Source organism: Chiloscyllium plagiosum, unplaced genomic scaffold (assembly GCF_037043375.1).
Source record: "Chiloscyllium plagiosum isolate Xiang-an unplaced genomic scaffold, Cpla_swu_hap1 HiC_scaffold_3, whole genome shotgun sequence".
NCBI classification, from domain to species: domain Eukaryota; kingdom Metazoa; phylum Chordata; class Chondrichthyes; order Orectolobiformes; family Hemiscylliidae; genus Chiloscyllium; species Chiloscyllium plagiosum.
The window spans coordinates 25,967,602-26,111,780 of NW_028270141.1; the positions used below are offsets into that span (position 1 = coordinate 25,967,602).

General features: G+C 41.0%; 1 protein-coding gene across 1 annotated transcript; it reads right to left on the bottom strand.

Moving 5' to 3' along the window:
* Positions 1-24,087: 24,087 nt before the first annotated feature.
* On the bottom strand, positions 24,088-113,707 carry tpo (thyroid peroxidase). Its single transcript, XM_087975816.1, has 14 exons — positions 113,695-113,707; positions 111,698-111,817; positions 104,148-104,241; positions 102,662-102,831; positions 89,686-89,818; positions 86,364-86,493; positions 67,142-67,351; positions 64,831-65,337; positions 59,453-59,711; positions 59,194-59,364; positions 50,976-51,213; positions 30,263-30,471; positions 29,560-29,730; positions 24,088-24,239 (listed from the first exon to the last, which is right to left on the bottom strand). Exons 1-14 carry the CDS (start codon positions 113,705-113,707, stop codon positions 24,088-24,090), a joined length of 2,577 nt encoding a protein of 858 aa, XP_087831942.1.
* Between the last annotated feature and the right edge of the window lie 30,472 nt (positions 113,708-144,179).

Consider the following 144,179-nt stretch of genomic DNA (forward strand, 5'->3'; position numbering starts at 1 on the left):
TTTAAAACCAGTCAGGTTCGCTCATGTCCTACATGTCCTAAATCTGTTGTCCTTACTTGGTCTGGCCTACATCTGACGCACTGCAAAGTGGGTACCTTTAAACTGCCCTCTGTGCAGTTGTGGGTGGGCAAGAAATGCCAGGTCAGTGACACCCAGATTCTATGAATGAATGAAAAGCTTGCCCTTGTTCGTACAGGTATTCACTGCTCTTCATACATTTGCTCAACTTAGTTCTTACCTATCTCAAACTATCCACAGTTTTGTTTCCTCCAGACATGACTGACATCCACTTTAATGACGTGAGGCTCTTTCTAGTAATTGTGTTTAAGTTGTTTCATTTTCCCATCTTAAAAGGATTTGAGTTATGAGAAATGAATCGATAACTTTGTTTTTTTTTCCTGGGATGGTTGAAAGTCTTTGGAATTCTCTTCTTCAAAAAGCAGTGGTGACAGAACCTTTAAATATTTTTGCGGCAGTTGTGGATGATTCTTGACTACCAAAGGGATGAAAGATTATCTGCAGGAATATGGATCCGCCATGATCCTATTAAATGGTGGAGCAGGCTCGATGGCTCTAGTGGCCTATTCATATCCTTATATTAATATAAGACAAAACACTGCTGATGCTGGAAATCTGAAATAATCAGAAATTGCTGGAGAGACTCCGCAGTCTGGCAGCATTTGTGGTGAGGGAGAAAAGCTAACATCTTCAGAAATTCTAGTAGTCAGAAATAGTTGACACTTATGCTAATGATTGGGGGGGGGGGAGGGGGGGGAGAAGTAGATGGATAGGTGGAGATGGAGCCCAGAGAAAAAGTGACAAAAACACAGTTAAGTAGACAAAGGATGATTGATAATAAGACAGGGAAGGAGAAGAGCTGATAAGGGGGGACAATGAGTAGGTGAAAATGGGTTTGCTGTGCTGAAAGCAGCCCATGTCATGACAGGGCCTAGGGTGCGGGGTTGGGTAAAGGACATGAAAGAAGGTGATCAGGCCCTAAAATGATTGAACTCAATACTGAGTCCTGAAGGCATCAGGGTCCCCAACTGGAAGATGATATGCTACTCTTCCAGTTTGCACTGAGCCTCGCTGGAGCACTGCGGCAGGACCTAGACAGTAATGTTGTGGAGAGAATATAGTGGTGTGTTGAAATGGCAGCAAACTTGAAGTTCAAGGTCACTTTTGAAGATAGAAGTTTCCCTGGGGAAATCAAGGAATTAAGCAAGAAGGGCTGGAGTGTTGATTTGAACTCATTATGGAAGCAAGCGTCTTAGTCTTAGTGGGGAAGGTAGAGGAATGCATAAACAGAGAAATAGATTTGAGGAGAGATGTAGAATAAAAGTGTAACTATTCAGCATGTAAATTAGAAGCTATGTAATGCCAACGCCGTGATTACATGATGATGTTGTTATGGACCAGATGGAACCCCCTCAAAACATAGTAAGGAAATAGACTGGACCCTATGATGTGGTGTTCCAGATACAATTTGATTGGTAAAACTACTTGACATTAAACAGAACATACTTCATTTTTTTATTACAGTTAAAATCAAGGCAAAATAAAAGAATTGGCTTAATTGTAACTATTGAAATACCTAACAAATAGACATATTAGCTACAACTTATTAACTGTTCCAATATAGCAATATCCCATAAACATACTCTTGGCAAAAGCAAATTCAGTAAAATAGATTGTATAACATGTACTTCTGGCAGCAGGAAGAGAACCCCAGCTTTTAGCTCTAATAGAGAGCAAAATAAGAGTTTCCACATCCAGCTTCAATAACTGCAAAAGGTTAAAACTAAAACTCTTTGTTCTGTGTCAGCTTGATCTCAACCATTCACGCTGCTTCTATTGTACCAACTTTAAAAAGAAACCCAAAGCCTCACAAGCTGTTTACTCGATTGGCTTTGAGCAGTCCTCTAGGAGAAAGTGAGGACTGCAGATGCTGGAGATCAGAGCTGAAAATGTGTTGCTGGAAAAGCACAGCAGGTCAGGCAGCATCCATGGAGCAGGAGAATCGACGTTTCGGGCATAAGCCCTTCTTCAGGAATGAGGAAAGTGTGTCCAGCAGGCTAAGATAAAAAGTAGGGAGGAGGGACTTGGGGGAGGGGCATTGGAAATGTGATAGGTGGAAGGAGATCAAGGTGAGGGTGATAGGCCGGAGTGGGGGTGGGGGCGGAAGATGCCGGGAGTGGAGGTTGGGTTGGTGGGGTGTGTGGACCTGACGAGGGAGTCACGGAGGGAGTGGTCTTTTTGGAACGCTGATAGGGGAGGGGAGGGAAATATATCCCTGGTGGTGGGGTCCGTTTGGAGGTGGTGGAAATGACGGCGGATGAAATGTGCCGTTGGTGGTTGGTGGGGTGGTAGGTGAGGACCAGTGGGGTTCTGTCCTGGTGGCGGTTGGAGGGGCGGAGCTCAAGGGCGGAGGAGCGGGAAGTGGTGGAGATGTGGTGGAGGGCATCGTCGACCACGTTTGGGGAGAAATTGCGGTCTTTGAAGAAGGAGGCCATCTGTGTTGTATGGTTTTGGAACTGGTCCTCCTGGGAGAGATGCGGCGGAGATGAAGGAATTGGGAATATGGGATGGCGTTTTTACAGGTGGCAGGATGGGAGGAGGTGTAGTCTAGATAGCTGTGGGAGTCGGTCGGTTTATAGTAAATGTCCCTGTTGATTCGGTCACCCGAGATAGAAATGGAAAGGTCTAGGAAGGGGAGGGAGGAGTCTGGGACAGTCCAGGTGAATTTGAGGTCGGGGTGGAAGGTGTTGGTAAAGAGGATGAACTGTTCAACCTCCTCGCGGGAGCACGAGGCAGCGCCGCTACTGTCATCGATGTAACGGAGGAAAAGGTGGGGGCTGGTGCCAGTGTAGCTGCGGAAGATGGACCGTTCCACATATCCTACGAAGAGGCAGGCATAGCTGTGGCCCATGCGGGTGCCCATGGCTACTCCTTTGGTTTGGAGGAAGTTGGAGGATTGGAAACAGAAGTTGTTCAGGGTGAGGACCAGTTCAGTCAGTCGACGGAGGGTGTCAGTGGAAGGGTACTGGTTGGTACGGCGGGAAAGGAAGAAGCAGAGGGCTTTGAGTCCTTCATGATGGGGGATGGAGGTGTACAGGGACTGGATGTCCATGGTGAAGATAAGGCATTGGGGAGCGGGGAAGCGAAAATCATGGAGGAGGTGGAGGGCGTGGGTGGTGTCCCGAACGTAGGTGGGGAGTTCTTGGACTAATGGGAACAGGACCGTGTCGAGGTATGCAGAGATGAGTTCGGTGGGGCAGGAACAGGCTAAGACAATGGGTCGGCCGGGGCAGTCAGGTTTGTGGATTTTCGGCAGGAGGTAGAAATGGGTGGTGCGGGGTTGTGGGACTATGAGGTTGGAGGTGATGGATGGGACATCCCCTGAGTTGATGAGGTTATGGAAGGTCTGGGAGATGATGGTTTGGTGGTGGGAGGTGGGGTCATGGTCAAGGGGGCAGTAGGAGGAGTTGTCCGTGAGCTGGCGTTTAGCCTCAGCAATGTAAAGGTCGGTGCGCCAAACAAATACCGCACCTCCCTTGTCTGCCGGTTTGATAGTGAGGTTGGGGTTAGAACGGAGGGAGTGGAGGGCTGCACGTTCCGAGGGTGAGAGGTTGGAGTGGGTGAGAGGGGTGGAGAAGTTGAGGCACTTAATGTCACGGCACCTTCCCCTGCAACCGCAAGAAATGCAAAACCTGCGCCCACACCTCCCCCCTTACTTCCCTCCAAGGCCCCAAGGGATACTTCCATATCCGCCACAAATTCACCTGCACCTCCACACACATCATTTATTGCATCCGCTGCACCCGATGTGGCCTCCTCTATATTGGGGAGACAGGCCGCCTACTTGCGGAATGTTTCAGAGAACACCTCTGGGACACCCGGACCAACCAACCCAACCACCCCATGGCTCAACACTTCAACTCCCCCTCCCACTCCACCAAGGACATGCAGGTCATTGGAATCCTCCATCGCCAGACCATAGCAACAGGACGGCTGGAGGAAGAGCGCCTCATCTTCCGCCTAGGAACCCTCCAACCACAAGGGATGAACTCAGATTTCTCCAGTTTCCTCATTTCCCCTCCCCCCAACTTGTCTCAGTCAAATCCCTCGAACTCAGCACCGCCTTCCTAACCTGCAATCTTCTTCCTGACCTCTCCGCTCCCACCCCCACTCTGGCCTATCACCCTCACCTTGACCTCCTTCCACCTATCGCATTTCCAATGCCCCTCCCCCAAGTCCCTCCTCCCTACCTTTTATCTTAGCCTGCTGGACACACTTTCCTCATTCCTGAAGAAGGGCTTATGCCTGAAACGTCGATTCTCCTGTTCTTTGGATGCTGCCTGACCTGCTGCGCTTTTCCAGCAACACATTTTCAGCTTTGAGCAGTCCTCTCACCACCTCCGTCTCAAACTTCCTTCATAAAATACATCAGGACAAAATGCATCTCTTAAAGCGATAGTGTCATCACAAAGTAAATAATTTGAGAGAAATAATGGCATGAGTTAAAGCTTAGCTGGAAATTATATATTTGATGATATATCAGTAAAGAATTATTTGAAACGTGTACAGTCTCTAAGCAGACTGCTTTCATGTAGAAGTGCACTCCTTCATTCTCTAGGAGATTGCATGACTACAACAAAGGAACTCCACAGCAATGTCATTGCTCAGACCTGATTTAGACTCCAATCGAGATCCCGGTGACATAATGGGATTTTTGATATGAGTTAAATTTAGGATGTCACTCACCACCAACATTCTGGCTGATAATGAAAATGTTGGACAATAGGTTACCAATGGGTGAAGACAGAACACTGTTTAAAGACCACATTGTGTTTTCCCCACTAGGCAGGACGGTGAAAGTACTCCACCTCCTCTCAACTCCACTATTATGATGTGAAATACTTTGATATCCTTTGTAAACCAATTGAATTTATGATGAGTGTTTTAATGGTTCATTGCCCACTTGTCCCTGATTTACTTCTGCTACTTCTATTGGATACAAGGAAATGAGATGCCAGAAGCTACAGCTGTAGTTCAAAATGACATTAGAGGCTTCACTGTTATCGATGGGCACATTATACATTTTCAATCTGCTTCTGCTTGTTCCTCTGGAATTGGTTCAGTACTTGGTTGAAGTGTCACTGCAATCACTGACAATTGTCTATTTTATGGGCTGCTTTGTTTGTCCCCATGCATGCTTTCATTTAACCTCACTGTATCTTTGTTTGATTCTTAGTTGAGTTATAAGAGGTGTTTTAATAAAAAAGAAAGTTCCAATTCAACATCCCATCAGCTCATTTTCACCGTCTTCTGACAAAATATTCCTCTTCAGTGTTATGAAGAAAGCTTGACCAACATTGAAAATAGAGGAGTCCTTCTGTCCCATGAGTTTTGAAATGTTGCATGTGTGTATTTGTAAGGTTAACAGGCAGGGAAGAAATTGAAGTTGTTAGTGTCCTTTTTGGGGGGACATGCATGCTCTTAATTCTTCAAACTACGATTTGTGGGGTGAATTACATTGGATGCCATATTGGTATACGCATTCATGCATGTCCATTTATCACCCATTGGAAGTATGCAGACCAGACAGATCATGACCTCTACATCAGTAATGTATTTCTGGTAAAATGCCAGTGCTGCCATTTTCATCTGAGGACTTGCACTGGTCTGTGCCCTGTTGACAGGACATGTTTTCCGTGTCTCATTACTTCCAAGTCCTGGCTTTAGTTTAACACTGAGATAAAGTGTTGGCATTGCAACTAGTGGCTGTGAGTATGAAATCAAGTAATAATGCTTTGTCTTCACCATCACTACATTGTTGCCATTATTCTGTGGCCTGGCCAGTTTGCACCTCAGGGATAACTGAACAGAGAGAGAGCCAAGGGCATGTTTGCAATGCAGAAAAGAGGGAGGTGGGTAGGGCAAGGTTAGAGCTGCAAGTCTACATCATCTGCAGCTTGTAAATCAGAAGTGAGTGTGGGGTAATGTTAAGTTTGGTTTCAAAAAGAAAATTAGGAATGAGGATCCTCTCATCATTGATCTGTTCAACCCCATGACATGGCTACATGGTCAGCATTGGGTTCCACATTTATGGCTAGTACCATTTCTTCCATGGAAGGTTAAAGCCCTGTTATCTCTAAGTGTTCAATAACTTGTCCTTTTCTCATAATTATTAGACAAAATATTTCATTAATTTGAGGGTGTGGTGCTGGAAAAGCACAGCAGGTTAGGCAGCATCCAAGGAGCAGGAGAATCGATGTTTCATTCTCCAGACCAAAGGGCCTTCATCAGGTCTTTCCTGATGAAGAACTTATGCCTGAAACGTTGATTCTCCTCAAATACCTCAAAGTCCAGCTTTTCTTCCAACTCATACCAAAAGGAAAAAGTACAAATCTTTCTTCTTGTTTGCTTGTTACTTTCCAGATTTTTTTAAACCATATTTGTGCAGAAAATGATTGATGCAAGAACCACTTGTAATGTTTTACTTTCATTTGAGGTAAATAAAAAAGCATTGCAAGATTACATAATCAGAAAGATATTGAGAGAAGATTTCTTATTCTTTCCCTGTAGAATATAAATAATGAATAAACACCAAATGTTTCACACTCGATGTGCTGAAAGGTCTCAGAATGTGGTGTTTAAGTTGAAAAGACTTCCTTTCTGCCTGGTTGCACTGTAAGTAAGAACAGAGGTAATGATACAGGTGATCAGCCTGGTCCAACAGATGTAGCAAAATTAGGTTTGCTTTCTAAAACAAAAAGATACAAAGCCAAACTGTGCAATCTCATTGGGTGGTCAGAAATTATTTTGTTTAAGGTACCAGCCAACTCATTGACATGAGAACACTCAATAGTGTAATAGTTTTGCTTCACTTCGAGAAGATGACTAAACTAATGAACTTAGATAAGCTCAAGTCTAAGTGCTGCTTCGAAAGTGCTTTTGCAGTGGAAGATACATCAAATTTCATGGCAAACCATGTCCTACTAAATGTTTACATGATCTGTCTTAAAATCAGACTGAGGAAGGATTTTGGGATCCGTGTAAGAAATGCAAATCTTACATTCCGGTGTAAGTAGTGTTTGTCAATTGTTCAATGATAATAATGCAATGGAGCAGAACATCCCCGACTGAAGAAATTCAGACAGCTTATAGGAATAACCAGTGTTACTGCACCTGAGAGGAATTCTAAGGCAAGAACCTGAATTTATAAATGTGATTAATTATAATGTTTGACTTCAACTCCACAGGGCTTTGGGAATGGTATTGTTGAGAGCCACAGTCTACCAACGTCCATGTGCATCTTTCTTCATGTGCGAGTGGGGGAGAGAGAGAGACAGAGAGTGAGAGAATTGTCTCTGCACTCCAGAAGTGAAGTAAGGTGAGCAGACAGGCCTCCATGAGCTATCACAGCCAGTACAGGGATTGAACCTGCTCTCTCAGCTTTGTACTCATCTAGCCAGCTGCGCTAACTGACCCCCAAATAAATGGTATTGGAAGTAATTAAATAAAATTGGGGGCAGGGATCTCTACTCTGTTCCTATCCCAATCCACTCAACTGCTGGCCAGGTCAGTCCTTAAGATGTTCGGATCAGGATGCAATCCCATCATTGGAGTCTGATTGCCAGTTTTATTTGAGATTTGAACAGAGGATAAAGAATAGCTTTCTCACCAAGTCTATTTGCTGGCATCTGGGATCCAGGTTTCGAAGATGTCCAAAAATGATGATTTAAGAAAAAGGAAAACTTACATTTGTTTCCAGATTTCCTTCTAGATGGAGAGGAGCAGATGTAATGTGGGACTCTCAATCACCCTTTCAGCAGCTCAAGCCTGGGCTTTGCTTTATCCATAATTTCTCTCTGATCTAATTAACTTGTTCTGCTTTCATGAACACCTCCATTAAGTCTAGTTGCCTTTCAATTTAAATCCCTGCTCCACGCTCACTCTGATTTCTTTGTCACTGGCCTCCCACACTATTTCATTGGAACACAACAAAAGCTTAAGGAACAAAACATTTTCTTTTGACTGGAAACTTTTCAGCTTTTTGTATTCACCACTGAGTTAATCTGTTTCAGCCCTGAACCTGTGCCATTTTGTTCTGAATGGCATTCTGCTTTTCACATTTCCAACTCCTCCTCTTCAGACACATATTTTTGCTTGTCCCATAATCATCTTAATTTTTCTCTCAGATTAGCATACATTTAGCCATTCTATTTCTCCTGCCTTCCAATCTATCACCATTTTTTTTGTGTGTTTTTTTAACCTAATAGCCAATTGCAGAAGGAGGAGACCATGAGTCAAATCTTTACCAAGTTGGGCTGACTCAGTCAGGAGTACAAACTGAGGCTTTGTTGAAATCCCAGGCAACTATTACAGAGATATGATTTGGAGATGCCGGTGTTGGACTGGGGTGTACAAAGTTAAAAGTCACACAACAGCAGGTTATAGTCCAACAGGTTTAATTGGAAGCACTAGCTTTCGGAGCGCTGCTCCTTCATCAGGTGGTTGTGGAGTACACAATTGTAAGACACAGAATTTATAGCAAAAGTTTACAGTGTAATGTAACTGAAATTATACATTGAAAAAATCCTGATTGTTTGTTAAGTCTCTCATCTGTTAGAATGACCATGATAGTTTCACTTCTTTCATATGTAAATCACAAACCTTTTTTAAAAAAAGTTTCATTCTCAAGTTAACTTTAACAATTAGTGTCAGCCCAGATAATGTGTTGAAGGTGTTAGCCCCTGTTGCTGCTGTCTGTGCCATAATGTTAACATAATAATAATAACTACAGAGATAAAACAACTGCTTGATTAACAGCTCTGCTGTCTGATGTCATTTTGCAATATTTGTTGACTGAAACTTAAATGGTTTTGGCACTTAACAGTTTCAGATATTGAAACTACAGAAACTCTTGAAAGGTGGGTACTTTTACTGCCCTGTGGTTTGTGGAGTTTTTTATTTTATCACAAAAAAAACCTGAAAGAACTGAGGATGCTGGAAATCAGAATCAAAACCAGAAATTGCTGGACAAACTCAAGGTCTGGCAGCATCTATGTGGAGAGAAAGTAGAGTTAATGTTTCAGGTCTAGTAAACCACCTTCAGCACTGTTTGGAGCTCGGAAAAGGGTGGTATACAGTATATTCTGAAGATAGGGTGATGGGAATGGGATAGGAGTTAACAATAGGTGGGGATCGAGCCCGAGGAAAGAGAACAACAGTTTGGCAGACAAAGGAGTAGGTAAAGTTAGCCTTGGGAGAACCAATAGGTGCAAAGAGAGACCATTAGTAGGTGACAATGGAGATGCCCACAATGTGGTCTGTCTGACACAGGGGGAGACAAAACTACACTGAATAACAGCTTCGCAGAACACCTCAGTTCTGTCTGTGAAAAAGATCCTGAACTTCCACTTACCTGTCAGTTCAATGTACCACCCTGTTCCCTGGCCAGCATCTCTGTCTCAGGCTTGCTACAGTGCTCCAGGGAAGCTCAGCACACGCTAGAAGAACAACATCTCATGTTCTACTTGGGAATCCTGCAGTCTTCAGGATTTAATATTGATGTCATTAATTTTAGAGCTTGAGCATCCTCTCCAATATCTTTACCCAACCCCACACACCAGGCCTTGTCATCACATGGGTTGCTACCACAACCAACCCATGGCCAATTACTAATGATTCCCCCAGACTGACCTGCTCCTGCAAAGTGGCGAAAGTGAGTACTGCAGTTGCTGGAGATCAGAGTCAAGATTAGAGTGGTGCTGGAAAAGCACAGCAGGTCAGACATCATCCGACGAGCAGGAGAATTGATGTTTTGGGCAAAAGCCCTTCATCAGTTCTTTCCTGCTGAAAGGCTTATGCCTGAAACGTCGATTCTCCTGCTCCTCGGATGCCACTTGACCTGCTGTGCTCTTCCAGCATCACACTCTCAACTGTGATCTCCAGCATTTGCAGTCCTCACTTTCTTCCTGAGACTCATTGTGCCTAGCTCAATCTGCATTACTTTCCATGCTGATGTGAATCATTGATGTAAATGGCTATAATCAACATAAGCAGAGTCAGTCATTTTTTTCTCTCTGTCTAAGCTCGACTTGTGAGTGATGTGAGGGCAATTGTTTTAATCAGGCGCTTACACAGTGCAGTTAGCAATCATAGCATTGTGCTTGTGAAATGCCTGCATAGTGTGAGGTGCACATTACTGGTCACAAGCAACCTTGACCATGTACCATGTAGATTGAAGATATTGAAATACTGCAGATGCTGGAAACCTGGAATAGAAACAGAAAGTGTTGGAGAAACTCTGCAGGTCCAGCAGCATGTGTGGTAGCAGAAACAGACAATGTTTTGAGTCCAAAATTACAGTTCTGATGAAGATGGCTTCCCCCAGCTATGGTTTAGGGTGTTATAGACTGTGCACACATTATATGACAGAACCACATCGTAACACAGCTGAATTCAACAGTAGAAAAAGTTCCATTCCATCAAAGTCCAAGTCATCTCTGATCTCGTTAACACATCGTTGAAGTCTGACCAACCTGTTTTCACCTGTAGTTTTTCATTAGCATTCTAGGCTGAGAAATCCTTTCTAATCTTACCAGTTATATTCTGTCTTTCAACCAATGATATAACCACACAGCCTTAAATTGAACATTGTATCTTAAATGTCATAAAGTGCCAAGTTATTTTTTTTTTAAATCCATATCAAATGTACATTTTTTTCTTTACAAATGGCAGTTAAACATAAATATCCATTTGAAAATAAATGCTGATCTTCCAGCATTAACCTTCTTTTAACATTGACACTGAAGGGCTGGGAAAGGTGGCTTCCAAGGGCTTCCCCAAGTCTTGATCTGCAGGTTCCAAATTAAACCTGTCACACAGTCTCAAAAGGGCAGATATAGCCTGAACAGTTGAATTTGAAGCAAGACAATGTTTCTCTCAAATCTTCTGAGTGGATGTCTGCAAACACAAAGTCCCAAGTTGTGGCTAATTAACACACCCAATACCTTGTTGGGATATTGCTATGAAAGGACAGTATGGTAAGGCAGCCATGTTGGTCACTGGTTTAAAAAGGGTTTTAAGAGTTGTTTGCTGAACTATTCAAAGTAACAACAACAAAAGGGGACTGTACTACTGGCTAATGGCGCGGAGTGTTGCCAATATTATGGGTCCAATTTCTGCACTAACTGAGGTTATTATGAAGAACTCTCCCTCTCAACTGCCTCCCCTTGCTTGAGATTTAGTGACTCTCAGGTAAATCCTGATTTCCAGGATTTGTAGCTTTTCTCTTTTATAAATGTAGTCATATTTCCTGTGTACATCTATAAGTGTTATTTCTGTTGAAGCATGCATTATGATTTTACCTTCACAGAGCAAAATAGGAAAAATGTTTATAATTTTCATGAGTATGCACTTGACACTACAGAACATTCACAACCAAGAATTGACAGAGGAGGAAGAGTCCTCTCATGTGCCAACATCCCCCAATTTATTGTTCTTTAATTCAAATCTTTCTTCTTTGATTTACATTGTTCTGGTTCTGCCTGGGCAGTGATTTGTCCCTGAATACAATAGGATTGAGTAAAAATCTCCATTGTCTAAAATACCGGGTAAGACTCTGGACTTGTCCAATATCTAAAATGCTGGGCAAAAATTCTGGGCTCAGGCTGCGGCAAACACACAACAGTGCCAGAATGATTTCTGTCTGGGACTGAACCAGACATAACACACTAGACCAAAACTAATTCACTATCCTTTACACTTTGGGCTAGACAGTATGGAGCTTACAGATATATCGAACAGTTAACTTCAATGGAAGTCCATTCATAGAGATATTAGGCATTCAATTTCAATCAAAATCCATTCACACATCCATTTAACTATCAGGAAACCTATCGACTTCAGAAGGAAACACCAGAAACACAATGGATGACACAGACTTAGACCATAACACATAAGACCATAAGATATAGGAGTGGAAGTAAGGCCATTCAGCCCATCAAGTCCAGTCCACCATTTTATCATGGCTGATGGGCATTTCAACTCCACTTACCCTCACTCTCCCCATAGCCCTTAATTCCTTGCAAGGTCAAGAATTGATCAATTCTTGAAGATATTTAACGTCCTGGCCTCCACTGCACTCTGTGGCAATGAATTCCACAGGCCCACCACTCTCTGGCTGAAGAAATGTCTCCCTCTAATTCTACGGCTGTGCCCTTGGGTCTTAGTCTCCCCAACTAAAAGAAATAACATCCCAGTGTCCACCCTTTCATAAGCCATAGAAACTTAAAAGTTTCTATTAGATCTCCTCTCAACTTTCTATACTCTAATGCATACAACCCCAGGATCCTCAGCCATTCATCATATGTTAGGCCTACCATTCCAGGCATCATCCATGTGTTTCCGTGTGAATTTGACGGGAGATAACTGGGCACCCTGTCAGTATAACTGCCAGCTGTTATCTCATCTGTGGGTGGCCTTTATCAACAACAAGCTTTTGCTGAAACAGCTTCCCCACAGGCTTCCAGCCCTTAATAAGCAGCTTCAGAACCGAGAACTTCAGAGACCAAATGGAGAACCAAAAACTGGGAGACCAAACCAAGGGCATCATGGGAAGAAAAGACATCTGAGATGGGGAAGCCAACAAGAGCTTCCCGAACATGAGCAATCAGACACGGGCCTGTTCCGAACTAAGAGAACTGACAGCAAGAACCTCAGCAACTGGGTGCACTTTAAAACCACATTTTCCTCAGTGGTGAGCTGAAACTTCCAAGATATCAAAATTTCAACCTAGCTAGCAGGGAGGGGAAGGCAAGGGTGACAGTATACAAGAATAGGAAGCCTGATTAAAGATTCAATAATGAAAATTGTTGTCAGAATTAGAGTCAGAGAGATGTACAGCATGGAAACAGATCCTTAGGTCCAACCCGTCCATGCCGACCAGATATCCCAACCCAATCTAGTCCCACCTGCCAGCACCTGGCCCATGTCCCTCCAAACCCTTCCTATTCATATACCCATTCAAATGGTTCTAATACTGTTTAATTAAACTAATAGTCTATTTAATAGTATTACTGTCCTCTGTATAGCTGATTGCGTAAATGTACGTGTTTAGTGCTTTTACAACATAGAATATAGAAGAATACAGCATAGAACAGGCCCTTCGGCCCACAATGTTGTGCCGAGGATTATTCCTAATCTAAAATTAAATAACCTAACCTATACACTCCTCAATTCACTGCTGTCCATATGCATGTCCAGCAGTCACTTAAATGTCCTTAATGACTCTGCTTCCATCATCACAGCTGGCTATGCATTCCACACATTCACAACTCACTGTGTAAAGATCCTACTTCTGACGCCTCCTCCATACCTTCCTCCTAATATCTTAAAAGTATGACCCCTCGTGCCAGTCAATCCTGCCCTGGGGAAAAGTCTCTGGCTATTGATTCTATCTATGCCTCTCATTACTTTGTATACCTCGAGCAGATCACCTCTCTTGCTTCTTTTCTCCAAAGAGAAAAGTCTGAACTTAGTCAATATCTCTTCGTAAGGCAAGTCCTCCAGTCCAGGCAGCATCCTGGTAAACCATCTTTGCACCCTCTCCAAAGTCTCTGTTTCTTTTCTATAATAGGGCGACCAGAACTGGATGCAATACTCCAAATGTGAGCTGCAGCAAAACCTCATGGCTGTTAAACTCGATCCTCCCATTAATGAAAGCCAAAACACCATATGATTTCTTAACAACCCTATCAACTTAGATGGCAACTTTGAGGGATCTATGAACTTGAATACCAAAATCATCTCCACACTGCCAAGAATCCTGTCCTTAATCCTATATTCAGCATTCGAGTTCGACCTTCCAAAATGCAAAATCTCACATTTATCCAGGTTGAACTGCATCTGCCATTTCTCAGCCCAGCTCTGCAAGCTGTCTATCTTGTGCCGTAGCCTGCAACAGCCCCCTATACTATCAACAGAACCTCCAATCTTTGTGTCATTGGCTAATTTACTAACCCACCCCTCAACCTCCTTATCCAACTCATTTATAAAAACTACAAAGAGCAGAGGCCCAAGAACAGAGCCCTGCTGGACACTACTCAACACTGACTTCCAGGCTGAACACTTTCCATCTACAACCACTCTCTGACTTCTGTCAGCCAACCAATTCTGAATCCAGATAGCCAAATCTCCCTGTATCCCATACCTTCTGACTTTATGAACGAGTCTACTTTGGGGAACCTTATCAAAAGCCTTGCTGAAGTCCACATACACCACATCCACTGCTCGACTTTTGTCGACCGGTCTCGTCATCTCCTCAAAGAACTCAATAAGATTTGTGAGACAAGACCTGCCTATCACAAAGCCATGCTGACTGCCTTTAATCACACTATGCTTTTCCAAATAGTCATAAATCCTATCCCTCAGAATTCTTTCCAAAACCTTGCTGACCACAGATGTAAGACTGACTGGTCTATAATTTCCAGGGATTTCCCTATTCCCCTTTGTGAAAAGAGGAACAACATTCCAATCCTTTGGTACGACTCCCGTGGAGAGCGAGGAAGCAAAGATCTTCGCCAACGGCTTAGCAACCTCCTTTTTCACTTCCTGGAGCAACCTAGGATAAATCTGGTCTGGCCCTGGGGACTTATCAATCTTTATGTTTGCCAAGATTTCCAGCGCATCAACTTCATCAATCTTGATCTGTTCAAGCCTGTATCCCAGCTCCTCAAAGTTCTCATTCACAATAAGGTCCATTTCCTTAGTGGAAACCAAAGCAAAAAACTCATTTAGGGCTTCCCCTATCTGCTCAGACTCCACATAAGTTCCCTATGCAATCCTTGACCGGACCTACCTTCTCCCTGCTCATTCTCTAATGCCTCGCATATGAGTAAAACGCCTTTGGGTTTTCTGTAATCCTTCCTGCAAAGCCTTTCTTCGTGCCCCCTCCTGGCTCTCCTCAGTCCATTTTTGAGCTCCTTTCTAGTAAGCCTGTTATCCTCTAAAGCTGTGCTAGACCCTTGCTTCCTCCACCTTACGTAAGCTGCCTTCTTCCTTTTGACGAGAAGCTCCTCTGTTCTCATCATTCAAGGTTCCTTTATCTTACCCCTTCTTGCCTGTCTCAGAGGAACAAATTTGTGCATCACTCACAACAACTGTTCCTTAAACAGTCTGTTGTGCCCTTTCTGTGGAACAATTGCTCTCAATCTGTACTTCCCAAATCCTGTCCGCTAGCATCATAAGTTCCTTTTCCCTAATTAAAAATCTTCCCTTGGTAACTGCTTCTTTCCCTCTTCAAGGTTATGGTAAATGTGAGGCAGTTGTGGTCACTGTCACCAAAGTGTTCTCCCACTGCGAGATCTGGCACCTATCCTGGTTCATTGCCGAGCACCAAATCCAAAATGGCCTCTCCCCTCATCGGTCTGTCTACATACTGAGTAAGGAAGCCCTCTTGAACATACCTGACAAAAATGGCTCCATCCAAACAATCTGCACAAGGAGGTTCCAGTCAACATTGGAAAAGTTGAAGTCACCCATAACAACAACCCTGTTATATCTGCATTTTTCCAAAATCTCCCGGCCTATGAGTTCTTCATGAGATATTAGGGGGCCTGTCGAAAATCTCCAGTGAGGTGGCTACTCCCTTGCTGTTCCTAACTTCCACCCATACTGACTCAGTAGACAAACCTTCCTCAACAACCTTGTTTCTGTAGCTGTGATGCACTCACTGATTAGCAATGCCAATCCTCTTCTCTTTTTCCACCCTCTCTGTTCTTTTTAAACATTCTAAACCCTGGAACATCTAGCAACCATTCCTGATCCTGTGAAACCCATGTCTCCGTTATAGCCACAACATCATAGTCCCATGTACTGATCCATGCTCTAAGTTCATCACTCTTATTTCTGACACGCCTTGCATTAAAGCAGACACACTTTAACTGATCTCTTTGTTTCATCACGTGAAAGACCTTCCCGATAGATTCACTACATCCTATCACTGTCCCATCTACAATGACCGCCCCCCCCTCTCAGATATATAGCTCTGGTTCCCAGCCCCTTGCCAAATTAGTTTAAACCCTCTTGAACCACACGAACAAATCTCCCACCCAAGACATTTGTGCCCTTCCAGTTCAGGTGCAACCCTTCCTTCATATACAGGTCCCACCTTCCCCAGAAGGCATCCCAATGGTCTAGGTATCTGAAGCCCTCCCTCCTGCACCAGCCTCGCAGCCATGTTTTAAGCTGCACTTGCTGACTGTTCCTCACCTCATTATCTCGTGGCACCAGTAGCAAGCCCGAGATCACTACTTTACTCATCCTGCTCTTCAGCTTCCAACCTAGCTCTCTGTAGTCACTTTTCAGATCCTCAGTCCCTTTCCTGGCTATATCATTGGTGCCAATATGTACCACAATTTCTGGCTGCTCACCCTCCCCCTTCAGAATCCTGATCAGCAACATCCTGGACCCTGGCACCGGGGAGGCAACATACCTTCCAGGAGTCCCGTTCCTGACCACAAAATCTCCTGCCAATCTGTTTAACTATTCAGTCCCCTACCACTAGCGCTTTTCTATTCTCCCGCTTCCCTTCTAAGCCACAATGCCAGGCTCAGTGCCAGCGACCTGACAACTACGACTTTCCCCTGGTAGGCCATCCCCACCAGCAGTATCCAAAATGGTATGCTCATTGCTGAGTGGAATGGCCTGTTGTATCTGTTGTTTCCCTTTCCTCCTCCTGACTGTAACCCAGCTGTCCTTATCCTGTTTCTGAGGAGTGACCACCTCCCTGTACATCCTCTCAATTTCTCTCTCAGCCTCCTGGGTGATCCACAGTTCATCCAGCGCCAGCTCCAGTTCCCATCTCAGTTTTCAAGGAGCTGGAGTTGGATGCACTTCTCACAGATGTGGTCGGCAGAGACATGTGTCGTGTCTCTCACCCGCCACATTCTGCAGGAGCAACAAGCAACTGCCCTAACATCCATACCCCACTAATCTGAAAGCCCGCACAGGACTAAACAAGGAAGAGAAGAAGAAAAAATGAGAAAACCTGAAAACTTAGCGAGTTTACAGACTCTTAGTAAGGTTAGAGGAGGTAGATGGGAGGGAGGCCCTATGGTGTGTAGAGTCTCAGGTTTAGATCTTTTACTTGTAGTTGTCTTATGCCTACCTTTTTTCTTTATGTAAATAAATGCAGAGATTTTTTTGCCCTGAAACACCTGCCTACTGCTTTCTTCATTTCTCCTTTCTAAATAAGTCGAGTGTCTTGAACCAGGGATCTGGGGGGAAATTTGAACCACCTAAAATCAACAAATTAATGCTTGCAAACCAGAACTTTATAATACTGAAGAAAAGAAAAACTGCCCCTTACAAACAACAAAGTAGACTTACCAAACATTTGGAGTCTGAAGTTAATGGTCTAGATCTTCCAATCAGCATTATTTTAATGATGCCATTAATCCATTTGAAATAAGTGGGCTACAGCTAGCATTAAAATAACACAGATCTGAAACAAAAAAGCAACTATTCCATTAAACTCATGGTTAGTAACTTAATAAGTGGATCAGTGGCACTGATGTAGGTGCCTTCTGATAGGCTGCTTGATATTCTTTTTACCTACAGTTGAATTGATCTCAAAGAATGCACACTGAATAAAGTGACACTGAATCACTAGTTCACTGAAAGTAGAGTACAATTTAATTTCCTTTTCGTGCACATTCAAGAGTCATTTCACCTTCTCTACCCCTTATGTATCATGCATTCATAATTAAATCAAAATAAACCTTAAATATCAATTACTCCCCATGTACCTAGATCAGCACAGTAATCTAAAAATATAAATTGGTTCAATGCTTGTGTATAGAAATTAAAGGAAACATTAATTTGTATCGAAATGCACATCAATCAAAAATTTCCTTGGTATTGTTTCAACTTACATGGCTTATGAAATATTAATTATAATCAAATCAATACTATTATTTGAAATTAAACAGAATTTTATAAACTGGAAGCAAACATGACAAATTGATACAGATTTAGTTTGGCATTTTCTATATATCACTGTCAGTTAATATGAAACAAATTGCAATATATTTGCAAAATGGATGTAGACTGAGATTCTGACTCTGTTTTGAACAATGACGTGGTGAATAGATTTAGGTTGCAAAAAATGCTTTCGTAGAAACATAGAATCTTTCAATCCCATCTATTCATCGCCGCATCACATACATCAATTCTTTTTCTATCTAGAACACATTCAATTGTCCATTGAACCAACTTATATTTTCGACTTAATTATTTTTATGATAACAGTGGGCTTGACTTTCTGATGTAGAGTCATAGAGTCATAGAGATGTACAGCACAGAAACAGACCCTTCAGTCCAACCCATCCATGCCAACCAGATATCCCAACCCAATCTAGTCCCACCTGTCAGCACCCAGCCCATATCCCTCTAAACCCTTCCTATTCATATACCCATCCAAATGCCTCTTAAATGTTGCAATTGTACCACTTCCTCTGGCAGCTCATTCCATACCCGTACCACCCTCTGTGTGAAAAAGTTGCTCCGGAGGTCTCTTTTATATCTTTCCCCTCTCACCCTAAACCTATGCCATCTCGTTCTGGACTCCCTACCCCAGGGAAAAGAATTTGCCTATTTACCCTATCCATGCCCCTCATAATTTTGTAATATTGGGAGAAAGTAAGGACTGCAGATGCTGGAGATCAGAGTCGAGAAGTGTGGTGCTGGAAAAGCGCAGCAAGTCAGGCAGCATCTGAGGAGCAGGAGAGTCGACATTTTGAGCATAAGTTCTTCATAAAGATTGCGGGGTGAGGGGCCATGGGGAAGGGGGTTGAGAGATAAATAGGAGGGGTGGGGATGGGGGGGAGGTAGTTGGGAATGCAGTAGGTAGCTGCAGGTGGGGGGAGTGATTGTGATAGGTCAGAGCAGAGGGTGGAGCGGGTCGGTGGGAAGGAACTTGGACAGGGAGGACAGTTCAAGAGGGCAGTGTTGGGTTGGAGGGTTGGATCTAGGATGAGGGGGGGGAAGGGAGATGAAGAAACTGGTGAAATTGACGTTGATGCTATGCAGATGGAAGGTCCCGATGTGGAAAATGAGGTGTTCTTCCTCCAGGCATCGGGTTGTCATTTATCTCAAGAGGGTTGGAATATAAAAGCACCATTGTGCTACTGAGACTTTATAAAGCTCTGGTTAGGCCCCATTTGGAGTACTGTGTCCCATTTTGGTCCCCACATCTCAGGAAGGACATACTGGCACTGGAGCGTGTCCAGCGGAGGTTCACACGGATGATCCCTGGAATGGTAGGTCTAACATACGAAGAACGGCTGAGGATCCTGGGATTGTATTCATTGGAGTTTAGAAGATTAAGGGGAGATCTAATAGAAACTTACAAGATAATACATGGCTTGGAAAGGGTGGACGCTAGGAAATTGTTTCTGTTAGGCGAGGAGACTAGGACCCGTGGACACAGCCTTAGAATTAGAGGGGGTAAATTCAGAATAGAAATGCGGAGACATTTCTTCAGCCAGAGAGTGGTGGGCCTGTGGAATTCATTGCCACGGAGTGCAGTGGAGGCCGGGACGCTAAATGTCTTCAAGGCAGAGATTGATAAATTCTTGATGTCACAAGGAATTAAGGGCTACAGGGAGAATGCGGGTAAGTGGAGTTAAAATGCCCATCAGCCGTGATTGAATGGCGGAGTGGACTCGATGGGCCGAATGGCCTTACTTTCACTCCTATGTCTTATGGTCTTATGGTTAGGATTTAGCGGTGGAGGAGGCTCAGGACTTAAATGTATTTGGCGGAGTGGGAGGGAAGTTGAAGTGTTTGGCCACAGGGCAGAGGGATTGATTGGTGTGTATGTCCCCGAGATGTTTTCTGAAATGTTCTGCAAGTTGGCATCCTGTCTCCCTATTGTAGAGGAGACTACATCAAGACCAACGGACACAGCAGGTGAGGTGTTTGGATGTACAGGAAAATCTCTGCCAGATGTGGAAGGATCCTTTGGGGCCCTGGATGGAGGTGAGGGGGGGGTGGTGTCAGTGCAGGTTTTACACCTTTTGTGATGGCAGGGGAAGGTGCCAGGTGTGGAGGGTGGGTCGGTGGGGTTGTGGACCTAATGAGGAAGTTGTGGAGAGAATAGTCTCTGCAGAATGCTGAAAGGGGTCGGGAGGGAATATATCTCTGGTGGTGTGGTCTTATTGTAGGTGGTGGAAATGGCAGAAGGTGATTCCTTGTATCTGGAGATTGGTGGGGTGGAAGGTGAGGACTGGGGGTTCTATCCTTGTCGAGGTTGGAGGGGTGGGGTTCAAGGACGGAGGTGAGGGAAGTGGGAGGGGAAATTGCGGTCCTTGAACATCCCAGATGACATCCTATTTCAAGGACCGTAATATCTCCTACCATTTGGTCAACAATGCCCTCCAATGCATTTCCTCCACTTCCCGCACCTCTGCCCTTGAACCCCAACCCTCCATCCACAACAAGGATAGAACACCCTTGGTCCTCACCCTCCACCCCACCAATCTCAGGATACAACACATCATCCTCCACCATTTCCGCCACCTACAAACAGACCCCACCACCAGAGATATATTTCCCTCCCCACCCCTATCAGCTTTCCTCAGAGACCGTTCCCTCTGTGACTCCTCCCATTAGCTCCATGCGCCCCCACCCCGCACTCCTGGCACCTTCCCTTGCTGCTGCAAGAGGTGTAAAACCTGCACCCATACCTCCCCCCTCATCTCCATCCAAGGCCCCAAAGGATCCTTCCACATCAGGCAAGTATTTTCCTGCATGTTCAAACACCTCATCTGCTGTATCTGTTGCTCTCGATGTAGACTCCTCTACATTGGGAAGACAGGACGCTAACTCACGGAATGTTTCAGAGAACATCTCTGGGACACATGCACAAAACAACCTCACTGCCCTCTGGCCGACAACTTCAATCTCCCCTCCCACTCTGCCAAGGACATGCAACACAGTGGCTCAGTGGTTAGCACTGCTGCCTCACAGCACCAGGGACCCAGGTTCAATTCCAGCCTCGGGCCACTGTCTGTGTGGAGTTTGCACGTTCTCCCCGTGTCTGTGTGGGTTTCCTCTGGGTGCTCCAGTTTCCTCCCACAGTCCAAAGATGTGCAGGTCGGGTGAATTGGCCATGCTAAATTGCCCATAGTATTAGGTGCATTAGTCAGAGGGAAATGGGTTTGGGTGGGTTACTCTTCGGAGTAACCTTTGGAAGGTCAGTGTGGACTTGTTGGGCCGAAGGCTCTGTTTACACACAGTAGGGAATCTAATCTAACCTAAAAAAAAAGTCCTGGGCCGCCTCCACTTTCAAATCTTAGACCCCCGACACCTGGAGGAAGAATGCCTCGTCTTCCACTTTGGGACCCTCCAACCACACGGCATCAACATTGATTTCACCAGTTTCCTCACCTTCGCTCCCCCCACCTCATCCAAGATCCAACCCTTCAATTCGGCCCCCCCCCTTGAATTGTCCCACCTGCTCATCTACTTACCAACCTATCCGCTCCACCCATCATTACCCCCCCCCACCTGCATCTACCTATCACCTTCCAACAACCTCCCCCCCAAGCTCCACCCCTCTCCTATTTTTCTCTCAACACCCATCCCTGCACCCCCGCCCCCCAACATTCCTGATGAAGGGCTTATGTCCGAAACATCGACTCTCCTGCTCCTCAGATGCTACTTGACCCACTGTGCTTTTCCAGCACCACACTTTGCGACTTAGTTTCTAATATGCTGCCACAGGAGTCCTTATTAACTGTTGCTAGATATTGGAAAACAGCAGAGGAGGTGTCTATGTTCCCCAGTTCACAATGCCAGCAAGCAAGCTTCCAACTCTATTTCATATAGACAAACAAATTAGCAGCAGGAGGAGATAATTTGGATCCCCTGGCATTCAATAATGTTATGGCTGATCTGATTGTTGCTTCAACTACACCTTCCTGCTTACCTTCAAGCATTTGGATAATTATCATAGTAAATCTGTTAGTCCTTGGTTGAAACCATTGTCCCTCATGTTCTGTTTTGATTTGCATCCACTGGTACTTGAACGCTCATCAACATAATTCTTTTGGAGCTTTGTTGGATTTTTCCAAATATTGGAGCTGAACTAGACTGACATCCCAGACCCAAGCATTCTTCAACTACTTTATCAATGACCTTCCTTCCTTACATCATAAGATTAGAATTGAGCATGTATACTGATGATTGCACCATTTATGACTCCTCAGATACTAAAGGAATCTGTGTCCATAATCAACAAGATCTGGACAACATTCAAGCTTGAGTTGATTAGAGGTAAGTAGCATTTGCGCTACATAAGTGCCAGACAATGATCATCTCCATCAAGAGGCATTCAATGTCATTACCATCACTGAACCCTCCACTTTCAATGTGATGGAAGTTACTATTGATCAGAAACTGAACTAAACTCGCCATATAAAAACTGTGGTTATAAGAGGATGTCAGAAATTAGGAATTCTGTAGAAGCAACTCAAGAAATCTTGTAGATCATCTGCAAAGCACAAGTCAGGAATGCAATGGAAAAGTCTTCACCTGTCTAGATACATGTAACTCTAACAGCACTCAAAAAACTTCTATGATAAGTTAATCCACTTCAATGGTACCCATCCACCAACTTCAATGTTCAGTCCCTTCACCACTGATGAACAGTGGCATCAGTATATGGCACCTACAGGATGCACCACAATAACTCACCAATACTCCTTTGAAAGCACCTTCCAAACCTGCAAACTCTACTACCTAGAAGGACAATGACAGCAGATGCATAGGTACATTACCACCTGAAAGAACTCCTCCAAACTACATACCGCACTGATTTGGAAGTATACCACTGTTCCGTTACTGTCACTGTGTCAAAAAAGAGGAACTCCCTTCCTAACAGCCCTGCTCCTAACTGCCATTAACTTCAGAGATTCAAGAAAGCAGCTCAAAGTTCCCTCCTTAAGGCATTTGGGGATAGGTAATAAATGTGGGCCTAGCCAGCAATGTCCGTGAATAAAAGAACCTGTGGGCTTTCATCCTAACTTCTCAGTGTAAAAGAAATCCTGAATCCAGTGGATGGGTTAAAGAAAGGAGCTCTGGTCAATGTGTTGCTTAAATGTTCAGATGGCTGACACATTGCAGATTTCACAGAGCAGGTCAGAAATCTAAAATTGAGTCCAACGTTTCAATTTGGTGACTGCAAGATACTAATTCTCTTATCTTTACACAGGTGCTGTCAGATCTGCTGAATATTTGTACCATTGTTTTTATGATAGATTTGCAATTCTGTATATTTAAAGTATGGTCCTTGATTTATTTAAAAATTAAGTTCAATGAGGTATTTTGTTCACATATGTTCTTCTGAAGTATGCAAATATCAAAACAATCTCAGTTACCATTTTATCAGTTTAGTCTCGCACCATCATAAAGATTCTTTAGTGTGCATTCTGAATCCAGTACTATTCAAAACGCACCTCACTTGATGAGGTAAACATTGTTATTCACACATTATCTAGTTTGCTCCTGCCACTGTGGAAATTTAACTTTGATAAACTGCTGTTCCCTTCTTAGACAATGTGAACTGCATAATAATTGGTTACTAACTCAGATTATTAGATTCCAGGTTCTCACTACTACTTTGGGCCCAATATATTTTTTTTAACCCTTTAATTTTCTATATATTTATTGGGAGAGAAAAATAATTGAAATCATGACTTAATAATCTGATACCACATAGTGTTTTTGATTTCTTCACAGTTTGCACTTGTTACTTACCTGTTACGGCAGAATACCTTGTAAATTTTGAATGACCCCTCCTTACCCTGATACCACTCGATATATCTTTGCTAAGCCATTTAGTTGTCAGTTGTTTTGCTTCAGTGAAATAGTGAATTTATTTCATAACTTCATTCTCAATAACATTCCCAATTCCACTTGAGTCAACCCTCACTCATGTCATAGTTGCAGTCGTTTTATTGATAAGAAAATCTGAACGGTGTGTTTTTCTTTCAATGACATTCGTACAGAGAGTTATTTCTGTAGTTTATTATCAATGCAGCCGTGTCCATCTTCTGAAATAACGTAAGGGTCAGAGCAGATACACATGTAACTTCCTTTGGTGTTCACACAGGTTACAGAGCTGTGACAAGCAGGCCTTGTAGCATCTTCACATTCATTAATATCTACAATAAGAAAGCATACCTTAAATATTGCAATAAATCACAATGTTCAGATCTGCTTTATCTGAGCCCTCACTGCTATTTTCTGTTACCCTGCTTCCATCATTAGTGAAAAGAATAGGGACTAGCTAGGCTGCAGATTCTTCAATGATGTCATTAAAACTTTCTACATTTTTTTACATGGGATGTCAGCATCACTGATAAGGTAAGTATTTGTTGCCTGTTCATAATTTCCCTTGGACTGAATGGTTTTGCAGGCCATTTCAGACAGTGGTTCAGTCATTTGTCATTGATCTGGAGTCACATGTAGACCAGGGTAGCTAAAGATGGCAGATTATCCTTCCCGAGAGGGTATTACTGAACCAGATGGGCTTCTATCACATCAATGGTTGGCCGCCCTGACTGAACTTACTTTTCAAGTGAAGATTTTGTTAATTGAGTTTAAATTCCATTAACTGCCTTGATGCGAATTAAACCAATGTCCCCAGATCTCCACCTTGCTCCCTCATTTTGGTCCTTGTTCATTTCAGAGGAAATGACAGTATGCAGGGGATGTGGAAGTACTGGTGTCGGACTGGGGTGGACAAAGTCAGAAGTCACATGACTCCAGGTAATATTAAGATTTCAAACAAATGTGTTGGACTGTAACCTGGTATTGTGTGACTTCGGATTATATGCAGAGCCATCCTGCCTTCGTCACCACCTCAAATACCTAACATTCTCTTGTAATCATCATCTATTCAACAATTCATGCTGAAGACTTGTAAAACTCAGCCATAGTTTTTTTTAGGTTAGATTTCCTACAGGATGAAAACAGGCCCTTTAGCCCAACAAGTCCACACCAACCCTCTGAAAAGTAACCCACCCAGGCCCCTTCCCTTCCCCTAAATTTACCCCTAACTAACGCACCTAACACCACGGGCAATTTAGCATGGCCAATTCACCTGACCTGCACATCTTTGGATTGTGGGAAGAAACTGGAATACCCATAGAAAACCCACATAGACACGGGGAAAATGTGCAAACTCCACACAGATAGTCGCCCGAAGCAGGGGCCGAACATGGGTCCCTGGTGCTGTGAGGCAGCAGTGCTAACCACTGAGCCATCATGCCATCCAATGACAGTCACATTTACATGTCACTTATCATCTAGAAGATCAAGGCCAGCAGATTCATGGGAATACTATAACCTGTATGTTCTCCTTCAAGCCACTCACCATCCTGACTTGGAAATACATCACCTTTTCCTCAGTGTTGTGGGGTCAAAATCTTGGAATTCCCTCCATCATAGCATTACATGACTACCTACAGTAAATGGACTGCAGAGATTCATGAAGACACCATTTTCTCAAGGGCAACTAACTGCTGGCCCAGATAGCAACACCTACTTCACATGTATGAATAAAAATAATATCCGTTTAGGACATTATGTGAGCTTTATGCTCAAAATTGGTAGTGAGAATGAAACTTCTATTTTCTGTGATTTGAAAGGAACTTAAGCCTGAACCTGAATTCTCCTACTTTATATACCTCACTTCATTCTGCTTTTACCCACTCGGCCATGACAGAGGGATTACATCTCTTCCATCTACTCTCAGTAAAGTTTATGCACCTCCCTTCATCTGCATTACTTCAAAATTCATGGCGAGAGTGATATGTTACTGGAGAAGATGTGATGCCTCATTACTATGTACTCTCCCCTCCTCCCACCTGCTGGATAGACACCTTGGCATGACAGACAGGGCAGGTACTTGGCGACTCCAGATTGCTGCTTGCTCCTACCAACCTCCACCTTTGACAACTGGCACAAACATCTCAAGGTATGCTCAATGGGCAGCGACTGCAAGCACCTCACAATCATGGATGTGGGCATCCGACACATGTCAGCATCTATGCATAATCAATCTGACCTGCTGACGTATATTCTGCACTTCAATTCTGCACTGGAAAGTACGTTGGCACCTTTCATTAGAATGCTTCTGCAAGGACACTTTACATGCACAGACAGTCAGGCAGCTCGCTGATGAGACCAGGGTGTGTCTCAGGGCTGCTTGCTTGCTGCCTAAGTACTGATTCAGTACCTTGCCCTGACCTGGATGCTGACAGCATTCCTGCCCTGTCTTGCTTTGCCATTTAGCATTTTGCCATCTGAGCCTCACTTTGAATGTTCACAGTGCTCCTGTCTTGTTTTGCCATTTAGTGCAGACACAAAGCACTAAAGGTATCTTGTCATGCCTGTCAGTAGTCATTAGTCAAGAGGGTGGAAATGTCAAGCACACACCTGCACTATGTGCCAACAGTTTACACTTACATGGTGCATCAACTAAGTAGCCATGTCTCAAAGGGGAATAGTCCTCAGTCAAAACAAGACAGTCCAATCAATCAGGAAAGCATCCACAATCAGTCTAGGGGCTTGGAACAGTCAGACATTGTGGTAGTAAGGTTCAGGGGGGTCTGTCCCATTGCAGTCCAAGGCAGTGGGACTGCCATTAGTCATGTGCAAACAATCTGGGAAAACGCAGATAGCCAATCAACATGATGCACAGATATCAGTCAACGGTCTGATCGGTCTTCAGTTTGGTCTGTCCATCCAAATTGGTAAAGGGCCTGGGCCATGGTAATCTTGGGGATCAGTTGTGGGAGATATGAGGAACGTTGTTGTGGTAGGGAGGTGTGGGGACTCAATACTGGGAACTGGAGACCGCGACTTGGAATGCAGAGGGGACAAGCATAGAAAAGGGAAGAAATTCAACATATAGATTTTGAAGATGATAGTCTGGTAGTGGAGGCTGAGGGATATTGTGAGAGGGTGGGTTACAGGAGATCACTACCATTCAGGCATTGTTCGAGATGGGTTTGGGTGGGGTGGGATACAGGGAGGAGGAGGAGAATGTGCATCATATTGGTGGACCAGGCCCAAACAAAGTAAAATTGTTTGGTGCTTATTTCTGTTACAAGAAGCAAATACAGTTTCTGTTTGTGTGATTTCTGTTTGCTTTTGATGTTTGCTATTATAGGTGAGTGTTTTGAAATGATTGAAACCTTTTTGCATATGATGGTCCCATATCGAACGATGTTTGAATACGACCATGAGCACTGGGGAAAGAATAAGTGATTAGTAAAGGTTGTAAGAAGGGATGTAGCTATGGACATTAAGACAGTGTGACCTGGTACTTAAATAGCGATTGAGATAGAAATATGTGTAAGCAAGTGTCAGCTGTGTTGTCTCTGCACCATGAGCAGCACTGGTTTGTTGCTGCTGAGTGATGGCAAATCCAGACTGTCAACACTTGACTGGCTGCATGGCAAGATGACACTTGGAGGGGATCGCAGGGTACCCCAGCAGGAGCGCATGCATCCAGCTTGATGAGTAAGAGAATTGATTGGGCAGCAGACAAGAAGGGGACCCTGAGGTGTGGTGGATAGTTAATGAGGCCAGTTTGGAATGAACGCACAAGGAAAGTCACTAGACTTCACAGAGAGAACACATTGAAGAATCTCAATGAAAATGACACTCTACCCATTTCTGATAAGATTCAGCTCATTGGTGCAGAAATAGCACCACAGCACAGACATAACTCATGTTGTTGAACGTAGATGCACCTCATGCCACAGTTTTTATTGATGAACTCAAAAGCAGATAAAACATTTCCACAGAAGGGTTATACTGGGGGCTTGGAACATTACATCTGTTTCCCTTTGCACAGAAGCTGCCAGACACATTGAGCTCTCACTGTTTTTATTGAAATCTATTTCACGTAGCTGTTGAACTCTTCCAACATCAATCATGGTTGGTGCCTCCATGCTGCTAATGTCCACTTGCCCTCCGTAAATCGTGGCAGATTCTCAATGAAGCCACAATACAGTCTGCTGAATCTTTCCCTGGGGCAGGTGGGTTCTAGGTTCCACACTCACTCCTGCACTTACAAAAGGGTGAAACTTCTGGCCACCCTCATTCTGGCCTCCCTGATTAAATAAACTCACTCATTTAATTCTAGTGAGTTGGTTGTGATCTGGACTTTGAAATCCAGTCCTCTGCATTTACAATGGTAGAAACCTGAAAGGCAGACTATGAGTGAGTTTCTACTCTTCATCTTTCCCGGAGGTTACTTGTTTGGTCTCTCTTGCCTCAGCTGTATGGACTCCATCACAGTTAAGGATGCAGGAGACCATGAAGCCCAGCTCAGAAGGTTTCATGCCATTAAGTATCTTCATGCACTATCAGTAAAGTATTGCTTGTTTCTGTCTTTTGTCAGAAAATTGCATATTTTAAGAAGATAAATATGAACTGTGGAAAATGGATCAAATACTCAGACAGGCCAATTGTTGTGATAGTCCATGACTCAATCATTTCCACAGCAATTTTTCATTTTCTTGAATGGCATTAATGAGGTCTTTTGTCTGCTCTAACAGGGCATAGATCCTTATATCAATAAAATAAGACCATAAGACATTGGAGCAGAAATTAGGCCATTTGGCCCATCAAGTCTGCTCCAATGTACAATCACAGCTGATAGGTTTTCAACCTTGTTTTCTTGTTTTCTCCCTTGATCCCCTTAGCAATCAAGACATTATCTATCTCTGTTTTAAATACACTCAATGACCTGGACTCCATATTCTTAAGTGGCAATAATTCCACAGTTTTAGCACTTACTGGCTAAAAAAGTTTCTCCTTATCTCTGTTCTAAAAGGTCTTCCCTTTACTCTAAGGTTGCATCCTCGGGTCCTCGTCTTTCCTATCAATAGAAACATCTTCCCAATGTCCACTCTGTATAGGCCGTTCAGTATTCTGTAAGTTTCAGTCAGATCCCCCCCTCATCCTTCTAAACTCCATTGAGTATAGTCCCAGAGTCCTCTAACTCATATGTTAAGTCTTTCAATCCTGGGATCATTCTTGTGAACTTATTCTGCACCTACTCCAGGGCCAATACATCTTTCCTGAGGTATGGGGCCCAAAATTGTTCACAATACTCTAAATGTGGTCTGACCAGAGCCTTATAAAGCCTCAGATGTACATCCCTGCTTTTATATTCTAGTCCTTTCGAGATGAATGACAATATTATATTTGCCCTCCTAACTACTGACTTAACCTGCAAGTTTACCTTAAGAGCAACCTGGACTAGACCTCCCAAGTCCCTTTGCACTTCTGATTTCTGAAATTTGAGTAATAAAAGCAGGCTTGGAAATAGCAATAAGCAAGAACCTGTAACTTTCCAAATAAAATGTACCTAATACAGAATGTCGATTATAATAAACATATAACATTAGCATGAATTATGCTCCGATTGACTGTTCCACATGATTGAATAATTTCAATATTTACCTTTGCAGACTGGTGAATCACTGCTCCATCCATTGACAGTGCAGGCCAACTCCTCTGGTCCAAACAAGTGAAAACCATGATGACAAATATATGAAACAACTGATACTCCAGAATTAGTGCACAGTACAAATGCTCCGTCTTCTATTGGTGGTGGAGGTCCACAGGATATGACTAAAAACATAGAAATTGGAGATATCGTGACTAGCAAGCAAATTTATTGAGCAATTTGTACAAAATCTTCTCACATGATGTTCACTCGTTATTTTTGATGTGTCTCTCCTTGATTTAATAGGTAAAGTTTGACCTTTGTAGTGCAATAATTCCTTCACTTTTGCATAACATTTCTTTCAGCAGACATTTCAAATTAGTATTTTTGATAACAGAAATACATGAATACCTCAGAAAAAAACGTTAAAAGTCCAAGATTGATGGAAGAGTGGTGACAAATGTAGAATTATATGTAAAGTCTGGTAATGGGAGTTTTTGATAAATTTATGCCTCAAAAGCAAGATTTGAAGATGCTGCACACTTCTGTAGTTCTTTGACCATAAAATTATAGATATGTTAATGCATTGCCTCAATGCACTCGCAATTTATTTTCTAACAAATAGTCAGCTAGAATTTTTCCAGTCGTGGTAAAGGTTATGGAAGCACAGCAGTCAATCTCATTGCCAATAATCGCAAGGTGGGGCAATATGTGTACCTTGTTGAGGACTATCGTGCCATGCCTGAAGGTTCAATCCAGGAACTTGATCACACTGCATGAAACCTTGTGGGTACTGCTCTAACCGGAAGGCATCCAGGGGCATCTCTGTGATTGCGGTGTTGTCACAAATGACACGGGACAGTGAATGTTGGGCAAGTTCGTATCTTTGAGCTGATGTAAAGACACCTGGATTTTCCCACCAAAATCTAAGAAGCAGAGAGCAGGTTTCGTTATGTTATTCGCATTACATAGGAGTAAATGCAACCTTTGTTTTAATGTCACAGGATTTCAAATCATAACAAAAATCACAAGCACCAATCCTGAACACTTGGCCACCATCTGAATCCTGAGATTAGTTTCAAAACTTCTCATCTTCTATTTCTTTCATAATATGCAAGACAGCATGCTATTTATCATATTTATTTACATGTACATGTAGGCATATAAATGCATACACAAACATCCATACATGCACATATAAACATATAACATACATATGCAACATTTCCAGACCACACAAACATATTTCTACATGCCTATAGCTTACATATAAATATATACTGTGATCATTAAGGCAGGCTCTGAGCAGCACTTCTGGTTATGTAAGCTGCATTAACAGTGTAACCATCTTGTAGAAAGATACATAATGATTTATGGAGAAATTATGAAACATTGATGTGCACTGACACACAAGATTGGTGACATTATTGGTAAATCAGTAGGGTGAAGGTGAACTCTGGAGGGAACTGACAGTAAGATAATCAAATATCTAAAAAGATTATGCACTTTGTTAAAACTCCAAGTCTACAAAGCCTCAACGACGAACAATGCTGAAATATCAGAAGAGACAAGATAAATTAAAATGTGAGGAAAAGGAAATGCTCATGACCTGGAACAAGACTTCAGCAGATGACAAGTCCAATACCTGTAAAGGTATAATTATGAGATAGTCGTTGTACAATGAATAATGAACACATGGAAAGTAGTTGCAAATAAAGCAGTGGGAGTGAAAACTAGGCTGACTGAGGAACAACTGTGAACAACAGAGACCTTAACGGTGTTCCTTAATTGGCTGAACAAAGATACAATGAATCTGTAATTATATTGTTTCTTGTGGCTAAGGAATTGAACACATTTGCATTTATATGGTGTTATACATGCCTCACGGAGTCCAAAAGAACTTCACAGAACTGATTTTTAAGTGACATCACATTTTAACATGAGATTCTGCTTAATTGTCCTGGAATCACATGAAGATTGCAAGGAGTGAATCTTCAGTAACTTCAATGGAATAAGAAATAGATTGTTTTGTTGCTTGAGGCAAATTATGAAGGAAAAAGTGTTTAGTGTTTCAGCTCGATGATAAAAAGGTGGTGTAATACCTGTCAGTAAAGGCAGACCCAGTGAGTGCCTGAAATTAGTCCTCAAACCTTGTAATTCTGAAGCTTGTGAGATAACAGTCTTGATATTCCTTGTTGATTGGGCTCAGAGTAAGTTCAAACAATGTGAAGGTTGGTACTAGCCTTTGTACGTGTTCTCAAGAGGTGGATAATGGAAGTTATGTTTGAGGGGTTGGAGAGATGGTGGGGGGGCAATATTACTGTTGTGGGCAGTGTGCCTGGCAATGTTAACAGAACTGTGATGGAACCAGTGTAGGATTGAGCCAAAATCCCTATTATCTATCATACTGGACAAGACCTTGGACTTTTCTAGCATCTAAAACACTGGACAAAAACCTGAACTCAGACTGCAACAAATACATACAATGCCAAAATGATTTCAATCTGGGACTATTGTTTAGCCTGGAATTCCAATTCATACCTCCACTCTAAGAGAACAATCAACCAAAACAAAGACTCTGGACTTAGTTTTACACTTCGGGCTATCCAGCCTGGACAGTATGGGGCCTACACAGATACCGGACATTAAACTTCAATCAAAACATACTTACACAAACTCTTAACTATCGGGAAGCCAATTGACTTCAAAGAGAGCACCAGTAACACATTGGCAACACAGATTTGAGAAGAGATAATGGGTCACACGATCTGTATAACTGCTAGCCCTGATCTGACCTGGGAGGAGAAGCTTTGTCAACACGTTTCTGCAGAAACAGCTTCCCCAAAGATTTCCAGCCCCAACAAGCAGCTTTGGAAACAAGGACCACACAGGCCAAACTGAGAAACTGACTCTGGAAGCTAAACCAAGAGCATCATTGCAACAAAGGATATCGAGAGGGGAGAAGCCAAACAAGAGCTTCCAAACACAGGCCTATTCCAAACCATGAGAACCAACAGCAAGAACCTCAGGGTGCACTTTAAAATTGTGTCTTCCCCAGTGGTGAGTTGAAACTCCCGAGACCGCAAAGTTTCTGACCTAGCTAGCGGGGAAGGGAAGGCAGAGGTGACTGTGCATTGGGACCCCAAGGGTAGGAAGCCTGATTAAAGTTCCTGTAAGTAAACCTGTCATTTAGGTCCTAATAATGCTTAATCTGTGTTTTATTTAGTAGTGTATTTAATTACTCACCTCTGTATAATTGATTGTGTCAACTTCACTGTTTATTGCATTTAGCTTTATTTCTTGTATTATACTTACCTTTTTGTATTTAAATAAACGTAAAGATTCTTTTGCCCTGAAACACCTGTCTACTGCCTTCTTCATTTCCCATTCCCTAAATAAGTCCAGTGTCAGAACCAGAGATCTGGGGGTGATTTGAAACACCTAAAAACTGTAAGTTACTGAGTGTAAAACAGAACTGTAGAACAGAGTGCATAATTCATATTCTGCTACCATATACAGGAAAATTTTAAAAATGATCCCTTAACTGCGCTAAGGAATTGGACTTACTTGCAGCCATCTTTTGGGTATTAGGTATGTTATTCCAGAACCAAATTGTGATCCACTATGTGCACATACATGCCTGCCATTAATTGTGCTCGATACTATCTTATTGAGGACAGTTTGCAGAACTGATTATTGAAGCAGCAGTTATATAGTAATCGTGATAGATTGCAAGCGCTTAGAATACAAATCCACAACGTCTAATAATTGCACATTGTTTAAAAATTGTGGATTGCCCTTTCAGGATAGAGATCAGGAGACATTTTCTCTGTCAGAGTTGTGTGCTATTTGAATTCCTTGTCTCAGAAGCATAGAAGCAGGGTTATTAAATATTTTAAAGGCAGATTCTTATATAAACCCAAAGAACTGACGATGCTGGAAATCTGAAACAAAATCAGCAAGTACTGGGGAAGCTCAGCAGGTCTGGTAACAGCTGTAGAGAGAAAACATGAACAGTCAAGTCTAGATGTCACAAAAATTTCAAAAAGACAAAACATATGGCTCTAAATCTGAATGCATGTAATGTTCATAACAAGTAAATTCATTAACAATATATCTTTTAAGTAAGCAACTATAATCTTATAGCCATTGCAGAGGCAAAGCTGCAGGACCACAAGAATTGGGTTCTGAATATTGAGGGGTCCACAGCATCTTAAAATGAATAATAAAGGGGGAAAAGTGGTGGCATGACACTCTTCATCAAACAAGGCATCGGTATAATAATTAAAGGTGACAATCAGTTTTGAAGAACAGCTTTCTCAGACTCTAAGCATTAACTCTGTTCTTCTCTCCACAGATGATGCCAGACCTGTGGAGTTTCATGCAGAATTTTCAGTTTTGGTTGAACCAGAGGTGATCTTGGTGCTGGTGGTCAAGAGGCAGAATCAATTTGGGCGGAAATGAGGAATAGTAGGGAAGAGGAATCACATGTAGGATTGGCCTATCGCACCCCTAAATGGATGAGGTATAGAAGAAGAAATATTCTATACTGGTTCCAAAGTCATGGCAATAATCACATAACTTTAATCTACATGTAGACTGGAAAAATTCAATTGGTGACAATAGCCTGGATGAAGAGTATTCAGAATGCTTTTGAGATAGTTTCTTACACTAAGCACAGTGTGGAATCAACCAGAGAACAGGTTATATTAGATTTGATATTGTGTAATGAGACAGAATGAATTAATAACCTCAGGGTAAAGCCACCTCAAGGCAGCAGTAATTACAATATGATGCACTTTGCATTTATTGAAAGAGAGAAGATTGAGTCTAAGATTACTATTTTAAATGGAAATGCTGCAGCTATATGAGCATGAAATTTAAGCCAGCTGAAATGGACTAATACTCAAATCAACAGAAAAGTAGTGGCTGGCACTAAAGGAGATAATTCAGAATGCTCAGAATATAAGTAGTTCTTCTATAACGTGATGGTTGCATTCTTGAGCAACCCTGCATTATAGAAAAATTGGACTTTAGAAATAGAGCTTAAAAGTGTTGAGGATGTAATCGTGTTGCAGGTAGCATTTTAGAAACAGTGTCCCAAATTCGTCAATTACATTATAGCGAATTCTCACTGACGAAACACATGTTATAGCAGAGCAATCTGCAAACGTATTCCTCTTACAAAAAAAAATCCAGGAGAGGACCACCATCACAGTTCATGAAAACATCAGCTTAAGCAAAAAGAATATACTGTACTTGTGCAAAGATGAGTGGCAATTCAGAGGGTTGGTCAGAGCGTAAAAAATGCCAGACCATGAATAGAAGGTTACTCAGGAAAAAGAAATTAGAAAATGAGAGAAAGCTAACTAGAAAAGTAAAAATAGATAGCAAGAGTTCTGAAAGCCATTTAACGGGATCTAATTTTTTAGTGATGACTTAGCATGAAGAAAGGAGTAAAGCTTTCTAAACAGGATTGCTGATTTATAGGCCTATACTGCACATTTAAATGAATATTTAATAAAAGCTCCTTTCAACTTGTATTTTAATAAAAAAAAACAGGATTACTGCTGGACCACTCCATAAGAAATCATAAACTTCCATCATGAAGAGGCTTTTAAGTTTACTTTCTTTGACACAATAAACAATTTGTTGAACCCTTATTGTATAATGGAACTCACCAAAAATATCATGTCTTTTCAAGTTATAAACATGTTATTTATTTTCCAAGGTTTCCATATTACGATCATAAGACCATAAGAACAGGAATAGGCTGCTTGGACTCTTGACCCTGCTTCTCGTGTTCAATAGGATCACTGCTGATTCCTCATTTCCACTTTCCTGCCCTTTCCCCATAACCATCGATTCCCCTTCAGCGTTGCTAGCCTCATTCAATGTTTTCAGTAATACCTCTTTCTAAACTATCCGCCCAGAGCTTCGACAGAAACCTAACTTTTATGTCAAATGATCCACACTCTTATGAATATGTGGCCAAAAAAAGATAAACACACTTTCACAATTACATTACCAGCTACGGGAGAGTTCACTCTAATATCTGCAACAATTAGTTGCACTTCAAAACCCCAAGCAGCTAACCTAATTTCAACCAAATAAATGCTAGAACATATTCCATACATATCCATCTATGTGATAACACTGGATGTTAACTTTCTGGTACTTCAGAATAAACTCCTAATTTCTGACAATTATCTTAATCCTTTTGTTTTGCTTTTCTGATTATTTGATATGGAAATGTGTTGCTGGAAAAGCGCAGCAGGTCAGGCAGCATCTAGGGAACAGGAGAATCGACGTTTCGGGCATTAGCCCTTCTTCCTGAAGAAGGGCTAATGCCCGAAACGTCGATTCTCCTGTTCCCTAGATGCTGCCTGACCTGCTGCGCTTTTCCAGCAACACATTTCCATCTCTGATCTCCAGCATCTGCAGACCTCACTTTCTCCCTTTTCTGATTATTTAACCACTAGTTTATTAGAAACCACTAAAACATCAAAGCAATGAGGCATTCTTTTTCTGGTTCTGCATTGGGGCAGTCCTGAAGACCCCCCCACCCCCACCACCTTTCATTCTGTTGTATATTTATGCTGCAGCCTCTATTTTCCCCTTTAATGTCTTTCAAGACTATTGCCAAAATACCAGTCTTAATTACAGTTAGAGATTCTTTCTCTGAAATGTGGTTCTTTTCTAAAATGCGAATCACTGTCAGACCCACTGGCCCTATTTAACCCATGGTTTTCAGAAGCTTGTAGTTGCTCCTTTTAGCATCACTGGTAAGGCTGGTTTGGAGTCAGAAAAATGAGTTAGAGCATGAACAATGCTTGACTAATTTTGGAGAGGGAAAAAGATGCCCTGCCTTTCATTAGCACATGCAATAATTTAACATTTTAAAGAAACATTTGGAACACTTAAATGTTGCCCAAGCCAACCTGACAAATTTACTTGGGGAATGGGATATGCCTGTGAAAAATTGCGCCTCTTTCCTCAGCTGGTGATGGAGAAATGGGCAAAGCAAGGAGTGATTTCACTACTTGTAATCTCTGACACTTACATTTCTGTGTAGTTGGACTTCTACTTTTATCAATAAATAGTTGTTTTTATCACCTTACTCATATATTCATTAAGTAACAGCAGTCATTATTCTAAGTGAAGAAAATAGTCTAATCTAATGTAAACAACTAAATTCGTGTGAACTCCTAGACCTCATTTCAATCTCAAAAGACAAATTTTGACCAGAAGAAGTTCAAAATCGCCTGCATTGGAATCCGCTTGCTGTCATTAATGGGATTAACTCTCAGGGCTGTCCCACAACATCTCACATCCCAGAGGAAGGATGTGTCTCTAACAGGGGTGCTGTAAACATTGCTTGTGGGGATGTGACTCGCCTTGATCTCTAAGGGGTTGATTTGACTTAAAGTCAATGGAAGCAAAAATTGGGGATGATGCAAAGTAAACTAGTGACCTCCCACACCTGTTTTATACGGTTACATAAATTCATGATTTAAAAAAGCCTGCTTGGGCTGTTCTGTGCCAAGATTGTCTTCTCCACTGTCTTCACTTGTTGAAAAACATGAGTGCAATGTGAAAACCATGATTTAAACTAAAATGCTAATATAAATAAAAAGGCCCTGGCAACTTTGGTGGTTGTTCTTACTGTATGATCATTTGAGCAGGTTAACACTGGACATGTTCAGCTCCTGATAATTCCACATACATAAGTAATATGGGAATTGTAAAAACTCTATTAGTCCGATTATCCAAGAGTGATATCCAGATGTGAATGTGTCTATTATTATGGAAGTAATAGCTGGACATTCAGAAAGGCTTAACAAAATCAAACAGAGGCAGCATGGTTTTATGAAAAGGAAATCATGCTTGGTAGAGTTGTTGGAGCTTTTCATGAGGAGCTGAGAAAGGACAACCATCAGTATACTTAGATTTGATAAATTGTTACATAAGTGATTATTGAAGAATTATGTCCCCATAATGGGGGGTAAAATATTAGCATGGATTGAAGATTGTTGACACAGAGAAGACAGACCGTTAATGGATCATTTTCAAGTTGGATACAGACAACTGGTGGGATGTCACAAAAATTATTCCTTGGAATTCAATTATTAAGAAGATGTTTCCACTGATGGGGTAGTCTTGAACTCAGGGGCATAATTGGAGAATAAGGAATACTCAATTAAAACTCAGATGTTAAGGAATATTTTCTCCCAGAGGTGAGCAAATGTCTGAAATTCTCTTTCCCAGAGAGTTGTGAATATGAGATCACTATTTAAAGAGGAGGTGGATAGCTTTTGAAATATCAGGGAGTTGAGGGTGATGAGTGGTTAACACAAAAAAGGAACTGAGGCCTGGGGCTGATCAATCATGATCTTGTAGGATGCCCGAACAGACTTGAAGAGCTGAATGGCCTACTCATCCTCCTATTTCTTATGTTGTTATTTATCCCTAGGTTCGAATCGCATCCTCAAGCACTGGGGTGGGTGGAGGGGGGGGGGGGGGGGGCATGGTGGCTCACTGGTAAGGACCACCGCCGCACATTCCTGATGAAAGGCTTATGCCTGAATTGTTGATTCTTTTGCTCCTCGGATGCTGCCTGATATGCTGTGCTTTTCCAGCACCACAGTCTCGACCCTAATGTCCAGCACCTGCAGTGCTCACTTTCTCCTCACTGCTGCCTCACAGCACTAGCGACCTACGTTTGATTCCAGTCTTGGCTGACTGTGTGGAGTTTGGACATTCTTCCTGTGTCTGCATGGGTTCCCTGCTGGTACACTCAGTCCAAAGATGTGCAGGTTAGGTGAATTGACCATGCTAAACTTTCCTATGGTATCCAGGGGTGTGCAGGCTATGGGAAATGCAGGGTGATAAGGTAGGGGTAGGTAGTCTTCAGAGGGTTGGTGTAGTCTTGATGGGCTGAATGGCCAGCTTCCACATTGTAGGTATTCTGTTCTATGATTTTACGAATGATTTATTAATGATACAACTTGCGAGCACTAAATTGTGCCATGCTGTTGGATACAATGTAGGAAACTGTTCAATGACCTCAGCAAGGTAGGACGGTGAGAGTCTGATGTGAGTATGTCATCCAAAATTGTCCACACTACCTTCCCAGATCTAGCCCAGCGCATCAGTCCTCACAGTCCTCACTAAATTACAGGTAAATGCATCAGTCTTTTCCACAGTGTTTTTCACATCACAATTGATCCATCCACCACTGACATTCATCCTCATCATTCTGTAATGTCATACCTGTCTCGCATTGTCACTACCAACAGTTGTTCACCATTTGTTCTGGCTCTCCTGTACAGGTTTGATCTGTCCCTCTTCGAAGGAGGCCACAGGACATGATGGAAAGGCAGACAACATGATTCAGTTAAAAACCTCAAGCTAACAACAGAAGGAAAGGAGTCACCAAAACTAAGTGGATTGCCCGCTTGCTTGATAACATGTGGTAGAATGAAATGTTGGACAGTCACCAGACACCACTCATTCACATTGACTGCAGGACAACTGTGATTGAAATACAATAATGTGCATAATGCTAAGTTCAAATATTCTTACATTAGAATTACTCAATCATATCTTTTATCATCCACATGACATTTGTCTGTCCTGTAGCAGGTGAGCCAAGTTATACAATGACAATGGTGACTCCTTAGAAGAGGTCACTTCCTCTGTGGTTGCACTGTCACAAGTGCACAAGAACAGAAGGTTGAGACTGGGACAATAGTTAAAAGTCAATGCTAGAGATATTAACAGCTATTCTAAATGCACCATGCATGTTTGCAGTGATGTCGGAGACATGTGGAAATATGTCCTCTGCCTAACCATCTGTGATGTTGGGGATTTCTGCAGTAGGCTGAGATGGATCATTCACCCAGCACTTCTGGTTGTAGATTGCTGTGAATGCTTCAGCCTTAAAATTTTGTCCTAATGTGTTGGGCTCCCACATTTTGGTGGACGGGGTATTTGTGGAGCCTCCTCCAAGGAATTGTTTAATTAGTCACTATCATTCAACTGGGTCCTTGACCCAATGCTCTGCAACTGGTAGGACTGCAGAGCTTAGGCCTGATCCCTTGGGTATGAAATTGCTTAGCCCTGTCTATCACTTGCTGCTTACATTGTTTTAAATGCCATTAGTCCTGTTTTGTAGCTACACCAGATTGATACTTCATTTTTATACATGCCTGGTGCTGCTCTTCCTCCACTTTTCATTGAACCAAGGTTGATTCCCTGCCTTTATAGTAATGTTACAATGGGGCTTATGCTGGGCCATGTGTTTCCATATTGTGCTGAGTACAATTCTGCAGCTGCTAATGGTTCACAGCACCTCATGAATGCCCAGTCTTGAGTTGCTAGATCTTGTTCAAAGTCTGTCACATTTAACACATTGATAGACCACACAACACAATGGAGGGTATTCTCAAGGAGTCAACAGAACTTTATCACCACAAGGACTGTGCAGACATCACTATTGTCAGTAGTTCTATCAACCCAAGACAAAATAAATAGAACAAGAAACAGAGTTATGGAATTGAAGTTAGTCACATATGAATATACCCATTTCTAAATGCAGGATCTTCACAGGAGGTAGTCACAGATCTGGGTGCATTTCTGTAGTCAGATTTGGTCACCAGCCCCAAGACAATCTTGATTGTTAGCAGTTACGAAGGTAACAACTGCATTAACACAGTTCAATCCTTCCAATCTATTGGAGGAAATATCTGAGAATTGCTCTAACTTGTGGTGCCAGTTTTAATGTACTCGTCAAAGATGCATAGCTTGTTCACATCAATAAATGCATTTACTTTCTCACAGTAAACACTTAGCAACATGAGAGATCCTTTCTTCTTTATGATCTGACTAGATTACACAAAGTACAAGTCATTACATAGAACTTATATGGTCACATAGATCCAAAATTCAAATTCTATCTTGCTCTGAATAAAAGGGAATGTGCAAATGCTCTACAAGTAAAACTGCAGAAGAAAGCACAGAATAGACCCTCTATTTTTACAGTTGGCAAAATTTGCTCTCTCCATAACTGACACAATGTGTACCATCTATAATATATACGTTGTAACAACTCACTGAGGCATCTTCAACAGCAACTTCCAAACCTGTACCTCTATAATCATTCCTGATGAAGGGCTTTTGCCCGAAACATCGATTTTCCTGCTCCTCGGATGCTGCCTGACCTGCTGTGCTTTCCGGCACCACTCTAATCTTGCCTCTATCATCGGTTAGAAAAATGGCAGCAGATGTACAGGAAGACCACCGTTTGCAAACTGCCCTCCAAGTCACACACCATGTACCCTGACCTGGAACAACGTGACTGTTCCTTCACTGTCAGTGAGTTGAAATGCTGAAACTCCCCCAGTAAGATCCCTGTGGGTCTAATCATGCCTGTTGTACTGCTGTGGTTCAAGCTGACAGCTCATTACAACCTTCTCAAGGCCGATATTGATTTTGCCAGTGACCCCAACATCCTCAAATACTTTAATGAAATGTTAATTTTATGACAGTCTATGGAATCACTATTTCAAGGGAAAAGGAATAAAAAAATGAAAGATTATTGTCATGATTACGAGTCAGAAGCCCAAAGTATTGTGGATATTTTTATCTTGTAATTCCAAAAATGTTTTTTTAAAAGAGGGCTGATATAGCTAAAAATGGCTGTGCACGTTAATTAAGAAGAATGTCTAGAAAGAGACAAACATGAAATTTCACCCAACTGCAATGCAGAAGGAACTTAGAATAACAGTACTTCAAAGTGGGGGTGGGATGGGGGTAAGGAGAAGAAACAAGTTGAAATAGACTGGACTGAGAGCTCTTGTGACTGCAAAGATAGTAAGGGGTTGATAATCCCCTTATTCAACAAACAAGCCGCCCTCTTGGATTATGTCCCAAACTGGAGAAATATTTATTTGATTTTTCCTTTGAAGACAACACAAGGACAGGGGTTAAAAAGACAGATTTAACTGGTGAGGATTAGTAGGACTAAGCATTCTTGTGCGTACATTTCTGTGTTCCAGTGTTAACATACCATGAAGGTCATAGTCTAAGAACTATCCGCTGGTTATGCCTGTATTGCAGGTAAAGGCACTTTCACCGAGAGTGCTACAAACTGGTCAAAAAAGGAAACTGGAAAGCAAAATCGGTTTTGATGCTGGAATTCAATCACAGCTGAAAAGAATCAGAACTACAGAATCTCAACTGATCCAGCAAATTAAGCATCGTGAAATTGACTGTTGAACGATTAATGTCAAAGCTACTGGTAACCTCCAACGTAATGGCTGCAAGGTTCAACTATTTCACCTGCATGGTCCTTTTTTAAAAAACTAGCATTCTGCTAGATTCGTCTCATGTTCAATCTCTGTCTATGCATATTGCATTACTAATTCTTCTCATATTTATTAATTAATAAACTCAATTTTTTTGTGAATTCAAAAAGCATGGTTAGATTATCTTCTTTTGGGTCAGGAAGGAAGGTACAACAAGATGGTCCGCACTCAGAGATCAAATGTTGCTGAAGGAAAAGGGCACTCATTGACCCTAGACACAGTTCATTGCCTGCTGTTACTAAAAAGGAATATCTCTCTGGGCTAATTAATAATTGAAACTGCATGGCAATAATTTTGACTACGGTTATGACAGACAATATCATGTCAATATCCTTCTACTTTTTTTCTCTTTAATAGCTTTTCTCGACGTCTTTAGTTGGGTGAGAGCTGACGTGAATCCCGGGCATGTGCAGCAGTGGCTGCAACAAAGTCGGCTCCTGCTGACAATCAGAGATGGCAGTGGCAGTTGGGATGGCATTGACGAAGGAGATACCCATAGGGGAAGGGGAGTGAGCCCAGCACAGGGCAGAGCAAGCCTAGTGTGAGGGAAAGCGAGACCAGCGCAAGGGAGAGTGAGCCTAGTGCAGAGGAGACTGAGCCAAGGGCAAGAGAGACCGAGCCCAGCACAGAGAAGAGCAAACTTAGTGCAAGGTGGAGTCAGCCCAGTGTAGGGGAGAGCAAGCCCAAAGTAGGTTAGAGAGAGCTCTGAGATGACATTTGTGAGGTAGGCCCAGTGGCGAAAGATGGTGCCTGAAGATTGGCAACTTCATCATTGGTTGAGTCCGCCGCTGGCAATTTGGTGGCAGGAGGGCAACAGGGAAACATCGATTGTGGCAACAAACTCTAAGGTTGTTGGGCCCGGTGTAGGCGGTGGTGAAGGTGAGTCGATACAGCAGCGAAAGGTGGTGCCTGAGTATTGGCAACTTCAACATTCGTTGGAGGGCGGCTCAGAACTCCATCGTAGACGGGTCTTCTTTTAAAGCTACATCTTCTTATTTTCTCTTCTTATTAACCTCTTAAAATGGCACCAGATTAAGGCAACAAATGGAAGCTTTTCATTTATTTTATTGTATTTCATTGCAAAATGCATGTGACAATATAAAAAAAAAAAAATTAATTAATTAATTCAAAATCATTCATCTCAAATTAACCTTGCTGTATCTGAATAAAGTCAGGGAGAACTTCATCCTATTCATCCAGAGGTTTAAGACTGAGGAATAATCTGTGGGACAATGTTCCCTTTAAGCTGTGTGGCTGCATGAACATGCAGCCAATCTGAGATTCCTCCATGGTTCAGGGCTGGTTCACACCAATTGTTGTGCAGATGCTTTGATTTCTGGTTTCTGAAGTCACTGTCAGTCAAAGGTTCAAGCTCCAAAAACAAAGCATTGGGGAACCTTTCCCAGTGCGTGGTCACTCCATCGAAGGCCAGGGTTATGGGCTGCAAACCTCACTGAGAGACTCAAAATGAAGATTGAGAATGCTTAGGCGGAATATCGCAGTACAATCCACTCAAGGTTTTCAAATGCTGAGGCATTATGCACATGCTCGTTTTGCAAAATGACTTTGTTTGGAGGATGTGTTTGAGGGGTGCATTGGTTATGTTATTATATTTTACATTAGGATTAAACCTCGGCACAACATTGTGGGCCAAAGGTCCTGTTCTGTGCTGTATTTTTCTATGGTTGGTGTTCTATGCATGAGAATGCAGGCAGTGGCTCCAGAGGCAAAAGGTCATTCTGTACTCAAAGGTCAAATGTTGCTTAAGGAACAGGACACTTATAGCCATTAGACACAGTTCCTCGCCTGTTCACATTAATGGGGAGGTGACAGCCAAGTGATATTACTGCCAGCCTATTAATATAGGGACCTTGGTTCAAATCCTGCTACGTATGAGCTGAATAAAAATATGGCATTAAGAATCTAATGGTAATCTGAAACTGGTGCTGTGTTTTGGGGAAATTGGTTGACAATATGCTTTAAGGAAGGAAACTACGGTATTTATTTGATCTGGCCCACCTGCGACTCCAGACCCGGAGCAATGCAGTTGACTCTTAACAGTCATCAGGGCAATTATGTGTGTGCAATGAAGATGAGGCGAGCAGCAATGCCCAGATCCTGTGAGCGAATTAAAAATGATGTTTCGATTCGCTAATTAATAGTGGAAGTTACACTGCAATTGTTTTATTCATACTTATGAAATAGCAGTACCCGGAAGGAAAATAATGCGAGAGCGCAGAGTGAATGCCCAGAACTGTCCATCTTTCAAGCAACCTATGAAGGAATTACCCTACCTTATGATGCTGGGAGAAAGATTTGTTCAGAGACTGCATATGGCAGATACTTTGGGAGCAATGTCTACAGCAATTCCCCATTAAAATGAATGGGTAGAAAACTACAAGCAACTGGTGAATGACTTGCCCACAGTCAATGCCAATGAGAAAAGTTCTACGTCAGAATCATGAACTGAGAGAAATAGAACAAATTTCTTTTCCTTTATATAATGCTGCAAGGTTTCATAAAACTGACCGTGCAAAATTCAGTACAGGTGCTTACCTAATATTACTTCCTATCGGACATTTAGTCATAGAGATGTACAGCACGAAAACAGATCCTTCGGTTCAACTCATCCATGCTGACCAGATATCCCAACCTAATCTAGTCCCACCTGCCAGCACCTGGCCCATATCCCTCCAAATCCTTCCTATTCATATATCCATTCGGACGCCGTTGAAATGTTGCAATCGTGCTAGCCTCCACCACGTCCTCTGGCACCTCATTCCATACATGCCCTGCCCTCTGTGTGAAAAAAATTGCCCCTTAGGTCTCTTTTATATCTTTTTCCTCTCACCCTAAACCTATGTCCTCTAGTTCTGGACTCACCCATCCCAGGGAAATGACTTTGTCTATTTATCCTATCCATGCCCCTCATGATTTTATAAGATCATCCCCTAGCCTCCAACGTTCCAGAGAAAAACGCCCCAGCCTATTCAACCTCTCCTTACAGCTCAAATCCTCTAACCCTAGCAACATCCCTGTAAATCTTTTCTGAACCCTTTCAAGTTTCACAACATCCTTCCAATAGGAAGGAGACCAGAATTGCATGAAATGTTCCAAAAGTGGCCTAACCAATGTCCTGTAGAGCCGCAACATGACCTCCCAACTCCTGTACTCAATACTCTGACCAATAAAGAAAAGCATACCAAACACATTCTGTACTATCCTATCTACCTACGACTCCACTTTCAAGGAGATATGAACCTGCACTCCAAGGTCTCTTTGTTCAGCAACACTCCCTAGGACCTTACCATTAAGTGTATAAGTCCTGCTAAGATTTGCTTTCCCAAAATGCAGCACCTCACATTTATCTAAATTAAACTCCATCTGCCACTTCTCAGCCCATTGGCCCATATGACCAAAATCCCATTGTAACCTGAGGTAACATTCTTCGCTGTCTACTACACCTCCAATTTTGGTGTTATCTGTAAACATACTAACTATACCTCATATGCTCACATCCAAATCATTTATATAAATGATGAAAAGTAGTGGACCCAGCACTCCACTGGTCATAAGCCTCCAGTCTGAAAAACAATCCTCCACCACCACTCTCTGGCTTCTACCTTTGAGCCAGTTCTGTATCTAAATGGCTCGATCTCTCTGTATCCCATGAGATCTAACCTGGCTAGCCAGTCTCCAACGGGGAACCTTGTCGAGCGCCTGACTGAAGTCCGTATAGATCACGTCAACCACTCTGCCCTCATCAATCTTCTTTGTTACTTCTTCAAAAAACTCCATTTCTTGATCATTCTGAGATGTTAGCACATTAAATGTGTTCCTTCTTGAATACTTTTTCTAGTCACTAATTCTTCTCTTAAGTGTATTATTTGTATCTTTAATTTTTTTGTACTTCATTGACTCTTTTGAATATGCAATCACTTTAAAGCTAAAGCCATTATAAATTTTGTTAATGTGCCCTGTTCTGATGAGATGTACCACTCAATAGTTTTCACTAAATCCAATTTTAATATTAATTTTCTTTGATATAACTTTACTATGTTAAATATCTTAATTTTAAAGTACGGCTAACTAGCTAAGAGAAATACATAGCAATATTGCAGTGAAAGAACCAGCTACTATTGCTGAGAAGTCTTCAATAATATGTATTCTGTCTGATCTAATAAATAATCTCATACTGTGGAGGGCCTCTGCTAGTTCAGCCATTGCATCATTTTTGACCAAATATCATTCATCAAGAGACTTTAAATCATCAGCCAGAGGTAATTTATAAGCAGGCCTAAGATCCAGAATTGAAATTCAGGACTTATGTCCTTTCCATCAACAAAACTACTCTCATCTCTGCATTGTTGCCCATCTCTGTTCCTACTTTAGTCCCAATCACCAAGGAAATCTTAATCCACACTTCAGCCATCTGTGGAGTTGACTTCTCCAATGTGCTTCCTGGCCTCTCATCATCCTCTCTCTCTGAGTTCAAACTGATCCAAAATGAACCCACCCATATTTAGATCGATGTTAAGTCCAATTTATTCTATGCCCAATCTCCAATGATTTACACTGTCTCTTTCAATTTACAAACTATGATTCAAATCTTTACTTATTCATTGCTCTCTAGCTCTGCAACATTTTTACCATTACATAGGTATTTGCATCTGTTTGAATATGACTTATCTGTAATTCCCCTCCAGTGGCATCATTATCAGCAAGAGAGAATCATCTCTTTTCTTTTAACACCTCTCAGTGACTTGAAAAAAATACTTTTTAAAAAAATTTTCTTTTTAGTAAGCAGCTATCAAACTTGCTGCATTGCCACATTGAGCATTTATTTGATAGCTTGAATTGGAGCATCGTTGTGGAGATGGGCAGCAATGTTATTTATGGAAAATATTTGCCTTAATGCTTGAAAGTTTCAGGCTGCCATATAAATGCAAGTTCTTTCCTTTTCTTTTGGATACTGACATATACTGTTAAACATTTATTGTTTGTGTAATGATTACAACAGATATGCAGCATTCTACAATTCATGAACTTGATTTAATTTCAACTCCTCACTTTGCTTTTATTGCAATGAATGTTTCCTTCATTCGTTCTCTATCACCTCACACATGAATGAAATGACTTTCCTTTGACCTTGTATGATTACTGAGTTAACTTTTCCTGTTGTTCGTTATTGTTCTTAGTGTAGCACTTTCACAGTGCTTACAATAATTTGCTTTGGGCTAATAACTATGGCAACAGCTTGTAAATGAGGTCATTGAAAGCTATTTTCAGAGCACACTGATCAATCTGGAACATTTAAATGTCTGTCTTTGTGGTCGGTGAGTTGGGACATGTTCTTAAATGAATGAAGGAAAACTGTCCCTTCAATTAAATGGGTTACACATTCACTTTGGCTCAATTTTAGTTTTACAAATTCAAACACTCGCCATCGGTATCATGAAATTTATTAATATATTGATAAATTGATTTATCACTAATAATAATGATACCAAATAAAACAGAAAGCCCATCCACATCTGTGGAGATAGAAACAAAGTTAATGCTTCAAGTCCAAAATTACTTTTTAAAAGTGAAGAAAGAGAGACATGTGATAGGTCTTATGCTGTTGAGAAAGGAACAGAAGTGGTGGCAGTGGGGAAGGGGCTGTTGAAGGTGATGTGGTCAAAAAGGAAATTTGAAGATATGTTTGAGGATGGGAGATATTAAATAAAAATAATGTCATGGACGAAAAGGCAAAGCAGTGTTAATAGCTGTAGTAAAGAAACAAAGTACATGTGCAAGTGTAAATGTTAATGGCAGAATAAAGGCCAGATTTGTCTAAAAGCAAAAATTACGAAAACAAGAAGCAGGCAAGTACTTGGCAAAATAAATCAAAACAGAGGACAGAGTTCATGGTTTGAAGGTGTTGAACTTGATGTTGATTCCAGGTGGTTGCAAAGTGCCTCATCCGAAGGTGAGATGCTGTTTCTCCACTGGAACATTGCTACAGGCTGAGACAGAACTGACAGCACAGAAGCAAGATGGCAAATAACTGGAAGGTGGACTCATGCTTGCAGACTGAGTGGCATTATTTTGTAAAGTGCTCACTCAGTCTGCCTTTAGCTTGCTCAGTGCATAGAGTCACAGAATCCTTACAATGTGGAAGTAGGCCCTTTGGCCCAACAAGTCCACACTAAACCTCTGAAGAGTATCCCACTCAGATCCATTCCATTACCCTCTTACTCGACAATCACCATGACATAAGCACCTAACCTACACATCCCTGAGCACTATAGGCAATTTAGCCAGGCCAATTCACCTCACGCAAAAGTGAGAACTGCAGATACTGGAAACCAGAGTTTAGATGAGAGTGGTGCTGGAAAAGCACAGCAGGTCAGGCAGCATCCAAGGACCAGGAAAATAAATGTTTTGGGCAAAAGCCCTTCATCAGGAATTCACCTAACTGCACAGCTTTGAATTGTGGGAGGAAACCAGAGCACCCAGAGGAAACCCACGCAGATAAGGAGAGAATGTGCAAACTCCACACAGACAGTTGCCCAAGGCTAGAATGAAACCTAGGTCCCTGATGCTTGGAGGCAGCAGCACTAACCACAGAGCCACCATGCCACCTTATGAGGAGATGGCAAGAAATCTTTCACTTTCAGAAAGGGCTGTAACTAACTTTGTTGGATGGGAAAATGTGGATCCTAAGAGCAACCCACCCAGACCCCATTATCCTATATTTACCCACACTAATGCACTGAACCAACACATGGTTGAACCCTATGGGTAATTTAGCATGCCCAATTTACCTAACCTGCACATCTTTGGACTGTGGGCGTAAACCTGAGCACCCGAAGGAAACCCACGCAGACACGGGGAGAATGTGCAAACTGCACAAAGGCAGTCACCCGAGGCTGGAATCAAATGCAGGATCCTGGCGCGGTGAGGTAGCAGTGTGAACCACTGAGCCACCATGCTGCCCGTGTTAAGGAGGTGACGTTGTGTGCAGTGAATAGATTAGATTCCCTACAGTGTGGATTCTCTACTGGCCCAATCAGTCCATACTGACCCTCTGAAGAGTAACCCACCCAGACCCATTTCCCCTCTGACTAATGCACCTAACACTATGGGCAATTTAGAATGGTCAATTCATCTGACTTGCACATCTTTGGACAGCAGGAGGAAACCGGAGCACCCGGAGGAAACCCACGCAGACACAGGGAAAATGTGCAAACTCCACACAGACAGTCACCCAAGGCTGGATTCGAACCTGGGGTCCTGGTGCTGTGAGGCAGCAGTGCTAACTACTGAGCCACCGTGCCGCCATAATTACATTTGAACAAAGTACGAGTAAATCATTGATTTACCTGGAAGGAGTGTTTGGGGTTTTGGACATTTAGGAGAGATGTGGTAAAAAAGAACAACTTCTGTGGTTGCATGAGAAGATATCACAAGAAGGGAATGAGGTGTTGGGGTAGTGGTAGAGGCATTTGCTAGGTGGTAATGAAGGTATAGTCCTTTGGAATGCTGACAAGGGAGGGGAATCTGTGTTCAGGATGGCCTTATGCAGAATGTGTCAAAAATGACAGACTGTACTCCTCTGAGGACAGATTGTGGGAAATGGATAAGAAACAGATGAAGTGGAGGGAGAGGTGATGGAAATTCATGATTAAGGAAAAGACAGATATTGCAGAAGTCCTATTGTGGGCGATAGCATTATCAGAATATATGGAATGGAGATGGAGAAAATGGGAGAATGGAATTGAGTCTTTAAAGGAAACAGTGTTTGAGCAATTGCAGTCAAATTAGTTGCTGGAGTTGATGGGTTTGTAATGAAATCTGGTGGATAGCCTAGCCCCAGAATTGGAGACAGAGAAATGAAAGAAAGGAGGTGTCAGATGTAGGCTATGTGAAGGTGAACAAAAGTTGGAAATTCGAAGCACAATTGATTATTTTTTCTCAGTTCTGGGTGAGAGCACAATGCAATGCTAACACAGTCATCAATGTACCAGAAAGAAAGTAGGGACAGTGGTCTTGTGTATCACTATTACCGTGGGGGAGATTCAATAATGATGCAGCATGGATAAAGCAATGCCAGTATTATATGTTTTACATGGAAATATCAATTCTGTTGTCAAAACCCTGCTAGAGTTTCTGGCATAGAAATTCCTTATAGGAGAAAGTGAGGACTGCAGATACTTGAGGTCAGAGCTGAAAATGTGTTGCTGGAAAAGCGCAGCAGGTCAGGCAGCATCCAAGGAGCAGGGGAATCGATGTTTCGGGCATGAGCCCTTCTTCAGGAAATTCCTTATGTAGATTAAGGAGATAGCAATGCTTATGATGATGCAGCAGTGACAGCAACAATCATCGGCTTCATTCAGAGCAGAGAGAAATGAAAATGGAAGAAGAGGATATTTGTAGGCATCTACCAGAGTTAGACTATGGTCATTGTTAAGCAGAGGCATCCAAATAAGATCTAAAGTGGAATCAAAGCACAAACCATTAACCATGAGGTAACCCCAAGATTAAATTGGCTTCAAAATATTTTAAAAAGCCCCCTTATCATGTGACAAGCTGCAAAATGTAAAAGGATCTAATTCTCTTCTCTTCAGCTTTGCTACATCTTTTGTATATATGTGGGAGTACAGGTACCATCTGATCTAAAATGTCTGTCAGGCTGCATTATTTGTTATCTGTGGAACCTTTTCTCAACAATCTTAAACAGTTTAACTTTACTGCAGTCCTGTTATTAATCCCTTTCCCTAAAATAGCATGCTCCAGAAACCCATCACTGCCAACCTAACAATCACAATATTCATACACAATAAAGATTCCAAAAATAACATGAACATTGTATCCTTTGAAAGTAATAGTTGCTCAGAAAAAGAAGTTAGTAATTTTCAGTGCTCACAGGTTTTCTTTAGTTCTATCTGTTCTGCTCCAAATTTCTTGATTAATCTGTATTAAGCTGGTTAATGCAATAAAACTAGACATTTAGCAGAATGCTGTGACCAACCGTCTAGGTATGTGGATGGATTGGAAATAAACAATATAAAACTCACCTATCGCCTTCTCTTAAAGTTTTCATTTGTTTTCCAATTAAACAAGCAAATAATGGACCAATTCTGGCTCCAGGGAGAAAATCTTCTGCTAAGCCACCAAGCCAGATGTCAATATTGTTTGGATGCCCATAGAGATCCATTATCTTTTCAACTAAATCTAAATCAGATATTGCTTTCCTTAAATTGGCTTTAGTTTCTAATCTTTCCAGCTCACAGAATTCCCTCCAGTCATTGTATCCTAGAAGTAAAGAAAAGTCATATATTCACTGTTAGCTTATGAAATCAACAAGAAACTCTGGTTCTGAAAATACATCAGAGGATATTATCACACATCAGTTTGTGATTGTCTGCTTCTTTACTTTAGCAGGCGTATTAACAAATAAACAACTCAATTGAAGTAACAAATAATTTCAAACATAGCTGTCAAACAGCAACTTATCACAATGTCACTCTAATGTGTCTGTATTGATCACAAGTTCTGTAATGCCATCCATTTCAATAAATGCACCAACCCTCCTCTAACAGGTATTGACACCATTGTCAGGGACCAGCATCAAAACATTCAGCAAAGGAATAGAAACAATATATTTGGCAAAGTGACAGAGATCTGAGACAAGAGGATGTGCCCCAGGGTTTGGTATTATTGACGTTGATCTTTTTGACATAATAATGTCTTAGGTTAGGGTGTAAAGGCATCATTTCAAAGTTTTCAGATGACACAAAATTCAGGAATGTGATAGGGAATAAGGAACAATGCAAACAGATTTCAGGAAGATTTGATGCAGGAGTGAAATAGGCAGATACATAGCAGATGCAATTTAATGTATGGAGTGATATATTTCCATAGAAGAGTTAGGAGAGGTAATATGGAAAAAGGAATCCATTTCAAAGATGCTCCAGGATCATAGAAAGCTCAGGCTGTATGTGCACAAATACTTGGAGAGGCCTGTTATAAAAGCATAAATATGGTTTGTGCGCAGAGACTTAAAGACAGAGGCATGGACATTATATTAAGCCTTTATAAATGGTGAGTCAGCCTTTGACTGGAATATTGCATCCAATCCTGGGTGACACACTTTAGGAAGATCTTTGAGGAGATACGGACAAAATTATTAGAATGATATTGGTGACTTTTCTGCTAACTGGAGATTTTTAGCAATCTACGGTTCTGCTCCTTTGAGTAGAAAGGTTAAGAAGAGGTTAAATAGAGATGTTCAAAATTATAAAGGTTATTTACAAGACTAAATGAGGACAATCTGTATCCAATGGCAGAGGATTGGTAACCAGAAGATTTACATTTAAGTTAGTTTGAAAATGAACTAGAGATAAGGTGACGAGAAATTGCTTTGAGCTAGAATGAACTGCCTGAAAGGGTGGTGGAGCCATTCAATAATAACTTACAAAAACAGACTTGATAAATATATGAAGGGCAACAGTGCAGCTTTAAGAGGAAAATTTGACTAGCACTTTCAAAAAGTTAGTACATGCATGAATAGCTGAATGGTCACATCTTGTGCTATATTTATATTTAAAATTCAATTGTTAGCATACATGGAAGATATTCCTGCCTGGGTTGTGCTTTGAGACCCAAAATGCACCATGCAGATATATTTGAAATGGAAATGGGCAGGAACTTCACAGAAGTTAGCACTTCAAGCAAACATTTTGCAATAGCTAACACCCCAAGTTTAAGTGGGGTTAAATGGGGATGTAAATTAAGTTTCCAACCACATTATTTCCCGATAATTGTTTAAAATATATAACTGTAAAAATGTAGAAAGTTTGGTTTCAATTTTAAGCCAAAGTCGAGGTTGTTTAATTTTAGCTTCTTTAATTATGCCCAAGTGTGCTTACAAGCATTGCTTCAACTTTTAATCCAATTTAGAAGCTTTTTGGTACAAAAAAGCCCCAATTCATCTTGGTTTTAATAATGTACATATAAATGAGAAGCAATCTCAGCTGGATGAGAATGACACCCTGTTTGATGCCTTTAATCAAAAAACAATTCAGACAGTCAAGTCATGTGACATTTTATAAATTCCTACTTTGGAAATAGAACCAGTCTGACTCAAGATTGGAATATAGACAGACTCTAACCTCATACCTTTAATGCATTGTCTGAGCTAAGATGTCACCTTTTTTGGTATAAAACCTTAAATTATCTCAGGAATGTGACTTGAAAGAAGTTCTGGGATTTACACATTAATGAATTGAAACCTGCAAACCCATTCCAAAAGCTGAAAGACTTAACAGCAATCTGGGTTTGTTCAATATATCATATCAATTGCATGGCACTATGATTTTGCTCTTATGATCCTGCTCCACTAGTGACCTGATGAAGGAGCAGCGCTGTCAAAACCAATACTTCCAAATAAAACTGTTGGAATATAGGGGAAAGTGAGGACTGTAGATGCTGGAGATTAGAGCCAAAAAGTGTGGAGCTGGAAAAGCATAGCCGGTCAGGCAGATCCGAGGAGCAGAAGAATAGATGTTTTGGGCAAAAGCCCTTCATCGGGAGCCTGAACAGCTGTGCTTTTCCAGCATCACATTTATTGACTTTGTTGGACTATAACCTGTTGTTGCGTGATTTTTAACTTCACCAAAAAACTCTGTTGTATATGTTTAAGGAAAGAGAAAAAAAAGAATGCTTGGGAATTTAGAAAGGCCAAGTAGCTCTGCAAAGATAGTGGAATGTCCAGCTAAAGGAATGTCTATGTGTGTCTGATGTGTGACTGTCAGTAACACCCATATTTGGACTGGGAAGTTGTATTTGAGATTTGTACCATGGTCCTAAGTTGGCTCCTGTGCAGCCAGATGCAGACTAAATAAGGGACTGTTTTTTGGAGGATCAGCATTCTTAAAACTGTACTGGACTGAATACGTGGCAAAATAAATCTCAGGTTTTAGCAATTTTTCAGAAGATTTGTAGCTCAAGTTGATGAGAAGTATGTAAGTTAGCTCACTGAGCTGAAAGGTTTGTTTTCAGATGTTTCGTCTCCATGACTAGGTAGCATCATCAGTGACAGTCCCTGGTGAAGCACTGGTGGTATGTCCAGCCTCTCTATTTATAGATCTTAGTTCTTAAGGTGGATGATGTAATTCCTGCGGACAAAGGATACATGATCATTAATTTAAACAAATCAGACTATCTTATAACTGCAAATGCTCTGCTTGCAGATACTTACACTTACCAGCAGGTGGCGATAAACCCGACCCCATAACTCCTAAACAAAATCTTATCCTTTCTAACAGGACTTAAAAAATCAGGAGAATTAAACAGGGCAGACTTTGAAAATATGAAACCAGATGGATCCAACACACCACGCTTCTTTGGATTACCAAATATACACAAAATTAGGGACCCCCCCTCAGACCCATAGTCTCTTTACCTGGTACACCAACGTACAGATTAGCCAAGGAACTCCACCAGAAACTACAACACCTAATTGAAGATTCACGCCACTCCATTCACTCTACCCAAGAACTCCTGAACAACATCAAATACAGATTACAACAGGATCTTGACCAGATGGGCCAATGGTCTGAGAAGTGGCAGATGCAGTTTAATTCAGATAAATGTGAGGTGCTGCATTTTGGGAAAGCAAATCTTAGCAGGACTTAGACACTTAATGGTAAGGTCCTAGGGAGTGTTGCTGAACAAAGAGACCTTGGAGTGCAGGTTCATAGCTCCTTGAAAGTGGAGTCGCAGGTAGATAGGATAGTGAAGAAGACATTTGGTATGCTTTCCTTCATTGGTCAGAGTACTAAGTACAGGAGTTGGGAGGTCATGTTGCGGCTGTACAGGACATTGGTTAGGCCACTGTTGGAGTATTGCATGCAATTCTGGTCTCCTTCCTATTGGAAAGATGTTGTGAAACTTGAAAGGGTTCAGAAAAGATTTACGAGGATGTTGCCAGGGTTGGAGGATCTGAACTACAGGGTGAGGCTGAACAGGCTGGAGCTGTTCTCCCTGGAGCATTGGAGACTGAGGGGTTACCTTTAGAGGTTTACAAAATTATGAGGGGCATGGATAGGATAAATAGGAAAAGTCTTTCCCTGGGGTGGTGGAGTCCAGAACTAGAGGGCATAGATTTAGGGTGAGAGGGGAAAGATATAAAAGAGACCTAAGGGCCAACCTTTCCACGCAAAGGGTGGTATGTGTATGAAATGAGCTGCCAGAGGATGTGGTGGAGGCTGGTACAATTGCAACATTTAAGAGGCATTTGGATGGGTATATGAATAGGAAGGGTTTGGAGGGATATGGGCTGGGTGCTGGCAGGTGGGACTAGATTGGGTTGGGATATCTGGTTGGCATGGATGGGTTGGACTGAAAGGTCTGTTTCCATGCTGAACATCTCTATGACTCTATGACACCAAGATAGAAGAGGACAAAATAATGCTCTCCTTTGACATTACAGCCCTTTTCACATCAATTAACATCAACCTGACCAACGAAACACTGGCATCACTATTAGGAAAACCAGGACCACACACACTAGACAGCATCAACTTCATCAGTAAAGACAACATCCTCAAGCTAGTGGATCTGTATCTCACCACCCACTTAACCCACATTCAATAACAAAACCTACAAACAAGTCAGTAGAACATCCATGGGATTACCAATATCAGGGTTCATAGTGGAAGCAGTAATGCAGAGACTTGGACAAGCTGTTCTCCCATCTATCCAACCCAAACTTTGGGTCCACTATGTGGATGATGCCTTTGTCTTCGCAAAGTGGAACAATTTAGAGGAAACATAACAGTTGAACATACAGTTAACAGAGAGCTTCAAACCAGTGTCAAAAAAAACATACATAGACCAAATACTTAACTTCAGAAGTAATCATCCCAACACCCACAAACGCAGCTACATCAAGACGTTATTCCAATGAGCTACATCACACTGAAGCACCCAAAAACTACAAACAGCAGAAGAAAAATATCTATAAAATGTTTTCAAGACAAACAGGTACCCAATAAACACAACTTGCTGATTCCTCAGAAACAAACCCAAACAAGCAGACATAACGCAACTAAAAACTCTCGCCACATTACCTTACATTAAAAACATATCAGAAATGACTACCAGACTACTCAGACCCCTTGGCATCATGGTAGCCCACAAACCTACCAACACACTTAAACAACAAACTAATGAACCTAAAGGATCCATGAGATACTACCAGCAAAACTAACATCATTTGCAAGATACCCTGCAAGAACTGTAAAAAACACTACATTGGTCAAACTAGCAGGAAACTTGTCACCAGGATACTTGAACACCAACTAGTCACGAAAATACATGACCCACTATCACTAGTTTCCATACATACAGACAAAGAACACCATTTTGACTGGGAAAAAACACACATCCTAGGATAGGCAAAACAAAGACACGCATGAGAATTCTTAGAGGCATGGCATTCTAACCAGATCTCCATCAATAAACACATCGGCTTAGATCCCAATCGACCTTCCCTTGAAAAAGAACTGTAAATGACATCACCACCTTAAGAAACCAAGACCTATAAATAGAGAGGTGGGACATACTCCTGCGCTTCACCGAAGACTCTCGCTGATGATGTTACCTAGTATGGTGATGAAACGTCTGAAAACAAACCTTCCAGCTCAGTGAGCTAACTTAAATACAAACCTAACGTGTCTTGAGGTGCCAGTGCTGACCTGGGGACAAGCTCAGAAGCCAAATGATGCCAGGTTGTAGTCCAACAAATTTATTTGAAATCACAAACTTTCGGAATGCAGCCACTTCGTCAGGTATAGTGAGGGAGAATTTATAGGTAGAGAGATCAAAAGATTATACAAATGGTGTGAGTGGAGTGTTGAATAAGAAGTCTCTGCAGGTGACCAAGAGTGATAGACGGTATGAGCAAAGTGTCAACAGCTGAATAACAAGCGAAGGGATGACCTATTGTCTGATTAAATGAGGTATTATGAATCACCTGCAGAGACTTCTTATTCAACACTCTACTCACACCATGTAGATGATCTTTTGATCTCTCTGCCTATATCTCTCTCTGCCTTCTGTGTCTGTGTGCTTTTCTATCTCACTCCACTTGATGAAGGGGCAGCGCGCTGAAAGCTTGTGAGTTCAAATAAACCTGTTAGACTATAACCTGTTGTAATGTGACTTCTGACGTTTTTACATTAAGCAAACAGTTACCACCAGTCATGTGATTTACAGAAAACCTTGTTTAACAGAGAATCTCTAATGCCATGGTGAATTTTCAATTACCTCTTTTAAATAACCCACTTCCATAAACCATGGAAGTAAATTCATTTTCCACAATCCTTCAAAACCCAAATATTCCAAGCACTCTTAATATGAAATCAGTTGTTGGTGTGAGCTACTAAGCATTGTAGTTTTTTTTTTGTTTCATGTGTGAGCAATGACAGAGGTGTGACAGTTAATAACAATGTATGGAAGCAGTAGTCTGCCATTGATTCCATGCAATAATGTAATAGACTCAAGAGGCATCTGATTGAGATGCTTGGCATTCAATTTTGGTTTTCTGCTATGGTATCATTAGAATGCTAATGAACGTTCAGAGAAGCATGGAATAGACAGTAGTACAAACCCTGATGGAGCGTGATACATCATTCATCCTCTTGCAGCATTGGGCCCTTGGTGCATTTAAGTACCCAAAGGCATTGACCTCCAGAGCTACATTGTCCATCTTTCTTCATCAGCCGGGATGGTCTCTTACTGCCATCCTTCAGGAAACGAACCCCCCTTATCTCCTGAATATTCTTCAGGAGAACTGCTAGGGAGGGTTCATTGCACTGTACAACTTTTTGCCTGATCTCTTGACAGTTTCAGGGGTGGGTGGAGGTGTTAGGTAGAGATTGAGTGATACTCCTAGGTTGCAGAGAGTGAAGTGCTGTCCAAGGTGTCTTTTAAATGTGGCGCCTGGATATTGAAGCCTGAAAGTTCCTGGCTGAGGACTGAAATCCTCTCTGCCTGCCTGTAAATTTGCTGTTTTGTCCATTTTCACACATAGGAAATAAGCTGAGACGAATGCAAAACCTATTCACCTGAGAAAGCTCAACATGCCCTTTAGCAGATGTATCTTTCACTTTTAAACCTGCCTTCACTCAAAAACACAGCTTTCCTGCGTGCTCCATGCATATATTTAGTCATCACTGTTTCTGTTTGTTTTGCTCAAATTTGTAAGAGATTATTTTTGGTGTTTCAATTCAAACCTGGAGCACTGTCATATTTATTTTTACCCTTAGTTCTTCCTCACATTATACTTTTTAAACGATTACATTACATCAAACCAAACCTGCAAAAATATTTGCCTTGTCCCATATCTCTTAACTAGGATCGCAACAATACCAACTTCCCTTGAATATCTTTTATTTTTGTCAGAAGCTTTGACCCAACCAAATTGTTGAAATAAAATAAAGCAGATAATTAATAAGAACCCGTGGAACATTTGCAATGGAATGGTACCAGTTGGAAAGTGATCCCCTCTGATGCATTTTAGGTGCCTAATTGGTTGTAGTTCCATTGCTGAGTTGACTTAAAAACAGAAGCATAACTTTTGGATAAGTTTATGTTTACAATACATAAAAATTACTATGAAGTCAGGGCAGCACGGTGGCTCAGTAGTTAGCACTGCTGCCTCACAGCACCAGGGATCTGGGTTTGATTCCAGCCTTGGGCCACTGTCTGTGTGGAGTTTGCACATTCTCCCGTGTCTGCGTGGGTTTCCTCTGGGTGCTCCAGTTTCCTCCCACAGTCCAAAGATGTGCAGGTCAGGTGAATTGGTCATGCTAAATTATCTGTAGAGTTAGGTGCATTAGTTAGGGGGAATGGGTTTGGGTGGGTTGCTCTTCGGAGGGTCGGTGTGGACTAATTGGGCCGAAGGGCCTGTACCACACTGTAGGGAATCTAATCTAATCTAAAAAAAACGGTAGTAATTAGCTTAAAGGAGCTCCTAGGGGGAACTGGAAGGCTTGAAGTTTTCCGTAGTGCATGATGGGTAGAGTACATTGACTGAATCATTGAGGCTCAGCTATTCTTCAAATGAACCCTTTTATGGTAAGAATTATTCTTTTCAATCCATATTTTATACAGAAAAACATTAAAACAATCATACTCAATGCAACTGCTCACACTCTGAAAGCCTACAATTTGTTTTTACGCTTAATTATATTTGTAAGATATGGCTTTTCAGGTGGTTCAGTTTACCAGGAAGTCCATGGTCACGCCCTCGTTGCAGGTTTAACGATGCCAGATCCATTGCTGCAGCACTTGTCAGAGTGAATAATTTCTCTGTCAGTTCTTCAATCATCATTTGATCCGAAGTTTGTAGTTTTGCTGGTTTAGCCAGCAGCCCCCTGAACAAGGGACTTAAACCACCTGCCAATCACAAGGGAAATACAGACTTAATTCCTCGTCTCTTGTAAGAATGCTGTGATATTATTTGAAGCCTCATAACAACTATAACCTTCTTTTATGATTCTCCAAGGACTGAAGAAGCTGTTATGCAGATTTATACTCGGGTACTTGGGATGCTCCTTGAAATTTTCGTCCAATCTTTGTATCCTAGGACTGATAGTTGCATGACCGAAACGGAAAGCTGCAGTTGAGAACACATTGGATAATGTGGGATTCAGCGTTTCATCATATCCATGATACTTTCCAAGTCGTTGATCAAAAACTTGAGAGCCAAGGATTTTCGGAATGTAGTCTCTCATTGTAATAATCTACAGCAAATACAGTGAATCTTAACCGTGAGTAACTCTCAGAGGAATGTCACGAAATAGAACCAGATACATCATTACTAAACCAGACAAGTTAAAAGCATTATCCTAGGAAAGACGTTTTATGACTAGACATGTAATTGCAAATATTGCACTTATCAATGGTCAGTGAGTTTTCGAATACAACACAGCAGTAGTTAATTATAAAGCTTTTGAAGGCTCATCGGAATGTTTTTAATAATAGGAATAGTCAGCTTGAAAACTATCATTAGGGTTTTTCTGTGTTAGTTGTCAAGTTAACTTCATACTGTTGCAGCACATAGATCTGCAATCTTTCTGTCTTTGATCAATCATCTCATTGCTGTTTGTGGCCTCCATCTGTTGATGCCTGCTGTATTTCTCCAGTTTCAGTGGTGATGTCCTTTATTGCATTAACTGTGATGTGCTTTCAGGATTCCTGAGATCAGCAAATAGCTGTAAATGTGAAAGCTCTTTCATTTTTTCTTTAAAGCTACGTATGTGGTTCACTGCAATCAAAGCCAATTTGTGTGAAAGCCTTTCTTCAAAGAGTTGAGGTGTGCTATGGTATATGGGTACTTCTTCTTCGCAATTATTTTGAGGTATGCATTTGAGGTATGAGGAAGGTTCACCAGACCACAAATGTTAACCCTGATTTCTCTTCACAGATGCTACTAGACCCACTGAGCTTTTCCAGCACATTCTGTATTTGTTTTTGATTTACAGTATCTGCAGTTCTTTCAGTTTTTATTTAGGCTTATGGTTATGTTTGGTGACATGATGGCTGAAACAAGCAGTTGCCTTGGGGTTAATAAAAAAAGACCAGTGAATCGATTATGATATCCTGTGCTTTGTTGCATGTGATATGTGTCAGGGATGGACTGACAAAGAAATTGATTATCTTTCAATGAAACAGCTAAAAGAAAAAATGGTGCAGTGCAACTTTAGGATATGCCTTTCCAACAGGTGGCCTTTAATGGCAGCTGTAAATGGGTTTAGCTGGTGTTACCTGAGAACAGAATGGGGCATCAGGGTTTCAATAATTCCCAATCCTAATTATATTTCTTGACAATGTGAATCTCTCGTACAATGAAGGGTATATCATTCTTATTTCTCTATATCACTGACTATTCTTGTGGGTGGGCCTTACATCTTGTATGTCCCAGAGTTTTTACCTTTTGAAAATCTAGAACAATGGAGTAAGAATTAAGCTTAGAAAATAGAACCTGTACATTGTCACGGTGCTCCATTTCATTGGGATATATTACCTGCTGCAATGTGATCTCTTGCCTTTGGGAGAACATAACTTCAATATGATCAGAGCTCGGGTACAAACAAGCATTATATTGAACAGGTAAATGCACAAGATGCAGCAAATTTAAAAATCAAAACTTTATTGATTCCCTTGAAATGTTGATAACAACTTAACTACTCCTCCCGTACAGCCGGTGTGAGGTCCTTGGCTGAGTGAGAGGTGATACAGCCACAGATAAACCAGAATGGCAGTCAGTGCAGCAGTAGTGATCCCACTTACAAATCAGGAGGTTCTGGCTCAAGTCCAACCTGTTCCAGAAGTGTGCAATAACATCTTCAAGTAGGTTAAGTAGAAAATATCGACCACAATGGCTGCTTTTATTCACAATTAATGTCTCCAATTTCTCCTTACAGGCATATCAGCTCATTTTATTCTTCCTAACTATTGCTGGAGAATATGATGGAATGAATCTTCACAAATGTGAACTTAGATTAAATGATATCTGGGCACTGATTCTGGAAGACTCACCCATGAATCTGGTTCTCACCATATCACTGGGAGGAAGGGAGTGGATAGGATGAGCTGTCGTTTGCATATCCATGATTCATAGAGGCAACATGTTGAAGTGTAGATGCCTTCAAATAGATCCAGCTTTCACAATAGGGAGTCACAAATTGCAGACTTTAAAAGCTGCCAGGCATCTTTGGAGATGCAGGATACACCTTTGGATATGACTAAGGCCACCTTTGGAAGGGGTCAGATGTCCTTTGGGATAATTCAAATGCTCTTTGGAATGGTCAAAAGTAGACATGAGTACGCATATAAAGTTCATAAACTCAATGGAGTGTTGAAGCTGTCAAGGCATTTAACTTGCCTGTTCTTTAACTTTAAACAAACAAGCTGCAGTTCACAACAAAACTGCTCACTATTTCACTTTGTTAACATAAATCTGAGGGCTGTGATTTGTGCTGCATGACCAATTCCACAACCCTCTTTTAAATTTATGGGATGAGGTCATCATTGGTTCGGCCAGAATTTAATGCCCATCCCCAAGTGCCAACAAGGTAGTTAATAGTCAATCATGTTTCTACGGGTCTGGCATCACATGTAGGCCAGACCAGGTAAGGATGGCATATTTCCTTCCCAAAGGACATTAATGAACTGGATTGTTCTTTCCAATAATCAACAGTGGTCACACAACTATTATTAATCTAGCTTTTTAAATTCCAGATTTTGAAAAATTGAATTCAAATTTCACCACTTGCTATGGTTGAATTTGAACTTGTGTTCCTAGAACATTAGCCTGGGTTTTCAGGCTACTAGTCTAGTGACATTACCACTAAACACCTTCCATTATAGCTTGCCAGTCAGCTCAGAGTTTGATTGACAGCTTCAAATATTTGTAAAGTACTTGAAGTAGAACTACAAATGATTATTTTTCTAAAGGGTTAATACTTGAATTAGATATTTGCTTTTTTTTATTAAATACAGGATTATGTATTTGGAGTGAATGGACTTTTATGAATGGGTACATATCTTTGTTATAAATAGTATATGCTAGATATTTTTATTATTTCTCAGCATGGGTCCTGAACTCTTTTGTTGGGGAACAGTCAATGAAATGATGTGGAGGGTGTAAGAAAAAAAATGATGGTGTATGGGAGACTGAATTGATGCTGAGTTTGCACTGGGGTTATAAAGAGTAATGGTGAAGGTTAAAGAGATATAGTTTTACATGGAGGTTATAAAGGGTGATGAGGCAGCAGATAGAGTATCAGGGGCTATTGGAACGGGTTGAAGGGAATGATGTGGGCTGGGTTGGCACAGGAATGTGAGGTGTGAGTGGTCTTTTTGCTTTATTTTTGTTTAAACCTGGGACCAAGTTTGGGATCACTGAGGTAGGCCTTTCTCACAGCCTTCATCTGCAATGGTAGATCTTGTGTTGGCCTCTGATCTTGTCCTAGGAATGGGGGTTCTGAGCCTAATTAATTCCCATACTCCCAGAATGAAAATCTGACTGAATAGATTTGTGGAGAAGGTCATTTTTTTTCCCAACTCCTGTGCTCCCAAATTAGAAATGGAAATTCAGACTTATAACTACAAAATCTTTCAAAATGCTACAACACTGCAGTCTACACGTTATCCCAGGGACGCTTAACTATTACTTTCTTTGTGGCAATGTCGCAAATGAAAAAGTTCATTTCTTGACAATCCTGTCCATGACAATATCTTACCATTCATAATCTCCCCTCACAGTTAACTTACATTGGATTCCTGTTCTGTGATATATTGCTTCCAGAATGAGCAATTCCACTCCAGGACATCCCAGATGTCCTCCTACGTCCAGCACTGTAATTTCCTCTCCCCTGTTATCAACAATGCCCTCAATTGTGTCTCCTCCATTTCCCACACCACAGCCCTTGAACTCCATTCCTCCAACCACAATGAGAATAGAATCCCCCGGTCTTCACCTTCCACCCTGCTAATCTCCAAACCCAGCATATCTCCCTCCGTCATTTCCGCCACCTAAAATCAGACCCCACCACCACCAAAAATATATTTCCCTCCCCATTCCTATCTGCCTTCCGCAGGGTCCATTCCCCCGTGACTCCCTCGTTAGGTTCACACTCTCCACCAACCTCGTCTCCACACCTGGCACCTTCCCCTACCGCTGCAAGAGGTGCAAAACCTGCGCCTGCACCTCACCCCAAGATTTGAGCATGCAAAAAGCTGAAGGGAGATGGAATGTTCTCTATACCACCAATTTGAATATTGCAATGTAGCAGGGATGAAAATATAGGTTCTCAATCCACTGCCATTATTCCTCTTGCTGTCCACTGGTTTTCTAGTCTCTGTTGAGATTTTTGAGCTTAGGCAATCAGAATACCGCAAGTAGGCATCTGCACCAATATCACTTTAACTCAGCGTGAGTGCCTGCGAGTTTATTGGCGTCTATATGGAGTGAAGGATGTGGGAGTGAGAAGGATGGGAAACAGGCAGAATTTTCCATAAGAAAGCCTCTTTCCTTGTCCTTTGTGATTGGCCGCTGTTATTAGGAGACATGGTGGCTCAGTGGTTACCACTGCTGCCTCACAGGGAACTGGTTTCAATTCCAGCCTTGGGCGACTGTCTGTGTGGAGTTTGCACATTTTCTCCATGTCTGCGTGGGTTTCCTCCGGGTGCTCTGGTTTCCTCCCACAGTCCAAAGATGTGCAGGTCAGGGTGGATTGGCCGTGCTAAATTGCTAGAGTGTTCAGGGACATGCAGGTTAGGTGCATTAGTCAGGGGTAAATATAGGGTAGGCAGAATTGGTCTTGGTGGGTTACTCTTCGGAGGGTTGGTGTGGACTTGTTGGGCTGAAGGGCCTGTTTCCACACTGTAGGGATTCTATGATTAAAATGGCCTTCATTTGGTGGACTCCACTGCTGCTACAGGATAAAAGTGTCTGACTACTTCATACAGCTATTCAATTTGCTCAGGACCAGAGGCAAGATCGAATAGCATGCTGGTTTTTGACATCATCTGGTCAGTCCAACGTCTTTTCCTAATGTCAGACAGCAATGCCTCTGCTCTCTTCCTCCTGACATCCCATTTCTGACTAAATGGGAAGGTGATGGACAATCACAAGATGCATTCCAATTTAAGACGATAAGACATAGGAGCAGAAATTAGACCATTCAGCCCATTAAGTAAGCTCTGCCATTCAATCATGGCTGATAAGGTTCTGCCCTGTTCATTTGTATTTTGCCCAAAGTCTACATTAACCATCCCATAATCTTGGGGACAATATTTAGCATGGACTGTTCCACATCAACATTTGAAAAATGTAGAAATAATGAATTAACCAACCTGATGCAGTGCGCCAATAATTTTACGTGTCTCTTGGTATAGAGTTTCTGAATTCCAGTGAGAGTTCATCCTGTGCAGGGCCTTTGCTAAGCGATTATGCTCACGCATCCATAACGTGTGCATTGAAGCAAGAGTAAGAACTTCATTTGCTCGGCCTTCTCCAGCCAGAAAACATTCTACTCTTTCACTGTGAGTAGCATTAGGCGCTTGTAGACATGGAGATGGAACCTGATCTACAAAAGGCAACAGTTCATAGCTGCCATCCTTGTATTTTGCATTAGTGAGAAGGAGACCCTCCTCACTTGAATGATTCCTTAGCTTTGTTGCTTGAGCTGCAGTGCTCCCGTAGACAGTTGAAGCATCAATAAAGGAAGTTACTGCATTGATTTGTTGTCGAGGGTTTAGAGTCTCAAAGGGCATTTCCTGATGTCCTGTTCCACATGATGGTGAGGAGCGATAGAATGTGATGCATTCATTAATTTTGAAGCGGGGATCACTTTGATGTACCTGTTTGATGAACATTGAAATGCGGCAAGGTTAAAATGGTGAACACTATCTTTTGGCTTCCAGTCAATAAATCAAAGTTGGAGCACCATATACTGTGCATCTATATGTAATGACCACCTTTTAGATCTTTTATATTCTACAATAATTACCTAATCTTAGCAGCAACATGACAGTATCATGAACATTTTGCAATGCAGGATTTATAAAATTATAAGGGGCATAGATAAGTGAATGACAAGTGTCTTTTCCCTAGGCTGGGGGAGTTCAAAACAAGGGGCCATATTCTTAAGGTGAGAAGAGAAAAATTTTAAAAGGGCATGAGGGCAACATTTTTACATAGAAGGTGGTATGTGTGTGGAATGAACTGCCAGAGGAAGCAGTGGATACAGTACAGTTACAACATTTAGAAGACATTTGGATAAGTTCATGAATAGGAAAGATTTGGAGGGTTACGAACAAAGAACAAGCAGGTGGGACTAGTTTAGTTTGGGAACATGGTTGGTGTAAACTGGTTAGGGAGAGCACAGCAGTTCAGGCAGCATCCAAGGAGCTTCGAAATCAATGTTTCGGGCAAAAGCCCTTCATCAGGAATCCCCGAAAAGTCGATTTCGAAGCTCCTTGGATGCTGCCTGAACTGCTGTGCTCTTCCAGCACCACTAATCCAGAATCTGGTTTCCAGCATCTGCAGTCATTGTTTTTACCTCGTAAACTGGTTAGACCATGCTGTATGACTATGAAAATGAGGTTATTTATCCTTCGTGGTAGGGTTGGCTTTTTGCTGGAACGACATTGTCTTACTCGAGTTCGATTTGCTTGCATGTTCCTCTCCTTCAAATGTTTGAGACATTAGTGCTGCTGCTGTAATAAATATCTATTGTGGTGAAGACAGTCACATTTAGTGATGCCTGACTCTGCATTTCCAACACAGAGGGTAGCTGGAAATGTGTTGCTGGAAAAGCGCAGCAGGTCAGGCAGCATCCAGGGAACAGGAGAATCGACGTTTCGGGCATAAGCCCTTCCTGAAGAAGGGCTTATGCCCGAAACGTCGATTCTCCTGTTCCCTGGATGCTGCCTGACCTGCTGCGCTTTTCCAGCAACACATTTCCAGCTCTGATCTCCAGCATCTGCAGACCTCACTTTCTCCTCCAACACAGAGGGTAGCCTTTCTCCAGTAAAAAGAAGTCTTTGTAATGTTATCCACATCAATTGAATCAGCTCTGATATTATTAAAATATTCCAGTAGCTGAATTCTTTGCACACAACTTTCTTGCACCTGGAATCATCTTGATGAATCTATGCTGACTGTTCTCCATGTTTTTGCTTACCTTTGTATAATAGCCAGCCACAATTGCATTTAGTACTCCAAATTGTGGTGAAATCATTTCCTTGTATAGATAGTAAGTGAACAGCTTAAAGTTAATCATATATTAAGGAACACGACTAGAAATACCGTTGACAATAAGTCACAGAGGTTTTTCTTAATGAGTGTTCATTCATCATCATATAAATTAATTATTTCCTCTCTCCAATTATACCAGTAAGTTGGACTGCATAGAAACATTGAGGTCAGCATTCATTGAAAGACGGAAGACATGAAATGATTCCACAATACAAAGTAAATGTCATTCTGCACATTTTATTCAAGTTTATATGTGGTGCAGAAAGAGAGCATTAGAATTTGGTCCCGTGATATGCTTAGACCAGGTCTGTTTTGAACTCTAAAATGTTGAAAAGAAATTGGCATTTCAATATTTTCCCACTGTTGTCTATAATCTAAAATCTATAATTAAAATTCTATAAATACCTTTATTGGAAAACAGGGATTGAGATTCTGGCATGTATTCCTACAGTCCACTCCTCCCACAAAGGCAGCTAGACTGATGCTCTGAGGCGTGAATGCAAAATCGTGGTCAATGTATTGACCCCACTCAACTAGGATGTGTGAATAGAGATGGTCTTCAGTCATATTGGTCTGAACAGATGTACGTAGAATTTTGTTGGTTATATCTCGGACCTGTCAGAAAACAAATTTGTTTAATACAGAAACTAGTGGTGGCATTTGAGCGAGTCTCCTTTGAGCATTGCTTTGAGCATTTGAGCATTGCTTTGGGCTTCTAAGTCAAAAATCACACAACACCAGGTTATAGTCCAATAGTTTTAATTGGAAGCACATTAGCTTTCGGAGCGCCCCACCTTCATCAACCACCTTATGAAGGAGCAACGCTCCGAAAGCTAGTGTGCTTCCAATTAACCCTGTTGGACTATAACCTGGTGTTGTGTGATTTTTAACTTTGTACATCCCAGTCCAACACCGGCATCTCCAAATCATGACTACTTTAGGCTTCTAGATTGCTAATCCAATGACATTACCATTATTGCCTACGTATTCAATCCCCCTCCCCCAATCAATGAACAAAAGTGACTGAATGTAACTAAAAATGTATAAGTTATGGATACATTCAAGCTACTGTTAACTAAAGAAGTTAATGACCATGAAGAAGAGTCAAATGATGTTGGATTTCTACTTTTGTGTCAAAAGAGAGCAAATAATTGTACATGTGCAACTTGGACGTAGGAATGTGGAGATCAATTTTAACACATCAACAGGTCCAGCCATTGCACTGACAGAATGGAGGAAACATGGATATTTTCTAAGATTGATATTAATATAAAAAAGGCTGTAGTCAAATCTTGCATTTTTTCTTCAAGTATTAAATCTGCTGCAACTAGACTCTATCATGCTTATTAATTAATAAAGAAAGATGTTTGATAGAATTTTAAACTGTACACAAAGGATTTATTTTAAGAGACTATTTCCTGCATTACATTGAAAACTTAACTCAATATGAAAGTGAATTGTAAATCAATGAACCTTGCTCAAATAAAGTAAAATTAAAATCCACAGAGTGCAACCTGGCCTTTTCTTATTATGAGAATTCCTTGAATGCTTGATTGTTTGATTGAGATTCTGCTATGCAAGGACTGAACAGAGAATACTAAAGAATTGAAGCATCTGTTCACTGCCCCTAAAATGATTAACACTTTTGTTCAGTAGTCGAGATATTGTTAAGTACTCACCTATCTTAGTCCAGAAAGCTCAACTTTTATTATCCAGTTTTCTTATTCATTTGTGTCATTGAACTTCCAAAGATTTGTAAAGATCTTGTGCCTCCACTGCTATATTTCAATCAGGTCAGAAGTCACTCAACCAGGTTATGGTTCAACAGGTTTATTTGAAATCACAAGCTTTCAGAGCACTGCTCCTTCATCAGGTGAAGTGAAGCTTGTGATTTCAAATAAACCTGTTGGACTATGACTTGCTGTTATATGATTTCTGACCTTGTCCACCCAGTCCAACACTGGCACCTCCACATTACATTTCAACCTGGTAAACTCTCATTTATGAATCTGCTTAATGATTATCATTGGGCTTCTTAACTAAGTAAATTGGACAACATGAGTGTCTATCACAACCAAATATAAATGCTATGCTTATCTAACATGGACACACATTTTTCAGCAGAGACCTTTGCATATTGCGTGAATCTCCTAATCTCATGCGGAATTATTGAGACAACATTACAGCTTTTACTCCCATTCTAATTAAGATCAGCAAACATATTGAAGCCCAGGGATCAAACCTATGCTCTTCCAGTTCTTTACAGCTCAGACCTAATCAAAGCAAAGTATTTAACTATCTAATCATTGAGGTGGATAGACAAACCCCTTTTACATGTAGTCTTCCTAAACCATAAATCAGGTTTTTATGGTTCACCTACTATGCAATATTGCTTCAATGATATAGGGCACAGTGGCTGCAATTGCTAGTCTGAGTTTGGAAGTGGGGTTTATTATTTTACTGAATACTATTCTTTGATTTTGCACCTAAAAAGGTCATCCAAAAATAAAATTATGCCCTGGTTGGTTACAACTGACAATTCTGAGTGTTAGCAGACATTTATGCTCGAAACTACAGACTGACAGTCTGAAGTATGTTTGTTTTAATATGAAGTGTGTAACAGGAAAGGCAGATGAGCTATTATTACAGATAATTATGACGTTGTAGCTGTTACAAAAAACTGGTTGTGAGAGGGAAAGGATTGACAGCTAAATGTTTCAGGATTTGGATGTTTCAGGCAAGATAAAGATACAAAAAAGGTAGGGAAAGTGTGTTACTGATTAGGGAGAATACCACAACTTTATGAGGGAGGACATACAGCCATAGAGTCATAGAGATATACAGCACAGAAACAGACCCTTCGGTCTAACTTGTCCATGCTGACCAGATATCCCAACCCAACCCAATCTAATCCTACCTGTCAGCACCTGGCCCATATCCCTCTAAACCCTTCCTTTTCATATACCCATCCAGATGCCTTTTAAATGTTGTAATTGTAACAGCCTCCACCACTTCCTCTGGCAGCTCATTCCATACAAGTACCACCCTCTGTGTGAAAAAGTTGCCCCTTAGGTCTCTTTTATTTCTTTTCCCTCTCACCATAAACCTATGCCCTCTCGTTCTGGACTCCCCACTCCAGGGTCTTTGTCTATTTATCCTATCCTAAACTTCGAAAACATTACCCCTCAGCCTTCGAAGCTTCAGGGAAAACAACCCCAGCCTGTTCAGCCTCTCCCTATAGCTCAAATCCTCCAACCCTTGCAACATCCTTGTAAATCTTTTCTGAACTCTTTCAAGTTTCACAATATCCTTCTGATAGGAAGGAGACCAGAATTGCACGCAATATTCCAAAATTGGCCGAACCAATGTCCTGGACAGCTGCAACATGACCTCCCAACATCCTGTACTCAATACTCTGACCAATAAAGGAAAAACACTTGGAGGACTCATCCAAGTGGTCATATGAGTGGGATGTAGGATTTGGAAAGGTGAAATCGGTTTGTTGAGGATATACTGCTGGCTTCCCAAAAGCTAGCAGGCGATAGAGGTACAGATATGTGTCCAGATAATGGAAAAAAAATGAAAACAATAGGGTTCTTGTTGCGAGTGATTTTAACTTCCCATATATTGACTGGGACTCCCTTAGCACCAAGGACTTCAATGGGTGACAATTTGTTAGGTGCATTCATGAAGGTTCCTTGAAGCAACATGTGAATAGTCCAACTAGGGAAGGGACCATCTAGACCTTGTATTGGGGAATGATCACAGCCAGGTGACCAAAATTTCAATAGGGGTGCTTTTGAGAATAGTGATCATAAGTTGTAAGTTTTAAGTTTACTTATGGATAAGGAGAAGAGGAGCACAAGTACTAAATTGGGGGAAGGCTAACTACCACAACATTAGGCAGGAACTTAGGGCTGTAGATTGGGTACGACTGTTTGAGGGTAAATCCATATGTGACATGTGGGAATTTTTCCAAGACTAGTTGATTAAGTTAAAGACCAGCATGTTCCAATTGAAGCGAAGGATAAGGATGGCAAGATTTGGGAACCTCAAATGACAAGAGAATTTGAAAGCTTAGTCAGAAGGAAAAATTATGAGAAACGTAGAGGCTTAGGAAACTGAAGACAGACAGAACTCTCAAGGAACATAAAGAAAACAGAAAGGACCTTAAACAAGGTGTTGGAGGTGTAAAAGGGGCCATGAAATTACTTGGAAAATAGGATTGAGGGAAATCCAAGGCACTTTATACATATATAAGGAGAAAGAGGGTAGGTACCGAAAGGGTAGGTCAACGCAAGGACAAAGGAGGAAATTTATGCATGGAGCTAGAGGATGTGGCTGAAGTCCTTAATAATTACTTTGCATCAGAAGTCATGAAGGAGAAGGACATGGATGATAATGAATCTAGAGAAAGGTGTGTTGATATTCCAGGTCATGTCAATGTAAAAAAACAAAGAGGTGTTGGGTGTATTGAAAAACTTTAAGGTCGGCAATGCCCAGGACCTAATGGGATCTATCATAGAGTACTGAGGGAAGAGAAAAAGGAAATTGCTGAGACATTGTACAAAGCCTTTCTATCCTGTTTAGTCACAGGAAGGGCCCCAGAGGACTGTAAATAGCTAATGTTGTTCCTTCATTTAAGAAGGGCAACAGAACAGCAACAGTAAATAGCAGAACTCTGAGAAGCATCACCATAGAGAGGGAACTAGGCATACTGGTCCACAGTTCCTGAAAGTGACAACGCAAGTGGATAAGTAGTAAAGAAGGCATATGGCATCTTTGCCTTCATTGGTCAGAGCATAGAGTATAAAAATTTACAAATCACCTTGCAGCTGTAAAGAGCTTTGATAAAGGCACACTTGGAATATTCTGTACAGTTCTGGTGGCCACACTACCAGAAGGATGTAGAGCTTTGGAGAGAGTACAGAAAAGTTTTACCAGGATGTTGCCTGGTTTGAACATTATTAGCTATGAGGAGCGATTATACAAACTCAGTTTGTTTTCACTTGAATGTCGAAGGTTGAAGGGCAATCTGATAGAGGCTTACAAATTTATGAGAGAAATGAATAAAATGTATAGTCAGAACATTTTTCCCAAGATGGAGATATCAAATACTAGGGGATATAGTTTTAAGGTAAAAGAGGGAAAGTTTAAAGAGATGCAAGAGGCAGGTTTTTACATAGAGGGTGGTAAGTGCCTGCAATGTGCTGCTAGAGGAGGTGGGGGAGGGGGATACAACAGCATAATTTAAATGGCATGTGGACAGATACATGAATAGGCAGGAAGTAGAGGGATACAGAGTACATAGAGGCAAAAGGGTTTTAGTTTATAAAGGCGTCATGTATTGGCACAGTCTTAATGGGCTAAATGATTCGTTCTTGTGCTGTAATATTCTTTGTTCTTTGTGATATCGAATTGCTATCTGGGGCTGAAAGTTAAATTAATCCTTGCCAGTTTATGAGGCCATTTCAAGTGGAACCCATTAGCATGGGCTAAACTAATTTTTTCTTAATGAGGAGTTTTGTTTTGTCACCCTGACACAGCCCCAAACAGCCCTTCAGGCCTGATGAAGGGCTTTTGCCTGAAACGTTGACTTTCCTGCTCCTCAGATGCTGCCTGACCGGCTGTGCTTTTCCAGCACCACTCTAATCTAGACTCTGACTTCCAGCATCTGCAGTCCTCACTTTTGTCCAGCCCCAAAGTCTGCCAGCATTAAAGTTCTGGGATGTCAGAGTGTTGCAGTATGCATGTCTGACAATAGTTACATAGACTTGCCTAACCTTTTTGGGTAAGTTGACATCAGAATCGATGTGTGGTGTTGGAAGAGCACAACAGATCAGGCAATATACGCACCTCGGATGCTGCCTGACCTGCTGTGCTTTTCTAGCACCATATGCTCGACTCTGATCTTCAGCATTTGCAGTCCTCACTTTCTCCTACGTGAGTTGACATCAGTTCTGTACTGAAAGACAAATATCCTTCATTTCTAAAAATACCTGGTAAACTTGGTATTGTTTGCACTGTCATGTGTGTCACACCTTGAATTTAGTCAAAAATAAGTGTCTGCTCAATTGGATGGGAAATTTCACCATGGCAGAAATTTACATAATTCCCAACCCTGACCAAACAAATAATCAGTTACCTGCCTACTGCTTTGATGTGCAGCTGAATGGGACACCTTGAGATGTTTCTCTGAGCACTCAGGTAAGATTTGGGACAAAGTAGCTGAGGAGAATTATCAGTTTCACAGCCACTGGTAATGCTTCCAACTGGGAGCAGATCTTCAAATTGAAGGCTGCAGATATCTGCCATTACCTAATGTAATGAGCTTAGCACTGCACTTTGGAGAGGTTCAGGACACAGAGCATCTGTGTGTAAACTCTGTCTGCTTGGTTCCTCGTCCCTGCACCATCTTATTATGTACCTCTCTCCTGTGAAACTCCATTGAGTTCACATGCTGATCCCACAATGTCAGGTCATCACTGGTTGTGATGGTATTTCTCTCCTGTTGTGTTGTCAAACACATCTGTTCCCTCACCTGCTGTTCCTAAACTCATTGAATTTATGAAAAGCCAAATCCACTGTCAAATATTAGCCCAGGAAACAGAACCAGTCACAATAAATTCAGATGAGACAATTACAAGTTTAAATGTCTATCATTAATGAGTGATCTGTTTTGCCTCTTTTCCCTTGGTCTGTTACCTAATCAATGGGAAACCTGAGCAGCGTGCGATAAATTTGATTCAAAGTTAAAAGCAGTTTACAAAGATATTATAATAATTTCTTAAGGATGTTAATTGCATCAGTAACTACCTAGCTGTATGTAAAATTAAACCACTGACTGAATAGATTTTTTGCTGGTATCCAAATATAACATAAGATGGGCACGTTGGAACTGGATTGTGATCCCAATCAAACATTAAATTATTTTTAAATTCTCATCTGTCCCACCCATTAGTTCTTGGGGCTAACATCTTAAATCCTTGCTTCCACCAGCATATGAACTTGGGGACATCTCTCTCTTCTTTGAAACTATTTTATACACAGATGTACCACATCAGAAATGATCCCATAAAGAAATAAAATAAAATTTCTCTTCAATTTCACAACACCTAACTGGTCAACTTATGAATACTCCAGCATAACTGGATAGAATCGATCTGGAGGCATTTTTAAGCTTGATAAGTATGAGGGAACCATATTCACACATATAACTGTAATGGTGCATTAAAGCTTCTTTGTTTTCAATGCCTATATTAATCATGAGCTGAAGATCAAGGTACCAGATGGCATTTTATACTATTCTGCATCAGTAAGCTGTTGCTCATTTATGTGCAGGAACACTGAAGGTGGATAGTTGCTCACTGGCACATGGACAAATATTTTGCATTGCTAAGTAAATGTGCCGTATGGTCTTCAACATCCATTGGTGCAAGACAACAATGTGCCAACTTGTTTAATCAGGAACGGCATTATTATGAGAAGTTGAGTAAAAATGCCAAAACGTTTGATTGTCCAGTCTTGTCTTGCTAGGCCTTCACAATTAAGGGCTCCATATGCTATTTGTAAATATTATTGTGACCTTCCTGGTAGTAAGGCTGTTATGAATTTGTAAGCTGCACATATAGAAAGCAAATGTTTTGCTTCATGGCCGCCAATGCACTTTATTGTTTTAAATGAACTACCACACAGAACTTATCAATCCCTGAAGGGGATCCCTCACTGTTCCATTAACATGGCAATGAGGAACAAATCTTTGGTGGATCGATTCCAGAGTATGAGGTGGGTAAAGTGGGTAAAGTAGATGAAGTGTCAGTCAGAAGATTTTATGTTTGTTGCGTCCTAAAGTTTGGATTGGGAGAAGGACAAAGAGCAATTTAGAGTAAGAATAATTTATTGGTGGACGTCCAATTCCTGTGCAGCAAAAAGAGATCTGGACAGTTGAATTGGGTCAAAGATTGCCAGTCAAAACTATGCTAAAGCAATGTGAGCAATTTGCTACATTAAAAGCAAAGGTAGTTTGAGTGCAGTCAAACTACAGAAACCGATGCAGGCAGTTTTTTACAGTGAGAGCAGTGAACATCAAGGGAGTGGATATGTTTATGCAGCATTATACTATGTCAATGTCACACTCATGCCAACTATTTGCGCACACACACACGCGCACACACACACCATGTTCTCCAAGCAATGTGCCATTTGTGAAAGTCAAAGGGGTGTCTCCCTTGGTGGAGTGAAAGGGTAATCACCACTGATAGTCAAGATGCTCCTTCAATTCCAGGCCAGGGGCTTGGCCAGGGTTAGTCCTGCATGGTTCTGCTCTGGGTTTAGAGGTGGGACACGTGGGGTGTTGTGGAGACATTAGTCCAAGAACTGGTCTGATGTTTCCTCCAAAGAGACAAAAGAAAGGCATTGAATGGGATGGAATGGTTGAAAGAGAATCTATTGGTAATTCAGCTTCAGGAGAGATAGTGGTGTCTCCACTGAGTGAGTTGTAAGGGCAAGGGTCATGGACGTTAGTCATTTGGGAGGATGAAGTGGGTGAGAACCATTGAATGGACATGATGCAAACAATGATCAGAGTGGTGGTTCACAGGCCATGGTGAGAAGGGTGTCCAGTGACAGAATTAAAGTAAGTGGTGACCCTATGGTAGCAGAGAGAAGATGGTGGCACAAAGGGGGAAAATACAAGAAAGTTCAAAAAGGGCTGCTAGAACTGGCGAAGACAAGCTGGCACAAAATGTTTACAAGATTTCACAAAAATGGAGTAATACCTTCTATGAAATAAGAAGAATGTATAGATGTAGGGAGAGTGAATTGTGACAGAGTAACATACTGATGTTATGCAGAATCATGTAACTTGATAAAGGTAACAGCCCTGGAATGTAGGGTATAGTCAAGCTATAACACTGTATAACTGATCAGTGGAATTGTGAATATGCTCGACTCAAGTCAGTGAACAGAGGAACTCGAGTCTTGTTTGATTACTGAGGATACAGGCAGAAGGAAAGCCTTTCCACTTTACAGTGCAGAGCACCATTGACCTATTTCCTATAATACTGAATGCCCTGCTTCAGCTCAGGCACAGCACTAGCCCAGAGTGTAATCCAGGTTGGAGGTAGGTTTAGTGATTTAACCTCCTGCGACATTAGCCTGCAGGAAAATGGACTGCTCTCTTCTCCTGCGCACAGTTCATCAAAACCACCAGTTCTTTGTCTGTGAAGTGTATAATCAGCTTTCCTCTCCTCTAGGCCATGTCCACTGCAATAACAGTCAAGCACTGGTTTGAAGAGCAGCTCTTTGCAGGCAGAGTCTGAAGTGGTATGTGCAGCTAGACTTTAAATAAGGCACCAGCCGTGGGAACACCAGAAGATCCTAGCACTTATACCTCTCCAGTCGCGTGATTCTGCGAAAAAGGCACTTGCAAAATTAAAGAGGTGAAGAGGAGGGGATCACATGAGAAAAGTCACTTGAAGTCAGGGCAGAACAAACATGTGTAACTCACTTGACAAAAGCCAAGAATGTGGAACATCCACCAACAGAGTAAGATGAAGCTGACAATGGTTGCATACAGGTGAAAGTGAGGACTGCATATGCTGGAGTTTAGAGTGGAGAGTGTGGTGCTGGAAAAGCACAGCAGGCCAGACAGCATCCAAGGAGCAGGAAAATCAATGTTTCGGGCAAAAGCCCTTCATCAGGAAATGATTGCACACAGCAGATGTCAGAGTGATAGTACAAGTGAAAACCTGGCCAAATGTAAAAAGTTTGCAACAGAAGTGAAAGAAAATAAAAATCAGAGAGCAAAGAGATTATGTGAGAAAATTTTAACAGCTAATATAAAAGGAAACCCAAAATGTTCAATAGACATATAAATACCAAAGGGGAGGTAAAAAGAATAGATCGATTAGTAACCACAAGGAGATTTACATCTACAGTGTGGAAACAGGCCCTTCAGCTCAACAAGTCCACACCAACCCTCCAAAGAGTAACCCACCCAGACTCATTTCCCTACATTTACCCCTGACTATTGCAGTTAACACTATGGGCAATTTAGCACAGACATCTGTACATCTTTTGGAATGTGAGAGGAAATTGGAACACCTGGAGGAAACCCATGCAGACATGGGGAGAACGTGCAAACTTCATACAGACAGTCACCTGAGGAAGGAATCAAACCCAGGTCCCTTGCGCTGTGAGGTAGCAGTGCTAACCACTGAGTCAGCATGCCACCCTTGGTTCGGACCTGGCTGAGGGCCCTGTCAACTATAATGGTGGAAACACTCAGTTGAGGAAGTAAGTGAATATTTCGGAGGCTGCCTTATTGAAGTTGGCAATATACTCTATGTCATAGAGTCATAGAGATGTACAGCATGGAAACAGACTCTTAGGTCCAACTCATCCATGCCGACCAGATATCCCAACCCAATCTAGTCCCAACTGTCAGCACCCGGCCCATATCCCTCCAAACCCTTCATATTCATATACCCATCCAAATGCCTCTTAAATGTTGCAATTGTACCAGTCTCCATCACTTCCTCTGGCAACTCATTCCATATCCATACCATCCTCTGTGTGAAAAGGTTGCCACTTAGGTCTCTTTTATATCTTTCCCCTCTCACCCTAAACCTATGCCCTCTAGTTCTGGACTCCCCCACCCCAGGGAAATGACTTTGTCTATTTACAATATCCATGCCCCTCATAATTTTGTAAACCTCTATAAGGTCACTCCTCAGCCTCTGACGCTCCAGGGAAAATAGCCCCAAGCTGTTCAGCCTCTCCCTATAGCTCAAATCCTCCAACCCTGGCAACATCCTTGTAAATCTTTTCTGAACCCTTTCAAGTTTAAAACATCTTTCCGATAGGAAGGAGACCAGAATTGCACACAATATTCCAACAGTGGCCTAACCAATGTCCTGTACAGCCGCAACATGACCTCCCAACTCCTGTACTCAATACTCTGATCAATAAAGGAAAGCATACCAAACGCCTTCTTCACTATCCTATCGACCTGCCACTCCACTTTCAAGAAGCTATGAACCTGCACTCCAAGGTCTCTTTGTTCAGCAACATTCCCTAGGACCTTACGTGCTATAAGTGTATAAGTCCTGCTAAGATTTACTTTCCCAAAATGCAGCACCTTACATATATCTGAATTAAACTCCATCTGCCACTTCTCAGTCCATTGGCCCATCTGGTCAAGATCCAGTTGTAATTTGAGGTAACCCTCTTCACTGTCCACTACACCTCCAATTTTGGTGTAATTGCAAATTTACTAACTGTACCTCGTACGCTCGCATCCAAATCATTTATGTAAATGACAAAACGTAGAGGACCCAGCACCAATCCTTGTGGCACTCCACTGGTCACAGGTCTCCAGTCTGAAAAACAACCCTCCACCACCACTCTCTGTCTTCTACCTTTGAGCCAGTTCTGTATCCAAATGGCTAGTTCTCCCTGTATTCCATGAGATCTAACCTTGCTAATCATTCTCCCATTGGGAACCTTGTCGAACGCCTTACTGAAGTCCACATAGATCATATCTACCGCTCTGCCCTCATCAATCCTCTTTGTTACTTCTTCAAAAAACTCAATCAAGTTTGTGAGACATGATTTCCACTCACAAAGCCATGATGACTATCCCCAATCAGTCCTTGCCTTTCCAAATACATGTACATCCTGTCCCTCAGGATTCCCTCTAACAACTTGCCCACAACCAACATCAGGCTCACCGGTTTATAGTTCCCTGGCTTGTCCTTACCACCTTTCTTAAATAGTGGCACCACGTTAGGTAACCTCCAGTCTTCCGGCACCTCACCTGTGACTATCAATGATTCAAATATCTCAGCAAGAGGTCCAGCAATCACTTCTCTAGCTTCCCACAGAGTTCTCGGGTACACCTGATCAGGTCCTGGGGATTTATCCACCTTTACCCGTTTCAAGACATCCAGCACTTCCTCCTCTGTAATCTGGACATTTTGCAAGATGTCACCATCTATTTTCCTACAGTCTTTATCTTCCATATCCTTTTCCACAGTAAATACTGATGCAAAATATTCAGTTAGTATCACCTCCATTTTCTGCGGCTCCACACAAAGGCCGCCTTGCTGATCTTTGAGGGGCTCTATTCTCTCCCTATTTACTCTTTTGTCCTTAATGTATTTGTAAAAACCCTTTGGATTCTCCTTAATTCTCTTTGCCAAAGCTATCTCATGTCCCCTTTTTGCCCTCCTGATTTCCCTCTTAAGTATACTCCTACTTCCTTTATACTCTTCTAAGGATTCACTCGATTTATCCTGTCTATACCTTACACATACTTCCTTCTTTTTCTTAACCAAACCCTCAATTTCTTTAGTCATCCAACATTCCCTATATCTACCAGCTTTTCCTTTCACCCTGACAGGAATATACATTCTCTGGATTCTCGATATCTCATTTCTGAAGGCTTCCCATTTTCCAGCCGTCCCTTTACCTGTGAACATTTGCCCTCAATCAGCTTTCGAAAGTTTTTGCCGAATACCGTCGAATTTGGCCTTTCTCCAATTTAGAACTTCAACTTTTAGATCTGGTCTATCCTTTTCCATCACTACTTTAAATCTAATAGAATTATGATCGCTGGCCCCAAAGTGCTCCCCCACTGACACCTCAATCACCTGCCCTGCCTATTTCCCAAGAGTTTTGCACATCCACATATTGAATCATTACTAATGAAAGCAAATATCCCATTTGCTTTCTTAACTATCTTATTCAAGTGCTCTGCCAACTTCACCAAGATCTGCGGTTCCTCTGAGTTACCTAGTGGTGCCATTCAATAAATATTCCCTCATCTTGTTTCTTTTTCCAAAGTGCACCATCTTGTACTTGTCAGCATTAAATACCATCTGCCACTGCTCTACCAATCTGATCAACCCACTTATATCTTTCCTGCAAATTTTCTCAATATTAACCCCACCCTACCAATTTTGGTGTCATTTGCAAACTTGCTTCACATGCTCTGTATATTTTCGTCTCTGTCATTTATGTATGTCACAAACAATCCCAGTACTGTTCCTTGTGGTACACCGCCGGACCCTAGGCTTCTGTCAATCAAACAGTCTTCTACCATTACCCTTTGTGTCAGTTTCTGATCTATCTTGCCAATGTTTCCAGAATTCCATGTACTTTAACCACTTCGATCAGTCTCCCATGTTGTACAAAGTCAAAAGTTTTGCTAAATTTCAGACAAACTACTTTAACCGAACTTTCCTCATCTAAATACTTGCTTACATTTTCAAAAACTTTGCATTAATTTGTCAACATGACCACCCTCTGACAAAGCCACATTGACTATCTTTAATTAACCCAAGCTTTTCCAAGTGGATATTAATTCTCTCCTTCAGAATTTTCTCCAATGGTTTCCCTACCACTGACATGAGACTCACGAGTCTGTAATTTTCTGAATCATTTCTACCACCTTTCTTGCGTCTTCTGGAAGGTCCCTCATGGCCAGAGAGGAAATATAAATTTATGTCAGAGCCTCTGCAATTTTCTGCTTTGTCTCCCATAGTAAACTGGGATATGATTCATCCAGGCCAGGGGATTTGTCTGTTTTTAAGCCTGACAGAGCCTCCAATACCTCTCAATTTCCTACGTGCAACTTTTCACAGACCCTTTTCCTGAATTCTGCACATATGTTCTCCTATTCTGAGTGAAGACCAAACAGAAATATTCAGTTAACACCCTTCCAATATTCTGCAGCTTTACACATGGATTGCCTCCTTGGTCCCTAATGAGGCCTACTCTTTCTCTGGTTAACCACTTCCCTTTAATGTATTTATAAAATATTTTAGGATTCTACCTAATCATGCTTGCAAATGCTTTTTCATGCTCCATTTTTGCTTTTCATTGAATTCTTACAGTGTGGAAACAGGCCATTTGGCCCAACATGCCCACACCGACCTTCTGAAGAATATCCCACCCAGGCCCATTAACTCTACATTTCCCCTGATTAATGCACCGATCCTACACATCCCTGAACACTCTGGATAATTTAGCATGGCTAATTCACCTAATCTGCATATCTTTGGAGCATCTGGAGGAAACTCATGCAGACTCAGGAGAATTGGCTGGAATCGAACCTGAGTCCCTGGTGCTGTGAGGCAGCACTGCTAACCACTGTGCCACCCCTTTCTAATGGCTTTCTTAAGGTCTCTCTTGCACTTCCTATATTCCTCGAGTACTACAGATGAATTGCTCCCTTTGGACTTAGTTAAAGCCTTTCTCTTCTTCCTCATCCAGTCCTAAATTGCTCTCGATATCTAGGATTCTCTGAACTGATTGCTGCTACATTTCCCCCTAAAGGATATATGTTGGACCTGTACACTACCGAGCTCCTTTCTGAATATGCCCCACTGCTCTATCGTAGACAAGGAGCTGTTCCCAGTCAACTTTGACAAGATTCTGTTTTATTTTAAAATAATAAAATAATAAAACTTGCCTTCCCTCAATCCAAAGCTGTCTTTTTCAGGCCATCTTTCTCCTTTTCCATAACAAATTTGTACCATACTGTGTTGTGGTCACTCAAGTTAAAATGTTCCTCCATTACCACATTGAACACTTGTCCGGCTCCATTCCCCAGAACTAGAACCAGCACTGTGGCATCCTTTTTTGGGTCTTTTACACATTGATACAAAAAACTATCCTGGATACATTTCAAGAAATCCGACCCCCACCCCTCCCAAACTCTTAATGCTATGACTTTCCCAATTTAAATTGGACAAGTCGAAATCCCCTCACATAATTGCCTAATTATTACTATTACACACCTCTGTGGACTGGTCTACATATTTGATCCTCGATTTCCAGCTGATGTTTCAAGGGCCTGTAATATGAACATTCCTAAGTTCCAACCATAAAGTTTAGTTTGAAGACCCCTCCAATATATCATCTCTCCTTATTGCAGTAATTGACTCCTTAATTAATAGTGCAACACCACCACTCTTTTTGCACTGTCCTCTGTCTTGCCTAAAGATTGTATACCCAGGACTATTGAGTTGCCAGTCCAGCCCTTCCCTCAACCATGTTTCTGAGATGGCAACAATATCACACTTCCATGTGTCAATCCACACCTTTAAGTCATCAGTTTTACCTATTGCACTCCTAACATTAAAGTAAAGACCACCCAGCCTTGCCTTACTCTCTTGACACACAAATAATGAGTGAGATCTGCTCTTTCTGAGTTGTCACCATTTTACAATTCAGATAAGCATAATCAGTATCCCAAAAAATGAGATATAAAACACAGAAAAAAGGCGATAGGAAGAGTGGAATAAGAGATGGATTTGTAATAATGCTCTCTCTATGATCTCATGACATAAAGTTCCACTGGGTTAAATTTAGATTTTCAGCGTTTTCAAAGTAAATAAAAAAGTAATTTAGAAAAATCTTTTGGCAAAAAAATCTTCATGGAGACGGTGGTGTATCTCTACTGTGCAACTAGAAAGGTCACTCTAAATCAACAGTTATCAGCTGATGCATACAACTTCATGGGATAGCTTGATGCATTAAGTTATTCATTAGCACCTTCAATCAAAGTATTTGTGTGGAATAATAGAATTGCGAGAAAGAGCCAGGCATATAGTGTACAAATACCAATGGTGGTCCCACTTTTAAAAAGCAATAAACCAGCTTGGATATGTTATAGACGCATCTCTGTGCTTTGCACATCTTAAATTGGAGTTAGAATCCAGACCTTCTGCACCAGAGAGAGGAATGGTATTATGGTACCACAAGAGTGTTTGGTCACCCTACTTATTCAATGATTTGATTGCTGTTTAATTTTGTTTTGATAACATGCCCTTTGAAAGCAAGATAGAAACAAAATTTATTGAGCTTTCTGTCACAGTTGGCAAAAATAAAAATTGTGCTTGAAGTATTTAGAAGTGCAAATGCATTTACTGTATCTAGGGTAGTGAGTTTCCTGTGACAACAATAATAGAGTAGGAAACCAACCATTGCACAAAGCTTCCTTCAAAGTGTTATTCCTTTAATATTTGTTTCCTGCTGAGACAAATAATAAGTAATTATCCCTGCGTGTTATTAAAAAGGTTCAAGAAATTAACAATGATAACGATAAGGGCAATGGCTTTCTGCAGGATCTGCAATAAATTATGAGATTACAGATGATGAACTGTTGATGTCAACTCAACTTTAATTATGAAAAGCCATACAATCTTAGGTTTCCACGTCCTTATTGTTAGAAGTCCTGTAAGTTAGGCTGGCTGATAATTCACAATCCTCTGGACAAACTGAAAATATCATGTAATAAAAGTCCATTGTTTTATTGTGAGAAATTAAATGTCATGCACATGGCATGTTCAGTCATAAAGAACAGTTCAGAAGCTAATAAAGCAGAACAGCTGCCTTTATCAACAGTTTTATTTCAATCCAGAAAGGATTATTTGTTTCAGGGTTTGAATTATTTTAGATATGACCTACAGAACTCACCGTTTACTTCTTGTGTCAAACCGTGGGTTACCATGGTCACTAGACAGAAAGGTCAAACACGCCAACATTTTTCAAAGGTTGCTTCTGACAATTCTTTTCAATGTAATCTTTGTTAAAAGTATTTAAACATCTGAATATGGAAACCTGGACTCTTCTTCGGTTATCATAGTACTCAGAGTTGATTTGTTTTTATAATCCTTCAAATCCAAATCTTATGAAACAGCACTAAATTCCAAAAGGCCTAGTTTGCTCAATTTCAAAAGCCTTCACCTAGGATTACACAGCTTGCACTGATTATCACTTCCAAATGGAACAAGACTTATGTTTTCACAATTTATAGTCTCACTGTGGAGGAAAGAGTGAAGCCCAGCTTTTAACGACAATGATGTGTGCCGCCATTATGGCGAAAATGCTGAAAGAGCACAGGAATCTCAAGTCATACCTCTATGATTGGCAGAGCAGGACTGAGCTCTCTGCAATTATTTTGGATGGCCTAGCTATTTCTTTGAAGAGGTAAGGCACCCTTGGGGGATTGTGGAATCCAGACCTGTTTATGGATGCAAATACATAATTCCATTATTCTCTATTTTGGTTCATGGGATGTGGGCATCACCGACCTGAGTTTGCACTTGATGCCCACCCATAGTTGTATTAGACAAGGTAGCTGTGAGCTGCCTTCCTGAACTGCAGCCATCCTTGAAATGTAGGTATACCCACAGTGCTGTAGGGAACAGAGTTTCAGGAGTTTGGCCCAGCAACTGTAAAGGACTGTACAATTTCGTTCCAAGTCAGGATTATGTGTGACTTGGAGACTACATTCCCCCTCATTTATTTATTGAGGTCCATGCATGGCAGAACCATCTGCATGTGGGAATCAATGTGTTGGTACATTGAGTAATGTGAACAGGATGACTTCCAAGAAATTTTGTGGCTGCACAGCCTAGAGGCAGTGTTGGTTGGAGAGTGAGTTGAAGGAAGTGGTATTCAGATGCATATATTGCCCTCTCCCTTTGAGTGGAATTAGGTGGTGAGTTACAGTCCACAGGTTTCTTAGCCTCTGATATCCCATATAGGTACAGTATTTATATGGCTGCTGCTGCTGCATGTCAGTTTCTGGTCAACAGTAACCCCCAAGCTGGTGGGCGATTCAATGTTGGTAATGCCTTTGAATGTGAAGGGGATATGGTTAGTTTGTCTCTTCTTGGAGATGGTAAGTATTGGGACTTATGAGCCTGAATAGTAGGTGGCATGTATCAGTCTGTTTTCCAGGTCTTGTTGCATTTGACCGTGGATATTCAGTATCTGATGAGTGGCAAATTGTACTGAACATTCTGCAATCATTGGTGATCGCCCCACCTCTGAGCTTATGATGGAGGGCAGTTAATCAATGAAAAGGCTGAAGATTGTTGGGCCAAGGACACAACTCATCCTTGTTCTAGAGCTGTTGTGACTGACCTTCAAGAATGACCACCTTCCTTTGTGCTGGGCATAATTTCAATCAGAGAGGGTTCTCTTTGATTGCCATTAACTCCAGCTTCACTCAGTTTTCTAGATGGCAATACTCAGTCCAATGTAACCTTGATATCAAGGGCAATCACTCTCATCTCACTTCTGGAGTACAGGTCTTTTACCCAAATATGGACCAAGGTTGTAATGCGATCAGAAGCTTAGTGGCTCTGGAAGAACTCAAACTGAGCATCAGTGAGTAGGTTATTCATGAGCAAGTGCCATTTAATACCTTGGTCAATGGTTCCTCCCATCACTTTACTGATAACTGGGATTATGATTATGACTTCTAAATCTGTCAAAAACTGTCAAAACTGTCAAGGAGCCACCTTCCAAAAAGATATGGAGTCAAGAAAATGCATTGTTAGGTATTTCAGTGTTTGTGACGAAGGACAATGAGTCCGATTGCAATGATAATATGAAGTTGATACTGAGTTGAAATAAGGGAAATACAGAGCCACAGGAGGTGAGTGGTTGGGTGTAGTGTTTTATTGTGAGTATGAAGGGGCACTGGGGTGGGTAGAGTGACATAGAGATACCAAACGATGTGGGTAAGTGCAGGTATTAGGGGGCATGGCTGGGGCATGCACGGTGAAGAGAATGAAGTGATGAGATCAGAGAGGGGTAATGCTTTATTGTTTAAACTTTATCTTTAGATTCAAGGTGCTGGAGTCCCCATGCAGACTGTCCATCCTTGCTGCCTCTGAAAATAACACCCTTCACAGTCTTCCTGAGTTGCTTGGTCTGACCCCCAATATAGCCTGCCTCTGCACCCACTCCTCCAACCTCTAACCTCACCTCAAATTGAAAAACATTTTTAAAGGCATGTTTATAGAGTGGGGATTTCTCACGTCTCTGCACATGTAAGTTGGAAATGAACACCTGGCCAAAGTTTGAGTTTGTATCCAGTTAAAATCAATGATAGATCACAACACTGGCTGATATCAGTACCCAGTGAGAACAATGGGGAGCCAGCAGATCTGAATGGTGTTTATCTATGCTCATATGATTTGGATTATGGAGCTTTGCACGATTAAGGTAAAGTTGTAATCACTTTTTTTTTAAATAATGAAAACAACCAGCACTTTAATCCTTTAACTTAAGCAACACTTTGCATTCTGATGAAGGGCCATAGAGCTGAAACGTTAACTCTGCTTTCTCTCCACAGATGCTCCTGAGTTTTTCAAGCAATTTCTGTTTTTGTTTCAGATTTCCAGCATCTGTGGTTTCTGGATTTTATCACCCATTGGCAGAATATGAGTGGAGGGTTGAGAAATGATAAGAATGACAAATGTGGAAAGCAACTTTATATTTTTCTAGTCTGGAAGTCAAGTTGTAGCACTCAAGTCCGTCAGCAACCTCCAGGAGAGCCTATCACTGGTAATATTTTATGTGCTGATTATTTAGAAGTTCTGCACAAAATGGTATTGTCAGAACAGTTCAGGACAGCCTTAATGAGAAAACGTCATAGCAAATACAGATTTAAGCTCCATTTTAGGTAATACTAGGTATTACCTCGCAATACTGGTAGCGTTCAGAAAATTAGGAGCATGGTCCTATAAAGGGAATACATTTTTATTGCTTGATCAGTCTATTCTGAGTAAAATGAAGATCTGTTGGACAGTGTGATACTTACAAGGGGTAACTTAAAACCTCTGTACAAGCATTCAGGATTCCATCCTTTGGGTTGACTGTATCCATCTTCATATTCTGGGGGAAGCCACCGAGCAAGAGCAATGTTTGAGCTTCCCCATCTGGGATTATTTCTGAAAAAGAGAATGCAAAAGCAAAAACAAAAGCTGACTAATACCTGAGAACATAAATCAGTTTTTAAATGCAATCAAATTAATTATTCTCAAAGAATTCCCAGTTATTTAGAAATGTTTTTGTTATAGCCATCAAACTGGTTTTTAAGTGCTTTCACTTAGAATGGAAATGTTGCAACATATGTTTATACCTGGATGGTACATGCTCTGCCTGGGTGTATTTTCAGTGTCAGAACAGGCCAACCACCTTTCCATCCACTTCAAAGCTGATCCCCATAAAACAGAAGGTAGTCAGGTGTCAAAACAAGCAGTCTGCCCACCATTCATCAATAAATAAGATGTTCAATTGACACTATTCATATGCCAACCATGCCAAAATGTGGCTGGTAAAGCTAGTCATGCAGAAGTTTTAAAGTTTTTAAAGGCCCACATGAACAAATGGGAAAAGTAAAGAAAACTTCATTCTGAGAATGCTCTGTCTGCATTATTCGCACATCCCAAAATGCCGCACTTCTTTCTGCACAGCCTGCCTATCATCCCAATCTCCTGGGCTCCAAAGACCATCCTGAAACTGAAATCTTGAAAATAAACTACTCAGGATAGCCATGATCCTCTTTGGGTCTCTTCCCGTTCTCCTGACAGTGTCCACCAATGATTGGCTGGTTGTGATGGAGATGCTGGCGAATCCAAGGGACAGGAATTACTTCTGCACGAGGGTTAGAAATCCCACAGTTTGGCAATGTAGACCACCTGCATTGCAGGGTTTCTTTTGGGTCTAACTGCAAATTTCCTTCCATGTCAGGGGTAGGATATGAGTGTTCTGGATTTGGAAGTCTGTTCTCAAATTCACTTGTGGCCAGCATTTATTGTCTATCCTTAGCTGTCCTTGAAATGAGTGGCTTGTTAGGCCATTTCAGATGGCAGCTCAGAGTCAACCACATTACTGTGGATCTGGAGTCACAGGTCAACCAAACCAGGTGAGGATGGCAGATTTACTTCCCTGAAGGACATTAATGAGCCACATGGGTTTTTCCAGCAATCAACAATGATTTCATGGTTATTAGTTAATTCTTGATTCCAGATTTTTAAAAAATAAAATTCAGATTGTACCATCCACCATGGTGGGATTTGAACCCAGATCCCCAGAATATCAGCTAAATTTCTGGATTAATACCCTTGTGATAACACTACTGGGCCATTGCCTCCCCCATAATGATTGAGAATGCAATCTCTCCAACCCCAGCAGAATTCTCTGGCCATGATATCACCTGGAGAAAAAAATCCGCACAACTTTTCTCCATTAAGTATTGCTTAAAAGAAAGGCACATTTTGTCAAAGCTTTTCATCTTACATATAACTAAAAAATTTAATCAAAGTCTCCAAGTGACCTGTTGGCTAGACATAGGCTAAAAGAGAACATAGAGCAGATTTCTAAATTTAACAGCAATTAACATTTATTACAAACAAAGATTCCAACCTCATGATACCTCAACATGTATCTCACTAGTCAGAACTCTAACTCTTTATAAACCTCACCATGCATACATATACAAACACATGAGTGCTGCACAGGGCAACAACAACTCGGGAAGCATTACAATCCACAAGCTTCACTGAGATGATCCGATTTGCTGGGCAGGATTTTCTTGTCTTCAAGTACTTTTTTGTAGGAGGCACAGACGTTACATTTACTGCAAAGTCTGATAGTTACCCTATTGCTTACAGTGTGCCAAGCAGGCTAAGATAAAAGGTAGGGAGGAGGGACTTGGGAATGCGATAGGTGGAAGGAGGTTGAGGTGAGGTTGATAGGCCAGAGATGGGGGTGGGAGCGGAGAGGTCAGGAAGACCACCTTCTTGACCTGCAATCTTCTTCCCGACCTCTCCGCCCCCACCCCCTCTCTGGCTTATTACCCTCACCTTAGCCTCCTTCCACCTATCGCATTCCCAACACCCCTCCCCCAAGTCCCTCCTCCCAACCTTTTATCTTAGCCTGCTTGGCACACCTTCCTCATTCCTGAAGAAGGGTTTATGCCCAAAACGCCAAAACTACTCCTTGGATGCTGTCTGACCTGCTGTGCTTTTCCAGCAACACATTTTTCAGCTCTGATCTCCAGCATCTGCAGTCCTCACTTTCTCCTACTGCTTACAGTAACTGGTGAGGGAAATCAGACTGGATTTAGGCATTCGACTGGCAGGAAATACACATCATCTGTGCCTTGCAGCAGTCCAATAGCCTCTGCTGGTACTGTCCACATCCACAAGGTGTTCAGCTACCAGGGAGCCAATCAGCTTTTTTGTTAAGCTGATCGCTTTTGTTTTCCCTGAATGGTCACAACTCCACAGCAATCAGCAAACTGTTTTTGGCGGAACCTCACTTTGCTAATACCCCCAATGCTGGCTCATCTACAAACTGCTTCTACAATGCTTGAACAAAGCAGCATGGTCAAAATGATTCGGACTTGAACTCAGGTATTTTGGCTCAGAGGTAGGGACACCACCAGTATAGTGATTGTAAAGAAGTCAGCCAGGTAGACTTCATGGACTATGAGTTACCTGATTGAGGCTGTTAATCTGGTCCAATCAGGAAGCCCTGGCTGACAGAAGAACAGGAGTGTCAGAGTTTCTATTCACTGTGAGAGCTAGCTCTGAGGGAGCTGGATCAGTGTCAAGAACTCGCCAAGTGTAAATAAAGGGTGACTTGATGACAGGATGCCAGCCTCTGTGGAGTTATTTCAATCACTGCATTACAGGGGCTCAAAATATACAAGCCAAAGCTACAGCACTAAAGCACTACAGTTGAATCAATTTGCACTTTTGGAAGCCTCTTTATTTCCCTGAATTCCTAGTTTCTTTCCTCATTAGAAGACCTACAGCCAACTACTGAAAACAAAAGCATAATTTGATAAAGCTATTTAATTTTTGGGATTCTTTGATAATACTTTTGTGTCCTTCATTGTCAGCAGTTTCTATTCTTGCAAAGAAAAAGATCAGCATGTTTTGCAATGTTCAGCTATTATAAGGAACAAGAGTGGGGTCAATGTTATATTTTCCATTCTAAAATAACTGGAAAAATCAAGCATCTAGAAAAATACCTGAAAGGGAGAAGTTCAAATGGAATTGTAATCTCTCAGTGAAAGTGCAAACAGAACAATCAGAGCTATGATTTGAATAAATGAAGAAATGTCCAGAAACCTGTTGTTGCAAGTTCCATTTATCAATCTATATTTTTGGATGAAGCAACTGTTGGAGCAAGTTAGAGGCTGTACATGAGGCAAACATCCCGAAGTGGTTGCAAGAGCATTCAATACTTCAAGCGAAAGGAGATCTAAAACAAAATGGAAATAAAAATGGAGTTGTAAATGCATAATTTAAGAGAATATAATATCATTAACTCTGTTTGCAGGCGATGTCCTAGTAATCCACAGCAACTGGGGGAATTCAATAAAGGAGAAATCTAGAATTAAAAGTCTAATGATAATCATGATTTGATTGTCATAGACACCTATCTGACCGGAAAACTGCTGTACTAATCCTATTTACATGTGTTTCCAAACCCGCAGCAATGTGGTTGAGTCTTAATTGGCCTCTGAAATGACCTAGTCAGCCACTCAGTTATATCAACCACTAGAAAAGTACAAACAAAATGAAACCAGGTGAACCACCTGACGTTGGTTAAGTCACAATAAATGATAATTGCAAAAATAGCCCTGTCGCTCCCGCAAATTTACTAGCAAGTGGGGATTATGACAAAGTTAGGAGAGCTGTCTCATAGATTAGACAAGCAATAACTTGACATATTTATACTTGTGGAATCATACGTTACTTCCAATGAATCAGTGCTTTTTCATATTCAGCATTACTTGGAGGAAACACTCAGGGTCACAAAAAGTGTACTCTAGGCGAAGGATTTCAATGTCTTCCAATAAGAGTGTAGAAGCAACTTTGAACAAGTTGGCCCAGTACTAAAGAACATTGTTGCTTGACTGGTCTATGGTGGGTGTTGAAGGAATCAGCAAGAGAGAAAAACATACTTGATCTCATCCTTACCAATCTGCCTGTCTCAGATACATCTATCCATGGTGGTATTGGTAAGGAGTGACAACCACACAGTCCTTGTGGAGACAAAGTCCTGACTTCACATGGAGAATATCCTCCAATATGTGATACATTACCATGCTAAATTGGATAGACTTTGAACAGACCTAGCAGCTCAAGATTGGGCATCCATGAGGTGCTATGGGCCATCAGTAGTTGCACAATCATACTCCAAACCAACTGCAGCCTTGTCACCTGGTATATTCCTTGACTCTACTATTGCAGTCAAGCCAGGGGGTCAATTCTGGTTCAAGGAAAAGTACAGGAGACCAAACCAGAAGCAACATTAGGTGTACCTAAAATGAGATGTCAGCTTGGTGAAGCTACAAAACCTGTATGTCAAGCAGTGTCAGTAGTAAAAGTGACAGACAGAGCTAAGCAATTAGATTAGATTTAAACTCTGCCCTCCTATCCCATTCAGGCATGAATAGTGGTGGATAATTAAATAACTGGAGGAGGAGGTGCCCAAAAAACTCCATTCTCAAAGATGGAAGAGCCCTGCCCATCAATACAAAGTTATGTCCGAGGCATTCACATCCACCTTCAGCCAGAAGTGTTGAGTGGATGATCCATCTTGGTCTCTTTCAGAGGCCCCCCACTCCATATGATATTGCAAAATGTTTGGAGGAACTGAATACTGCAAAGGCTACGGGCCCTGACTATATTCCACCAATAGTACTAAAAACCTGTACTCCAGAGCTTGCCTCATCCTTAGCTGCAAGCACAACCCATTCGGAAGACACAAAATGGCTGACAAGGGATAAATAGACTTAAACAGCCTGCTCCAGCATTTAAGTGAAACATAATGGTATCTTTGAACAGGACTACGCCAAGGTGAACGAGAGGACCTACAAACAACCATTAGAGACAATTTGATAGGAGGATGCCTCAGGATAGACAAGTGATTGATTCCATCCTCATTAATGAAAGGTTGCTGTCCCACTAAGTGAACAGCACCAGCTAGAACAAGGGGTGTAAATCTCAGCCTATGAACCAGCCAGCCTAACTCATTCAGCACTGGAAATGTGTTGCTGGAAAAGCGCAGCAGGTCAGGCAGCATCCAGGGAACAGGAGAATCGACGTTTCGGGCATAAGCCCTTCTTCAGGAATGAGGAAAGTTTGTCTAGCAGGTTAAGATAAAAGGTAGGGAGGAGGGACTTGGGGGAGGGGCGTCAGAAATGTGATAGGTGGAAAGAGGTCAAGGTGAGGGTGATAGGTCAGACTGGGATGGGGGCGGAGAGGTTGGGAAGAAGATTGCAGGTTAGGAAGGCGGTGCTGAATTTGATGGATTTGACTGAGACAGGGTGGGGGGAGGGGAAATGAGGAAACTGGTAAAATCCGAGTTCATCCCTTGTGGTTGGAGGGTTCCTAGCCGGAAGATGGGGCGTTCTTCCTCCAACCGTCGTTTTGTTGTGGTCTGACAATGGAGGAGTCCAAAGACCTGCATATCCTTGGTGGAGTGGGAGGGGGAATTGAAATGTTGAGCTACAGGGTGGTTGGGTTGGTTGGTCCGGGTGTCCCAGAGGTGTTCTCTGAAACGCTCCGCAAGTAGCCGGCCTGTCTCCCCAATATAGAGGAGGCCACATCGGGTGCAGAGGATGCAATAGATGATATGTGTGGAGGTGCAGGTGAATCTGTGGCGGATATGGAAGTTTCCTTTGGGGCCTTGGAGGGAGGTGAGGGGGGAGGTGTGGGCGCAAGTCTTGCACCTCCTGCGGTTGCAGGGGAAGGTGCCGGGAGTGGAGGTTGGGTTGGTGGGGGGTATGGATCTGACGAGGGAGTCACGGAGGGAGTGGTCTTTACGGAATGCTGATAGGGGAGGGGAGGGAAATATATCCTTGGTGGTGGGGTCCGTTTGGAGGTAGCGGAAATGACGGCGGATGATGCGCTGTACATGGAGATTGGTGGGGTGGTAGGTGAGGATCAGTGGGGTTCTGTCCTGGTGGCGGTTGGAGGGGCGGGGTTCAAGGGCGGAGGAGCGGGAAGTGGAAGAGATGCGGTGGAGGGCATCATCGACCACGTCGGGGGGAAAATTGCGGTCCTTGAAGAAGGAGGCCATCTGGGTTGTGCGTTTTTGGAACTGGTCCTCCTGGGAGCAGATGCGGCGGAGTCGAAGGAATTGGGAGAATGGGATGGCGTTTTTACAGGGGGCAGGATGGGAGGAGGTGTAGTACAGGTAGCTGTGGGAGTCGGTCGGTTTGTAGTAGATGTCCGTGTTGATTCGGTCGCCTGAGATAGAAATAGAAAGGTCGAGGAGGGGGAGGGAGGAATCTGAGACTGTCCAGGTGAATTTGAGGTCAGGGTGGAAGGTGTTGGTGAAGTGGATGAACTGTTCAACCTCCTCGTGGGAGCACGAGGCGGCGCCGATACAGTCATCGATGTAGCGGAGGAAAAGGTGGGGGGTGGGGCCAGTGTAGTTGCGGAAGATGGATTGTTCCACATATCCTACGAAGAGGCAGGCATAGCTGGGGCCCATGCGGGTGCCCATGGCTACTCCTTTCGTTTGGAGGAAGTGGGAGGATTGGAAAGAGAAGTTGTTCAGGATGAGGACCAGTTCAGTCAGTCGAAGGAGGGTGTCAGTGGAAGGGTACTGGTCGGTACGGCGGGAAAGAAAGAAGCGGAGGGCTTTGAGTCCTTCGTGATGGGGGATGGAGGTGTACAGGGACTAGATGTCCATGGTGAAAATAAGGCGTTGGGGACCGGGGAAGCGAAAATCATGGAGCAGGTGGAGGGCATGGGTGGTGTCCCGAACGTAGGTGGGGAGTTCTTGGACTAAGGGGGACAGGACGGTGTCAAGGTACGCGGAGATGAGTTCGGTGGGGCAGGAGCAGGTGGAGACAATGGGTCGGCCGGGGCAACTCATTCAGCAGCTGTGAAAACAGCAGCTAAAGTTATTTTGCAGTAATGAATTGTTTCTTTGAAGTTATTGACAATATTAAGAAATAGGTTCTAGTTAAAGATTCTTCAGATAATCATAGAAATAGATTTCAATATAAATACAGATACACATATAACCAAAGTATAATAGGAACATTAAGGTAAATAACATTTAAACCTAGATGTGAAAATTAATTAGTCTTAGGATACACTTTTCTTAAATCTAAAAAGATGCCTGGTACGCCCTGAATGAAATATGTTGTTCACAACTCATTAGTTACAAAGTAATAACAATAGAAAGAGTGGAATAACTTTACACTTTATAACCAACTTTATAACAGATAGTAATGTTATGAATCTTATAGCAGTTAGTTAAAGCCCTGTCTTTTGCATTTTTTATATACATAATTAAGACAGTGGAAAATATAAGAGAAATAACTGAATTTGATAGAGATAGCACATGGAATACAATGCATAGCAGAATTCAAGCAATCTTTAGAGATAAGCAATTCTGGGTCATACCAGAAGGAATATAACCAGTAACTTTGAAATGTGAATTAGTAGGATGCATAGAAAGATCCCAAGGCCTGGAGATTACTATATCTTTAATACACCATGAGATCATGGGAACCTGGGGCTGACTATAGGAGTGCCCATCAATGATTAGGTATTACACAGATTTGGGTGACTAGAATAAGGGGGAAGGACACTGACCACATTGCATGTGATTATTGTGACACAAAATATATAAAAAATGTATTTCACTATAAAAGTCAGAGTGTGTCATTAATCTCGCTTCTGACTGAGCCGTAGATTAAGAGAATAATTAGGTCCTCACGATGAGGCCAGATTCAGGAAACGTGTTTGGCCCCCTCCCTGCGGGAACAAGTTGTTGCTTAGTAAAAGTCTTCCATTTGCCTGAATCCTGCCTGTTTCCTGAGTCTTTGTCCCCGATCGGAGGCGGGGGCAGGGTGGGGAGGTGGTTTTGCTCCTCACTTGCCAAGCTGTTCTAGTACAGTTCCAGCAGTGGGATCTACACAACAATATAGAAAATTGCCCAGGTCCATCCCGTACACAAAAAGCAGAACAAATCCAACTGTTTCAATTACCACCCCAGACTACTTTTGATCATGGGTGAAAATAAACGTGATGGAAGGTTTCATCAACAGTTGTTCTGCCACAGTGTTGACACACAGTTTGGGTTCTGCCAGGGATACTCAACTCCGAACTTCATTGCAGTCCAAAACTGGACAAAAGTGTTAAATTCTGGAGATGAGGTGAGAGTGACTGTGTTTCACATCAGGCCACGTTTGACTAAGTGGGCCTTCAAGGACCTCTCGCAAAACTGAAGTCATTGGGAATAAGGTTGGAGTCAGACATGGCAGAAAGGAAGATGGTTGTGGTTATTGGAGATCGGTCATCTCAGCTCCAGGTCTTCTTTGTAGGAGTTCCTCAGGGTTGTTGTTTGTGCCAACCATCATCATCAGATCTTGAGCAGATTTTCTGGAGCCAGTTCCTCCAGAAGTGCAGCCTTCCCAGAAATTCACAGGGCACACAACTGATAGCGCCATGTGGTTTTCAGGCGCTAAACAAACATTTAAGTTTTGAATATATCTCTGAAACATATTTCGATATGAGCTGGACGTTTGTGGTCTGCAATATTATTATGGGCAGAAAACAGTGTACAGGGGAATCAGTTGTCTAGTGGTATTATTGCTGGTCTGTTAATCCAGTGGAAAGGAGAAAGTGAGGACTGCAGATGCTGGAGAGTCAGAGTCGAAATGTGTGGCGCTAAAAAAGCACAGCAGATCAGGTGGCATCCGTGGAGCAGGAGTGTCAGCCCTTCAGGCATGAGCCCTTCATTAGGAATGTGGGGGCATGAAGGGGACTGAGAGATAAATAGGAGGGTGGGGTTGGGATGGGGGAAGGTAGCTGGGAAGGCGATAGGTAGATGGAGGCCAGGGGGTGTGATGGTGATAGGTCAGGGGGAGGGTGGAGTGGACAGGTGGGAAGGAAGATGGATACGTAGGTCAGGTCAAGGGGGTTGGATCTCGGATGAGGTGGGGGAGAGGAGATGAGAAAACTGGTTAAATTGACATTGATGCCATGAGATTGGAGGGTCCAAAGGTGGAAGATGAGGCGTTCTTCATCAAGGTGTCAGGTGGCTAGGATTTGGTGGTGGAGGAGGCCCAGGACTTGCATGTCTCTGGCGGAGTGGGATGGGGAGTTGAAGTGGTTGGTCACTGGGCATGGGGGTTGTTTGGTGTGTGTGTGTGTGTGTCCCAGAGAGGTCCCCTAAAATGTTCCACGAGTTGGCATCCTGTCTCCCCAATGTAGAAGAGACCACATCAAGAGCAACAAGCACAGTAGATGAAGTATTTGGATGTACGGGAAAATATCTGCTGGATGTGGAAGGATCCAGCTGTTTGGCTGGAGGTGAGAGGGGAGGTCTGGGCACAGGTTTTACACTTTTGTGGCAACAAGGGATGGTGCCAGGTGTGAAGGGTGGGTTGGTGGAATGCAGATAGGGGTGGAGAAGGAAATATATCTCTGATGGTGGGTTCTGATTGTAGTTGGTGGAAATGACAAAGGTTAATGTGTTGTATCTGGAGATTAGTAAGGTGGATGGTGGCGACCGGGGGGATTCTATCTTTGTCGCGGTTAGAGGGGTGGGGTTCAAGGGCAGAGGTGCAGGAAATGGAGGAGATGCTCTTAAGGGAATGGTTGACCATGTGGGAGGGAAAATTGCAGTCCTTGAAGAAGGAGGCCAACTGAGATGTTCTATGGTGGAATTGGTCTTCCTGGGAGCAGATGCAGCGGAGGTGGTGGAATTGGGAATAAAGGATAGTGTTTTTACAAGAGAGGAGTTGGGAGGAGGTGTAGTTTGGGTAGCTGTGGGAGGTCAGTGGGTTTGAAGTAGATATCTGTGTTGTCAGTCATCGGAGATGGAAATGGAGAGGTCCAGGAAGAAGAGGGAAGTGTCTGAGATGGTCCAGGTGAATCTGAGGTCCAGGTGAAAGGTGTTTGTGAAGTTGATGAACTGTTCAACCTCCTTGTGGGAGCATGAGGTGGCCCAGGTAATGTTCTGAGGACTAGGTTTGAATCCTGACACAGCATGTGGTGGAATTTGAATTCCATAAGAAGGAAATCCAGAATTAAGAGTCTAATGATGACCGTAAATCCATTGTTGACAAACCCATTTAATTCACGAATGTTCTCGAGACCATCCTTACTTGGTGTGGTCTACATGCGACTCCAAACCCACAGCTTTGCAGTTTTCTCTAAACTGCCCACTGGGGAATTCGGGATGAGCAATAAATGCGAGCCTTGCCAGCAATGGCCTCATCCCATGAATGGATTTTAAAAGGGGCTATTCAAGCCAAGGGCAATGTCTGAATGAAACCATTCTTTTGCATATGCAAATAATGGGTGCTTACTTGAGACCTCCCTCTGTGATATTAAGCAGTGAGGGGACAGGCAGGGCTGTTAGCGAGTTTTGAGGAGATTTGTAGCTCAGGTTGAGGTTTTGGATGTAGGTTTGTTCACTGAGCTAAAAGGTTCATTTCCAGACGTTTCCTAGGACAAGCCAAACAAAGACATGCACGAGCATTCCTAGAAGCATGTCAGTCCAACTGAAACTCTACCAACAAACGCATGGAGTTAGACCCCTTCTACCACCCCCTGAAAAAAGGAACAGGAAGTGACTTCACCACAGAAAATAAAATCACCACAGGAAATGACATCACCAACTCAAAGAAACCCAAACATATAAATAGAAAGCAGGAATTCTCAGCATTGCTTTGCATGAGGTCCACTGAAGATGTTACCTAGTAAGGTAATGAAATGGCTGGAAACGAACCTTTCAGCTCAGCAAGCAAACCTACATCCAAGACAGGGCTGTAATCAGAAAAAAGCATATCCTTCATTCATGCTGGAGATTGTCTTCTGAATCACTTACCCGAACATGGAGCTGAAAACAATTGGCCTACTGAGTGCCATTGTTATTGTCCCTACTGATATCACACATTCTGTTACCCTGCCCGCGACATATTATTTCCTCACCTAAGAATATACTTAAGTATCTGTTGTCAACTCATACTACTTTTTAAACTCAATCCATTCAGACATGTTAGACACATCTCTGAGGCAGGTGTGACTTTAACTTGAATCTTCTTGGTCCAAAGGTAGGGACAATATTACTGCATCATAAGCCCCTTATCAACCAGAATATTTATTGTCCACAATACAATGCCATTGAGGTCAAAAAAATCAAACAACACCAAGTTATAGTGTGACATTCATTTAAAATTGCAAGCTTTCAGAGTAATTCTGTGTTATACTGTGTCTTATACCTCTCTATCATACCACACTTGAGGGACAGCTGAGCTCCAGAAGCTTGCAATTTCAAATAAACTTGTTGCACTATAACCTGGTGTCACTTGATTTTTGACCCATTCTAATTCTGACATCTCCACATCAGTGTTAATGAGGCCTAAGTTCTAATAGTTAGGACTTACTGGGCCTTACTGTTCAGGCACATAGACTGTTCTCTTTGCACCCGATTGGTCTCTTTGCAAATTATTCTTACTAACTAATGGACTCACATTAGACATAACACAATTAATATAACACAAAACACAATTAAAGAATGTTACTGAGTGTAAAAGTAAGAAATTAATTATAATTGTAGTCAGGTATAATAGATGTTTTTAAAACTGATCTATCATCTGAAACATTTCAAAATTATAAAAAGTGTATTAGTCACCATCAATACAATTAACAATGTAATTTTTTTCTGTTTACCTTTTCACGTTCCATTCCTTCAAATTTTCAATATGAAAAGATAGTGAAACACATATGATGGATTAGTCTATTTCTTGGGTCAGCAGCAACATACTGAGAAATACCGACCATAACAATGAACAACCTTTCAGCTGTGTCCTCCTTCTAATAAATCTGTCAGCCTTTCCTACCAGAATGAGGACAAATAACTAATTACAGTTGATGTGATTCTATTCAAGCCTTACAAACTGCACTCATTACAGCAAAAATATGCTCCAGGTAGTATTGTCTAAGAGTTTGTGCAGCACTGAGTCAACTTGATTGTCTGCTAAGAATGGAGGTTGTATTATTCATTAATGTCTGCAATCTTGGGTGATCAGATTTATTGATAGCAACAATCTATCTAATTGGTTTTAGATACTGCCAACGAAACTGCAGGATCATATAAAGTGTATGATTAGCAACAGACCATTCAGAGTTTTGCGTAATGCTATGTGATAAAACCTCTTGATGTTTCCCATCAGTAAAATACCTACAGCATGATTACAGCATTAGAATTATTATTACTGATAATGGAGATGAGATGAGATTCAGAAACAGCCTAATATAAGTGATAAATCATTTCGTCACTCTCAACTAACCAACTGCAGCAATGCAGTCAACCTGTTGGGAAATACATTTGTAAATAATTCCTCAGTGAAAATAACTATCCCACAGAAGAATCCTTTGGGAGAGGAAGTTATATTAAGAATAAGTAGTGTACTAATATACACCAGCACTTCTTCCAATGGTTTATTTAATAGCATTTCTATATGTTTTGCTATGATTTATTAAACAAGATGATAGAGTAGGTGCATCACGTTATCATATTCACCGATGTGAGCCAGGAATGTATAATATATATAGTGTAGTATATACATAGCAAGGATAGTATAGATGGGGTGAAAATTACTTCTGGTTGTAGTGTTTTCCAGCCTAGTTAATATCAAATTAAGGGGTATGAGAGTGCTGCAGCTGTGCTCCTTGGTTAGTGATCCAGAGGCTTGACTCATAGTTCAGGAAATGTGCATTTGAACCTCACGAAGCAAATTGAATGAAATTTTAAAGATGTGGAAATGCAAAGATGAAGTGGCCTTCAATGGGTCAGGTTGTTTTAAGAAACCCAACAGATCCATAAAGCCCTGACCCAGTCAGGTCTTCATGTGACTGCAGCATTGATATGGTTAACTCTCAATTGTCCTGCAGTTTGGCCTGAATTCCATTGTAATATTGTCATCTTGGAGCAAGTAGAATCATGCAACAAATGTCATACTTACTGGTATCTGGATTCCAAAAACAACCTTGAAAAAAGCAAGCTTTGCTCCATAATTTCAAGTCACCTTTTTATATAATTTCATGGATTATGAGTGTCACTGACAAAACTCACTTTTTGCCTCCTTTCCTTTTTGAATAAGGGTGTGACAGTATCAGTTTTCTAATCCTCTGGAATTTTTCCAGAATCAAACGATGTTTGGAAAATGACAACCAATGCATTCACTCTCTCTGTAGCTACTCTTTTAGAATCCTAGGATGCAAGCCATCAGGGCCAGGTATCTTATTTGCCTTTAGCTCCATTATTTTGTCTGATACTACTCTTTAGTGATGGAATAAAACCAAAAAATCAAAAATCAAATCAACATATTCTTTAGTAGTCATGGAATGTTGCAGCGACCTTTCACTGAAAAGATTGATGCAGTTTTCTAAGGGGCCTATACCAACTTTGACTTCTCTCTTCCTTTTTTTAATACCTAAAGGAGCTTGTATTGCCAGCTTTTACATTCCTCACTAGTTTGCCATCATAGTTAATTTTCTATGTTTTTATTACTTTTGTTTGAGCCATGCTTTTGTCTCTTTAATTTTGTTGATCCTGTGGGAAAAACCTCATGGATCAGGTAATAATCCGGAGAACATTACCTTCATGTTTCTGCTTTCTAATTTAGCCCTGAGGCTAGTGAACCTAAGGGGTTAAAGACAAACTGATGGATAAAGTAGTTGAAGATGGTTGGACCGAAGACACCATCCTGAGACACTCCTACAGAGATGTCTTGAGAGTGGGATGAATTGCCTCCAGCAGCTATAACCATATTTCCATATAACTCTCCAACTAGTTTTGCTATGGCTCTTTGAATCATACTCAGTCAAAATGCTGTTTTGATGTCAAGAGCAGACATATAGTTCCACTTATAGTCATCCTTTGCTGGTATCTAAATTTATCCCAGTCTTTCAGGGCTATCACTTACTTTGGCCTCCTTTATATGCTTTTTATTTCAACTTTATACTCTTCTTAACTTCCTTAGTTAACCATGATTCCTTTGTCCTTCTCTCAGAATCTTTCCTGTTTACGGGATGTATTATTGCTGAGAGTCATGCTCACTGCTCACTTACTGCCATTCCTGCCCAGTTCACTTTAGCTAACTCTATCCTCATTTCATTTTAATTCCTTTTATTTAGGGTAAACACAGCTGTCTCAAACTCAAGTTTCTCACCTTCAAACTGAATATTAAATTCTACCATGTTATGGTCACTACTTCTTAGGGATTCTTTCACACTGAAGTCATTCATTAACTTGCCTCTTTACTCATTACTAGATCCAAGATAGTCCCCTCCCTGGTTGGCTCCGTGATATTGCTCTGGGAAACTGTTCCTAAAGCACTCTCTAAATTTGTTGTCATAGCTGCACTTTCCAATTTGATTAACCCAGGATTAAAGTCAGCCATAATTATTGTTCTATTCTTTTTGCATGTTTTTATTACTTGTTGATTTATAACCTTTTCTGCAGAGTGGTGACTGTATGGACTCTGTACACTACTCCCACCAATGTTTTCTTTCTCTTGTTGGTTTTTAACTCCACCCAAATGGACTCTACATTATCTGAGCCGAGACCATCTCTCACAACTCTCTGCATTTCACCTCTTACTAACAGTTCTAGCCCACCATCTTTTCCATCCTTCCTATCTCTCCAAAAGATGAAATATCCCTGAATGTTAAGTTCCTAGTTTTGACCTAGTTTCCATAATAGCTGTGAGATTGTATTCATTTACCTTGGTTTGTACTATCAGCTCATCTAACTTATTCTGAATGCTTTGTGCAGTAAGGTACAAAGCTTTTAAGTTTGTTCAATTTTTGAGTTTCCCTACATGTTTACAGTTCCTTGGTACAATTTGGCATTCATACTTTCTGTCCCTTTCTTTCTATTTTCTGATAACAATCAACCCCATCACGAATCTGCAATCCTACTTTCTCCTTTACCTTTGATTTTATAATTTTCCATGCAACTGAACCCACTCACTATTATTTAGTTTAAACGCTTATCCACAGCCGTAGTATGTGATTCATCAGGACTCTGGTCCAAGTATGATTCAAATGGAGCCCATCCCATTGGAAGAGCTCCTTCCTTCCCTAGTACTGGTGCCAATATCCCATGAATTTAAACCCATTTCTCCCAAATCAGTGTTTGAACCTTGCATTTATCTCTCTAACATTGTTGACCCTGTGTAAAAAAGCTCATAGATCAGGTTGTAATCAGGAGATCATTGCCGTTATGTTGCTGATTTTTAATTTAGCCTGAAGCTAGTTAATCTAAGGGGTTAAAGGTGAACCAATCAATGAAGCAGTTGAAGATGGTTGGACCTAAGACACCATCCTGAGTAACTCCTATAGAGATGTCTTGAGAGTGGGATGAATATCCTCCCAAAACTATAACAACCTTCTCATATAAGTCTCCAACTAGTGGACAGTTTCCTTTGATTCTGATTGATTCAATTTGCTACGGCTCTTTGAAGCCATACTCAGTCAAAGTGCTGCTTTGACATCAAGAGCAGACACTTTAATCCCATCTTCCATTCAGCTCTTTTGCTCATGCTTGGCCAAAAGAAAACTGGAATGAGGGGCTGAATGCCCATGGTGAATCCCAAATGACAATGAAGAGCACTTGGATAATGACACTGGATAAGAAAATGGATTGGGGTGGCACAGTGGCCCAGTGGTTAGCACTGCTTTGTATAGCATCAAGGACCTGAGCTCAATCCCACCTTTGGGTGATTATCTGTGTGGAGTTTGCACATTTTCCCTGTGTCTATGTGGGTTTTCTCCAGGTACTCCAGTTTCATCTCAGGTTAGGTGGATTGGCCATGCTAAATTGCCCATTGTGTCCAGGGATGTGCAGGCTAGGTAGATTAGCCATTGGGAATGCAGGGTTATTGGAATGGGATGCTCTTCAGATGGTCAGTGTGGACTTGATGGGCCAAATAGCCTGTTTCCACATTATAGGAATTCTATTTTATGACTCAATTTTTCCTGAATCCAGGTTGGAGTCTCAAGTCCCAGTACCTGCACATATTCTTTTTGATGCTGAGGACAAATATGATTCACTTACCAGTGGAATTGGTTGATCTCTTATATTTCTGGTGCACCGCCTTTTGGATCAGATACACTGACATTTCCATGATCTCAGCAGCTCTTGAAATCTTTTTGCTCTCAGGTTCTGGCCTCTTGGAAAAGGACAGCAATTCAGTAGAAGAAGGCAGTTTACTGACATCTATTTCCCTGATAAATAATAACAAAGGGAAAGGAATTCCACGTCAGCCTATAATATATAAACATTGTTTCAAATAGTAAACATTATCTTGTTTTGATTGTGTTTTTGTGAAAGGTTTGGAATTTAAAGGAAGTTTAAAGACAAACTGAGTGAATGAATCCTCAGTTATAAGGAAAACTTTATCTTGTATCTACTGGCGGTGAATGAAGTTATAGTATGACACACACAAAGAGGTATTTCTACTATAAATGTGGATATGGCAATTTACAATGGATAAATAAAATTTAAGGACACAAAGATCTTATTTATAAATGTTTGAGTATCACAATTAATGTCATTCTGCCGGTGTTTAGCAAAGATGCATCAAAATGGAGATGTGTGAAGACTCAGGTCAATTTATCCTTTTGACTCCCTAGAATAAGCCAAACGAACATTGGAGTGACAGCCAGATGCTCCAAAGTATTTCAGCTGTCGAGAGCTTTCAAATTTTGGCCTACTCTTCAGTTCTCAGATCTGCGTGAGCAGAGTGATTGAGAAGGGACAGATTGTGCCAGCTCGCAGATGTTAGAATCCTGAAAGATTTTCCAGATTTTGGGCTTCTGTTTTCATTTTTCCTTTCAGCCGTGCCTTTTGAAAGATGTTGTTCAGATTGTTCAAGACCAAGATATTGCCAGGAATGGAGGATTGGAGATATAAAAATAGTCCAGAAAGGTGGGATCTTTTTTCACTGGGAAGTAGGAAGTTGAAGGGTGACCGTATTGTGGTTTCCAAAATCATAATGGACATAAATAAGACGATTGATAAGGATCTTTTACCTAGAGTGGGGCAGTTCAAAGCTAGGGGGCAAACTTTTAAGATAAGAAGGAGAGATTATAAAAGGACATGAGGGACAACTCGTTTACAGAGAGAAAGATTTGTGTGTGGAAAGAATGTGATGGAATGCAGGTGTAGTTACAATTTCTAAAAGACATTTGGATAAATATATGAATAGGAAAGGTTTGGAGGAATCTGGGCCAACCATAAGCAGGTTTGGTTTACTAGTTTAGTTTGGGAACATGGTCAGCTTCGGCTGGTTGGACTGAAGGGTCTGTTTCTATACTGTATGACTCTATGACCTGGTAATGCCACTTGGTGTTTGCTTATTCCAAGATTCACGAGGTCAAATAAATTTAAGAATCAGGATTTGCTGACCCTTTGCCAAAATTACAACAGGAGATCAAGACTAATTTCCCAATACATGGGTGTAATAGATAGAAAATAAGACCAACTTCTTTATTAAATGTTTAAAATGTAACAGTTTTTTAATGATATTAGATATACGTACCTTTTCATTGTATGATGTATAGCACTGTCCACCATATTTATTCCTTCTTGAATTGCATGAGGTAAGAAGGAGTCACCAGGATTTTCTAAATATTCTTCATAATGTAAGATAAATGGTGAGTTACACAGTCAAATCATGTAATATATCACAAAGCGATATGGTAATGACATGTATGATTTATTGATTTATTATACCAATTACTCTGCTTGTTGAAGCTTTACGCACTGCAATACCTGTTCAGTTTCCTAATTATTTAAGGATGAGAATGATTGTAACTCAGGTGCTCATAATTTCATGATTTAAATGTTCTCATTCATTCTTATCTTTTCTTCTCAACTTTTCTTGCATCAGTTTCAATCTCAACTTGGGAATTCCACCAATAATTTAAAAAAATATTTTCCCTGCTGACCATCCTGCAGCTATTCTGAACAAGGACCAGTTTGGAACTGAAATTAGATACTTTTAGTGCTATTTCCTTTATATCTGCCTTTGTCTTCTTTTTTTGGTCAAAATGAGGTACTGAGGTAATGATGCCTCTTTTTTTAATGTTGCTGTTTATTAGTAAATGTTCCCCTGGGAACCAAAGAATAGGCTTCTGTTTTACATGAGCTAGCTGGTCTGTCCAAGTTCAGGTAATTTCATTCATGTAGCAACAGGTATACAAACAGCTTCTTCCCCACTGTTATTAGATTTCTGAATGGACATCTTAATTTTTAAATCTAATGTTGATCTTGCTTTTGTGCACCTTTTTTGCAGCCATAACTTTGTATCCCTCTCTGTTCAATCACCTTATGATTTGTGAATGTTATGATCTGCCTGTACTACATGCAAAACAAAACTTTTCACTGTACTTAGGGACATAATAAATCAAATCAAATTCTGGAACTTCTGAAGTTGAGTATAAAAACAGAACTTCATTGGCACACCAGTTTAAATACAGAAAACATGTTTTTTAAATTATGTTCTTAAAATGTGATTGCTCATGCCTAGTTGCCTTGTGAAGATGATGGTGGACCTTTCTGAACTTGCAAAAACAATTTGATACAATTGAACTGTTTGATATACTTCTGCAGTGGGTTATAAATAATCAGCCCTCATCAGAAAACTTTCTGTCTTCAGACATTTGCGGAATGTTAACTATTATGACATTTCAAATGTTTCAAGGTCTTGCCTTTTAATGAAACTAGCTTCTTTTATTCCACATTGGGTTGACTCTTAACAGCTGCGACGGGCAATAAATTCTGCCTAGCCAGAAATGCCCTTATCCTGTGAATGACTACAGAAAAAAAACAAGTTCTTTCATAACTGAATGTATATTTTCAAAAGATCAATATTGGGATTTGATAATGAATTTTCAAGGATCAATGATATTCCAGATGTAAGTTTAGAGAAAGATATTCATTGTGCTGGGATTGAAACAGGATAAAAGCTACATAATACTTTATGATGCTATTATGCTAATATTTGTTCTGATGCTTAAAATACATGATGCCACTCCAGTATTGTAATGGTGACAGATATGTCGACTCTAATGGCTAAAATTCATTATCATATTGCTGTTTATGGGACATTGTTTTTGCAGAAATTAGCTCTGTGTTTCCAATGTTACAACAATGACCACAGGTCAAAAGCACTTCATTGGTTGTAAAGTGTTTTGGGACGTACTGAGGTAATGAAAGGAACTATATAAATGCAAATCTTCCTTTTTATTGATAGGAGTAAGCAAAGGTTAGTGTATTAAATGCAAGTATAATAAATAATAGTGTATGTGGATCCTTAGAGAGCAAAGCCATAAAAATGTCTAGTGCGTCTTTACTTGCTTGTACTGAAATGTGTTGCTTATTTCTGTTTAGCAGTCAATGTGGACAATAATGCAATCAGGTTCCTGCAATGAAACCACCAGCAAAAAGAAGTTAAAAGTTTAAAGAGCTCAATAGGAGATTGAGATCACAGTATATAAGATAAACAAACTGACATCTGCACATTACTTTTCATTTCTTCATACTTTACCAATTTGAGTCTGTACAAAAACTAATGGATAAAGCAATTTGTATACAAAATTATTGAGAGCTTTTCATAATATTGTAAAGTATGATTTCATGCAACTATTGTTTTTGATACATGCATTCAGTCACAATGGCTGCGTGTATTGTACAATATGTGTGTGACTCAAGGCAGCACTGACTTAATTGGCTAAAGTAAGTTAGCAGTGAGTACGAATGGAACTAAATATGTGAAGTAGCAAATGGCATAAAATGGTGGCCATGATGTTGATGTGCTGGTACTGGGCTGGGGTGAATAAAATCAGAAGTCACATGACATCAGTCTATAGTCCAACAGATTTATTTAAAATCACAAGCTTTCGGAGCGCTGCACCTTTCATCGTCAGATGAAGTGCATCAGCTGAAGAAGGAGCAGTGCTCCAAAAGCTTGTGATTTTAAATAAACCTGTTGGGCTTTAACCTGGTTGTGTGACTTCTAATTTTATAAAATAAGGATTGTACTCACACCAAATAAATTGACACATAGAGATATCCAAAGGGATACAGGTAATTGATTTTTTTTTTCAAGTCTGCCTTTCTTATCCAGCAGATATAAAATTCTGATCTGTTGGAACTAAGCACAGAGAAGAGAAATAATGTTGGGGAGCACCAAGACAAAAGCAATCGCATAATAACATTTAAAAGAAACATTGAGAAGAATGTAAGTAAGAAAAAGACCGAAATAAATAAATTGGGAATGGAATGGAAGTGATATGAATTAACTTGGAGAAAACATACTGGAATAAGTTACCATCTATATAAATAAAGGAAGAGAAATATTGGAGAAACCTTTTAAAATGGTGATCAATAGAGTTTTATCAGAATGATTAATATATCTTATTAAATTGCGAAGACAAACTAACCAGTATTGATGCACAATTGAGGAACAAAGCAATTCAGATAAAGGTGAAGCAAAAGGGAAAAAAAGAAATACACTGGAAATGATTGGTAACAAAGGAGAGGAAATCAAAAAGGTCTACATTAGGTTCAGAAAATAACTAAGAAAAGGAAAATATAATCCATAAAATGAATTCATTGTGAAATATAAACAGGAATAATAAAATGCTATACACATATAAACAACCAATGAAAAAATGAAACAGGGTCAGGACTGTAAAGGGATGTACATGATTCCTAAACAATGAACTTCATGGGTAATAATAGCAAAATAGCAAGAATGTCAGACATCACATCAGAAGAAATGATCAAAAAGGATATGAAGTCATGTATGAATAGAAACAGAAAGTACAAAACAAAAACAAACATAAAGTGGGCAAAATCTATGGCTTAGGTAAATTATATCATTGTATTTGTGTATCTTTAAAAAATATAGAAGAGATAACAGAGTATTTATTAATCTATTAAAATCAAATAGAAAAGTGCCAGAGGATTGATCAAAAGCAAAGTGATTCGTAGATATAAAAATGAAATGGAAAATGTTTAGGAAGTGATAGACAAATTAACTTAACAATGAGGATAGGAAAGACAATAAAATCATTCATCAAAGATTAATTGAAAGCATCCTGAAACTGAAAATATGGGTCAACATGGAAGTATGAAAGCAACTTTAATAACAAGGTCTGGCAAGGTGAGTGAGTTATATGGTGGGCTAGAGGTAGCTCTGCGTATCCCAGACAGGATGTGTGAGATGTGAGGCAATCAGACGATCCATGCACAGGAACTTCTCAAGGACGACTGAGTGCATTAAGCCACGAAATGACTTCACACCAGATGCTGATTATCAGTTCCAGGTTGTGAATGGTGTGGAATATGGAGAGATATTCAGGAAAATTGTGAGCAGTTGACTGAGGCCTCTTATAGGAACAAATAGGGTATATCTTCAGTCTATGTGTTGTGCATTATGTCAATCTCAAAACACAGAAATGAAGAGCAGGAGTATATCCTCAGCCCTGCTTTGCCATTCTACATGATCACGGCTGATCATCTAACTCACTATCCTGTTCCCACTTTCTTCCCATACCCTTTGATCCCTTTCCAAAGAATTGTATCTAACACCTTCTTGAAAATATTTAATAGTTTAGCCTCAACTGCTTTCTGTGGCAGCAAGACTCACCAGTCTCTCGGCGAATAAACTTTTCATCTCAACCCTAAATGGCCTGCTCTTTATCCATAGACTGTCACTCTGGTTCTGCACTCCCCAATCATTGGGAACTTCCTGCCTTTACCCTGGCTAGTCCTGTTAGAATTTTATAGATTTTCATGAGATCCCCTCATTCTTCTAAATCCCAGTGAATATGGTTCAAACTGTCAGTCTTGCCATTCCAGGAATCAATCTAATAAACCTTTGCCACACTTCCTTCAAAGCCAGACCATCCTTCCTCAGATAAGGAGACAAAAAACTGCACAATATGTCAGCTGAGGTCTCACCAATACCCTGTACAATTGCAGCCAGACAGCCCTGCTACTGTACTTGAATCATCATGCTATGAAGCCCAACACACCATTTGTCTTCTTCACCACCTGCTGCACCACTCTGCTTTATTTTCAGTGACATGTGTGCAAGGACACCCAGACCTCATCGATTTCACCTTGGACGAGCGAGTAGGTGATCTAAGCTAGCTACTTGCTTCTGTGGACCTCCACCTTAGATACCTGACACCAATACCTCAGGATATACTTCCTGGGCAGTGACCACATACACCTCCTTATCTATGAACTTTTGTATCTGGCATATGCCAACCTCTTGCCATCGCCATGGCATATCTTTGATCCGATACAGTACTTTTCTGCACTCTAATGCTTTACATTGGAATACACTGGCATCTATCATTGGAATGTTACTGCAAGAGCACTTTGTGTGCATGGACAGGGACTGAATTCATGGATTGGAGCTGGCTGCGTATCACTTGCTGTCTCAACGCTCTCCCGTTTAGTGTCTACCCAGATGCTCACAGACTTGCCTCACCTTTTTGGTGGTTTCTCCCTCATCCAGAACTTTTGGGCTCACACTACTGTTGTACTGCCTTGAAGTTTAGCACAGCCACAAAGTCAGGCAGATGTTATGCATATTGGCTGTGATCAGTCGAGGCGGTGGATATGTTGCTGCTGTGTCAATCTCACACTTTCACCAATAAAAGCAAAATACTACAGAGGCTGAAGATCTGAAATAAACACAGAGAATGCTGGAGAAATTCAGTAGGGCTGGCAGCACCTGTGCAGAGAGAAAAAGAATTTTAAGTCTGGTATGACTCTTCATCAGGATTATTTTTAAAGGGTTGACGAGCAGTTGCTTGATAGATATGGGTATTGAACTCAAGGTGCTTAGATGGCAGCCTCTTTGAGAACAGAGCAGACACTGCAGCCAGTCACAAGAACAGAGGGTGCCTTGTGCTGATGTCAGTGGCACGGTCGTATTGGATCACTCTATGCTGGGACGGCACGGTGGCTCAGTGGTTAGAACTGCTGCCTCACAGCGCCAGAGACCGGGGTTCGATTCCCACCTTAGATGACTGTCTGTGTGGAGTTTGCACATTCTCCCTGTGTCTGCTTGGGTTTCCTCCGGGTGCTCTGGTTTCCTTCCACAATCCAAAAATGTGTTGGTTAGGTGAATTGGCCACGCTAAATTGCCCCTAGTATTAAGTACGTTAGTCAGATGGGTCTTGGTGGGTTGCTCTTTGGAGGGTTGGTGTGGACTTGTTGGGCAGAAGGGCCTGTTTCCACTCTGTAGGGAATCTAATCTAAGCTAATCAGTCACTCAGAGGCCACATCTGCATAACCCTTATTAAAGTCCCATCTTCACATTGAGAATACTCCCTCACTGTGTTGTAACACTATCGCAATGCTCCAGTGATGAACTTCAAACAGTTCGAGCAACTCAAGACTGGGCCTCCATGAGGTACTGTGGACCATCAGCAGCAGGAGAATTGTGATCTAATACAATATGCAAATTCATGGCCTGGCATATTCAATTATCAAGCCAAGGGTTGAATGAAGAGTGCAACAGGATATGCCAACATTGGTTGCAGGCATACCTAAAAATGAAGTGCCAACTCGGTGATGATACAAAACAAAATTATTTGCAGGCCAAATATTGTTAGCAGCAAGTTATAGACAAACCTAAATGATTCCACAAACGGATTAGATCCAAAGTCTCGTGTCCTGCCACATCCAGTCATAGACGTTAGTTATTGGAGCAGGTTGCTCCACAAATTTCCCATCCTCAATACTGAAGGAGCCCAGTACTCCAGTGCAAGAGTCAAGGCTCAACCATTGTTTGCAATATTCAGCCAGAGTCCTGACTGGATGATCTACAGCACCCTCTTTCAGAGGATCCTAGCATCACAAATGCCAGTCTTCAGACACTCCAATTCATTCCACATGATTTCATGAAATGCTTGGAGTCTGGAATCTGCAAAAGTTATGGTCTCTGACAATTTTCTGGCAATAGCATTCAAGCCATATGCTCCAGATCTGACCAAGCTGTACCAGTGCAGTTCCAACTCAGGTATCTGCCGACAATGTTGAAATTGCCCAGGTATGTCCCGTACACAAAAAGCATGAGAAATCCAACTTGCCACTTACTGATTCATTCGTCTTCTATCAATTATGGGTAAAATGATACAAGGTGACATCAAGTAGACATGTTGAGCAATAACCTACTCACTAATGTTCAGTGCGGCTTTCACCAGGGATACTCAGCTCCTGACCTCATTACAACCTTAGCTTAAAACTGGACAAAAGAGTTGTATTCCAGAGATGAGGTGAGAGTAGTTGCCACCACTTGCTGGAAGAGTGCAGTTTCAATAGCCCTCAGAAGCTTAACACCAGTCAGACAAAACATATCACTTGATTGGCGCCATATTGATAACTATTCACTTATTACATCAGTGATGCATAGTAGTATCAATGGGTACCATCTACATGGAGCCCTACAGAAATTCAGCAAGGCTCCTGAGACAGAACCTTCCAAACCAGGACTATTACCATCTAAATGGACAAAGGCAACATACACATGGGGGATCCAGGATCTGCAAATTCCCTTGCAAGCCACTCATCAAATTTACTTGGAAAGATATCATTGTTTATTCAGTGTCACTTGGTCAATGTCCTGGAAGCTCCTCTCTAAATGGCATTTTAGGTCAATCTGGACCAAATGAGCTGCAGCAGTTCAAGAAGACAGCTCACTGCCATCTTTTCAAAGGCACCTAGAGATGAGGAATGAATGATAGCTTGGGAACACATTAGCATCAAATGAATGAGTTTTAAAACAAAAACAGAGGTCACCTAATTGTCCTGGAAGTAAGTATGAAACAAAAATGCATTAAATTCGCAATGTGATTTGATAAAGACTTTCAAGATATCAATCAAAGCTGACATGGCAGATAAATGAACCATTTCCCTTGAATGGGGAGACTAATGCTGGGGGATATAACAAAGGTTACAGCTAAATTAAATCTGTGTATAAAGTGACACCATCACATTGAAACCTATGTTTTTTTATATATATGAAAATTGCACTTTTACAGAGTAATGAACTTAAAAACTTACCTGTGACAATCTCTTCACCTTCTTTATTAAAGTGGAGGACCAAACCTACACAACCGACCATGACTGCAATACACAGAATAGTCTTAACTCTCATTTTGAAGCATAAGATGAATGCTAGTCCTGCAGAGAAAAACAAAATTTCACATCCTACTAATACTTGAAATGCGTAATGTGATGAGATGAGCAGATTGAGAGCAATCCAAGGAGCAAGTAGAGCAAGTCTGGGATTGCAACTCCTATGATGTACTCCTTTGATGATTAATAAAGTTATTGGCATGTCACAATTGAGAATAGAAAAGGCACAAGCCTCAGTTAAGATCTGTTAGAAATGTCAGCTTCGATATACTTTCAACTGAAAGAACTATAGATACTGTACATCAGAAACGAAAACAGAAGTTGCTGGAAAAACACTGCAGGTCTGGCACCATTTGTAAAGAAAAATCAGAGTTAACATTTTGGGTCCAGTGACTGGATCTGAAACGTCAATTCTGATTTCTCTTCAAAGATACTGACAGACCTGCTGAGTTTTTCCAGCAACTTCTATTTTTGAATACTTTAAACTGTCTATTTATTTTCAAGACAGAATGGAATTTGGTGTTTGGACGATAACTCTTTTCAATTTCTGCCTAGATGTGAAGCTCATGTGATCCATTTTACATAGAGCTGGACTTCAGAAGCGAAATATCTGCAGAAAAGCCACAGAGGTGTCTTCATGACATTTCAAATACATCACAAAATCCCAAAGGAAAACATAGGCAGTCAACAGGTGGATAATACAAATATGCAAGGAAGCATAGGAAAACTGTTTTCTCTGTTGGTCAGCTTGAAGAGCACACATAGAATCTCATCCACAGATTTAAGGGGCTGATAAATCTGCCTAGCTTAATTGGAGAGGAATTCCCAGTGTTTGTACAAATCAGAACAAGCAATAGTGAGCTGAAAACAATTCTGGAATGTGTCCTGAATAATGACCTGTTCTCTTAAGCTACAGTGTCATATACAACCATAAAATGAGGGTTTTTTTTAATGGATTAAAAATCAATAAGCAATTCATTATTTGTTGTATATGGTTAATTAAAATATAAAATGTTAAGCTGATGTTACTGTTAGCTTGGTTGTTACAGTAAAAGTCTTAAATATGGAAATATTGTCATTTAATTCCTTTAAGTTGGTCACTGGGAATTCAAAAATCGTTTTTTTTTTAAAGTTATCAGTCTCTAAGGGGATTATACCATATTCCAAGTTGAAATCATTACTTCCAAACTTTACTATAGAAAGGTGAATAGACTTCCATTAAAATTATTAAAATTGACTTGAGAAATAATTAGTTTTGTCAAAATTGATCTCGAGCATTTTCTGCTGGGCGGTACTAAAACAGCTTGTTTTCCCCACACTGTGGTGCTTTTGAGATTTTTGAGCTTCTTGCCATCTGATTAGGATGTTTGGTATTCAGCCAGCAGCTCTTGAAGGTGGGACATGTGCTGAGATAGGGTCAGAAAACTCATCTCAATGCAGCTATTGCTGCACAATAACGGTTTGTAACCTGGGTGGGCTTTCCATGCCATCGAACTCTCGATCTTTTAGTGATGTGGTAGCGGTGATGGTGGGGGCACGGCAGGTGCAGGAGGTGGGAACCATGGAGACCCATGAAATTTAGCCCAGTGCTTGGAATTTTCCCCTCCCTAGTTTGGCGTGAACAATGATGAGGAAGGTGGGAAATACCAGAATTAAACAAAATCCTGTCCACTATTAAGAAAAGATGACCTGATTTTGAATCAAGTTATAAGTGAGCACTGAGCCATTATTGACTGATTGTCTTATTTCGATGTATTTGCATCACATTAAAGTCCCATTTCATCTTATTTATATACCAATTCCAATTTTCCTCTCCTTCCTTGAGAAACTATATTATAAGTTCCCAACAGGTCACCTGATGGCTGCACCTAACTGCATGCTTGTCCTTGCAATCATCTGATTGCTTCTTCATAACAACATACCTGCATTCTCCATGGCTAGCAGCTTTCTCCGCACTTTATCTATGCAAAGCCAAATTGGCAAACCGTCAGATTCACCCCATCATCATATTTGCACTCAGACCAATTTGCACATTATGTCAGCCTTTCACCATTTCTCTTTGGAACTCAGGACCACTTAGACGTACACTCTACTGCCAGATCACTTTGTAGAGACAGATCACGTGCATCTGTTAAGATGCATTTTATGGACCGTAGCTTGTTTTCTCAACACTCTATCCTTTGCCATTACAGTCATAGAGTCATAGAGACATACATCAGGGAAACAAACCTTTCAGTCCATGCTGACCAGATATCCTAAATAAATCTAGCCCCATTTGCCAGCACTTGGCCGATATCCCCGTTAACCCTTCCTATTCATATAATGCCTTTTAAATGTTGTAATTGTACCAACCTCCACCACTTCACCTGGCAGCTCATTCCATACATGCATCACCCTCTGTGTGAAGAGGTTGCCCCTTAAGTCCCTTTTAAATCTTTACCCTCTCACCTTAAACCTGTGCTCTTTAGTTTTGAACTTCCCCACCCTGTGGAAAATACCTTGCCTATTTACCCTATCCATGCCCCTCATGATTTTATAAGCCTATATAAGGTCACCCTCAGCCTGTGATGTTCCAGGGAAAATAGCTCCAGGCTAATCAGCCTCTCTTTATAGCTCAAACCCTCTACCCCTGGCAAATCCTTCTAAATCTTTCCTAAACCCTTTCTCATTTCCCAACATCCTTCCGACAGTAGGAAGACCAGAATTGCATGCAATAGTCCTATAGTGTCCTGTACAGCTGCAACATGACCTCCCAACTCCTATACTCATTGGACTGACCAATAAAGGCAAGCATACCAAATACCTTCTTTACTATCTTATCTACTTGGGAGCTATGAACCTGCACTCCAAGGTCTCTTTGCTCACCAACTCTCCCCAGGAGCTCACTATTAAGTGCATAAAGTGTTACCATTAAGGTATCCCCGGCCAAGCATGCAGACCAACTGGCAGAAGTATTCATTGACATTTTCAACCTCTCCCTTCTGCAAGGCAAAAACCTGCTTCAAGAAGACCACCATCATCCCTTTACATGAGAAACCACATACAATGTGCCTTAATGACTACCACCCAGTGGCTCTGATCTCAATAATCATGAAGTGCTTCGAGAGGCTGGTCATGGCCCACATCAACTCTGGTCTCCCAGCCTGCCTCAATCCCCTGATGTAACAGGTACAGAGTAGATACCATATCCCTAGCCCTGTACTCATCCCTGGAACATCTAGACAACAAGGATACCCATCTTAGACTGCTCGTCATCAACTACAGCTCCGCCTTCAACACCATTATCCTCTCCAGGCTGATCTGAAAACTCCATGACATTGGGTTCAGCTCCGCCCAAAGGATCCTCAGTTTTCTGACCCACAGGTTGTAATCAGTGAATATAGGTGATTGCACCTCCTCCATGATAACACTCATAACTGGACACCCCCCCCCCCCCCCCCCCCCCCCCAACCATGGATGCGTCCTCAGCCCCCTACTGTACTCCCTGTACACTCACAATGTGTTGCCAAATTCCAAACAGATGCCATCTATACGTTTGCTAATTACACCACCATACAGGGACAGATATCTAACAATGATGAGTCAAAATACAGAAAGGAGATGGAGGGCTTGGTAATATGGTGCAATGAGAAAAACCTCTCTTCAATGTCAGAAAAACTAAAGAACTGATCATTGACTTCAGGAAGAGGGGAGAGAGCAAGCTCCCATCTACATCAATGGAACTGAGATTGAGAGGGTGGAGAGTGTCAAGTTCCTAGGAATGACAAAAACTGCCAATCTGTCCTGGACTTCCCTCATAGATCTGATGGTCAAGAAGGCACAACAAGCCTCTTCTTCCTCAAACAGGTCAGGAAATTTGGCATGGCCTTAATGACCCTCACCAACATCTGCAGAAAGCATACTGTCTGGGTGTATAATGGACTGGTATGGCAACTGCTCTGCCCAGGACCGTTAAAAAAACTACAGAAGGTGGTGTGCCAAATGGTGAGACAAATTTCCATCCATGGACTCCATTTACACAGCTCATCATGCAGAAAGGCTGCCAACATCATCAAAGACTCATCGCACCCGGTAATGCTCTCCTACAACTACCTCCATCAGGCAGAAGATACAAAAGTTTGAACACACGCATCAGTGGGTTCAGGAACAGCTTCTACCCAGTCGTTTTTAGACTGAATGAACTCTCTAGAGCCCCAAATAATACTGATCTCACCTCGGCCACGTCCCACGCAATGTAACCTTTATGCTCTGTTCAAGTCTTTTCACAACCTCTGATCTGTATATTCTTGCTTACTCCGATCTGCCTGTACTGCTCATAAATGAAGCTTTTCACTGTACTTTGATACACGTGACAATCAATCAATCAATAAGTCCTGTCCTGATTTGCCTTTCTAAAATGCAGCACCTCACATTTATGTGAATTAAACTCCATCTGCCCTTCCTCAGCCCATGGCCCATGTGATCAAGATCTAGTTGTACTCTGACCGTAACCTTCTTCATTATCCACTGCACCACCAATTTTGGTGTCATCTGCAAACTGACTAACCATACCCCTTATGTTCACATCAAAATCATTAAATAGTGGCACCACGTTTGCCAACCTCCAGTCTTCTAGCATATTGCCTGTGTCTATTGATGATCCAAATATCTCAGCAAGTGGCCCAGCAATCACTTCCCTAGTTTCCCATAGAGTTCCAGGGTATACTTGATGAGGTATGGGAATTTATGCATTTTAAGATGTCACTTTAGGACACATCTTTTGCTTAGTATGCTCTCACAGATTCCATTACTGACCTACAGACTGTGAGCCTCTGTGTGGCTCACATTACCTTCTGATCATATATGCTCTTTTGTGTGCCATTACAGGCTGCCAGCTCAATGACTAACTCCTTCTTAGTGTAGAGGAAGAGGCAGGTTGCTCCTCACAATGAGAAACACTATACAGTCAGTGGCATTGAAATGATGCCATGCGACCTGTCAACATCACACCAGCAGTATGTGCCTGCAGTTTACCCAAGAAGCACTTTGCATCTGTTTCAAGCAAATGGCCATTTGGTTGAAAGGCAAAGGAAACAGTCCTTCATGGGCTTACAAGCACTGACAGTCACTCAAGGGATTGCCACCTCAGTAAGCCAAGGAACATGTTCAATTCTAGTCCAGGGGTTGGCCAGAGTCAGTTAGGGACAGTATTCTATCAGAATCCAACAACCTTGTCCTCCCTCACAGCTGGAGATTGGTCAGTCTTGCAGGTCAAGTGTAACCAGTCCAAGGATGAAGGGGAGTTAGTTGGTTCACTGAGGAGGCATCAATCCAAAGGTTGGCTTGTGCACTGTCCTGTCAAAGTCAGTCTGGATGTGCACCATGGTCAGCCATGGGAGTTTGGTCAGAAATGGCCAGGTGGGTCATCTGGGACCAACATACGGAATCCTGAGGAAAACAGGTCAACCAAATTTGAAGAAGGGTCACTGGACCCAAAGCATTAATCCTGCTTTCTGTAAATGCTGCCAGGGCTGCTGAGCTTTCACAGCAATTTTTGTTTTTGTTGTTGTCAATCAAGCCTAGGAGTTGGCTTCACCATAGCTGTTCACTGAGAGAATGTTGACAGTAATAGTACAGGGATTGGGAGATGCAGAAAGGTTTGGTGGGAGCTCTAGATGGTGAGGTGACTGTTCTCTTGGCCAGTGTATTTCCGAGCTCCACATGGGGTGATGCAGGGCCAGCAAGGGTATGGGAATTCACCACGGTGTAAAAACAATGACTGCAGATGCTGGAAACCAAATTCTGGATCAGTGGTGCTGGAAGAGCACAGCAATTCAGGCAGCATCCGAAGGCAGGATTTTGCCTGTCTGGGAATTCACCACGTCTAGGGCTCTTGGGCTAAAGTGGGGACATTAATGATTGTACAAAGGGAAATAGGGTGAGGTGTGCAAGTTAATTGAGGTCATAGGGACAGTAATGTAGAAGGCAGGATGAAGGATGGGGAAATTTCAAACCACTTATTGTTGCACCTGCAAGTCACTCACATCAGAACAAAATTGAAGCCTTGTCATGTCAGATTGAAGATGAACTACACAACAATTACACAAAATGAAAAATGGATGAGATAATTGATTTCTTTTTTTCTACGAAGGCAGAGTAAAACCACTGGATTGGGGAGGCTGTGCTGGGGACAATTACAATAACCTTGCCTCCACTGCTTCAAAAATGTCATCATCTGGCATTGATTTGCATTTCTTCAGTAGGTTATGCATTATCAAAGAATGCACATTAAGTTATAACCATTAGCAATCATGAACATTATATTATGTACACAAATTGCTTCTGTCATATCAACTAAGCAACTGCAATGAGAAAAGAGCACATAGAAGCAAAACTTGAAGTTTCCATTTCACAAATTTGTTCCATAGTTATAACTAGATAAAAGATTGCACTCCAAACTGTAAGTATGGTCTTTGATGTCAGAAAGAATCATTTCTCTGAGTATGTGAAAAATGAAAGTCATCATAGTTCTCGCATTACAGAGAAATGACTGATGGTATGTATAACCTAAAGGTTACCGTGCCTCAAATAAGAGATCGGGATGTTTGTGAAACCTCAGCTGGTACAGAAATTAAACTTAAGCTGATATATAGTGTAAACCAGTCTTCCAACCAACTGAGTTAAGATGACAGTCAAGGTGGCTGTAGTAGTATGATTAAAAATGATATCTTCAAACTAAATCATGAAGGATTAATTGTTAAGGATTATTTGGACATGACAGCGAGCAATTAAATAAAGTGGAAAATGCATGGAAAATGGGATGAATTCAAAAGCAGCTTGCTTTGACTGAGGAATGACCACACGATAATACACTGTTGTGAGAATTGCCCTGCTTGGCCACCATATGGAGCCACCTGGAGGTGATTTCTGTTCAGTGGAAAGTACTGACAGGACGACAAAAGATGATGCAGCATCTCATCATAGAATCTCTACACCGTGGAAATAGGCCCTTCAGCCTAACAAATCCACATGGACGCCCTGCAGAGTAACCTAGTCAGAGCCATTCCCCTCCCTTATTATCCTACATTTATCCCTGACTAATGCGCCTAACCTATACTTCCCCGAACACTATGGGCAATTTAATATGGCCAATTCACCAAACCTGAACATCTTTGGACTGTGGGAGGAAACTCATGCAGACATGGGGAGAATGTACAAACACCACACAGACAGTGGCCTGAGGCTGGAATCGAACCCAGGTCCCTGGCATTGTGAGGCAGCAGTGCTAACCATTGAGCCACCGTGCCACCCCACAGTGTTAATAGTATTAATGTTGAGGACTTTGCTCTACTCAGGGGATTCAACTTGGACTGGGATTACGACTGGTGCCAGGAACCTTGAATTCTCCAGACCAGATGTCATAAAACATTTTATTCTGTGGAATCTCCATGGTATTACTCTCCAAAGGAATTGTCCAGGAAACTAAAATTTCCTCTGGGCAAATCCCCTATGCCTAGGAAAGGCTGCCAGCATTCTCAAAGATCCATCCCACCCTGGCAATGTTTTTTTACAATCTCTACCAGGGGGAGAAGGTACAGAAGCCTGAACACATGCACCAGCCGGTTTCGAAACAGTTTCTCCCCTTCATCGTGCCAGACATGATTCCTTCCATCTCCCCAGCTCTCTAATTCCCCCAACCCCACACATTCCCTACCCGCCCCACCGCCCCAATCTACCCAAACATTGCTTTGTGTTCTTGGTTGCTTTGCCACTCTCCCAAACACTTTACCCACTTGGCACCCAACTCTGAACCACTTGGCTTCTTACCCAGCTGTCCCACTGCCATTTGGCCCCTTACTCCCAAAACCTGACCCTCTATCTAGCTGGATACTTCTTAACCACTTAGCTGGCACCTTACACCTGTACCATCTTGACACCGTCACCTCAAATTACCATATGTACTTATTGTTTGACAATAGCTGCCAAAGTGGCTGCCTGTGATTCTGGATCTTTAAATATCAGTATACAGCAGTCGACTGTTGTGAGAAAGAGGGCACGGTTTGCCCTCTTTCAACATTCTGCAATGAAACCTAACTATCTGAATGGTTATACATTTCTGCATTTCTGAAAGTGATCGGAATCCCCTCTCAGAAATATGGAGCTCTTTCCTTTTGTAAAACAAAAAGCTGGTGGAGAGGCAATCTGCTTGAGATCCTACTCCTTGGAATATAGGCACCCTTTGTCAATAGTATAGACCAATAGGGAATTGGAAAAAACCCCAAAGAAAACACCTTATCAGCTCCTGTTGGTCAGACTGGTGCTTTCAAACTGTGTTTCTCTGATTTAATTTTTTTTTCTATCTTAATATCTTTGTCTTGTTTCCTTCATTGGTATCTCTCTGGTTGTGAAGTGGGGGTTTAAAAGGGCTTCAGTTTAAGTTAGGTAAATAAGTTATAACTTACGTACAACTGAGTAATTCCTATTTCCTTTTTGTCATTGGTTAAAGGTAATTTGTTCATAATCAATTATAAAATAATCCATTATTTTCCTGTTAAGTAGGTAAACACAGGGTGCATAAAATTCACTAAAGATCCTTATCAAAGATCTTAGGACCTTCCAAACACACAACTATTTCCATCCAGAACAATAAGGGTAGCAACTACATGAGAACACCACGATCTATAAATTCAGCTCCAAGCCATTCACCATCCTGACATGGAGATATAATGTTGCTGATCCACTGTTGCCTGGGTCAAAACCCTGAAATTCTCTCTCTAAGCGTATTGTGAATTAACCTACAGCACATGAACAGCAACGATTCAAGAAGACAGCTCGCTACCACTTTCTCAAGGGTAACTAGGGATGGACCATAATACTGGCCAGCCAGCGATACCCAACTCATGTAAGTGAACTAAAAAAAAATCCTTCTTCTCTTTCCCTTCTCATCTTATTGTTCTTCATTAAAATGGAATTTGGTGATATAGTGGTACTAACAGTGGATAAGTAATCCAAAACATCAGGTTGACATTTTGGGGGCTTGGTTTTAAACCCCACCATGACAGATAGAGAAAATTTAATAAAAACTGAAAATTCAGGAACAAGAATAAAAGCTAGTCCAATGGCCACCATGTAAATACTGTTTGTCCTAAAAGATGGTCATGCTGGACTAGGGGAAAGTGAGGACTGCAGATGCTGGAGATCAGAATCCAGAGTGTGGTGCTAGAAAAGCACAGCAGGTCAGGCAGCATCCGAGGAGCAGGAGAATGAACAATTCGGGCATAAGCCCTTTAGATGCTGCCTGACCTGCTGTGCTTTTCTAGCACCACACTCTTGACTCATGCTGAACTCTAAACATTAACTCTATTTCTTTCTTCATAGATGCTGCCTGCCGAGATTCTCCAGCATTTTCTATTTTTGTTTCAGATATCCAGCATCCTCAGTATTTTGCTTTTATTATGCAAATACTGTTGATTGTCATTAAAGCTTACCTGGTTCACTGAGGACCTTTGGGGAAATAAATCTGCTGTGCTTACCTGACATGACGTACAAAGATTCCAGGTCCACAACAGTATAGTTGACTCTTAACTACCCTTGGGCAATTAGGTATGAGCAATAAATGCTCCTCTTCCCATGAACAAATGTTATTAAAAATTGACGTTAATTCATCCTATTTTCTTCCATATTGCTCATCTCTTTCTTTTTAAATCATGAAATCTTAGTGATATATAGATCCATTATTCAACAAGTTCCCACATGTCCTGCTGTAAGTTTATTCGCTTGCGCGTACAGCAGCTTACAATGTCAAGAATTTCTGAGCTAACGTTTGACAGGAATGTCTAATTAATATGACCTGCTTTGATATGACTTTTATTATTTTGTTGCAGCATACTTGTTGCTCATGTTTTGCACAGTACAACTGAAACCTATCAGTTAAAATAAGCACTGCAGCAGCTGATGTCCATTCGCCATTACTTTAGTGAAAAGCAAAGAACACTTATGCCGAAAGCTCCTAAGAAATGAATCATTACACTCACAAGTGAGTAATGGGACAAGGTAGCATAGAGCAATAAATTAGTCTACCAAGGATATATTGACTGATTTTCTTTTCACCACATCAGTAGTTCAAGAAATCGTTAACAAAAGGCAGATGTTTACACTTAAAGATGTTTAATTACATTTGAAAATAGATGAAATGATTGCCTTCACAGTTCAATATGCTCCATTACAGTCTTACCAAGTAATTCAAAGTTATTCATTGCTCTAAAATATTGAAGCAACTAATAATATTAAATATCAAAAGCAGGAGTTTAACAACAAAAATGTTGGATTAGATAAGATATCTAGAATTAAAGAATGTTGAATTATGAGTAGTTGGACTTAGCTGCAAACAATATCCACGTAAAAGTTAAATAAAAGCTATCAAGCTCATATATTAATATTGTCAAACATTTGAAGCAATAGAACCTATCAGAATACAACTTCGGTTCCAAAATAATACGAACCAGATTGCAAGCCAATGTTCCAGTTTTAAGACTTCGGTTTCCTTGACTCTCAGTGAAGTTGTGGATCTCTCTCAAATTTAAGATTGATATTCTCCAAGCCAGCTTTTCGTCTTGCCTGAATAGGCTCCCGATTTAAACATTCTTCATGCTCTGTTACTCAAGGTTTTCAGAAAGTATTGTTGAGTGTTGTGAGTGCGCATAGAAATCATTCAAACCAAAGTCGGAGTCAGACTGCTTGTTGCTATTGACGTCAAGAAAGGGAAGCATAGTTAAAGTCAACCAGCTTAAATCATAATAATGGTCAGAGGTTTTCTTTATATTTGGTAGTTGCGCTTCAGTTTCTAACATGTTTCAATTGGTTGGTGAGGAACTATTTTTCTACATAGATGATTTTCCTTTATTACGATTGAACCTGTTTCCATGTTATTTTAAGATTGTGCTCATTATTTCCAAGGCAAGAGTGAGGGCTGCAGATGCTGGAAATCAGAGCCAAGATTAGAGTGGTGCTGGAAAAGCACAGCAGGTTAGGCAGCATCCGAGCAACAGGAAAATCGATGTTTTGGGCAAAAGCTGTTCATCAGGAAAGGTTTTCCAAACCAACTCAATCATCTCCCCAGGCCCATTCAAAGACCTCTTTATTTCCACAGGCAAACCATTCAAGGAGGGAGAATCTCAGCATCATTAACAACTTCCACGTTTGAGCCCAAGGAAACCTCCTTTCTAAATCCCCCCATTTTAGCCTGTCGTGCGAGCTTCGATGATGACTTACTTTATTTCATTAGATTGAAAATTGAAGCTATCCAATCAATTGCATTTTCTAATAAATAATTTCTTGACCAGCACCTATAACAGTGTAAAGCGAAGTATCTGTCAATATGGAGCATATAAAGTGTGAATATCAGAGTTAAATGAAAAGCTGCTGATGTCTTACTCATCTGCAATGAGCATTACAATAAAAGAAGAACTGGCAGTCAGACAACTCCTTGCATGACCTTAAGACACCTCAGAATATTTTATGACTATTAAGTATTTTTGAAGTGCTGTCACTGACCTAATGCAGGAAATATGACATTCAATTTGCACAAGAAATAGGTGTAGTGGGAGATCAAAAGGCCCACTGAGTGTGTTCCATCTCTTGATGTGATCCTGGCTGATCTTGGGCTTTAACTTTTCCACTCTAGCCCCTATGTTACCTAATTAGAGACCAATAATCTGTCTATCTCAGTCTTGAACTTTAACAATGATGGATTATCATCAACCCTTGGAGGGGGGAATGACTTCTGAACATTCACAAGCTTTTGAGTGATTTAATTCACTGAAGTCCTAAGTTTCTTGTCCCCTTGACAAGGCTTTTATGTCTTCGACCTTTAGGTTCATCTGACCAGAGAAACTAATATCTCAGCTTCTAACAGCAACCATCAAGTGAACGCCAATCATTCAATAGCCACACATTCAATGTTTTAAAAGTGAAAGCAGTTTCTGGTAGGTATTTTTCAGAAATTGGCCAAACTCTTCCTTCCAACATTCCATAGGACCTGACATGCACATTGATTTCCTTCAATATGCAAGTTAAGAGACAGCTGATGAAGCCATTAAAAAACAATGATTGTGCATTTATAAAATGCAGTACAGCAAATATGCAAAGCCATTGTATTAGAATGTGCCTTCACAATCCTTGTTAATGCTAATCCCAGGGAACTCTTTGGTTGGAGTGAAACTTAGTGGATATCATAACCAGAATTGTCCCCATGGAAATAAACTTCTACTGTAACTGCAATCAGAGAACCTTTTTTGATTAAGTCAAAACTGACCTAAGATATCAGTGATCATCTCCATCAAAGCTGTCTAATAAATTATTCATGAAATCTTCACAATATGTAAGAAGACATGTAATTGGAAGATTTTTTTGCAGTGATCTGTTTCACAATTGCGACTTTTGGTCTTTTTAAGAAATGTGTTTGTCAATAGTAGAGTAGTAATATTAGTAAGCAGCAGCAGAAACAAACAAAGGGAAACACTATAGCCAACAGCAGTGACACCACTGCACAGCACAGCAGAAAGGAGCACTGCACTGATACCTGCAAAATTCTTTTGTAAGTACTGATCTAATTTAAAAGGGGGGCACATTCCTGATGTTTGTAAATTTCTCAACTTTACAATAAAATGTGAGACAAGTTATGAGGCTTGTTCGTTTTCTCCATAAGGCTGAGAGAGCAATACCAGTATCAGAGAGAAGTGTGGGTTTATTGACCTACAAGTCCCTGCTGAAGCTGTATGCTTAAATGAAATTGCTCTTTCTAAACTTCAGAGAATATCGGCCCAATTTAACCAGCTTCTCATTACAGGACAGCATGCTCCTCCCAGGAAATAGTTTAGCAGGTTTTTTCTTTGCTGCCTCCTATGCATTCCTTAAACATGGACACCAGGACAGCACACAATCTTCCAACTGTGGTCTCACTAAAGTCCTGAATAATTGTGGCAACACTCCTTTTTTCTTAAATTCCAATCTCTTTGTAGTAAAGTGCAACCTTCCCATTTGCTTGCTGTTGCTGGATGCTAACTTTCTGTTTCGTATACAACCACATCAGGTAGGAGATCTTATGGCACAGTGGCAATTCCTGTATGTCTGGGTCAGAAGCTCTGGATTTAACTTCCACTTCAGGATTTGATGGCTATTGTTACACCTCACTGGAGTAGGGCATTGAAAATCAAGCCTCACTATTTTCAGAGTCAAAACAAAAGTTAATGATTTTATAAAAGTATGCAAATTTCCTCAATTTATCTGTCTTTTAGACCCAGGTTGACAGTGCAGAAAAGTTTTCTATATTTAACAAGAATGAATATTTCTTGTAAATAAATAGGTTTAGCTACAGATAAACAATTATGAACCATTGACATGTAACATTACTGGTTAAAACTCTAAACCCCTTATAAATTAACCCCTGTATACACATACCAACAGACCTTGAATAAATGGGTGTCATGGGCAGAGGGAAAGACTGGGAAGGCAGTTCAGTGGCTCCTATCCTTTGGGTTCACTGAACTTGTGAAGTCCTGTAGCTCCTCAGCCTTTTTTTTCCACATGTTTTCACTTGTTTACAGGAGGCACAGTATGATGGTTCATAAAGTCTCCTGATGTATTGGTTAAGAGCCACAGCTTACAATAATTGTTGAGGGGAAATAAACCAGTTTGTGATGACTTTACTGGAGAGAAAAAGACAGCTTCTTCCTTGTTGGAAGTCTCATGGCTTCTGCCCAAACATTCATACCCACAAGTTGTTCAGCTACGTGGGAACCAGCTACGTTCTTGTTGGCAGGCAAAAGGCCTTTGTCATTGACAACCGGTCACTGTCCCACAGACCAATCAGCTACTTGTTGCTGGGCAAATCATCATCTATATACACGCTTTGTCTCCAGCTCTTCGGCAACTAGTCTTGCCTCACTGCTGAAACCAGCAGCAGTATGAACAGCACTAACATGAGTATTAGGTAACCTGATATTAAAATGTGCTGCAATCCCTTCCACAACCCCTTTTTATTTATAAAGAAAACAGTCCTTTTCCCATTTAAGACCACAATCAAAAACACAGAAAAATGAAAAAGGTAAGGTCTTTACACTATGGAAGGTGTGTAATGACCAAACAGACTATTAATCTGTAAATGCTTCTGATACACTAACAGCAGGTGGGAAGACTGAGAGAATGTTCTGGTCAGCCAGAGCTATTTGCAGTGTACCATGCTTCCCACACTAAAAGATTCCATGTGCAATAAACATGCATCATTCTATTGCTGAGTGGCTACCATAATTATAAACAGACCAAAATGTACTTGGAAGTTAACATTTCAAAGTTTCATACCTTTTTAAAAATTCTGCTTTTCTATTCTTATGACTAAAGTGAATATCAGCACACTCCCCACTTTACTTCATCTTTAACAATGTCACCACTTTAACAGAGTTAATGTTTCAAGTCAATGTGATTCTTCCGCAGTTCTAAAGAACATTCACACGGGACTCGAAATGTTAAGTTTGTTTTGTCCTTCACTGACCTGTTGAGATTCTCCAGAACTTTCACTTCTTACTTCACATCTCTAGCAACCACTTTTTGTTCTTATAATTGATTTGCCACTTGAACAAGGTGATGAAGCCCTAATGAGGCTAGTATGGGCTCAACTGGAAGACAAGGAAATTTTTAAAAAGTCTTTCTCGTTGAGGATGAAGATCACAAGGTAACAAGTTTCTGTTTTGCCCTCTGGAACATTTTCACATTTCAATCAGTTGTTTGGGCAAGAAATTAAGCCATTTGTCTGGTGCAGCAGAATGACTTGTTGTGAGAATTATTGCAGTTCACTGATGTCTTGAACAAATGCAGTCAAACAGGACTCATGAGCATCGCTTCAATTGACACTAACTGGTAAGGGCAAAAAAATTGACTGACTTTAAACTAGCTTAAAATTAATTGGTTTGAACTTTTGCTGTGAAGAAATAGGCTTGTGTACTGTATTTACTGCTTGTGGTGGAGGTTAGATGATGAAGGTTTGGTTCAGATGAATACAGGTATCTGTTCACCGAGTGTCTGAGCAATTAAACTTTTGAAAGGTTCCAATCAGTGGAGACTCTCCTCTCTTACCATGCTGCATGGCCACTTTTGGTTTTAGGGATTGCCTCACATGCAGGGATTTTTTAATCAGAGTGAAGTGTCACCGAAATAAAAGAAAACAGAAAAAGCAGGAAATACTCAACAGGTCTGGCCTCCCCCATGGAGGAAGAAACAGAATGAACGTCTCAAGACCAGTAAGAGTCTTGTTCAGAATTGCTGCAAGCTGAAAAATTGTGTGTTTTTTAATGTTGCCAAAGGGAGAGCAGGTGGGAGTGGGGAAGGTGTGGAACAGGTGGAACAGTCGATGTGGGTGCCCAGAGCAAATATGCAAAGGGAATGTGAATGGTGGGAACAGTATAAATTCAGAACAAGTGTTAATAGTAGGAAGGGCTTATGCCCGAAACGTCGATTCTCTTGTTCCTTGGATGCTGCCTGACCTGCTGCGCTTTTCCAGCAACACATTTTCAGCTCTGATCTCCAGCATCTGCAGTCCTCACTTTCTCTTAATAGTAGGCAGCCCTTTTGAGAGCAAACTCATGCAAACAAGACACTGAGGGTGAGAAAGGGGTGTAAACAAACATGAGCACAATTCTTCATGAAACACAGTTTATTCACATTATATTAGCTCCATCCATTCACAGACATCGCATGCTGTCTGTTGGTCAACAGAAGGAATTCTCATCTATTGTTTGGAGGAAGCAAACGCATTTACATGAACTTCCTGAAGTCCGAGTAATTGCACCTGACAAAATGTAATTTGTTATATAAACTGTGTGATTTATATATCTGATTTTTAATGTGATTTGTTATATGATTGGGTTTCTGGTACTGAATTAGTAACCAATGGGTTTTCTGTGTATCTGAAGTAAATGATTAACTTGTGTATGTTTCTGTCGCACAATAATTTCTTTGAAAACAGCTTTTGAAAACTGGCTTCAGAGTGAATATTTAACAGATCTTTAGTTATTTAAATTGTTATGTAAATAATTGGCCTCAATGTTTGTTTGAGAGTTTTGGGAACTTTTATTATTTAAGTACAAGCTCAATCAAACTCAGAGCCCCTGTTTAGGGTTAGGAGGATAATGCAGGTGTGCGTGTTTCTGTGTCAGACAGAGAGAGAGAGAGAGCAAAAGAAGTTGCACTTTTGAATGTAACAGCCATGTGACTTTTTGGACTAGGATGACTATGTCGAAAGTGCTTCTGACAAATCAAGGAAAAATATAACGAGCTAGGTTATCTTAGAGTGAAGAGTTAGTGTTTGTCTCAGGCTAGTAAGGTTGGGATAAAACCCTGAAGTGATTACTTAAAACTTACTTCATTTAAACAGGTGTTTGACAACTCCAGGAAGAAACTAAAAATGTAAGATCTAAACTTTTAAGTCACAAGTAATTTAAATCTACCATGGCTTTCAATACAGGGACTCCACTGTCAATATTATATCAATAGTGTTTTTGGGTGTTGTGCTGTACTATGTTTTGGGTACTATGCAAAAGTTGTTTAGTTTGTTTTCAAATTATGAAGGAGTATTTTGAGATTAATCAGATTTACGTTTATTGTGTGTTTTTAAATTATTGATTGTTTTGTTTATTCTATTTTATCTTAATTTCTTTAGCATAAAATTTTGTTTTATTACTTGAATAAAAGTTGCAGTATTTCATAAATGTGCTTTTGCAAGAGACCACTTTTTAAAAATCGAAACAAATAAAATCCCTGTATGGGATTGGACTTGTCCAATAATAACACCAGCAGGCAACATAATAACTTGCACTTTTGCTTTTTATGCGATGCACCTTCCTGTTTTATAAGATTAGTGCCTCTTGTAAATGCATTCTTTGGGCATATATGCTTTACTTCTAAGCACTAGATGGGCCCAAGACACAGCAAAAATAAAGGAGAATTGTTGCCAGTGAACTACCTCAAACAGCACCTTTTTAATTCATTCAGAGATATGGATTTCATTGGCTGCACAAACATTTTATTGCCCATCCTAACTGGCCAGGAGAAAGTGGAGGTGAGGTGCCTTCTTAGACAGCTGTAGTTTATTTGACAGGTACACCCACAGTTCTATTGGAGAGAGAATTCCAGGATTTTGACCTAGTGACACCTAAGAAATGATGATATATTTCCAAGTAAAGATGATGATTAGCTTGGAGGGGAACTTGCAAATTATGGTGTTATTTTACATCTGCTGCCTTTGTCTTTCCAGATGGCATTGGTTGTGGTTTTGGAAGGCGCTGCTTAAAATCCATTGGTGAATTTGAGCAATGCACATTATAGATGGTACGCACTGCTGATTCTGGACATCTATGGTAGAGGAGGTAGGTAATTGTGGCTGTGGTGTTAATCAGATGAATGTTTTGTCCAAGAGGTATCAAGCCTCTTGAATGCTGTTGGAGCTACACTCATTCAGGCAAGTGGGGAGTATTCCAGCCAGTTCTTGATTGCATCTTTGAGACACTTTAGGAAGTTGCGAGGTGAGGTACTCATCGCAGGATTCCTAGCTTTTGACCAACAGCCATTGTATTTGTATGATTATTCCACTTTCATTTCTGATGAATGGTGACCTCAGGACATTTGGAGAGGGCAATTCATGGACAGTAATAACATTGAATATCGTGGAAATTCAAAGGCTAATGGATAGATGCTCTCTTGTTGGCGATGGTCGGTGCCTGGTGCATATTTGTTACTCATCACATGTCAGCCCAGGCCTGAATTCATCCAGATCTTTCTGCAAATGCATACATACTGTTTCAGTATCTGTGATGCCACAAATGATGCTGAACATTGTTCAATCATTAGTGCACATCCCACCTTCTGATCTTATGATGGAGGGAAGGTCATTGATGAAGCTGTGGAAAATGGTTATGTCTGGAACACCACCTGAGGAACACTTGCAGTGATATCCTGGAGCTAAGATGACTGACCTCCAACAACTACAATTGTCCTCCTTTGTGCCAGGTATGACTCTAATAATGGCAAGTCTTCTCTTGATTTATGTCACATCTAATTTTGCCAGGACTTCTTGATGCCACACTCAGGCAAGTGTGGCCTTGATGGCAAAAGCAGTCATTCTCACTTCACAATACCCAACACTGGTAGAACTGGTAAATGCCACTGATAGTTGAGTGAGATAATGCCACAGGTTCGGTCAATCAGAAGGGTGAAAGGGAGGTTTGACCAATTGGGAAGAGTGGCTTCTACTGTTGCTGGGATTGATCAACTGGAGATGCAAAGACAGGGCAGGATAGGGTGGGGGTGCTCTTCACCCAGAACAAAGATGTGCAGCTTAGGTGGATAGGCCATGCAAAATTGCCTATAGAGTTCAGGGATGTGCAGGCTAGGTGGGTTAGCCATAGGAAATACAAGGTTACGGGATTGGGGGGTTTGATCTGGGTGGGATTCTCTTCAGAGGGTCAGTGTGAACTCGATGGGCCAAATGGTCTGCTTCCACACTGTCGGGACTCTATCATCTAGGAGTATCAGCTGGTGTGTCAAAGGTCAGACGTGGAAGGCTGTCAAATTTAGAGGTCCCTTGAGCTGTGTTTGTTTTCTATTGTGTGCTTAAAAGAGCTTTAAAAAAGAGTTTATAAATATAGCGTTCAGCAGCAGAGTCTGCTGCTACATTCAGCTGTGTCCCTGTGGTGAACTTTTTCTTCCACTTTGAGCTAATAGCCAGCTGTTGAAACTTACAGTTAGTTTTTCTAATCTTCCCATGAGGCAGATATTTCAGTTTATGCCATTGGATATCCGATTTTGTATTACATGTAACAATGATATAATGCTCTTTTTCAGCATGCATCCATCTCTTTGTCCATTAAAGTCTTTCAAAGCTGCAGGAGCCATTGTATGAATGGATCTGCTAATATGCTCCATGGATCTTGTGAAATACTTTGAAATGGTTGACTGAGTCTCTGTAGGAGCTTAGTCTCAACTGGACTGCTGCATGAAATGTGTGTGATTAGCTATGATTACTGGAAATGGAACAGGTTCTTTAATACAAATACACAATGCTGAAGTATCCATTGTGTTAACCAGAAAAAAGCATTAAAATATAATAGCATCAAGCCAGGAAGCTCTCCCTTGTTTTATCTGCTCAGACCACATATCGATAGGAAGATAGCTTCCTTTGTATGTCAGAGAATATATTACTTTGAGCAGAAGGAAGATCTTTAATAGTTTCATTGCTTTTTACAGAGAGTGTTAATCACAAAAAAAAGATCGCAGTCTGAAATTTATCAGCAGAGCAGAGAAATAGGTAGAATATTACAGACATTGGTTCAGTTGAGTATTAAAGCAGATCTCTTTGCTGAAAAGCTGTAGAGAGGGTGCAGGGATAATGCAGGTGCAGAGTTCAGGAATCATTCCTGAAGAAGGGCTTATGCCCGAAATGTCGATTCTCCTGTTCCCTGGATGCTGCCTGACCTGCTGCGCTTTTCCAGCAACACATTTCCAGCTCTGATCTCCAGCATCTGCAGATCTCACTTTCTCCTCAAAGTAAAGAACTGTATGAACATAGGAAACTGTGGGCCACTTGGCCCCATGAGCATTTTCATGGGGCACTTCATTCATGGGATGAGGACGTAACTAGCTAGGTCAGCACTTATTGCCTGTCTCCAATTGCTCAGAGGGCAGTTAAGAGTCAGCCATATTGCTCTAAGTCTGGAGTCACATGTAGTCCAGACCAGGTAGGAATGGCAGCTTCCTTCCCTGAAGGACATTAATGAGCCAAATGGGCTTTTCTGATAATCAGCTAGGGATTCATAATCATCACATGAAACTCTTAATTCCAGATAGTCATTGAATTCAAATTCCACCATCTACTGTGGTGGGATGCAAACCCAGGTCCCCAGAACATTACCTGGGTCTCTGAAATAACAGTCCAGTAACAATATCACTAGGCCATTGTCTCCCTGTGCTCCACCATTTAATGTGATCATGGCTGATCTGCTTGTGTTTCAAATTCCACATTCCCATCTAACCCAATCATCCTTGAGTCTCCTGCTTAAATAGAATCCATCCATTTTGGTCTTAAATATACTCAGCTCCCTTGCCTCCACCACTTTATGAAGCTGTAGGTTTCAATGTTGCACAGGAAGTCAACATTTTCCCTCAATTTCCTGTTGGAGGCTCAACTTATAGTACAACTGCCACACAAAGGAGTATTAGTGGGCTGGAAGTAGAATTTACATCCCTTCTCCGATAGTCCCAGCAGCTGGTTATTCCCAGCAGCACCAGTGGCAGCATTAGCCAGAGCTGAAACAGCAAGTGCTCCCCATTCGCATGGTCAGGAGCAACTAGGTGTGGAGTGGAGGAGCGTGGCAGGGAAAAGAAGGGGGAGCTGGTGCATAAAGAGATGGGAATGGATGTCACACTGAAGTGACTTGGGGGTGGGAATGGAGTGAGGACGCATCTGCAGGCTCAGAGTTTGGAGGGGTAACATAATGCAGAAAGTGGACCATAGAGGCAAGTGCTTCCCCTCATCTCACCAAAGGCCAAGCAGGGTGAATTGTCAGACTCCTTCAACCTTTAATTCATTAAATCATCTGCAGTATTGTGTACAGCAGGCAAAAAGGTGTTGCGAGGATTGTTCAGCTGGTTTCTCAGTTTCCCCTCTCCATACCTACAAAACTGCTGAAGTAGGGAACTGTAAAACTGTAAAACTTTACCCTAGGTTCAGCGAGTGACCCCCAAGGCAGCTGAGCTCTGATCCGATCTGGGCATAATTGGTTTAGAGTTTAGGAACCAATTGTTCACAGTTTAGGAACAAGATATCTGGCCTTGCCCTTGCTGCTTGGAGGAGAACCTGTAGAGAGGCATCATTGAATACTGTGCTTCTTCTGTCTACCAGTACGACATATGGTTCTGTTCTGTTCTATGAAAACAGACAGGCAGATACAGGCAGACCCTCCTGGAGCACAGGCAGGGCAGACTGCCTTGTCAATATGACACCAACCAGCATAAGCTAATGTCGATTTTCCCTCATTCATTCCCGTCTGAAGTCCTAGATTAGCCCAAATTAGTCGCCAACGCATTCACTAGACAGACCCCTTTCTGCAGCTCCTTAATTGTCTATTTGTTAGACACCCACCAAGTAACAGAGTGGTACCCACTCCCAGAACTCTCACCGTGGCCCATGCCACCAGAACAAAGTCCTTCAGTTCAATCACAAGCTCCATACCAGCTCTACTCCATTTGTGTCACTCCCTCGCCCTTTGTCATTAGCTATACAAATTGATTTTTTTTCGCTCACTGCACACATATTTTTAGGAAGGCTGTAGCTTTCTCCAGTCTGTGATGCTTTTGTCTTTGATTTTGTTGCTTTTGAACACACGTTGGAAAGACATGGTAAAGCAAGGCATTGCAAGATTTCACCTTGTTCAGCAACTTTCCTGGGAATGAAAGAGATGTCTTTGTGGTTTCTGCTGGGTACGGGTCAGCACGTGCTGGTTACAATCTCTGAGTCAGATAGTTGTGAATATGAATGCATTCCAGACTCTGACATTGCTTTGCTGATTATCTAACATAATCCTGATAGAGCAGGTTGAAGATGATGACCTTCCAGATATTGAACTGTGGACCTTACTGCCTTTTACAGGCTGTGACAAAGATTAAAAACATGCTCATGTTTCAGGTCAGAAACTATATTGAAGTTTTTGTTATATCAGTGATTCTTTTTGCACTCCTTACTTTAGATATTTCAGTTTGGTACTAAAATCTTTCTTATCAGTGAGATTTATTTCTGTACAGGAAGGAAAGCATCTTCAAGAACATTTATTTCTCATTAAGTTTCAATAACATTTCAAGGATCACGCACATCATATAAAGTTCTCCTTTAGATTTAGTCTTGATTGTGCTTTAACTGCATCTGAAAGAGATTGTGTAGCGTGTAGAGCTCCAAATTGACAAGGTAAAAATAAAGTTACCATAGCCCTGGGAAGACTGTTATATGTTCTTTTATTAGAGAGAGAGTCAACTGCAGTGAGTTTAACCTAAGGGTCACCATGCTTCAGGCGAGGGGAGAGGTTGAGAAGGAGAGTCCTTCATGGTAACCTCAGCCAGTGCAGGCACTACCTCATATTGTTGAAAAAGATATAAATCAATAATAATGACAGAATACATCGACTGCAGATGATCTCCCCACTTCCCTTCCAAACGTAATTGCTGGCATACCTTGTACAAAGCTATATATTTTGTAATTAAACTGAATATTAAAAACAACTGTGAGAATTAATTTATCTTTGTAAAAGTTTTGGACCAAATTGTTGATTGCAGTGGTTGCGATCTCTGAATGAACAAATAATCTACATATTCAAATTGACCAGGGCATGCGGAGAGCTGGAATTTGCGATAGTGAGGGAAATGTTAGTGTCATTAAAATGTAATTTCTGTGCAATAGACTTTTGTTAAAATGACCACTTCTTGTTGAATTAACATTACTGACTATGTTGCCAACAAGCTGAAGCTGCCCGGCCCCATGAAAACCTCGGGATGTTAAAAAGTGAACTTTCATCATCTTCCTTAGTTACGTAAAATGCATAACACGGCTGCCTTCACTTTCCCGTCTTGGTCTTGTTAATCCTCAGCATTTGTGGAAGTAGGTGAGTTTGGAAGCAGAATCATGTGGGCCATTGACGCCATTTCTTTTGGTCCCTTGTTGAAGAAAAACATTTTCAGCAAAACCAAAAACAAACCACTGGTTTCCATAGAGTAAGAAATATATATAGGTGCTGGAGAATATATGAAAACATTTCACAAACATGATGAAGAACTGAGAAGGTCTAATTGACAGGAAATACTTCAATTGGTCAGGACTCTTTCCTTCCACATTGAGATCTGGATCATGCACCTTCTCCCCGTGTCTGCATGGGTTTCCTCTGGGTGCTCCAGTTTCCTCCCACAGTCCAAAAATGGGCAGGTTAGATAAATTGGCCATGCTAAATTGCCCGTAGTGTTAGGTGAAGGGGTAAATGTAGGGGAATGGGTCTGGGTGGGTTGCTCTTCGGAGGGTCGGTGTAGACTTGATGGGCCGAAGGGCCTGTTTCCACACTTTAAGTAATCTAAATCAAAATCTAAATTTGCTTCAATGGAAAACCTTCTTTGGCAACATGTAAAAGCCCTTGTTTGACTCTTGCTACCAACTGCACACATCACACAAGGTTGATTCATTAAGTTATTACACTTGACTCATGATTGCTGGCACAAACAATTAATTTTGTTTCAAAACAATGGACATTGGACAGACAACCTGCTTTAAACTGCATTTTCCATGTTTCTCAATGCCAACGATTAATTTATCATTGTCAAAGTGCAATGATTTTTTAAATGGAAAGAGCTATTAAAAAAAGCTAAATATTGAGACTGCTTCTTTGTTCAGTTTTTATAATAAGTAGAACTTTATTGTGAACCTTTGGCTGCAGAAAATTAAATATGATAGTGGATAAGGCAATGGTTGAAATGAAAAAAAAGATGATCAATACTTGACTTTCATCATTTTGACTTTAATACCTGAGACTTCCATGGACTAAAATGGTTTTTAAAAAATACCTTGCTGACCTAAAATGACAATTGTGATCCCTTGAAAAGCCAAAGTTACCCATGTAGAATATCCAAAAGAGGCACTGAAATTCAGAGACAATAAGAAATTCATAAGTCTTGATTTATCTGCACCTGAGTGAATAATTCACATATCTAAAACAATTGCCTTCAATTTTTGAGCAAAGGAGAGAGAAAGCAACAATACCAGAAAATATATCGAAAGCTCTTCTTTCACTTTCTGTCAATCTGAGAAACCGGTGCTGTGCACAAAACAAATAACTACTTTTGAAAAATCACTGTTCATTGAGAAATCAATCTTTCTTCAAGCTTTGCCACTCCCAACAAAGCAGGACTCATGTTTCACTCTCACCATTCCAAGACTCGAAAAAGTTTAAACTATAACTGTCTTTAACATTGTGTCTATACTAGGCATCCTTCCCCCTTTGTAAATTTTATGACCTCTGGCTTGTGTTTGTATGTTCCATGGCACGTTTCTAATTTTTGTCAGGTTAAATGGTAATAAGACTCCACTCGCTTTCACTTAGAAGACCCTTGGAATTAGCTCTTTAATTTTTGATCTGGTTAAATAGTTTTAATTGAAGTATGACTGATGCATCTTAAAAAGAAAATTGTTGCAAATGAACAAGGGGATTAAAAAAAGACAAGAGAGTGAGGACTGCAGATGCTGGAGATCAGAGCTGAAAATGTGTTGCTGGAAAAGCGCAATAGCTCAGGCAGCATCCAAGGAGCAGGAAATCGATGTTTCGGGCATGAGCCCTTCATTCCTGAAGAAGGGCTCATGCCCGAAACGTCGATTCTCCTGCTCCTTGGATGCTGCCTGACCTGCTGCGCTTTTCCAGCAACACATTTTCAGCTAAAAAAGAGAAGAGTCAATTGCTCCTTCTCACTTGGTCATAACAAGAAGCATGGCAAACCTATTCCACTTTAATGCAGTCGTGTTATGTTTGGCGTCATAAACGTTAATGCAGATACAGCAAAGTGCCTGAAGAGGAGCATTAACACTGAGGAGATATTGTTGATAATTGTGTGGTTTATGGATTTATAGTTCTTGTGTATTAAATTATAGAAATGTTTTTGGATGCATTGCAAGTGGAAAGGTTGGGGAGAGGCAGAAATGCTAAAGCCACATTCTTCTGAATTGCCTAATGATTTTCTGCAATTCCCTTAATAGAAGCAGGGAAATAACATTCCAAAACTGTGCAGTCATACGAACAAAACAGTGTTAGGGTGGGAAACAGTATCCTTTACCTGACTCATATTTCCTCTGGCAGAGGAATGTTTTGTAAGAAATTGGAGCCTTATTAATTGATATTGGTTTAGAATACATGTCGAAATACTTGTTAAGAATTGTTGCACAAAACATCTTAATCAGAGAAATATTCTTCCTTCTCTGGAAATAAACAAACAATCCACAACAGTCTGAGTTTTCCATGTCTGCATTCCAAGGTGGAAGGATGGTGCCTATTATCTATGCAAATATTTGGAAAAAGCCATGAGCTGTAAACTGAGTTGAGCTGGGAAGTATCCAAAGAGGAAGTCACAATCCTAACATCTTGGTATTTGTCTTGTGTTTCTTTGAAGAAAGCAGTAAAATAAATGATTGACAAGGTAAACTCTCAGCTCCTAGAAATGAGGTGTATCAATAGTGCTTAAAGACAGGAGTCTTATTTCCCTTCAGCTGCCATTATTCATCAGCCAACTGCCTTCTTTGGATAGAAGATGGACCAGAAGGGAAAATGAGAAACTTCCATTGGAAGAGTTCCCTAACACTTTAGCTAGAGAGCAGGATGTTACCTTTACAAGCTATTGAAATCAATGACTCTGTGCCAACCATCTGTTCAGCTTTTGGTGTCAGTGGATCACTTTCAACTGTCATGAGTTGTGTATTTTTCTGTCTAGCTAATGTGTTTTAGCTAAACTGGGGCTTCCTAATGAATGCAACAAACCTTCTTACAATTACTTACAAATAGCCGACTTCCCATTTTTATGTAACTGTTTAGCCTGAATCCTAGATTTCACTTTTGGGATCTTTAATTAAAAATGGAACAACTCAATATTGAGATTAGATTAGATTCCCTACAGTGTGGAAACAGGCCCTTCGGCCCAACCAGTCCACACTGACCCTCCGAAGAGTAACCCACCCAGACCCATTTCCCTCTGACTAATGCACCTAACACTATGGACAATTTAGAATGGTCAATTAACCTGACCTGCATATTTTTGGTGTGTGGGAGGAAACCAGAGTGCCCGGAGGAAACCCACACAGACACGGGAGAACATGCAAACTCCACATAGACAGTCATCCTGAAGAGACGAATTTTGGAACCACTCAGGGATTGCGATTTTGGAGGAGATTTGTAGCTTAGGTTGTGGATCAGGTTGTAAATTTACTTGCTGGTTGATAGATGTGTTCTCAGACGTTTTGTCACCGTGCCAGGTAACATCATCAGCAATCCTCTGGTGAGGTGTTGATGTTCTGTCTCGCTTGCCATTTATGTGTCTCGGTTTGTTGTGTTAGGTGATAACACTTGCAGTTCTGTTTCTCAGACATTTGTAAATGGGGTCCAAACTATATGCTTGTTAATGGAGTTCTGGTTTGAATGCTTGGCCTCTCAGAAATCCCATGCATGTCTTTGTTTAGCCTGTCCCAGGGCATCCTCTTCCTGGACATCACAGTAGAAGGAAAACCCAATGAAGAACTGCAGACCAGCATCTATAGAAAAGTCACACACACTGATTCAGCTACAAGAGCAATCATCCCAACACCTACAGACAGATCTGCATCAGGACATTATTTAAATGAGCCACAAAACACTGCATCACCCAGGAACTATGAGAAGCTAGGAAAAACACCAATACATTGTATTCAGGAACAATAGGTACCCGATAAGCACAGTCTGCTGATTCCTGCAGAATGCACTTAAACGAGACACAATGCACCCAGAGTCTCTAGCCACCCTGCCATACACCAAAGATAACGACCAGACTACTCTGGCCCCTAGACATCATGGTAGTCCACAAACCTACCACCTCACTGAAACAGCTCCTGATGAATTTAAAGAGCATCATATCAACAACCAGGAGAACAAACATCCTATACAAAATACCCTGAAGGACTACAACAAACATTATTTTGGACAAACAGACAGGAAACAATCCACCAGGATACATGAGCACCAACTAGACACCAAAAGACATGACCAACTATCACTGGTATCCATACACACAGACAAAGAGGGAACTTCAGTTTGACTGGGACTGTTCATCCTGGGACAGGCTAAACAAAGACACGCACGGGAATTCCTAGAGACCTGGCATTCAAACCGGAAGTCCATTAACAACCATATCAATTTGGACCACATTTACCAACCTCTCAGAAACAGAACCAGAAGCGATAACACTTAATGCAACAATCCGAGACACATAAATAGCAAGCAGGACAGAAGACCAGTGCTTCATCAGGGGCTCACCAATGATGTTACCGAGCATGGTGACAAAATATCTGAGAACAAATCTACCAGCTCAGCGAGCAAATATATAACCTGATCCACTCAATGATTTTAGACCATAAGAATTCCTTAGGGAAGGACAGATATGTAGATGGGGCAAATTTAGTGAATGTGGCATGCAAGGGTTTTTAGAAAGTCTTTTCTAAGATACTGTGTGTTGCATTTGATAGCAATAATAAGTATTTGATTGTCTTGGCCTGCTCACTGATCTTTGTGATTCTGCTTGATTGTGTTAGTCTGTGGGTGGAGCAAAACTGAGTGACTCCATAGACAGAGAAGATTTAAGAAGATTTTGGACTCCCTGTGAAGACTGCATCTACAATCAAAGTTTTTTAATGTTCTAATATGTCTAAGGCACCGTAATAAATTGTTTGAATTTAGAGCTAACTCTTTATTACTCTGCAATAAATGTAGAACCCCATTCAAATACAACATCAGGTTGGATGGAAATGTCAGTTGTGGTGAGTGGGACAGTGACCTGAAATGAGTCGTTTGCTGACTTCTGCTTCCTCTGCTCCAGAAGACTCAAAGAAACTGTGAATAGGCTAATTTGTGAGACTGGATGGCTTGTCAACTCAGAATAAAGAAGAGGCTTAGCTGATTGCCCAATAAGCTATTGACTGACATCTGACATGACATTGCCAGGCCATTCCATGGAAATAGCTCTCATCTCTAAATTTAGCATTGGGAATGTGTCAGGTACAACCAGGAAAAGAGTTCTTTGGAAATAGAATTTAAATCTGGTCATTGTGAAACATTAGGACATCTTCGTCGAGGTGAGTGTTACAGTTATTTCAGTGTTTTACCTGAGAGGAAATACTGATGACCTCTGGCATAGGAAACAGCATCATGGAAGAGATTGGAGACACAATACTGCTCAGAAGTGGGACATACGCAGTAGATGTGTAGTGTCCATAGATAACTGAGAAATGGGATTCAAGTCATAGGGAAGGAAGTTGAACGAGACCATCCCTAAGTTTCAATGAATACTTCCTGTGAGCCCTTCTCCAGGCTCTAAGCAGCAGGTAGAATGGACTCATCCCTATCAATAGTAGAAGCTGACATCCCAGCCTGACTAAAGCAGCTTGATAGAGGTTATACCTGAGGTTAGCAAAATGGGTCATTCCTAGAAGATACACCCTGTGTCAGTACTGAGTTAATAATCTTTTATGATCAGTACAGATAAGTAAGGTCTCATTGTGCAGATGGGTGTACATGGAAACCAACATGAATGTGCCAACTGCATATTGTCTTGTTTACCACACAGGAGTGCAAGAGTAGAGGATCCACAAGCACCAATGGGTATGGTCCCAAGGACTACACAAGAGTACAGTTGGTTTAATGGGTTCAAGGTTGGTAGTGGGACAGCAGATGGAAAGCAACGTTTTAACCTTCAGTGCTTTGGTAGAATGTGAAGGAATGAGAGCCCTTGAGAATGTACATCATCATGTTCACAGACACTTTTGCAGGGCACACAATGTTAGGAGAAAGAACAGGACTGGAGACAGTGTGGCTAACCTTTACAGCCATTGATGGGGAAGTGTTAAAGTTTTCTGTAAAGGACTGGAGAAGCACCACTGGGACGGGCGAGGTTGGAGGAAAATAACCAGGTGTTGAGATTGTAAATGGCTTGTAAAGGAAATACATCAAACCCACATGACACATACATTAAGCTTAAAAAGAAGAGGGCAAAGGAGGCATCTTGTACAAACATGAAAATATGGGCAGTTGCAGTTTAAGGTTTATTGAGACATTGAGTTATGAGAGTGAAACCTGAATCCTAATGGTTTACCTATTGTCCTGTTTCCTTAGAAGTGATGAAGCTTACAAATATTGATTTCTTGGTAAACAGTGGTCTTTACCTTTTACATTTGGGTTGGGGGTTGAGAGAGAGAGAGAGAGAGAGAGACAGACAGACAGACAGAGAGGAGAGAATAACTTTCAAGATCCTTGCCATCATCTATCCACGTAGCTATCTCTTTCTGTTGTTGTTATACAGTTTCTATGGATGTTCTGGTATTTGTGTCATTGTTTCATTCCAAGCTAGATTGTTGTAGGTAATCTTTCATCTCTTAACATGTGGAATTATCCTGTAAATGTGAGTACAGTAGGTTTTTTTCAAGTTTCAAGACGCCTAACTGATTTTCAGTGCCTCTTGATTAAGGTGGTAATTCTAGAGTATCATGGTTTTATCTATCCCACATGGGTTAGTTTGGCTTCTCCGCTAATCACAGCTTTAATTCTAGGTCAGCAATCTCATTTCTAAAATGATTTTTAGCCCATGAAAATATTTGATTATTAATATAATAATGATGAAAGGTGAACATTGGTAATTTATTTTATCTGCTATTAAAAATAAAATTTATTACTAAAATGGGAGATTGCTTACATTGGCTAGAAATGACATTGAAGGCATAAATCTAAGTCTGCCATAAAAAAGTAGTACAGAGAGATTATCATAATGCTTTTTACCCAGAAGCCAGTTAACACATTGAATTATTTCTCAGAAAACATAATTGAAGCCGAGTGCATCATTTTTTAAGGGGATTACGTCCTTGAATTTGTTCAGTGTTTAAAATGTATGAGGACGAAGTAAAGGATTCAGATTGGATGTGATAAATGAGATGGAAATGATGGCAAAGAATTGAAGAAATGGAAGACCTAAATCTGCATTGAAATATTGTATAATTATCATTAGAAAGAAAATTTTCACCTGACAGTGTCAGTAGTTTTATATTAGTTTGAACCATTGGTACACAGTAATTATATCTTGTCCTTACAATTTTGCATGAACATAGACATTTAATTGACTAGAGAATTTTCTCTTTTACTTCTGTAACTTTTAAACATGCACTGGAATGTTTAAAGCTTAATTAACAAAAGTTTTTCAACAAATAATTGTCAGCTTTTACAAGCAAGCAGCCTTTCAAACCTTTAAATTTAGAGTGAGGGAACACAACGTTAAAACACTACATCCAAAATTAATGACTCCCTGTTGAACTTTGAAAAGCCACTTGCACATTCAACAAAAGGTTGACCTTCTCACTAAATACTATTCTGTAAAAATGCACATGGTTCTATCTTAGATATCAGCTTGGTTTTCTTCTTGCTTTGTTCCCTTTAATGAGTGCTTAACTGATGGAATGATAGGAATTGGATCGGGACAGCTGTTGAAAGAAGATCTGCAGTCATATTAAATTGTAACATCCAGACATTTAATGACTCTTAACCTGCTTATATATGAATCTCCAGATGGAGATTGGATTGACAACACTTGGGCACCAGAGATAAGTTCTGAGCAATGCACAGCTGTCTAAGTTGGCATTTTATATTAAAACTGAATGAAATCTGTCAACTCCAGATAGCTAAACTCTGATTAAAATTAAGCCCCAGGATGTTGGCTACCAAAGAATCACATTCTTCCATAGTTTACTGAAATACATTTGTAATAGGAATGTCTGCAAACATGGCAAGCCGGTGATGAGAATTGTTTATTATCATCAGATGGGCAATACCATTAAGCATGGTGAATCATTGTTTGCTATGGTGTATCAATTTATGAGTGCAGAGTTTAAATGTACATTAGTCATGAAAAATAACAAATTCACAATCAACTGAACCTACAGTGAAAACTAGAGATTTAAAGCACTTCTGCGGGTATAAGCCTGTTGATGGACCTACCATACAGCTTTGCCTTTATAGCTATTATTTATTACCTGTGTCAAAATTCACATCTGATCTATACTAGAGTCTCATTAAAGGTTTTCAGTTTGCACAGTTATTTCCCAGTCATCTGCTATAACCACAGCAGGAGATTTATACAGTTCTCAGACAGAACAGTATATGTGGCTGTTGTATAAAGCAGTTAGAACCTGAAAGTGTTAATTGACCTCACAAGATAAACAAGATAAATAATGATTGGATGAAGCTGACTAGTTTTAAGTTGCAAGTTCAGTGCTAAGTTTTATATACTTACTTATGAGACTACCCTGAGGTCTCAGAAGAGACTCTCCTGTAATTCAGATGTAATTTAATCGGCTATTAAGTACTAAGTAACAGAGCTACTCTATTTATCATCACTGAACCTTACTTCTGCAGAAGACTTTTTATGGGCATCCTTTCCTCTTTGTGTCAGTAAGTTAGACTAATAACTATTAGAACGATTGGCAGAAGAGAATCAACCCAAAGCAATTTGAATAATCCCAGTGGTCATGATGACAAATTGCACCAATGGTCACCTGCTTTACTTACCATGGAATTCCAACATTTTCACGGCCAAGGTATGGCAGGTGATGGGGGAAAGCCATACAAAAATTGAGGACCTCCTTCTTTCCCACAGATGACTTTATAGTTCAAAGAGAAAGACAGTTTACTTAATGGCCATTAAGTCTTTTTGGATGATAATTGACATCAAACCATAAGGATAATTTTTTTCTATTTTTGAGCATGGTAACCTACCAGCATTGATAGATACGCTAGTTGTGAAATGTAACAAAATTTTTTAAAAATCAACTTAAGCCGATAAATTACTGGCTTTGATCTTTGTTAATGAATATGATCACTGAAAGAAGAGAGGGGATGAAATGACATAAAAGAATAATTCCCATTTCGGGAAGTAAAAGTCCATTAATGAAAAGTAAGTTTCTCCTTCTTTGAGAGGAAATTTGTTATCACAAGTGGGAATCAAAATGGAAATAAGTACAAAAATAATTTGGAAAGGTACAGTGAGCATTACAGAAACCTTAACAGTAATAGATGATATGTGTAGAAGTGGACCTGTTTCTTTGGGAGAAAGGAAGCTGTGAATAGACTAAATGCCTGTACTTTGCCATGTCATAAACAATGAGAAGGCAAATTATCTGTTCAAGAATTGGAAATTTTAATTTGCAGCTGTGCATTTTTTTCCCCACAAACACTTCTTTAAATGGATGGAAAATCACTTTGCATCCTACACTTATATCGTTGAGAGGAAATGTGAAGCTGGAGAATGATCACATCTGACCAGTCGGCATGCATTTTAAGTCAGTTCGTCATGTCAGATGTCATTAGATTTTATCCATATTTCTGACAGTGTTGCAAGCAAACATACACTATTTACCTGGTAGGTGGTGAAACAGACAATTCAGACAAACTGCTTTCTGGGCTTTTATGTTCCACATGAACCTTTTGCTGACTGACTTCATCCAACTGCATTGCCATCTCTATTAATTTTTCCTTCATTGCTTTATACCATTCATCCTTAAATAAAACCAATAATGGAAGCA

Coding starts and splice junctions, on each gene's coding strand:
- tpo (XM_087975816.1), bottom strand. Junction 59,712..64,830: donor TTATTGGCGCACTGCATCAG/GTTGGTTAATTC, acceptor TATTTGCTGTAG/ATTATTACAATGAGAGACTA. Junction 59,365..59,452: donor TTGGAGAATCATAAAAGAAG/GTTATAGTTGTT, acceptor TGTGATTGGCAG/GTGGTTTAAGTCCCTTGTTC.